The sequence below is a fragment of the Falco rusticolus genome, chromosome 4, assembly GCF_015220075.1.
Source record: "Falco rusticolus isolate bFalRus1 chromosome 4, bFalRus1.pri, whole genome shotgun sequence".
NCBI lineage: Eukaryota > Metazoa > Chordata > Aves > Falconiformes > Falconidae > Falco > Falco rusticolus.
Window position 1 is genome coordinate 50120642 of NC_051190.1, and position 121896 is coordinate 50242537.

Sequence of the window (121896 nt, forward strand, 5' to 3'; positions counted from 1 at the left end):
CTGCGTGACTGAAGCCCTATCCCGGGGCTTGGCTTTGCATGTGGGGAGGCGCTGGACCGCTCCTTCCTTTCTGCCTTGCTCTGGGTCAGTGGCTCACGCCCCCCTCTCTAAGAGGCATACGTCCCCACAGCCTGATTCTGGCTTTCTCCTCTGCCGTCAGGAAGAGCAACCTGCCTCCCCAAGCTGGCCAAGCTTGCGCTCGCAACGTGACTACATTTTGGGAGCTCACCTCTTGCAGTCCTGGCACCCCAGCCACTGACGTAGCACTCTGTCAGCTCCGAGACTCTCAGCGAGGCATCGGGCACGCAGGCAAGCTGTACATAGCTGTTGCACTGGACAGGCTGCTCCAGTTCCAGCAAGGCAATGTCGTTCCTCCGTGTGATATTACTGAAGTGCTGGTGAACCAGCAGCTGCTTGATGTTGCGCACCTGGGCCTCAGGTCCCAGCTGGGTCAGCTGGGTGGCACCTACCACCACCTGCCACATGGTGATGTTCCTGGAAGGCAGATGGAGAGAGGGCTCAGAGGGAGCAGAGCCACATGCTGCAGCAGCACAGCAGTTGCCCTGCCTTCTGCTTGGCAAGGAAGAGAGAAGAGCAGCACTAGGAGGGTGCGACAGAGCACGTGCTTCTTGGGCTCAAGGAATGTCGAACTGGAGACTGCTGGGAAGCAGTGGCATGAGCCAGCCTTCTCCTGAGCAGCCTCTCAGGTGCTGTGGAGTGCCCAGGCACTGGGTGTACTGCAGGGCAACAGGACATGCTGCAGCACGTGCTGCTGTGCTCAGGGCACCTGCTAGAGTGTGGGGCTAGCCCTGAACCCTGGTCCTCCTTACCTGGCCTCGATGAAGCAGTGGGCTGATGTGAGGACCCACTGTGGGCTGATGAGGGAACCCCCGCAGATGTGCGCCGTGCCTCCTTCCAAGGGAGCCTCGATGCTGACGATCCAGGGCCAGGCCCCTGGCTGGGCATTTCGGACACCCACGACGTGTGACATACTGTAGTTCAAAGCCGCAGGCCGAAGGCCGCAGGTGCCTCTGTAACCAGAAACCCCATTCTGGTTAGCTCCATGGAAGCTTGCGCCATTCCGGCTAAAGGCCAGCCATCTTCCCTCCCTTAAAGGCATGGCCAGAGGGCCCGAGGAAACCCGTGGGGTGCGTGCCCGCTCCCCTTTCCTTGCTTTCTGCTTCAGCCCATAGACGAGCTGTGCCAGCAGCCTGGATGCTGGCAAGGAGCTGAGCCTCCCAGATGGCCTTCAAGAGCCACTGGGGAGGCCATGGGGGATAAGCAGGACCCCCTCTAGAGAAGCTCACAAGGGTTGCCCAATCTCCCTCCCAGAGCCTCGGGCCACTTACCCACAGCTATCCCATGTGCCGTGCACAGGACAGCACACGGCCAGCAGGACAACGAGGAGGAGGAGAACATCCATCACTACCAGCAACATGTGGCAGCTGCAAGAACAAGGGCTTGTCACCACCAGTACGGCCGACGATGTACTGCCCGCAATATTCCTGTTGCCTGGGGTTCCCTTGGACGCGGGGCTGATGTCACAGAGTGCCTGGTTCCAGGTGCTGGGCGTGGTGGCGGTGGGGGAGGGATGGGGGGCAACAGGAGGGGTTCCAAGCAGGACTGGAGGCGGAAGCTGGGATCGCACACCCCTGACAGAGCCCCACGCAATGCCCTGCTTGCACGATCAGGGCGGGCAGGCCCCGTGGCAGGCAGCAGCGCCTGGCTCCCAGCTCTGCCTGCTAACAGCTCACAGGGCAACACCCAGCGTGGCCTCGCAGCCTCTTTGGGGAGTTCCCTGCCGCCCTGCTCTCTGCAGCCCTGTGCCACCGGCTCCTTCCCAATAAACAGAACACAACAAAGAACACAATGACTACAGCAGCATGCGCGTGCTTGGGTGTTGAAAAGCCAATCTGTTGATGGCCGTGGCAGCCAAGCAGTGCTGGGCAAGCCAAATAAGCCAAGCACAGCCCAGCAACATCAACCTTCCTGCACAAAGCACAGTGAAATGCAGGTGCAGCACACTCCTCACTGGCCATGTCAGCCACAGCAACGCGCTCTGGCAGGCATCGTGTCCTTGCTGTCTGTGAGTTGGATTGCTATTCTGGGCACACACTGACCATGGCACTTGTGGGAAGGACAAGCAATGTTAAGCTCTAGAGAGAGAGAAGGATGCTCCTGCTCTCAGCCCTACATGCCATTGTCGCAGCTTTGCAAGTGCTTGTGCTGCGATGAAGAGACGGGACGCAGCTTGACGCAAGCAAATGTCAATTTACTGTACAGAGGCCTCTGGACAGAAAGCCGGACTTGTTTGGGGAGGGAGCATGCTCCAGCATCATCCGCAGAGCCATAAGAACTCCTTTCACTGAATGATCAAGAGGAAGCAAAGGGCATGCCCATGTTTCCAGAGATCCCAGTTCAGCTGGAGGCATGCCCTGCAGTCCTGGGTAGGAACAGAGCTGGGAGCTGCAGCACCATGGCTTGCCGGGGCCCAAGCACAGAGCAAGAGGAGGACGGTCCTGGCAGCTTCAGAGGCAGGCCCTTCTGCAGCTCCCGCAGGGGGGGCATGCCTAGGTGGGCAGCAGCTGAGGGCATGCATGCTCAAGCACCTGCAAGTCCTTCCTGCCTCCAGGAGGTGGAGAGGTGGCCAGTGGCTGGCAGGCCTGGTCCTCTTGCAAGGTGGAGATGCTGGGGATGAGCAAGCACGTTGGCTGCAGCCACAGGCCATCCACATGCCTGAAAGGCTCTCTCTCCCCTCTTGCTTGTCACCTCGTCCAGCTTCAGGTTCGCTAGTGAGTTGCGCACACACACAGGGCTCCCAGCAGCAGCTGGCCCGAGACACTGTGGCTTTCCAAGCGCTGGCTGCCTGTGGCGTGTCTTGCCGTCGGCCTTTGCTAGCAGCCAGGCCTGGGGACCCACCGCGCAGCAGGTGCAGAGTGGTCCCACACAGGAAGGGCTTTGGGGTGGCTCTCCAAAAGAGGCCAGCGGGTTCTGTGGTGATCAGGCACAGGGCTCAGGCAAGCGAAGCAGCCAGCACTTTGCTTCTGTGTGACTGGCTCCTTGATCCCCCCTTCTCTCCGTTTGCCGTGCTTATACGTGCCCCTCATCTTCCCTGGCTCCTCCCTTTCTCAGCCCTGCTCTCCTTGGCCAAGACAAGGCCAACCCCGCTTATTTTGCCCCACCGTGCTCCCAGTTTGCCCCATCTGTCAACACACAGATGTGGCCTTTGGGTGCTCTTAGCTAGGTCCCCTTGCACTTGCGTGCCATTGCTGACGGGCTTGCCTGGGAACTGCTGTCCCTGCCAGAGTCCTCTCTGCAAAATGACCCCAAGCTCTTGAAGGTCAAGCAGCTGTGAAGCGTGGCCACCTCTGACGCCATTCCCCGCTAACCACCTGCCAAATGTGGTGCTAGGAAGAGCAGCGTATCCCCAGCAGACAAGTTGTCTTCTCCAAGGACGCCTTCTGCCTGCTCTCCGCAGACCCACGGGAACCGGCAGCAGGTCCCTTGTCAAAACACAAAGCAGATTTGAGCCCGCTTGCTTGGAGGCCAGTTCTGGGGCCTAGGAAGCCCTGCTGCACCTCAAGGGCCTTGAGAGCAGCTCTTCCACTTTCAGACAGAGCCTGCGTGGTCCTCCTCCTCGGGACCCGATTGCTCCCTCCGCTGTGCGCCTTATGCCTCGCCACAGAAGCAGGATGGCAGCAGGGAGCTGCCGCACCTTTCACAAGCTTGGAGGCTGCCATCCTTCAAGCCACGGCTCTCGACCCTCCAGGGACCTAGCCCTGCTGTGCAAATGCAATGCACGTGCCTGGCTCCTGCTTCTCTCCTGCACTCCAGCAGGTGATTGAGCAAGGCTCCTCCAGTCAGTGGCAGAAGACAGACTGATGAGGTGAGAGTGATGAAAGATCTCGCAAAGCTGCGAACAATGGCATGTAGGGCTGAGAGCAGGAGCATCCTTCTCTCTCTGGAGCTTCACGTTGATTGCCCTTGCCACAAGTGCCATGGTCAGTGGGTGCCCAGAACAGCAATCAGACTCATGGATAGCAAGGAGGACACGAGGCCTGCCAGAGGGGCGTTGCGGTCACTGACATAGCCAGCGAGGACTGTGCTGCACCTGCAGTTCACTGTTCTTCGTGCAGCAAGGTTGATGTTGCTGGGCTGTGCTTGGCTTATTTGGCTTCCCAGAACTGCTTGGTGCCACGGCCATCAACAGATTGGCTCTTCAACACCCAAGCACGCACATGCTGCGTAGTCATTGTGTTCTTTGTTGTGTGTCTGTTTATTGGAAGGAGCCGGTGGCACAGGGCTGCAGAGAGCAGGGCGGCAGGGAACTCCCCAAAGAGGCTGCGAGCCACGCTGGGTGTTGCCCTGTGAGCTGTTAGCAGGAGAGCTGGGAGCCAGGCGCTGCTGCCTGCCACGGGGCCTGCCCACCCTGATCGTGCAAGCAGGGCATTGCGTGGGGCTCTGTCAGGGGTGTGCGATCCCAGCTTCCGCCTCCAGTCCTGCTTGGAACCCCTCCTGTTGCCCCCCCACCCCCCCCCCCCCCCCACCACCCCCAGCACCAGGAACCAGGCACTCTGTGACAATCAGCCCCGCGTCCACGGGAACCCCGGGCAACAGGAATCCTGCGGGCAGTACGTCAGCAGCCGTACTGGTGGCGACAAGCCCTCGTCCTTGCAGCTGCCACATGTCGCTGGCAGCGATGGGTTTTCTGCGTCTCCTCGTTGTCCTGCTGGCCGTGTGCTGTCCTGTGCACGGCACACGGGACAGCTGTGGGTAAGTGGCCCGAGGCTCTGGGAGGGAGCTTGGGCAAGCCTTGTGGGCTTCACTGGAGGGGGCCTGCTTGTCCCCCATGGCCACCCCCCAGGTTCCTGAAAGCCATGTGGGAGGCTCAGTGCCTTGACAGCAGCCAGGCTGCCGGCACAACTCGTCTACGGGCTGAAGCAGAAAGCGGGGCGAGGGGAGCGGGTTTTGGCCCCACGGGTTTCCTCGGCCCGTCTGGCCATGCCTTGTGGGGAGGGAAGACGGCTGGCCTTCAGCCGCAACGGCGCAAGCCATCCAGCAGCACAGTAAGGAGTTTCTGGTTACAGAGGGAGCTGCGGGCTTCGTCCCATGGCTTTGCACTACGGCATGTCGCGCGTCGTGGGTGGCACAGATGCCCAGCCAGGGGCCTGGCCCTGGATCGTCAGCATCCAGGCTCTCGTGGAAGGAGGCACGGCGCACATCTGCGGGGGCTCCCTCATCAGCCCACAGTGGGTCCTCACAGCAGCCCACTGCTTCATCGAGGTCAGGTAAGGAGGACCAGGGGTCGGGGCTAGCCCCACAACACTAGCAGGTGCCCTGAGCGCAGCAGCACGTGCTACTGCCGTCCCGTTGCCCTGCAGCACGCCCAGTGCCTGGGCACTCCGGAGCCCCGCCGAGAGGCTGCTCAGGAGAAGGCTGGGCTCGTGCCACTGCTTCCCAGCAGCCTCCCGCTCGACACTGCTTGAGCCCAAGGCACGCGAGGGCAGTCGCAGCCTCCCTAGCGCTGCTTGCCTCTCTCCCTCGTCGAGCAGAAGGCAGGGCAAGTGCCGGGCTGCTGCAGCACGTGGCTGCGCTCCCTCTGAGCCCTCTCTCCATCTGCCTTCCAGGCACATCACCGTCTTGCGCGTGGTGCTCGGTGCTACCCAGCTGACTCAGCTGGGCCCTGAGGCTCAGGTGCGCGCCGTCAGGCGGCTGCTGGTTCACCAGCACTACTGGAACGTCACACAGAGGAACGACATTGCCTTGCTGGAACTGGACCAGCCTGTCCAGTGCAACAGCTACGTACAGCTTGCCTGTGTGCCCGACGCCTCGCTGAGAGTCTCAGAGCTGACAGCCTGCTACGTCAGTGGCTGGGGTGCCAGGAAAGCAAGAGGTGAGTGGCCCAAACGCAGTGGCGGCGCCAGTGCAAGCTTGGCCAGCTTGGGGAAGCAGGATGCGCTTCCTGACGGCAGAGGCGAAAGCCAGAGTCAGGCTGTGGGGGCGTAAGCCTCTCTCTTCGAGAGAGGGGCCGGAGCCATTGACCCAGAGCAAGGCAGAAAGGCAAGAGCGGTCCAGCGCCTGTCCGCATGCAAAGCCAAGCCCCGGGGGAGGGCTTCAGCCAGACGGGGGAGGAGAACTGGCAATGAGCTGCTGGGTGTTCATTCCTTTCTGTGCTCTTCACAGCTGGAGGATCGGCATACGCGCTGCAGGAGGCCCAGGTCCACCTCATTGATGCCAGGGTCTGTAACAGCAGCGGCTGGTACAGGGGGGCCATCCACAGCCACAACATCTGTGCTGGCTATCCGCAGGGCGGCATCGACACCTGCCAGGTAGGAGCGTGCTACAAGCCAAGCCCTGGCAGCGCAGGCAGCCCCGCCACAACCGCCCAAACGTGCGCCATCACGGCCTTTTGCTGGCCACTCACACTCCCATGGCTGGGTCCCCACCGCTGAGGGCCTTACCCGCCCCTCCCCATGGGCAAGCCCTTGCCCAGGGCCTGCCCGCCTTGTCCCAGAGGCCTGGCACGCTGCCCAGAAGGCCCGCCCGGTGCCCCTGGCAGCCCACAGCTTCACCATCCCAGCCGTCTGACACACCTTCACCACCACCGTGAAGAGCGGTGAGAGCGAGCCCTGCCTTACAGGCCCACCGCCCCCTGCCAGGCAAGCTTCTACAGAGCTTGGCTGGCCACTGAATGCAGCTCTGGCAGGTGCCGTGAGAGAGAAGGAGCCAGCCACCGGGCTGACGGTGGCCACCCAACAACCCCTTCGTCCTCTCTCCTGTGCTGCAGGGGGACAGCGGTGGGCCTCTCGTGTGCCAAGACAAGAGCGCCGACTACTTCTGGCTTGTTGGCGTGACCAGCTGGGGGACGGGCTGTGCGAGAGCAAGGAAGCCCGGAGTCTACACCTCCACCCAGCACTTCTACGACTGGATCCTGGCGCAGATGGGCCTGCGCCCAGCAGTAACCACTACTGCAAGGCCACAGCCAGTCTTCACCTACACCCCCGTTCAGAGGCCAAGGCCAAGGCCAAGGCCAACAGAATCGAGCCGGTTTCCACCCTGCCCGTTTCCAGTCCAGAAGCTGCTGGACTTCTTTACTCGGCTGCAGGAGCTCCTGCAGTACCTAAGGGCGAAATAAGGTTTGATTAGCCGGACAGAGAGGATCCAGGGCTGGCTGCAGCGCACCACCACCACCATTTCCCGCTGGGGCAATGCCTGCTGATGCAAAGGCAGCCTCAGTGTCAAAGGCCTGCTCTGTCCTGCCCGCACTCCTCTCAACGGAAGAGCTCAGCTGGCTGAGTCCCTGCAATAAAGTGTTTCAGTTCTGTGGCTAACCAGGCGCCAGTCCTCTTCAGTCTCGTGTGCAAGGCCAGGACTTCCACGCCCGGCACCTGCCGGAGGAAGCAGGCTGCAGGCAGACAAGTCGGGCACAAAGGGTCACAGCAAAGGGCTGAAGCTCTGCCTGCTCAGCAAGAAGGTATGAGGGTGCAGTGGAACAAGGGAAGGAAGGTCATTGCGGGGCTCAGGCCTTGGGGATGGCAGCTTGAAGCACAGACTGCCTTAGGCCCGCTCCTGGTGGGATCCCTGTGTGCGTCTGTATGAGGCGCAAGCGAACTTTGAACGTGGACTCTCAGGGCCCAGGAAACACAGATCTAGAAAGACCCAAGGCTTGCACCAGGCACTGGTGAGGGAGCCTTGGCCTGAGCCCCACTATGACATGGACTTAATTACTAGACTGTTATCTGAGGCATCTACGAACACGCTGTGCTTATGAATCCAGGGAGTGAAGCTGTGTTTCTGTTTCAGTAGCCTCATCCTCTGGTCTCATGGTTTAATGCCGGCCGGCAACCAAGCACCACGCAGCCCGCCTGCTCACTCCTCCTCATCCGGAGGGCTGGGGAGGAGAATCAGAAAGGAATGTAAAACTTGAGGGTTGAGTTAAGAGCAATTTCATAATTTTAAACAGAATAAAGAGGTAAGAACATCAGTAATAACAATGATAATAGTAACAATTAGGATGGAAAGGTGGGGGAAAAGGGTAAAATCCAAAGGAAAAGGGAAAAGGGAGGAAAACCCCCAAGTGATGCACAGTACAACTGCTCACCACCCTGCTGACTGATGCGCAGCCAGTCTCCGAGCAACGATCCCTCCCCAGCTAACCCTCCTACTTTCTATACCAAGCATGACGTCCCATGGTATGGAATACCTCTTTGGCTGGTTTCAGGGCAGCTGACCTGGCTGTGTCCCTTCCCAGTCTCTTGTGCTCCCCCAGCACTCTGGCTGGCAAGGCCCAAGAATCCAAAAAGTCCTTGACTTTAGTATAAACATTACCCAGCAACAACTAAGAACATCAGGTGGCTATCAACATTGTTCTCACATCACAGGCAAAACACAGCACTGTACTAGCCACTAAGAAGAAAATTAACTCTATCCCAGCTGAAACCAGGACATGTGGAAAACCCAGGAAGGCCTGGACTGCATTCACATGGGTTGTAAGCAGTGGCTACATCTGCAGGGATACTTGTCAAGGTATTGCTTTGTCTGTGTCAATCTGTTTTGCCCTTCACATTCATTGTGGCACTCTCTCTGTGTGTATGTGCGTGTCTGGCTCTTTGGAATGCAGCTGCACGCACGTGGGAAGATCCATTTAGGCTGGCATAGGAGCAGCCCCCCAGGTGCCCACCTCATTCAGATCAACCAGACCTGAAAGGAGAAATCCCACAGTGTTCAGAAGCCTGCTGGCTCTGGCTGCTCCGTAACGGAGTGGGGCAAGGAAACCCAAAGCAACTCTGCAGCAGAGCTCACCGGCGTGGGCAGGGAGGCAGCTCTGACTGCCCACAAACAAAGCAGCGAAAGCCATTATCCTCACATCCTCTTCCTGAGCTTTCCCCAACACCATTCTTTTACCTTCAGCAAAAATCTCTCCCTATTACCAGCAACACTGCCCTGAAACCAGAAATTGCACATCCTCTTCTTCATTCTCCCCTTTCAGACTCCTTTCCCAACACTACAAGCAGAACAACATCAAGGCAATTAATAATTAACTTCCCCTCCATCATTATCAATACATTGCCATCAAGTATCATGAGTGTATATTTACTTCTTGTTCCATGATTGTTTCTCAAGGCCAAAAAACCAAACCCACTTATGGGACTTCTTCCCATTGTCCTTTGCATGTACCAAAAGAACATGAACTGCCATGCTGTATTGGAGATTATGCTTCCCTTCCTAGGCCATTTCTCTTGATCACCTAAGGTATACAAGGGCCACCAGTGATGACAATATTCGGCCCATTTGTCTGAGTGGCGGGGTCACCCCAAACTTGCACCAGCATCTTAATAAACAACCCAAAAGAACTCTGAAGAACCAACTCCCTCTAGCAGAATGACCAGATCCCGTGTGTACTGCGGCGAATTAAGAGACGCGACGCAGCTTGATGCAAGCAAATGTCGATTTATTGTACACAATCACGAGTTTATATATGTTTTCAGAAGCTGCGTGCTTTAAACAGATTGGTTCTTTAAGCTAAGAATTACGTACTAGGCAATCCCTGATTGGTGGTTAACTGCCATCAATTAACAGCAAGGTGTTATCTTTCCTTGGCACCATCCTTGGCGCCATCCGTCTCCCACTCCCCTGTGCTCTGTAAACATGCCTCATCATGTTAATTGTTGTCTAGACAAGCTTGAGCACATTCCCCTCAGTTAACTGATGGCCACGCATGGTCCTAGTTTCCAGCCCGCTCCTGCAGTGTACAAAGTTTCAAAATCACAAACACTCAATACCTAAACCAGACCCTGCAAACAAAACTGGACAGAGGCAAAATCCAGCAAACAAAATCCAACAAAGTTTCACATGAGCGTGAGGCAAAATCTGGGCTCTGGGCATCCGCGTAACAGCATATGGATTGGACAATTGTGCACTTCAAATATCCCGGGGGGACTCTGACCCACCAGGGGGACTTCAACCCGCAATGCGATACGACTTCTTTGTAAGCAACCTCAGTGTTTATGACCATGTCGCTGTTATCCCAGAGAGCTGTCACGGAGATTCACCTGGCCAGGGAATCTCAGAACCCTGGCAAAACTACTCCGGTTGCGTGCTTGCGGTGGTCATGATTTCTCTGGTCTGTCGAGATTCTGGGAAAGCTGGGTCCCGTTTGGTCACCATGTTCTGTTACTGAAAATCATAACCAAGAAAGCTTTCTGAGCCAAAGGACAGTTTAGGAAGCTGACAGTGGTTTATTGCCATGCTGGATGCACGGTGGATTTTTCCTCCTAACCACACACCAAGTTCTCGAGGGTACACATTACAGAGGATAATACGGCACACTGGAAGGACACGCTGGAGCAGCTCAAGGAGAAGGTGCTGCCGACAGAGGCCCCATGATGCGGCTGGGTGAGTGCAGTGGGGATGGGGATGGCTTTGGGCATCTCGCCCTGTTCCTTCCAGCTATCCCAGCTGGTGCTCGCGAGGTACCCTGGCATCGGGGAGCACTTTAGCCAGCGAAGAGTGGGGATGCTGATCAGGAATCAGTGCCTTCTCCTCCCACCAGTAGCAGGTTCCTGACATGAAAGGAGGCGGGAGGAGGGGGCCGTGCAGGACAGAGCCCTCCCAAACCAGAAGTGGGGAGTGGGTGCAGAGGCTTTCTGGAGCAAGGCTGGGGGGGGACGGCTCGTCTCCCCAAGCATTTGAGTAGGAGATCGTGATCTCCCACTACCACAATTACTTTATCCTAGTGGTGCAGATTATCTCAAAATTTTACTGAATCTTCCTATATTTTGTGTTTATGTAACAGCTAGTTACAAGAAGATTTTGATTCTAAGGAATTAACCTTCATGATAGAATTACATTAATACTTATTGACCAGTGAGGTATGAATCGCTGTGCTGCTTGTTATCGCAGACTGTTATTTGAAATCCCTGTGCTATAGACCATACTAAGCTACTAAGCTACTAAGGACTACCCTACTCTCAGACCACAACCAGAGCGCCCAGGTTCTGTTGTGTATGGGATGAGTTATTGGACAGCTTGGCAAGGCCGATATCCAGCTGTCCCACTTGGCAACAAAACTAACTTTAAGGTGTCCTGAAGTGAACTACCTTCATTATAATACCAAAAAATCATGCCCACAGGTCAAGTAGACCCTTGCCCAGCTGAAGACCCTTCCCCTGTGCAAGCATAGTAACAGAAAAGGATGACACAGCAAATATAACAATTATATGCAAATTACTAACCAATCATTGTAATTGGGAGTGTATGACTGCGGCGAATGAAGAGACGGGACGCAGCTTGATGCAAGCAAGTGTCCATTTATTAGTGATTTTCTTACAATTATATATGTTTCTACCTTCTACATATTACACACTGATTGGTTAAATCTTAAGCGTAAAAAACACTAATTGGTTAATTTTTAAGGCACACCGTTAGAACAATAGATACTTACTAGTTTATCTTGACCTAGCAATAATTTTTATTCCAAGGTTAGGGAGTTTCTTTCTACGCAGCTTTCTTAATTACATATCGGCGCCATCCATTCCCTTATCTGGCTACTTGTTTCTCTGTCCGTCTGGTTGCCTCCTTAACTGTGCCGGCTCAGGGGTCTGCAGTTAGCTTGTTCCTTTGCTCCCAGGGCTTGTGTCCTACAAGTTCTAACAAGTCTCTATTCATCAGGCTATCAGTACTTGGACTCTTGTCCTTGAGGCCTTGTCCTACATATGACCTTGTAATTTTCTGTATAAATGTAACAGTAAACCTACACAGGTGTGCCTGATTTGTGGAGATGCCACCGAGCACCCAGCGCTGCAATAAAGGAGTGCCTGCTGCTCTAATGCTGCAATGGTGTTAAGAGGTTTGACTCCCAATTTCGGTGACAGTGGTGACAGGTGGAAGGTGTGGTTAAGCAGAACAGCTTGTAACAACTCTATAAAAAAAGGAACCAACATTGGACGGAACGTTCCCCCACCGGACATGGAAACGTATCGGACTGTCGGGACACGGCAGCTCCGGGGTGGTAGCTGTTGCTGTAAGCCTTTCCTTCTTAACTTCTTTCTTTCCTTCCTTCCTCTCTTAATCTGTCACTCTCACTCCCCCTTTGCATTCACGTATTTCTTGTTGGGCAAATAAAGTTCCTTGGCTCTTGACTCCATTTTGAGTCTTCATTCTGTTCCCGAGAATACAAACAGAACCACGCTCCGGTCTCAGACGGGCATGTAACATTTTAATTGGTGTCACGGACAGGATTCTCAGTGAAACAGAAATTGCCAGGTTCTTTATGAGAGACTCTTGTGTGTGTGCCTGAGACCTACCTTGGTACGAAGTGAGTGCAGAGTCTGAGTCCGCGGTTCTGTTTGTCCGTGAGGAAAAGAGGTGAAGAAGGACTAAGCGACAGAATTGAACAAGAGACGAGTCTCTAAAGCAGTTTAAAAGTGTGACCTCCAGAGGGTGAAGGGAGGTGGGTGTAGTAGCAGCGAACATACAGTGAGGCCATCTCAGGACAAAATAACCCCTCTTTGGTGAAAGGAGTGCCCACACTTCTACAGAGGTTCGTGATGTTTCCCCCACTAAAGTATGGGGCGGAGATTTATATAAACTGGATGATTTTTGGGAACCTATCATGCTCGCCGAGCTCCCCAAGGGTGAGAATGAGCAAAAAATCAGTGGTTCCAACCACTATAGTGTAGTGGATAGGGTCATGATATTGCAGACGGAGGCTAAAGTTGGGCCTGGGAAGAGGAAATCCATAAGTTGTGCCATTTTAGGAGCAAGTTGGGCAGGAGCCCTGGAAGATAGGAGGCAAAGATTGTGTCAAGATGATACCGTGGTAGATTCCTTGAAAATGGCAGTTAAAACTCAGAGAGCAGTTAGAAGAGACCAAACAGCTCTTAGAGCAGGAGAGAAACCAGAATGCTTTGTTAAAAGAAACATTATGAGAAGAATTGCGGAAAGCAAGTGAGTCGTTTTGGAAGGTAGAGTTGAAGTTAACAGAGAAAGGGATTAGACAAATATATCCCCAGGGGGATTTACAGAGAGCAAAAGACACAGCAGAAAACGCACCTCACATGTATCCTCTTGTTAAGACTGAGTATTTATATGAGACAGACAATGACACTTGTCCCCAGATTGTTACTAAGCAACTGAGTTAGCAAAATTAAGGAAGGATTTTGCAAGGACTCCAAAGGAATCCAAAACAGAATATGTTTGGAAAGTGTCCTTGTCAGGAGGAGATGGGATTTTGTTGTCAGAGAAGGAAGCAGAAGGATACTGGGGTCCAGGTGTGTTTTTAACTACTGGCAACCATCGGGCCCCATGGTCATTAACACAGAGGGCAGACTATTGGGCTGGGGGACTGAACCCTTTGGAGAGGGGAGACCCCCTAGCCATAACCGGTATGATGGATCAGCTGGTAGAAAGTGTACAAGAGGCAGCTTGCCTGCAGATGATGTATGACAGAAGGCTGGAGTGCCACCAGGGCTCTCCCATGATGATGCCTGTGGACCCAGAAGGATGACTCCTCTAATCTGAGGATTAATCTAATCCTGATTCTTTAAACCCATTGGGATCCAGCTCCAGGGGAAGATACAAAATACCCCCATATCAGACAGAGTTAGGTGGGGGGAAGTTGCCCAAGAGCTAATTAACTTTGGGAGAAAACGTGGTCTCGTTGGTGGATCCTGGCAAAGACTGAAACGAGAGCTGTACAAACTGCGGGAAAAGCTGAGGGATGCCTCGCACAGGCTCCAAGAAGTCAGAATTCGAAATGGGTCCAATTTACTGATCCTGGCAGAGGGAGGCCCCTAAGCCGACTGGTGGCAGCTGGGGCTCCAGGGAGGTATTCTCTAGGATCTAATGGATGGGCTCCTGGCCTAGAAATTGGAGAAAGTTGTACAGACTTGGTCAGGGCATAAAGTCCGTTTTGAGCCAACCCCTCGTGCCCCACCATCAATAGGCATGGGGGAAAAAGCTGATGAGGTAAAAGGGCAAAGGGAAACTAGATCCTCCGTCCCCCGAAGGTGGGAAGGGAACGGAGGGTGGATGTTTATTAGGCAACTCACCTTAAATTTGAGAGGAGATTTAATGATTACAGTGGCTGTAGGAACACGGAGAAAAACCCAGTAACCTTTTTAACTGACACGGGAGCACAAATCACTGCACTGATGCATAGTGAGGTGGAGCAATGTGGAATTTTGACTTTGTATAAAAACCTGATTGTCTTAAATGCTTTAGGGAAAACTCTGTCAGTACCTATGGCCTTGGTAACATTATGGTTGCCTGGGGAGGCAGAACCAGTTAGCACCAAGGTTGCAATAGGCCCTTTTCTGACAAATCTTTTGGTCATAGATATATTGAGGGGCAGACAGTGGTATGAGCCAGGGGAATTCATGGTCCTTTGGCATTTCTCAGATCAGAGAATTAGCTGAAACGTCCTGGGCAGAAGTGCGCCTGCTGCAAGCAGCACCTACCCTCCCCGCTTCCAGGATGACTAATGTGAAAGCCTGTCCCTTGCCATTAGGGGCCCAGGAGGGGATAGCTCCTGTGATCGAGGATCTTAAACAGCAGGGCATTTTAACACTCACCCTCTCCCCATACAATTCCCCAGTGTGGCCAGTTCGTAAATCAAAGGGGAAGAGGAGACTGACTGTAGATTATCCTTGACTTAATGCAGACACTGGTCCCTTGACAGCAGCAGTGCCTAATGGAGCTGAGCTCACCTCACTCATTCAGGAGCAGGCTCATGCGGTGATGGCCACAGCTGATGTGAAAGAGATGTTTGTCATGGGTCCCCTGCAAGAGGAGGACCGTGATCGTTTTGCTTTCACATGGGAGGGACAGCAGTATACCTTTACTCGCCTCCCTCAGGGATATAAACATTTTCCCACCTTAGCACATCATGCTTTGGCATAAGAATGAGCCCAAACTCTTCCAGAACTGGGAGTTAGAGTTATCAATACATCGATGATGTTTTCATAGGAGGGGATGAAATTATTCCAGAACAGGTGACACAAGGAAAGATTATACGGCACTTAGAGTCTCTGGGACTCCAGGTACCAGGGGAAAAGATACAAATTGCTGCAAATGAAGTGAATTTTTTAGGGATACAGTGGAGAGGAGGTTCAGCCTGTATTCCTCAGGACACCCTCTCAACACTAGAGCAGGTAAAAGTTCCAGAAAATAAAAAGGAGCTGCAGCATGCCTTAGGCTTATTGGTCTTTTGGAGAAACCACATCCCAGACTTTGCAATAGTTGCACGGCCCTTATATGACCTGCTGCGAAAAGGAGCAGCTTGGGAATGGGCTCCAGCCCACAATGAAGCGTTACAGCTTTTGGTGTTGGAAGCAAACACCCACCAGGCTTTGGGTCCTATTCACCCCACTGACCCTGTCCAGACTGAGTGGGGGTTTGCACACTCAGGATTGTCCATTCATTTCTGGCAAAAGGGACCAGAAGGTTCTCCCGCCCGATCGAATTTTACTCCAGGAGCTTTAAGGATGCTGAGAAACGAGACTCTAATTGGGAAAAAGGATTGTTTGTAGTGAGTGTTGCTTTCAGAGAAGCGGAGCGAACCATACGCCAACAGCCTCTAATTTTAAGGGGACTTTTAAAGGTAATTAAAGCTATGTTAGCAGGAACTCCCCCCCTAACGGGGTGGGCCAAAGAGATACTGTCAGAAAATGTCATGCTAAGATTGAACGTATTTGTAGTGTCCTAACTGTCACTGAAGGCACCCCTAGACAGGTAAAGATCTGTGAGGAAGTAACAAATCCTCTGGAGGGGATACCCCTCCCCCTCCCGTATTAAAAGTCACTCCTGCTGTTTCAGAGGAGTTGCCTCTGTTGAGAGAGGAGATACCGAGCTGTAGCTATTAATGTAGATGCTAACAGAGAAATCATTACCAAAGGTGAGGGCAGTGCCCAAGTGGGAGAGTTAGTGGCAGTGTGGAGTGTGTTTAATAGCGAGGAAGGGGCTAAGGCTCCGGTGCACATTTACACTGACTCGTTTGCAGCATTCAAAGGATGAACGGGATGGCTTCCTTTCTGGGAACAGAATAACTGGGAAGTAAACCGAGTGCCAGTGTGGCAAAAGGAGAAGTGGCAAAAAAACTTAGATCTTGCCAAACATGGGGACTTTGTGGTAGCATGGGTACCGTCTCTGTGGGAAAGAGGAACTCTGGCAGGTGAATGGAATAACAGGGCAGATGAGCTGGCCAGAATTGCCCCTTTGCAGCAGGAAAATCAAACCGGGGAAAACTGGGACAGACTTTTGGAATGGCTGCAAGTTAAGCGTGCTCACTGAGGGTCTACTGATTTATACAAAGAGGCACACGCCAGAGGTTGGCCTGTCACTTGGGAATCTTGAAAAACCTCTATTTCAGCTTGTGAACAATGCAGACTTGGACTAGAGCCACAAGCCATGGAAGATTCCCCCCTTCATTTGAGAGACAAAAAGTGTCTCTGGGAAACTTGGCAGATAGATTATACGGGACCTTTCCAAAGGTCACAAGGGAAGCAGTACGTATTAGTAGGTGTGGAAGTGATTCCTGGCCTAGTTCAAAGTGTTTCCACGAGCGACTGGGGAAAATACAGTGCCAGCCCTGAAAATTTGGTTTAGTTTCCTCCTCAAACCTGATTCCATTCAGTCGGACAATGGCAGTCATTTTACTGCTGCCAAAGCCGGAGTGGGGGAGGGAAGAGGGAATCAAGTGGGGATTCCACACCCCATATTATCCCCAAGCTAACGGGACAGTAGAACGAACTCATGGACTCTTAAATCGATTTCTGAAACCTCACAAGCCACGTTGGGTGGAACGCCTTTGGGATGCAGTTACCCCAGTTAATGATCGCTGGGGAATAAATGGATGTCCCCGACTGAATGCCTTTTCTCCTAAACCCCCGACTTTGACCCCAAAGTCTCAGACTCTCAGTACTCCCGGAGAACAATTTTTTTCTCCTGGACAGCCTGTGTTGGTAGAAATGACAGCCATTGGAGCTGTTCCTCTCGTGCTCACTGGACCTCTTAATAAAGATGCTTGGAAAGCCAAAGATGCTCATGGAAAAGAATATAACATCAACACCAGGTGGATTACTCCATCCTTCTGCTTCCGGTTCCTTTGAACAAACCGAGTCTGATTTTCTTTTCTTTTCCGGGTGAGGACTCTGGAGCCTACCTGAGAAAAAAAACCACCCATATGAAGCTGCCGAATGCCTGCGTGGCTTCATCAGTATTTGCCTTGTTAATATTTTTAGGATGTTTGGCATACCATTGCAGATATTGTTTTGGTCGACCATTGTCGCCATGTTTAATAGCCAAGGAAAGTCCTGTGCCCCCCTCACTCTCAGAGCGTGGCAAAATGAATGTATAGCTTTAGGCCAGCAGGTGGCTGATGTCTTTGATCTGACTAATTGTTGGATATGTGGGAGTCCTTTAGGATTTAAAGATTGGCCATGGACATCAAAACCACTATCCCCAAAATGGCCCGTGAGTAACTGGAGTGATATAACCATCGGTAATAACTCATTCTACTGAAATGAAGAGCTAAATGCGGCAAATGAAGAGACGGGACGCAGCTTGATGCAAGCAAGTTGTCCGTTTATTAGTGATTTTCTTACACATATACACGTTTCTACCTTCTACATATTACACACTGATTGGTTAAATCTTAAGCGTAAAAAACACTGATTGGTTGATATTTAAGGCACACCGTTAAAACAATAGGAACTTACTGGTTTACCTTGACATAGCAACAATTTCTATTCCAAAATTAGGGGGCTTCTTTCTACGCGGCTTTCTTGATTAACAAAGTTACATATCGGCGCTATGCGTTCCCTTACCTGGCTACTTGTTTCTCTGTCCGTCTGGTTGCCTCCTCAACTGTAACGGCGCAGGGGTCTGCAGTTAGCTTGTTCCTTTGTTCCCAGGGCTAGTGCCCTACAAGTTCTAACAAGTCTCTGTTCATCAGGCTATCAGTACTTGGACTCTTGTCCTTGAGGCATTGTCCTACAGCTTGGTAATGTCCCCAACGCACAGTTTGCTATCCCAGCACTCCGATAGTCAGAGGTGTCACCGAGCCGAAGCAGCCACGGAGCCTTCAGGCTGAGCGTGGTCAGTTGTGGGCAGAAGGGGGTCTGCTGGCTCTGCGACAGGGATCCCATGTGGAGCAACCTGCGGTGATGCAGTTGGAGGCAGACTGAAAAAACACTATGTCTGCGTGGCTGGGTTTGGACAAAATGGCCTTTCTTGTTTATACAAATTTTTTATATATCTTAGATAGTACATGTGTCAGTCCCTGATAGGTTTTTGTGTTCGTCTTCTTGCTTGCTATTTGCTGTTGCTGTAGGTGCCCGTAGGCTGTGGTTCTAAATTCCAGTTCTTCACATCCTGTTGACATACCTGACAATTTGTGGCTGTCTTAGAGGTACAGGACTAAGTATTTGAAGTCAACTAACTTGTCTGCAGGTCCTCTGCATTCCCCAACATTTCCCCCTTTTTGTTTCTGAACAGCTAGTACCATTGTTGCCGTGTGCTGCAGGGCCCTTGCAAAGACGACGGCAACCAAGGCATTATCAAACAAAGAATACTGCCAATTGAGTGAATTGATGCCCCAAAGGATGACATTTTCTCAGATTTTGATAACGTGTTGCTGCAATGGGGTGCCTAAAATCCATGCAGCTCATACCATCACAATCCTCTCAGCCGTGTCCTTGAGCCAACATCAAAAGGGCAATAGTTGCTCTGTTTTGTATGTCATAGTGGCAAATTTGACTCACGTTCTTAACTGTAGAGGGATGTTTAAAGGACCGAGGACATATGTTACCATTGTCTGGGTTGGAGAACCCAGGCCTGTTAGTTGAAGCTGCAGAGCAGCTTTAACTTGTCCTGGGAACAAGCAGTGGGAGAAGGAAAACAAGCTATGCACAAACAAGAAGCCAGGTGCAGAGCAAGTCCTGGGAACCGCGAAATCAGAACACTCTGATCAGGCGCCTGCAGCATGCTCACCAATCAGGGACACGGACACCTACATGGCCCAGAGACTTTTATCCAATCAGCTGTGTGTAAAGTCGGGTGAGCGGTCGATTTAAGTTATAAAAATGACCTGTTTGTTTAATAAAGGGAGCACGGCATGTAGCCATATTGGTGTGATTGTCATGACTTGGCCAACATTCCACAAGGGACCCTCTTTGCCTAACAAACAAGGTGATTTAACTCTTGAATGCTTTCCCTGCTGTTGCTCCGGATAAGAGAAGAACCACCCCTAAACAGGTAAAGATCCGTGAGGAAGAAAAAAAATCCTCTGGAGGGGGATACCCCTCCCCCTTCCGTATTAAAAGTCATTCAGCATCTGTCAGCAGGTGGTGAGCAGTTGTACTGTGCATCACTTGGGTTTTTTTTCCCCTTTTCCCTTTTCCTTTGGATTTTACCCCTTTCCTCCACCTTTCCATCCTAATTGTTACTATTATCATTGTTATTACTGATGTTCTTACCTCTTTATTCTGTTTAAATTATGAAATTGCTCTTATCTCAACCCTCAAGTTTTACATTCCTTTCTGATTCTCCTCCCCAGCCCTCCGGATGAGGGGGAGTGAGCAGGCGGCTGCGTGGTGCTTGGTTGCCGGCCGGCATTAAACCATGAGACCAGAGGATGAGGCTACTGAAACAGAAACACAGCCTCACTCCCTGGATTCATAAGCACAACGTGTTCGTAGATGCCTCAGATAACAGTCTAGAAATTAAGTCCATGTCATATGTGGGGCTCAAAGCCAAGGCTCCCTCACCAGTGCCTGGTGCAAGCCTTGGGTCTTTCTAGATCTGTGTTTCCTGGGCCCTGAGAGTCCACGTTCAAGTTCGCTTGCGCCTCATACAGACGCACACAGGGATCCCACCAGGAGCGGGCCTAAGGCAGTCTGTGCTTCCAGCTGCCATCCCCAAGGCCCTGAGCCCCGCAATGACCTGCCTTCCCTTGTTCCACTGCACCCTCATCCTTCTTGCTGAGCAGGCAGAGCTTCAGCCCTTTGCTGTGACCCTTTGTGCCCGACTTGTCTGCCTGCAGCCTGCTTCCTCCGGCAGGTGCCGGGCGTGGAAGTCCTGGCCTTGCACACGAGACTGAAGAGGACTGGCGCCTGGTTAGCCACAGAACTGAAACACTTTATTGCAGGGACTCAGCCAGCTGAGCTCTTCCGTTGAGAGGAGCGCGGGCAGGACAGAGCAGGCCTTTGACACTGAGGCTGCCTTTGCATCAGCAGGCATTGCCCCAGCGGGAAATGGTGGTGGTGGTGCGCTGCAGCCAGCCCTGGATCCTCTCCGTCCTGCTGATCAAACCTTTTCTCCTATTAGGAACTGCACCAGCTTCTGCAGCCAAGAAAGGAAATCCCACAGCTTCTGCACTGGAAGTGGGCAGGGTGTAAACCTTCCTGCTTCTGTTGGTGTTGGCCTGTGAACGGGGGTGGAGGTGAAGGCTGGCTGCGGCCTTGCAGTAGTCGCTACTGCTGTGTGCAGGCCCATCTGTTCCAGGATCCAGTTGTAGAAGTGCTGGGTGGAGGTGTAGACTCCGGGCTTCTTTGCTCTCGCACAGCCCATCCCCCAGCTGGTCAGGCCAACAAGCCAGAAGTAGTCAGCGCTCTTGTCTTGGCACACAAGAGGCCCACCGCTGTCCCCCTGCAGCAGAGGAGAGAGGATGAAGGGGTTGTTGGGTGGCCACCGTCAGCCCAGTGGCTGGCTCCTTCCCTCTCATGGCACTTCCAGAGCTGTATTTAGTGGCCAGCCAAGCTCTGGAGAAGCTTTCCTGGGAGGAGGTGGTGGGCCTGTAAGGCAGGGCTCGCTCTCCCTGCAGCACAGTTGTCCTGCAGGTGCTGCAGAAGGATGTTGCACGTTTGGGATGGTGAAGCTCTGGGCTGCCAAGGGCACTGGGTGGGCTTTGTGGACATAGTGCCAGGCCTCTGGGACAAGGCAGGCAGGCCCTGGGCAAAGGCGTGCAAAAGGGGAAGGGGGGTAAGGCCCTCAGCAGTGGGGACACAGCAATGGGAGTGTGAGTGGCCAGGAAAAGCCCGTGACGGTGCAGGTTTGGGCGGTTGTGGCGGGGCTGCCCGTGCTGCCGGGGCTTGGCTTGTAGCACGCTCCTACCTGGCAGGTGTCGATGCCACCCTGCGGATAGCCAGCACAGATGTTGTGGGTGTGGATGGCCCCTCTGTACCAGCCGCTGCTGTTACAGACCCCGGCATCAATGAGGTGGACCTGGGCCTCCTGCAGCACATACGCCGATCCTCCAGCTGTGAAGAGCACAGAAAGGAATGAACACCCAGCAGCTCATTGCCAGTTCTCCTTCCCTGCGTGACTGAAGCCCTATCCCGGGGCTTGGCTTTGCATGTGGGGAGGCGCTGGACCGCTCCTTCCTTTCTGCCTTGCTCTGGGTCAGTGGCTCACGCCCCCCTCTCTAAGAGGCATACGTCCCCACAGCCTGATTCTGGCTTTCGCCTCTGCCGTCAGGAAGAGCAACCTGCCTCCCCAAGCTGGCCAAGCTTGCGCTCTCAACGTGACTATATTTTGGGAGCTCACCTCTTGCAGTCCTGGCACCCCAGCCACTGACGTAGCACTCTGTCAGCTCCGAGACTCTCAGCGAGGCATCGGGCACGCAGGCAAGCTGTACATAGCTGTTGCACTGGACAGGCTGCTCCAGTTCCAGCAAGGCAATGTCGTTTCTCCACGTGATATTATTGAAGTGCTGGTGAACCAGCAGCTGCTTGATGTTGCGCACCTGGGCCTCAGGTCCCAGCTGGGTCAGCTGGGTGGCACCTACCACCACCTGCCACATGGTGATGTTCCTGGAAGGCAGATGGAGAGAGGGCTCAGAGGGAGCAGAGCCACATGCTGCAGCAGCACAGCAGTCGCCCTGCCTTCTGCTTGGCAAGGCAGAGAGGAAAGCAGTGCTTGGGAGGGTGTGACAGACCACGTGCTCCTTGGGCTCAAGCAGTGTCGAGCTGGAGGCTGCTGGGAAGCAGTGGCATGAGCCCAGCCTTCTCCTGAGCAGCCTCTCAGGTGGCTGCGGAGTGCCCAGGCACTGGGCGTACTGCAGGGCAACGGGACGGGAGCAGCACGTGCTTTTGCACTCAGGGCACCTGCTAGAGTGTGGGGCTAGCCCTGAACCCTGGTCCTCCTTACCTGTCCTCGAAGAAGCAGTGGGCTGCTGTGAGGACCCACTGTGGGCTGATGAGGGAGCCCCCGCAGATGTGCGCCGTGCCTCCTTCCAAGAGAGCCTCGATGCTGACGATCCAGGGCCAGGCCCCTGGCTGGGCATCTGTGCCACCCACAACGCGCGACATGCCGTAGTGAAAAGCCGCAGGCCGAAGGCCGCAGGTGCCTCTGTAACCAGAAACTCCATTCTGGTTAGCTCCATGGAAGCTTGTGCCATTCCGGCTAAAGGCCAGCTGTCTTCCCTCCCCTCAAGGCATGGCCAGAAGGGCCGAGGAAACCCGTGGGGTGTGTGCCCGCTCCCCTTTCCCTGCTTTCTGCTTCAGCCCGTAGACGAGTTGTGCCGGCAGCCTGGGTGATGGCAAGGAGCTGAGCCTCCCAGATGGCCTTCAAGAGCCACTGGGGTGGCCATGGGGGACAAGCAGGACCCCTCCAGAGAAGCTCACAAGGGTTGCCCAATGTCCCTCCCAGAGCCTCGGCCACTTACCCACAGCTATCCCATGTGCCATGCACAGGACAGCACATGGCCAGCAGGACAACGAGGAGGAGGAGAACATCCATCACTACCAGCAACATGTGGCAGCTGCAAGAACGAAGGCTTGTCGCCACCCCTACGGCCACCGACAGAGTGCCCGCAGGATTCCCGTTCCTGGGGTACCCTTGGACACGGGGCTGATGTCACAGAGTGCCTGGTTCCAGGTGCTGGGCGTGGTGGCGGTGGGGGAGGGATGGGGGGCAACAGGAGGGGTTCCAAGCAGGACTGGAGGCGGAAGCTGGGATCGCACACCCCTGACAGAGCCCCACGCAATGCCCTGCTTGCACGATCAGGGTGGGCAGGCCCCGTGGCAGGCAGCAGCGCCTGGCTCCCAGCTCTGCCTGCTAACAGCTCACAGGGCAACACCCAGCGTGGCCTCGCAGCCTCTTTGGGGAGTTCCCTGCCGCCCTGCTCTCTGCAGCCCTGTGCCACCGGCTCCTTCCCAACAAACAGACACACAACAAAGAACACAATGACTACAGCAGCATGCGCGTGCTTGGGTGTTGAAGAGCCAATCTGTTGATGGCCGTGGCAGCCAAGCAGTGCTGGGCAAGCCAAATAAGCCAAGCACAGCCCAGCAACATCAACCTTCCTGCACAAAGCACAGTGAAATGCAGGTGCAGCACACTCCTCACTGGCCATGTCAGCCACAGCAACGCGCTCTGGCAGGTGTTGTATCCTTGCTGTCTTTGAGTTTGATTGCAGTTCTGGGCACACACTGAGCATCCACTTGTGGCAAGGGCAATCAACGTGAAGCTCTAGAGAGAGAAGTATGCTCCTGCTCGCAGCCCAACGTGCCATCACTGTCCATGGCTTTGGTGAATCCTGCATCAGTCTTGTCTCATGAGTCTGCATTCTGCCGCTGACTGAAGGAGCCTTGCTCACTCTCCTGCTGGAGTGCAGGAGAGAAGAAGGAGCCAGGCACATGCATTGCATTTGCACAGCAGGGCTAGGTCCCTGGAGGGTCGAGAGCAGTGGCTTGAAGGTTGGCAGCCTCCAAGCTTGTGAAAGGTGCGGCAGCTCCCTGCTGCCATCCTGGCTTCTGTGGTGAGGCATAAGGCGCACAGCGGAGGGAGCAATCGGGTCCCGAGGAGGAGGACCACGCAGGCTCTGTCTGAAAGTGGAAGAGCTGCTCTCAAGGCCCTTGAGGTGCAGCAGGGCTTCCTAGGCCCCAGAACTGGCCTCCAAGCAAGCGGGCTCAAGGCTGCTTTGTGTTTTGAAAAGGGACCAGCAGCCGGTTCCCATGTGTCTGCTGAGAGCAGGCAGAAGGCGGCCTTGGAGAAGACAACTTGTCTGCTGGGGAAACCCTGCTCTTTCAGCACCAGTTTTGGCAGGTGGCTAGCGGAGAATGCCGTCAGAGGTGGCCACACTTCACAGACGCTTGAAGGAAGAGATTGGGGTCATTTGGCGGAGAGGACTCTGGCAGGGACAGCAGTTCCCAGGCAAGCCCGTCAGTAATGGCACACAAGTCCAAGGTGACCTAGCTAACAACACCCAAAGACCATGTGTGTTGACAGATGGGGCAAACCTGGGAGCAAAGGGGGGAAAAAATAACTGGGGTTGGCCCCGTGTCTGGGAGGAGAGCAGGGCTGAGAGAGGCAGGACTCAGGGAAGATGAGGGGCACGTATAAGCACGGCAAATGGAGAGAAGGGGGGATCAAGGAGCCGGTCACACAGAAGCAAAGTGCTGGCTGCCTTGCTTGCCTGAGCCCTGCGCCTAATCACCACAGTACCCACTGGCTTCTTTTGGAGAGCCACCCCAAAGCCCTTCCTGTGTGGTCCCATTCTGCACCTGCCACACGGTGGGTCCCCAGGCCTGGCTGCTAGCAAAGGCCGACGGCAAGACAGGCCACAGGCAGCCAGCACTTGGAAAGCCCCAGTGTCTCGGGCCAGCTGCTGCTGGGAGCCCTGTGCGCGTGCACAGCTCACTAGTGAACCTGAAGCTGGACGAGGTGACAAGCAAGAGGGGAGAGAGAGCCTCTCAGGCATGTGGATGGCCTGCGGTGTCAGCCGACGTGCCTGCTCAGCCCCAGCGTCCCCACCTTGCAAGAGGACCAGGCCTGCCAACCACTGGCCACCTCTCCACCTCCCAGAGGCAGGAAGGACTTGGAGGTGCTTGAGCATGCATGCCCTCAGCTGCTGCCCACCTAGGCATGCCCCCCCTGCGGGAGCTGCAGAAGGGCCTGCCTCTGAAGCTGCCAGGACCGTCCTCCTCTTGCTCTGTGCTTGGGCCCCGGCAAGCCATGGTGCTGCAGCTCCCAGCTCTGTTCCTACCCAGGACTGCAGGGCATGCCTCCAGCTGAACTGGGATCTCTGGAAACATGGGCATGCCCTTTGCTTCCTCTTGATCATGCAGTGAAAGGAGTTCTTATGGCTCTGCGGATGATGCTGGAGCATGCTCCCTCCCCAAACAAGTCCGGCTTTCTGTCAAGAGGCCTCAGGTGTACCTCGTAGCACAGAGCGCAAAGTCCACTCCCCTGCACTCCTAGCAGGCTTGGTAATGTCCCCAACGCACAGTTTGCTACCCCAGCACTCCGATAGTCAGAGGTGTCACCGAGCCGAAGCCACTGCGGAGCCCTCTAGCGTGAGCGTGGTCAGTTGTGGGCGGAAGGGGGTCTGGTAGCTCTGCGACAGGGATCCCATGTGGAGCAACCTGCGGTGACGCAGTTGGAGGCAGAATGAAAAAACACTATGTCTTCATGGCTGGGTTTGGACAAAATGGCCTTTCTTGTTTATACAAATTTTTTATATATCTTAGATAGTACATGTGTCAGTCCCTGACAGGTTTTTGTGTTCTTCTTCTTGCTTGCTATTTGCTGTTGCTGTAGGTGCCCGTAGGCTGTGGTTTTAAATTCCAGTTCTTCACATCCTGTTGACATACCTGACAATTTGTGGCTGTCTTAGAGGTACAGGACTAAGTATTTGAAGTCAACTAACTTGTCTGCAGGTCCTCTGCATTCCCCAACATTCCCCCCTTTTGTTTCTGAACAGCTAGTACCATATTTTGCCGTGTGCTGCAGGGCCCTTGCAAAGATGACGGCAACCAAGGCATTATCAAACAAAGAATACTGCCAATTGAGTGAATTGATGCCCCAAAGGATGACATTTTCTCAGATTTTGATAACGTGTTGCTGCAATGGGGTGCCTAAAATCCATGCAGCTCATACCATCACAATCCTCTCAGCCGTGTCCTTGAGCCAACATCAAAAGGGCAATAGTTGCTCTGTTTTGTATGTCATAGTGGCAAATTTGACTCACGTTCTTAACTGTAGAGGGATGTTTAAAGGACCAAGGACATATGTTACCATTGTCTGGGTTGGAGAACCCAGGCCTGTTAGTTGAAGCTGCAGAGCAGCTTTAACTTGTCCTGGGAACAAGCAGTGGGAGAAGGAAAACAAGCTATGCACAAACAAGAAGCCAGGTGCAGAGCAAGTCCTGGGAACCGCGAAATTAGCACACTCTCAGCGGCACACTAAGATCAGGTGCCTGCAGCATGCTCACCAATCAGCGACACGGACCCCTACATGGCCCAGAGACTTTTATCCAATCAGCTGTGTGTAAAGTCGATTGAGCAGTCGGTTTAAGTAATAAAAATGACCTGTTTGTTTAATAAAGGGACTACAGCATGTAGCCATATTGGTGTGATTGTCATGACTTGGCCAACTCCACGAGGGACCCTCTTTGCCTAACAAACAAGGTGATTTAACTCTTGAATGCTTTCCCTGCTGTTGCTCCGGATAAGAGAAGAACCACTGCAATACGTTCCCATCAGTTCCATAAATCAACCACATCATTACATGCTTCATCCAAAGTTATATTGTCTTTGAGCACATTATGCTTATCAACATGTTGACGTGTTGATTTGTGCGGGTGTCATGGTCCCATCATGGCCTCCTACTACTACAGCATCTACATAAAAACAACTATCAACATTCAAAGTGCAAACAATATCAACCTCTTTTGGATTAACATTATACAGAGGTAATCATCCCAAATAACAAGGCTTTCAGTAACATTCTCCGTTCCCCACATTCTTTGTCAAAATCTTACATTCACTTTTTTGCAACAATGTCTGCAAGTCAGTTTTGAGGAAGGGCACACCAAACAAGGACTGGTTCAGTAAGGAGGCCACACATTAGTTGTTGCGTTGACTGGCGGCAGCAGTGCTCCCATGGTCTGGCACGCTAAGCCTAGGCCGCACACAGCGAGCAGGTATCCATCGCAGACCTTCAGCTGTAGAAACACAAGCATAACTCTCCCCCAAGTTAACAATTCACACAGTCCCAACCAATGCCTAGTACAAGGGTCTTTCATGCGTACTAAGGCGCCTTTGTGCTTTTGCGGCTTGTCACCAATTGACACCATGTGCTGCACAATGGGAGGCACCGCATGGTCAGCAGAGATTTTCAGAAAGTGTAAAACATAACATGCTTTCTCTAATCGTGCCTCTGGGGTCATTCCCTTCATTCCCCCTTTGCGTTTTCCAAGGTGGCATTTAAGAGTACCATTCATGCGTTCAGCGATGGCTTGGCCCCTAGGGGAATGGGGAATACCAAATTAGTGGGAGATCCCCCATTGGGAAAGGAACTGACTGACGGGCCTGGAATTATAGGCAGGTCCACGGTCCGTTTTGATTTCAAGAGGGACACCGAGCACAGAAAAAGCACGTTGCCAGTGCCGAATGACGTCACAACTGGTCTCACCTGTGTGGGCAGTAGCAATCATTGCACTAGAATATGTATCTCTTTTTACCATGGACATATTTTTGTCTGCCAAACTCACTGTAATCAGTTACATCTGTTTGCCAGAGCTGTAAAGCTTGAAGGCCTCTAGGATTAACTCCCTAATTTGGCACAGAAGTAACATTTTGACAGTGTGGGCAGGCTGCAACAATGCTGCGTGCAGCTGCCTCAGAGAGACCCTATTGGCCAAATTGATGATACAAGGATCGCCAATTCAGATGATAGAATTGGTGGGCTAACATGGCTTGCTGATGGACGTCAGGAACAGGCGCCGACAGAGCTGTAGGACAAGGCCTCAAGGACAAAATAGAGCTCTGCAATAGATTTTTTGCTTCTGGCACAAGGTCATGGTTGTGAAGAGTTTGAAGGGATGTGTTGCATGAACCTTTCAGATCATTTGGAATCAATTCATGCTAGCATCCAAAGATTAAAGGATGGAGTTTCTCATCTTCAACAATGTGATGCTTGGGATTGGTTAGATAAACTGTTTAGTGGTTGGGGCATTTCAGGATGGTTAAGCAGTTTAGTTAAGATGATTATATATGCTTTAGTTGCTTTTTTGTTTGTTTTATTACTTATAGCTTGTATTTTACAATGCTTACAAAAATTAATAACTTGTTCGATTTCAGGGGTTCTTTTTGTGCAACAGGAAAAGGGAGATGTAGGACAAGGCCTCAAGGACAAGAGTCCAAGTACTGATAGCCTGATGAATAGAGACTTGTTAGAACTTGTAGGGCACAAGCCCTGGGAACAAAGGAACAAGCTAACTGCAGACCCCTGCGCCGTTACAGTTGAGGAGGCAACCAGGCGGACAGAGAAACAAGTAGCCAGGTAAGGGAATGCATAGCGCCGATAAGTAACTTTGCTAATCAAGAAAGCCGCGTAGAAAGAAACTCCCTAACTTTGGAATTGAATCTGTTGCTATGTCAAGGTAAACCAATAAGTTCCTATTGTTTTAACGGTGTGCCTTAAATATCAACCAATCAGTGTTTTTTACGCTTAAGATTTAACCAATCAGAGTGTAATATGTAGAAGGTAGAAACGTATATATGTGTAAGAAAATCACTAATAAATGGACAACTTGCTTGCATCAAGCTGCATCCCATCTCTTCATTCGCCGCACAGAGCCACAGAAACTAGAGCATCAACTCTAGCATTGCCTTCAATTACAAAACCAGGTAGGGAAGTATGGCTATTAACACGCATAACATAATACGGAGAATGGCGTTTCTGAATCTCTTCCCAAACTAAAATCAAAATTGCAACAAGCTTGGGATTGTTGACATGGCCAAGGACAGCCCTGTCTAACTTGGGAAGGAGGGCTGCCACATATGCCGAATCAGTAACAAGATTAAGGGGGCCTGGAAAATACTGAAATGCCAAAGCCGCAGCCTGTAACTCTATGACTTGCGGGGATCCTTCCGGATATACAATTTGGGAATGCCATTGCCCATGTTTTTTCCAAGCGACTGCGTCTTTTCCCGTTTTTCCAGACCCGCCTGTGAACACTGACCTTTGACCGGTCAGTCTCTGCATCACCTTTGGATGATGCAGATCACCTTTGACCGGTCGTCTCTGACTCCGTTGCCGTGGCTGCAAAGTTAGATTTACAGTCATTTTCAAAAGTGGATGAGGTGGAAATGTGGTACTGAACTTGCCCTGGAAAACTGGCTAAAGCCATTTGAAGGGCAGTAGAGTTTAATAGCGCCCATTCAACATAGAATTGTTGTACAGGGATAATTACAGTTGGTGGATTAAGTCCAGTCAACTCTAAACATCTTTTTCGGATTTTTATGATCAAATCGGCAACAAGTTCGTACAATTCAACAGCACTTTTCTTAGGCTGCAAAGGCAGAAACAACCACTCAGGTACATGCGGTGGATCTTGCCAAGCCTGGTTCCGCTGCGCCAACATAGCATAAGGGGAAGATTGGTCCATTAAAATAAAACCACTTAAAGGAAGCGTGATATCTACACGCCACACATGTCGTGAAGAGATCAACTGTTGACTTCTTTCACAAGTGCCAAGGCTGCAGGCATTAAATACCTTGGGGCTAAAAGATCTGTGTCTCCTTTTAAAAGCTGCAAAAGAGGATGCATTTGTTCATTAGTAAGGCCTAAATAAGGCCGTAGCCAATTTAGCATTCCTGCAAGTTTTTGGACATCATTCAAAGTCTTTACATCCAGATTCAATTTGATAGGTTGTGGAGACACAGTTCCCTTCAGCACATTCATGCCCAGATATTTCCAGGGCTCTTGCCTCTGAACTTCTTCAGGAGCTACATTCAATCCAAATTCTGCTAAACTATGTCTGGCACCCTTCTCAGCTGTCTCCAGCAGCTCTTTGGACGGTGCTGCTAGCAAAATGTCATCCGTGTCATGATTAACAGTAAACATTTTGGTATTTGTCTCTCACTGAGCTCAGGGCTTGGGCTATAAACCATTGACAAATGGTTGGCGAGTTTCTCATGCCCTGAGGCAGCACGGTCCAGTGGTACCTTGTTGTGGGCTCAGAGTAGTTCCAGTTGGTACTGTAAAAGCAAACTTTGCTTTCTCTTTTGGATCTAAAGGAATGGTAAATAAACCAATCTTTCAGATCAATAACTAAAATATCCCATTCCGTTGGTATGGTGGTGGCAGATGGCAGCCCTGGCTGCAAGGACCCCATAGGGGCCATCACTGCATTGACTTTACGCAGGTCATGCAACAATCGCCATTTACCAGACTTCTTTTTTATCACAACTACAGGGGTGTTCTACGGGCTATGTGATTCTTCAGTGTGGCCCGCGTCTAACTGTTCCTTAACCAATTCATGCAGGGCACACAGCTTTTCCTGGGGCAGGGGCCACTGCTCTCCCCATACTGGTTTGTTGACTCGGAAGGCACTTGGACACAATTTATACGACCAATGTGATCAAGTTAGTGCTGATTTATTAAAAGGCTTACAGCAATTTATACTCTTAACAAAAGACACACACGCCACGCATGCGTTGCTATTCAGAGGCGATGGGCTAAAGCTACTTGTCCACGCGTACTCTAGTCATCTATGATTGGTCCTGGCGTAGTGTCTACGTGCTGCTCTCTTGTCAGGTAGACATCCTGTTTCACATCTTAGCTCATCATTTTTCAGTCCAACTTCCTTATCTTCTTGCTACATACACTGTTTCACAATCTCCTTGTCCTTGTACACAGTTTCTTTGTCTCTCTTAGCCTTTCACGTGTCCTTCACAACAGCTGCAACTTGCTGTAACTTCCGCCTGCTGTTACAATAAAGTTACTCGGTCTGGATTGCTCATAATGTGCCCATTGTCTTCTAGCCGCTCCACAAATCCCCATTTTTGTTTTTTGAGCAATGCAGAATCCTTTTATCATTTGGTTCATAATTCTCATAAAGCAATTCCACACAGAGCTGTATATCATTAAAAAGATTACAATGGCAATTAATACCTTTATCTCGTGCAGAAACAAATATTTTATCCATCCAGTAATTCCTAGGTCAGGTTGGGTCCTTGTGGAGATAGTTCTTGTGTGCAAGGCACTTGAGGTATTCCTGTGGAGCCCAGTCCTTCCTCACCCTGCCTCCTGGGCTCTGCTCGGGGAGCACAACTCACAAACGGCACAAGCTGAGCAAGGCGTGGATTTTTTGGAATTGTAACAGGAGGCACAGGTGTAGAAAATAAGACACATATTTGACCTGTAAAGTTAAGGGCTTTTAGGGTTTTAGGGTTATGTGGTTTTGGACTTTAGCATTTTTAGGGTTTAGGGGCTTTAGGTTTTTTAGGGTTAAAGGGGATTTTGGTTTGCAGGGTTAAGTGCTTTGGGGGTTACGGATTTTTACTGTTAATGGGCTGTAGGGTTAAGGGTATTTAGTCTTTTTAGGGTTTTTCATGTTTAGTGTTTTTGGAGTTAAGCATTTTCAGGGATAAGTGTTTTTAGGCTTTAGGGTTTTGACAATTTTTATGTTTAAAGAGGTTTTTGGGTTTTAGGATTAAGTGAATTTAGTTTTTTTAGTGTTATGGGTGTTAACGGGTTTTTAGCGTTAAGAAGTGTTAGGGATTTTAGTGTTAAGGGGTTTTAGGGTTAATGGTTTTTATGGGTTTTAGGGTTAATGGTTTTAATGATGAAGGGTATTAGGGCTTAAGCATTATTAAGGTTTTTAAGATTAAGGGGTTTAATGGTTAAGGGTTTTTAGGGTTTTAAGTGTCAAGTGTTGTTAGGGTTTTTAGGGTTTACATGTTATTGGGTTTTAGGGGTTTTAAGATTTTGAGCTTTAAGGGGTTTTAGGGTTAAGGGTTTTTAAGGTTTTTAAGGTTAAGCTTTCCTGGGGTTAATGCTTTTTGCCTCTGAAGTTGTTTTAAAGTTAAAGGGCTTTTGCCTTTTTAGGGGTTTTGGGGTTAATATTTTTTTTAGGGTTAAGGGTTCATAGTGTTGTTAGCATTAAAGGGGTTTTAGGTTTAAGAATTTGTAGGGTTTTTAAGAGGTTTTAGGGTTATAGGTTATATAGGGTTAAGTGTTTTAAAAATTTTAGGGTTAAGAGTTTTTACTGTTTTTAAGGTCAAGATGTTTAGGGGGTTTTGGTTTAATGGGTTTTAGGCGTTTTACGTTAATGGTTTTTAGGATTTTCAATATTTTTAATGTGAAGTGGTTTTAGAGTTAGGGGATTTTGGGCGTTTTAAGCTTAAGAGTTATTGGGTTTAAAGGTTTTTACTGTTAAGGGGGTTTAGGCTTAAGGGTTTTAAGGATTTTTAGGTTTAAGGGTTTCTGTGGTTAAGGTTTTTTAGGCTTAAGGGGTTTTAGTATTTAATGTAGTATTTAGTAGCGTTTAATGGAGTTCTTAGTGTTAAAGAAGTGTTAGCTTTTTTAGGGTTAAGGGTTTTTAGGGTTTGGTATTTTAGTGTTAAGTCGTTTAAGTGTTTTTAGCATTTGTAAGGTTATTAAAGTTTAGGGTTTTAAGGGTTAAGTGTTTTTGGCGTACTTATGGTTAAGGTTTTTTAAGGGGTGGGAGCCAGCAACGGGCAGCTCTGACAGCCTAGGACGGGGCAGTCAGCAGGGGCAGGGGCACCTGCCCAGCTAGAGGCACCCCTTTAATCTTTATGCCCCTCCACTTAGGTCATCCATCAGCTTTGCTCTCCTCTTCCCTCACCGTTCTACTCTTCCATCCGCTCCACTCTCAACCTATGTCCTCTCCAACCTCCTCTTCCGTCCTCTTCTCTGCTCTCCTCATCCATCTTCTCTGATCTCTTCCATCTACTCATATCTCCTCGTCCATCTTCTATGCTTTCCTCATCCATCATCTACGCTCTCCTCATCCATCTTCTATGCTCTCCTCTTACCTCCTCTCCTGTCTCCTCTTCAATCTGCTCTCCACTTCACTATTCTCCATTACCTCTTCCATCTGCTCTCCTCTTCACTAATCTCCGCTCTTATCTTCCCTCCACTCTGCTCTCCTCTTCCTTCAGCTTGCTCTCATATTTACTCCACATGGCTCTCCTTTTCCTATTTCTCTTCTTTTCCTTTTCCTCCTCTTCCATTTTCTCTGCTCTTCTCTCCCATCTTCACCGTTCTTCTTTTATATACTGCGCTCTCCTCCCCATTCATCTCCACTTTCCTCTTCCCTCCTCTCCGCTCTCCTCTTTCATTTTCTCTGCTCTCCTCTTCCCTCCTCTCCGCTCTCCTCTACACTTCTCTCTCCTCTTTACTCCTCTACACTTTCTGCATCAGCTTTGCTCTCCGCTTCCTCCTCACCGCTCTCTTCTTCCGTCCTCTCCACTCTCCACCTATGTCTTCTCCACCCTCTTCTTCCGTCCTCTTCTCTACTCTCGTCATCTATCTCCTCTTATCTCCTCTTCCATCTTCTCACATCTCCTCACGCATTTTATGCTCTCCTCATCCATCCTCTGCGTACTCCTCTTACCTCTTTACCGCACTCCTCTTACCTCTTCTACGGTCTCCTCTTCACTCTGCTCTCCTCTTCACTCCTCTACACTTACCTCTTCCATCAGCTTTGCTTTCCTCTTCCCTCCTCTCCACACTCCTCTTCTCTTATCTTTGCATACCTGTTCCCTCCTCTCCACACCCATCTTGCCTCCTCATCCATCTTCTCTGATCTCCTCTTCCATCTTCTCCACTCTCTACTTACTTTTATCTCCTCTCTCCTCTTCCCTCCGCTCAACTCTCCTCTTCCCTCCTCTCTGCTCTCCTTTGCACTCGACTCTCCTCTCTGCTCCGATCTCCTCTTCATTCTGTACAACTCTGCCCGCCTCTACGCTCTCCTGTCTTTTCCACTTTTTCCATTCTCCTCTTCCCTGTTATCCATCTCCGCTGTCTGCTCTCCTCTTCCATCCTCTTTGCTTTCGTCTTCCCTCTTCGCTCCTCTCTGCTCTCCTCATGCCTCCTTTCCACTCTACTCTTCCCTTTTCTCCGCACTCTTCTTCCCTCCTGTCCACACTTCTCCTCCCTCCTGTCTGCACTCCTCTTCCGTTCTCTCTGCTCTCCTACCATAACTCTGTTCTCCTCTTCCATCACCTTTGTTTTCCTATTGCCTCCTCTTCCATCCTCTCTGCAATTCTCTTCCACCTTCTCCGCTCTCCTCTTCTCTCTGCTTTGCTCTCCTTTTCTCTCCACATGGCTCTCCTCTTCTCTCATCTGTGCTTTCCTCTTCCACTTCTTCCATTTTCTCCACAGTCTTGCTCTTTTTATCCACTCCCATCTTCCTTCCTCTCCGCTCTCATCTTCCCTCCTCTCTGCTCTCAGTTTCCCTCCTCTTCACTCTCCTCTTTCATCTTAACTGCTCTCCTCTTCCCTTCTATAAGCTCTCTTCTTCCCTCCTCTTGCCTATTGCCTCCTCTTCCGTCCTCTCTGCAATCCTCTTCCAACTTCTCTGCTCTCCTTTTTCAGCTTCTTTGTTCTCCTTGTCACCCCTCTCTGCTCTCCTCTTTTTTACTCCACTCTCATTTACCCTCTTCTCCCCTCTCTTCTTTCTTCTCTCCTCTTCTCTCCTCTCCGCCCTCCTCTTCTGTCTCTCCGCTCTCCTCCTACCACCGCTCCACTCTCCTCTTCCTATTTCTCCATTCTAATTTTCACTCTGCTCTCCTCTTCCCATCTCTCTTCTCTACTCTGCTTTCCTCTTCTGTACTCTCCACTCTCTTCCATCCTCTTTGCTCTCCTCCTCTATTTGCTTTCCTCTTCCCTCCTCTCTGCTCTTCCCTGCTCGCCACTCTCATCTTTCATCTTCTCTTCTCTCTTCTTCCCTCTTCTCCGCTCTCCTCTTTCCTTCCTCCTCTTTTCCTTACCAATACTTGCCAAGGAAATCTCTGAAGACATTTCTTTCCAGCCCTGCACTAGCAGAAGGGATTGCATGGGCACTCACGTCCCAGCCTAGGCATCGCCTCCTCTGTCAGGTTGTGGGCAGGAGGCACATATCTCCTGATGGCGGTAGAGTTGTGGATCAACTCAAGAGAACTGGACAATCTGCAGAAATTTGCAAAATGCAAGTGTAAAGTGTGTCTTTTGAAAGTGTTCTGTGTCCATCCAGTTTCACTGGGTTTCCACAGGATGGCAAACCCTCACTTGTCTGACCCTAGGGAGGCTCAAAGACCAAGCCTTCAGTCTGAAGCAGGACATGCTCCTCAGCTGAAGGGCTGCAAACTTTTCAGGTGAGGAGTACTTGCTCATTTCCCTGGGGACTTTTTTTTCCTGCTTGTACTCATTTTTAGTAACTCCTGATGTGTTTCCCTCAAACAAACAAGCTAAACCTCAAGAGCCTGAGAACAACAGTGCTCCCTCAGAGACGTGGTCCATCTGGCCCAACACTCCGTCTCCAAAGCAGCCAGGCAGCACTGCCTAAAAGAGAGCCTAGGGCAGTGCAGGTCTACGGGTGCCAGGGTCCTGGGGGTGCTCATAGGCCTCAGTGGCTGGGACCAGCCTCCCCTGGGACCCCCAGCGCCCTCATCTCCTGCCAAGGGTGCAGGGGACGTGTCTCAGCTCAGCCGGGGCCCTTCAGTCCCTGCCTGAGCCATGTTGTAGCTGTGCCTGTGCCTGCCCCTGCCTCCTGGCTGGGCCGGGGCCCTGCCCTGCAGAGAGCTGCTCTCCTGGAGGGACCCCCTCCAACCCCGCTCACAGCTTCTCACGCAGAACTCCAGGCACCGCACAGCGTGACACTTCTGTTCCCTTCTGTTCCTGGCGTTCACTGTAGGTTGAATATCAATGAGACTTTTGCACAGCTCGCTCCTGCTAAAGCTCGCGATGGGCAAGAGAGCCAGAGCGCCAGGGCACGATGGTGCCTCAGAGGTGCGAGAGCAGAGGGCGAGAACCTGGCTCAAAGGGCCCCGAGGAGCCCTGCCCAGGGGCTGTGCTCAGTGCTACAGAGGCAAAGCAGCAACCCATGGGGGCTACACTGGCAGCCCCACCGGGAGCCTCGAAAGGTTCCTCCCCCCAGATGCGGGACATGAGGGCCACCTTCCTGGAGCACGAGCAGCAGGCACCCCGCCAGCATGGCCCAAAGCAGCCCTGGCCACGGGCCCTACTCAGTGCTGCAGAGAAAGGCAAAGGAACCCTGGGGAGGGACACTTGCTAGCCCACCGCGGGGGAAAAAAAGCCTTCCTCCCTCCAGCTGCAGGGCACGAGAGGCCATCTTTGTGGGGCATGAGCAGCAGGTGGTGACCTGGCCCAAGGGACCCGTGGAGCCCTGACAAGCGGTTGTGCTCAGTGCTGCAGGGGAAAGCAAATAACCCCCAGGGGCCAGTGCCCATGTGCCCCAGGGAAAATTCCCTCCTGACCCCAGCCCTGGTGATGGGCTGTTCCCCGAGCATGTGAGCGAGACCTGCCTCCTCGTCCCACGGGCTGGTCGTGCCTCCTGGGAGATGCCAAGCCTCTCCCTCTGACCTAGAGCCATCTCAGGGGCTTCTGAGAGTGGCCAAATATCCCTGGTCCCATCGACTTCAGGGGCCAGAATCCTTCCTGCACCTGGGAGGGCACCAGTGGGTGCTCCAAAGCTCTAGGATCCCGCCAGCATCTGTGCATCCCATAACTTATGGCTGCTGCCCCTGGCTTCACAGGGGATGAGGACAGTGTACTCTGCCGTGCTCCTCAAGAAGACATTCCCTTGGCCTTGCCATGGTTGTCCAGCTGAGAAGGATTTCCAGACCTCAGCTGAGCTTTGGATGTGGCCCCACCAGCAGCCTCATCCAGGTTCCAGTCTCCCTCCCTCACCCCACCCAGGGAATCCCACCGGCCCGTCAAGGACTACCTCTCAGGTGTCTTCAGCCTGGTGCCAGGCCAGCACTGGCCGGGGGACACAGATGATGCCCCTTTTATACTCCCCCGGGGCACTGTGACTGCTGTGTTGCTGAATGATGGCACTGTGACATGGGGTGACACGCACAGCCCTGCCCCTGCCCAGCACCCTTGAGAGGAAGGGCGTTGGGGTGCCGGCCCCGAGGCAGCCCCTGTGCCCAGGAGGCCCGGGGGGCTGTCCCTGCCCTTGGTGGCCATGCACGGGGCACAGCTGCTGGGCGTCCCTGGCACCTCCTCTCCCACTCGGCTCTCAGGGACAAACCTCGTGCTGTTTCTCCTCTCTCAGGCCGTGGCATGTGATTTAAAGTATCAATCACCAATATTCGAGTGAGCAGAGGTTATCTTTTTTCAGCAGTGCTGGGTGCATGGGGGATCACTCCACCAAAGTCACGCACACCGAGGGGACTTTTCAGTCCCCCCCTTTATACAAGCTACTCATACCTATTCATTAGTTTTCCAAGTAGTCGTTTACATATTCATTATTATTCAGAGAATTCATTTACATATCTCGTGCCTGCGCAATGTCCTTGAGGAGTTGTCTCTGCGCAGACTCTATTCCTTAGCGGCCATGTTTAAATCTTCATCTTCGCCACGTTGCATGTACAACAGGAATCTAAGCCAAAATGTCCCTTCTAAAGAAAACCAACCCAAGGACTTAGTCTGTGCATTGTCATGTGGCAATAAGGGTCCTTGGACATTTCCCAACTATAAATAAACATAGGTGCGTCATCCTTTAGATAAGTGGTACAGCATTCACTATTCACATGGACCATCCCTTGTGCCCAGTGCCCACACTGTGAGCCGCCCCCTCTCTACCACAGGTAACGTCCATGATGTTGACATGTGGAATCGTACCCTACAACTCGAGGAGAGTTATAAAGCAGGATGCTACGTGACAAGAGAGCAGCACGTAGACACTACGCCAGGACCAATCATAGATGACTAGAGTACGCGTGGACAAGTAGCTTTAGCCCATCACCTCTGAATAGCAACGCATGCGTGGCGTGTGTGTCTTTTGTTAAGAGTATAAATTGCTGTAAGCCTTTTAATAAATCAGCACTAACTTGATCACATTGGTCGTATAAATTGTGTCCAAGTGCCTTCCGAGTCAACAAACCAGTATGGGGAGAGCAGTGGCCCCTGCCCCAGGAAAAGCTGTGTGCCCTGCATGAATTGGTTAAGGAACAGTTAGACGCGGGCCACACTGAAGAATCACATAGCCCGTAGAACACCCCTGTAGTTGTGATAAAAAAGAAGTCTGGTAAATGGCGATTGTTGCATGACCTGCGTAAAGTCAATGCAGTGATGGCCCCTATGGGGTCCTTGCAGCCAGGGTTGCCATCTGCCACCACCATACCAACGGAATGGGATATTTTAGTTATTGATCTGAAAGATTGGTTTATTTACCATTCCTTTAGATCCAAAAGAGAAAGCAAAGTTTGCTTTTACAGTACCAACTGGAACTAACTCTGAGCCCACAACAAGGTACCACTGGACCGTGCTGCCTCAGGGCATGAGAAACTCGCCAACCATTTGTCAATGGTTTATAGCCCAAGCCCTGAGCTCAGTGAGAGACAAATACCAAAATGTTTACTGTTAATCATGACACGGATGACATTTTGCTAGCAGCACCGTCCAAAGAGCTGCTGGAGACAGCTGAGAAGGGTGCCAGACATAGTTTAGCAGAATTTGGATTGAATGTAGCTCCTGAAGAAGTTCAGAGGCAAGAGCCCTGGAAATATCTGGGCATGAATGTGCTGAAGGGAACTGTGTCTCCACAACCTATCAAATTGAATCTGGATGTAAAGACTTTGAATGATGTCCAAAAACTTGCAGGAATGCTAAATTGGCTACGGCCTTATTTAGGCCTTACTAATGAACAAATGCATCCTCTTTTGCAGCTTTTAAAAGGAGACACAGATCTTTTAGCCCCAAGGTATTTAATGCCTGCAGCCTTGGCACTTGTGAAAGAAGTCAACAGTTGATCTCTTCACGACATGTGTGGCGTGTAGATATCACGCTTCCTTTAAGTGGTTTTATTTTAATGGACCAATCTTCCCCTTATGCTATGTTGGCGCAGCGGAACCAGGCTTGGCAAGATCCACTGCATGTACCTGAGTGGTTGTTTCTGCCTTTGCAGCCTAAGAAAAGTGCTGTTGAATTGTACGAACTTGTTGCCGATTTGATCATAAAAATCCGAAAAAGATGTTTAGAGTTGACTGGACTTAATCCACCAACTGTAATTATCCCTGTACAACAATTCTATGTTGAATGGGCGCTATTAAACTCTACTGCCCTTCAAATGGCTTTAGCCAGTTTTCCAGGGCAAGTTCAGTACCACATTTCCACCTCATCCACTTTTGAAAATGACTGTAAATCTAACTTTGCAGCCACGGCAACGGAGTCAGAGACGACCGGTCAAAGGTGATCTGCATCATCCAAAGGTGATGCAGAGACTGACCGGTCAAAGGTCAGTGTTCACAGGCGGGTCTGGAAAAACGGGAAAAGACGCAGTCGCTTGGAAAAAACATGGGCAATGGCATTCCCAAATTGTATATCATGATGCAAAGGTGATGCAGAGACTGACCGGTCAAAGGTCAGTGTTCACAGGCGGGTCTGGAAAAACGGGAAAAGACGCAGTCGCTTGGAAAAAACATGGGCAATGGCATTCCCAAATTGTATATCAGGAAGGATCCCCGCAAGTCATAGAGTTACAGGCTGCGGCTTTGGCATTTCAGTATTTTCCAGGCCTTCTTAATCTTGTTACTGATTCGGCATATGTGGCAGCCCTCCTTCCCAAGTTAGACAGGGCTGTCCTTGGCCATGTCAACAATCCCAAGCTTGTTGCAATTTTGATTTTAGTTTGGGAAGAGATTCAGAAACGCCATTCTCCGTATTATGTTATGCGTGTTAATAGCCATACTTCCCTACCTGGTTTTGTAATTGAAGGCAATGCTAGAGTTGATGCTCTAGTTTCTGTGGCTCTGTGCGGCGAATGAAGAGATGGGATGCAGCTTGATGCAAGCAAGTTGTCCATTTATTAGTGATTTTCTTACACATATATACGTTTCTACCTTCTACATATTACACTCTGATTGGTTAAATCTTAAGCGTAAAAAACACTGATTGGTTGATATTTAAGGCACACCGTTAAAACAATAGGAACTTATTGGTTTACCTTGACATAGCAACAGATTCAATTCCAAAGTTAGGGAGTTTCTTTCTACGCGGCTTTCTTGATTAGCAAAGTTACTTATCGGCGCTATGCATTCCCTTACCTGGCTACTTGTTTCTCTGTCCGCCTGGTTGCCTCCTCAACTGTAACGGCGCAGGGGTCTGCAGTTAGCTTGTTCCTTTGTTCCCAGGGCTTGTGCCCTACAAGTTCTAACAAGTCTCTATTCATCAGGCTATCAGTACTTGGACTCTTGTCCTTGAGGCCTTGTCCTACATCTCCCTTTTCCTGTTGCACAAAAAGAACCCCTGAAATCGAACAAGTTATTAATTTTTGTAAGCATTGTAAAATACAAGCTATAAGTAATAAAACAAACAAAAAAGCAACTAAAGCATATATAATCATCTTAACTAAACTGCTTAACCATCCTGAAATGCCCCAACCACTAAACAGTTTATCTAACCAATCCCAAGCATCACATTGTTGAAGATGAGAAACTCCATCCTTTAATCTTTGGATGCTAGCATGAATTGATTCCAAATGATCTGAAAGGTTCATGCAACACATCCCTTCAAACTCTTCACAACCATGACCTTGTGCCAGAAGCAAAAAATCTATTGCAGAGCTCTATTTTGTCCTTGAGGCCTTGTCCTACAGCTCTGTCGGCGCCTGTTCCTGACGTCCATCAGCAAGCCATGTTAGCCCACCAATTCTATCATCTGAATTGGCGATCCTTGTATCATCAATTTGGCCAATAGGGTCTCTCTGAGGCAGCTGCACGCAGCATTGTTGCAGCCTGCCCACACTGTCAAAATGTTACTTCTGTGCCAAATTAGGGAGTTAATCCTAGAGGCCTTCAAGCTTTACAGCTCTGGCAAACAGATGTAACTGATTACAGTGAGTTTGGCAGACAAAAATATGTCCATGGTAAAAAGAGATACATATTCTAGTGCAATGATTGCTACTGCCCACACAGGTGAGACCAGTCGTGACGTCATTCGGCACTGGCAACGTGCTTTTTCTGTGCTCGGTGTCCCTCTTGAAATCAAAACGGACCGTGGACCTGCCTATAATTCCAGGCCCGTCAGTCAGTTCCTTTCCCAATGGGGGATCTCCCACTAATTTGGTATTCCCCATTCCCCTAGGGGCCAAGCCATCGCTGAACGCATGAATGGTACTCTTAAATGCCACCTTGGAAAACGCAAAGGGGGAATGAAGGGAATGACCCCAGAGGCACGATTAGAGAAAGCATGTTATGTTTTACACTTTCTGAAAATCTCTGCTGACCATGCGGTGCCTCCCATTGTGCAGCACATGGTGTCAATTGGTGACAAGCCGCAAAAGCACAAAGGCGCCTTAGTACGCATGAAAGACCCTTGTACCGGGCATTGGTTGGGACTGTGTGAATTGTTAACTTGGGGGAGAGTTATGCTTGTGTTTCTACAGCTGAAGGTCTGCGATGGATACCTGCTCGCTGTGTGCGGCCTAGGCTTAGCGTGCCAGACCATGGGAGCACTGCTGCCGCCAGTCAACGCAAACACTAATGTGTGGTCTCCTTACTGAACCAGTCCTTGTTTGGTGTGCCCTTCCTCAAAACTGACTTGCAGACATTGTTGCAAAAAAGTGAATGTAAGATTTTGACAAAGAATGTGGGGAACGGAGAATGTTACTGAAAGCCTTGTTATTTGGGATGATTACCTCTGTATAATGTTAATCCAAAAGAGGTTGATATTGTTTGCACTTTGAATGTTGATAGTTGTTTTTATGTAGATGCTGTAGTAGTAGGAGGCCATGATGGGACCATGACACCCGCACAAATCAACACGTCAACATGTTGATAAGCATAATGTGCTCAAAGACAATATAACTTTGGATGAAGCATGTAATGATGTGGTTGATTTATGGAACTGATGGGAACGTATTGCAGTGGTTCTTCTCTTATCCGGAGCAACAGCAGGGAAAGCATTCAAGAGTTAAATCACCTTGTTTGTTAGGCAAAGAGGGTCCCTCGTGGAGTTGGCCAAGTCATGACAATCACACCAATATGGCTACATGCTGTAGTCCCTTTATTAAACAAACAGGTCATTTTTATTACTTAAACCGACTGCTCAATCGACTTTACACACAGCTGATTGGATAAAAGTCTCTGGGCCATGTAGGGGTCCGTGTCGCTGATTGGTGAGCATGCTGCAGGCACCTGATCTTAGTGTGCCGCTGAGAGTGTGCTAATTTCGCGGTTCCCAGGACTTGCTCTGCACCTGGCTTCTTGTTTGTGCATAGCTTGTTTTCCTTCTCCCACTGCTTGTTCCCAGGACAAGTTAAAGCTGCTCTGCAGCTTCAACTAACAGGCCTGGGTTCTCCAACCCAGACAATGGTAACATATGTCCTTGGTCCTTTAAACATCCCTCTACAGTTAAGAACGTGAGTCAAATTTGCCACTATGACATACAAAACAGAGCAACTATTGCCCTTTTGATGTTGGCTCAAGGACACGGCTGAGAGGATTGTGATGGTATGAGCTGCATGGATTTTAGGCACCCCATTGCAGCAACACGTTATCAAAATCTGAGAAAATGTCATCCTTTGGGGCATCAATTCACTCAATTGGCAGTATTCTTTGTTTGATAATGCCTTGGTTGCCGTCGTCTTTGCAAGGGCCCTGCAGCACACGGCAAAATATGGTACTAGCTGTTCAGAAACAAAAGGGGGGAATGTTGGGGAATGCAGAGGACCTGCAGACAAGTTAGTTGACTTCAAATACTTAGTCCTGTACCTCTAAGACAGCCACAAATTGTCAGGTATGTCAACAGGATGTGAAGAACTGGAATTTAAAACCACAGCCTACGGGCACCTACAGCAACAGCAAATAGCAAGCAAGAAGAAGAACACAAAAACCTGTCAGGGACTGACACATGTACTATCTAAGATATATAAAAAATTTGTATAAACAAGAAAGGCCATTTTGTCCAAACCCAGCCATGAAGACATAGTGTTTTTTCAGTCTGCCTCCAACTGCGTCACCGCAGGTTGCTCCACATGGGATCCCTGTCGCAGAGCTACCAGACCCCCTTCCGCCCACAACTGACCACGCTCACGCTAGAGGGCTCCGCAGTGGCTTCGGCTCGGTGACACCTCTGACTATCGGAGTGCTGGGGTAGCAAACTGTGCGTTGGGGACATTACCAAGCCTGCTAGGAGTGCAGGGGAGTGGACTTTGCGCTCTGTGCTACGAGGTACACCTGAGGCCTCTTGACAGAAAGCCGGACTTGTTTGGGGAGGGAGCATGCTCCAGCATCATCCGCAGAGCCATAAGAACTCCTTTCACTGCATGATCAAGAGGAAGCAAAGGGCATGCCCATGTTTCCAGAGATCCCAGTTCAGCTGGAGGCATGCCCTGCAGTCCTGGGTAGGAACAGAGCTGGGAGCTGCAGCACCATGGCTTGCCGGGGCCCAAGCACAGAGCAAGAGGAGGACGGTCCTGGCAGCTTCAGAGGCAGGCCCTTCTGCAGCTCCCGCAGGGGGGGCATGCCTAGGTGGGCAGCAGCTGAGGGCATGCATGCTCAAGCACCTCCAAGTCCTTCCTGCCTCTGGGAGGTGGAGAGGTGGCCAGTGGTTGGCAGGCCTGGTCCTCTTGCAAGGTGGGGACGCTGGGGCTGAGCAGGCACGTCGGCTGACACCGCAGGCCATCCACATGCCTGAGAGGCTCTCTCTCCCCTCTTGCTTGTCACCTCGTCCAGCTTCAGGTTCACTAGTGAGCTGTGCACGCGCACAGGGCTCCCAGCAGCAGCTGGCCCGAGACACTGGGGCTTTCCAAGCGCTGGCTGCCTGTGGCGTGTCTTGCCGTCGGCCTTTGCTAGCAGCCAGGCCTGGGGACCCACCGCGCAGCAGGTGCAGAGTGGTCCCACACAGGAAGGGCTTTGGGGTGGCTCTCCAAAAGAAGCCAGTGGGTACTGTGGTGATTAGGCGCAGGGCTCAGGCAAGCAAGGCAGCCAGCACTTTGCTTCTGTGTGACCGGCTCCTTGATCCCCCCTTCTCTCCATTTGCCGTGCTTATACGTGCCCCTCATCTTCCCTGAGTCCTGCCTCTCTCAGCCCTGCTCTCCTCCCAGACACGGGGCCAACCCCAGTTATTTTTTCCCCCCTTTGCTCCCAGGTTTGCCCCATCTGTCAACACACATGGTCTTTGGGTGTTGTTAGCTAGGTCACCTTGGACTTGTGTGCCATTACTGACGGGCTTGCCTGGGAACTGCTGTCCCTGCCAGAGTCCTCTCCGCCAAATGACCCCAATCTCTTCCTTCAAGCGTCTGTGAAGTGTGGCCACCTCTGACGGCATTCTCCGCTAGCCACCTGCCAAAACTGGTGCTGAAAGAGCAGGGTTTCCCCAGCAGACAAGTTGTCTTCTCCAAGGCCGCCTTCTGCCTGCTCTCAGCAGACACATGGGAACCGGCTGCCGGTCCCTTTTCAAAACACAAAGCAGCCTTGAGCCCGCTTGCTTGGAGGCCAGTTCTGGGGCCTAGGAAGCCCTGCTGCACCTCAAGGGCCTTGAGAGCAGCTCTTCCACTTTCAGACAGAGCCTGCGTGGTCCTCCTCCTCGGGACCCGATTGCTCCCTCCGCTGTGCGCCTTATGCCTCACCACAGAAGCCAGGATGGCAGCAGGGAGCTGCCGCACCTTTCACAAGCTTGGAGGCTGCCAACCTTCAAGCCACTGCTCTCGACCCTCCAGGGACCTAGCCCTGCTGTGCAAATGCAATGCATGTGCCTGGCTCCTTCTTCTCTCCTGCACTCCAGCAGGAGAGTGAGCAAGGCTCCTTCAGTCAGCGGCAGAATGCAGACTCATGAGACAAGACTGATGCAGGATTCACCAAAGCCATGGACAGTGATGGCACGTTGGGCTGCGAGCAGGAGCATACTTCTCTCTCTAGAGCTTCACGTTGATTGCCCTTGCCACAAGTGGATGCTCAGTGTGCGCCCAGAACTGCAATCAAACTCAAAGACAGCAAGGATACAACACCTGCCAGAGCGCGTTGCTGTGGCTGACATGGCCAGTGAGGAGTGTGCTGCACCTGCATTTCACTGTGCTTTGTGCAGGAAGGTTGACGTTGCTGGGCTGTGCTTGGCTTATTTGGCTTGCCCAGCACTGCTTGGCTGCCACGGCCATCAACAGATTGGCTCTTCAACACCCAAGCACGCGCATGCTGCTGTAGTCATTGTGTTCTTTGTTGTGTGTCTGTTTGTTGGGAAGGAGCCGGTGGCACAGGGCTGCAGAGAGCAGGGCGGCAGGGAACTCCCCAAAGAGGCTGCGAGGCCACGCTGGGTGTTGCCCTGTGAGCTGTTAGCAGGCAGAGCTGGGAGCCAGGCGCTGCTGCCTGCCACGGGGCCTGCCCACCCTGATCGTGCAAGCAGGGCATTGCGTGGGGCTCTGTCAGGGGTGTGCGATCCCAGCTTCCGCCTCCAGTCCTGCTTGGAACCCCTCCTGTTGCCCCCCATCCCTCCCCCACCGCCACCACGCCCAGCACCTGGAACCAGGCACTCTGTGACATCAGCCCCGTGTCCAAGGGTACCCCAGGAACGGGAATCCTGCGGGCACTCTGTCGGTGGCCGTAGGGGTGGCGACAAGCCTTCGTTCTTGCAGCTGCCACATGTTGCTGGTAGTGATGGATGTTCTCCTCCTCCTCGTTGTCCTGCTGGCCGTGTGCTGTCCTGTGCACGGCACATGGGATAGCTGTGGGTAAGTGGCCCGAGGCTCTGGGAGGGACATTGGGCAACCCTTGTGAGCTTCTCTGGAGGGGTCCTGCTTATCCCCCATGGCCACCCCAGTGGCTCTTGAAGGCCATCTGGGAGGCTCAGCTCCTTGCCATCACCCAGGCTGCCGGCACAACTCGTCTACGGGCTGAAGCAGAAAGCAGGGAAAGGGGAGCGGGCACACACCCCACGGGTTTCCTCGGCCCTTCTGGCCATGCCTTGAGGGGAGGGAAGACAGCTGGCCTTTAGCCGGAATGGCACAAGCTTCCATGGAGCTAACCAGAATGGAGTTTCTGGTTACAGAGGCACCTGCGGCCTTCGGCCTGCGGCTTTTCACTACGGCATGTCGCGCGTTGTGGGTGGCACAGATGCCCAGCCAGGGGCCTGGCCCTGGATCGTCAGCATCGAGGCTCTCTTGGAAGGAGGCACGGCGCACATCTGCGGGGGTTCCCTCATCAGCCCACAGTGGGTCCTCACAGCAGCCCACTGCTTCTTCGAGGCCAGGTAAGGAGGACCAGGGTTCAGGGTTAGCCCCACACTCTAGCAGGTGCCCTGAGCACACCAGCACGTGCTGCAGCATGTCCTGTTGCCCTGCAGTACGCCCAGTGCCTGGGCACTCCGCAGCCACCTGAGAGGCTGCTCAGGAGAAGGCTGGCTCATGCCACTGCTTCCCAGCAGCCTCCAGCTCGACACTGCTTGAGCCCAAGGAGCACGTGGTCTGTCGCACCCTCCCAAGCACTGCTTTCCTCTCTGCCTTGCCAAGCAGAAGGCAGGGCGACTGCTGTGCTGCTGCAGCATGTGGCTCTGCTCCCTCTGAGCCCTCTCTCCATCTGCCTTCCAGGAACATCACCATGTGGCAGGTGGTGGTAGGTGCCACCCAGCTGACCCAGCTGGGACCTGAGGCCCAGGTGCGCAACATCAAGCAGCTGCTGGTTCACCAGCACTTCAATAATATCACGTGGAGAAACGACATTGCCTTGCTGGAACTGGAGCAGCCTGTCCAGTGCAACAGCCATGTACAGCTTGCCTGCGTGCCCGATGCCTCGCTGAGAGTCTCGGAGCTGACAGAGTGCTACGTCAGTGGCTGGGGTGCCAGGACTGCAAGAGGTGAGCTCCCAAAATGTAGTCACGTTGCGAGCGCAAGCTTGGCCAGCTTGGGGAGGCAGGTTGCTCTTCCTGACAGCAGAGGCGAAAGCCAGAATCAGGCTGTGGGGACGTATGCCTCTTAGAGAGGGGGGCGTGAGCCACTGACCCAGAGCAAGGCAGAAAGGAAGGAGCGGTCCAGCGCCTCCCCACATGCAAAGCCAAGCCCCGGGATAGGGCTTCAGTCACGCAGGGAAGGAGAACTGGCAATGAGCTGCTGGGTGTTCATTCCTTTCTGTGCTCTTCACAGCTGGAGGATCGGCGTATGTGCTGCAGGAGGCCCAGGTCCACCTCATTGATGCCGGGGTCTGTAACAGCAGCGGCTGGTACAGAGGGGCCATCCACACCCACAACATCTGTGCTGGCTATCCGCAGGGTGGCATCGACACCTGCCAGGTAGGAGCGTGCTACAAGCCAAGCCCCGGCAGCACGGGCAGCCCCGCCACAACCGCCCAAACCTGCACCGTCACTGGCTTTTCCTGGCCACTCACACTCCCATTGCTGTGTCCCCACTGCTGAGGGCCTCACCGCCCTTCCCCTTTTGCACGCCTTTGCCCAGGGCCTGCCTGCCTTGTCCCAGAGGCCTGGCACTATGTCCACAAAGCCCACCCAGTGCCCTTGGCAGCCCAGAGCTTCTCCATCCCATACGTGCAACATCCTTCTGCAGCACCTGCAGGACAACTGTGCTGCAGGGAGAGCGAGCCCTGCCTTACAGGCCCACCGCCCCCTCCCAGGAAAGCTTCTCCAGAGCTTGGCTGGCCACTAAATACAGCTCTGGAAGTGCCATGAGAGGGAAGGAGCCAGCCACTGGGCTGACGGTGGCCACCCAACAACCCCTTCATCCTCTCTCCTCTGCTGCAGGGGGACAGCGGTGGGCCTCTTGTGTGCCAAGACAAGAGCGCTGACTACTTCTGGCTTGTTGGCCTGACCAGCTGGGGGATGGGCTGTGCGAGAGCAAAGAAGCCCGGAGTCTACACCTCCACCCAGCACTTCTACAACTGGATCCTGGAACAGATGGGCCTGCACACAGCAGTAGCGACTACTGCAAGGCCGCAGCCAGCCTTCACCTCCACCCCTGTTCACAGGCCAACACCAACAGAAGCAGGAAGGTTTACACCCTGCCCACTTCCAGTGCAGAAGCTGTGGGATTTCCTTTCTTGGCTGCAGAAGTTGGTGCAGTTCCTAATAGGAGAAAAAGTTTGATCACCGGGACGGAGAGGATCCAGGGCTGGCTGCAGCGCACCACCACCACCATTTCCCGCTGGGGCAATGCCTGCTGATGCAAAGGCAGCCTCAGTGTCAAAGGCCTGCTCTGTCCTGCCCGCGCTCCTCTCAACGGAAGAGCTCAGCTGGCTGAGTCCCTGCAATAAAGTGTTTCAGTTCTGTGGCTAACCAGGCGCCAGTCCTCTTCAGTCTCGTGTGCAAGGCCAGGACTTCCACGCCCGGCACCTGCCGGAGGAAGCAGGCTGCAGGCAGACTGCAGGAGCGGGCTGGAAACTAGGACCATGCGTTGCAATCAGTTAGCTGAGGGGAATGTGCTCGAGCTTTTCTAGACAGCAATTAACATGATGAGACATGTTTGCAGAGCACAGGGGAGTGGGAGACAGATGGCGCCAAGGATGGCGCCAAGGAGCGGTAACACCTTGCTGTTAATTGATGATAGTTAACCACCAATCAGGGATTGCCTGGTATACAAGGCTTAGCTTCAAGAACCAGTTTTAAACGTGCAGCTTTTGAAAGTGTATATAAGCTCATGCTTTGGTACAATAAATGGACATTTGCTTGCATCAAGCTGTGTCCCGTCTCTTCATTCGCCGCAAATTGGTGACCCCGACGTGATCCGTTTAAGGATCTAACGTGAAGGGCTTTCGAATCGCCTAACTGAGCGACATGCAGCGAATCCCACAGAACTTGGAATGATCCGCTGAAAGGAAGCAGGAGCCGGCCGGCCAGAAATCCCTCCGGAGCTGAGAGGTGAGCTGTGGGAAATCCGTAATGGGGAATCAGGTTTCGTCCTCAGAAAGAGACGTATATGAGCTTATGCAAGGTCTCCTTAACAAACATAAGAAAAGTATTTCTGGGCAAGACCTTAAAGCAATGCTCAAGTGGGTGCAAGTAAATATGCCCGCAGTGACTGCATCTACAATTTTTACGCTGGAACGTTGGGACGACACAGGGGTGAAATTGTGGGATTCTGCGACAAAAGGCAATACTGAGTCCCACTGTCTGCTCTCTTCATGGAGAGTTATTTTTGAGACTATGAAAGCACAGGAAGAAAAGGCAGAGGAAGGAGAGCAGGAGGAATCGCAAGCTCCTATAGCTCTTTCCTTATCAGCCTCTAAGTCACAGTGCTCTAGAAACCTGGGTGTCAATGCAGTGGAGTATCCGCCAGAAGAAGATCCCTTTGACCCGGGACCAGTAGACCCTGAACAAGAACCTGATTTATAGCCTCCTGATCTGCGTGATGTGTGGGCAAAAATAAAGAAACAAGCCTTAAAGGAGGAGGATTTAGAAATGGCTAAAACTATAGTTGCTCTGGTCTTGTATTCTCAGGGTCGGGCAGGGGGAGCACGATGGGAGGCTCTTTCTTTTTCGGTTGTTAAAGAGCTGCACCACACGGTTACGGAACATGGTATGTCTTCTCCCTAGTTTATAAGTCTGTTATCTTCTGTGTTTGATACTTATGTCATGACTCCTCATGATTTGAAATCTTTAGCACGATTGCTACTAACCCCAACTCAGTACACGTTATGGGAGTCGCATTGGAGAGGGGGACTGCAAGCACTCCTGCTCACGTATGTCAATCACAATGATGCTGCATTAGCTGCACTGACAATAGAGCATCGTACGGGCACCGGTGCACATGCTGATCCTGTAGCGCAGGCTCAACACTGCCCCCGTGCGGCTCTCGAGGCAATTAGAGAAGAGGCCAAAAAGGCTTTTTTCCAGGTTCCTGACGTACAAAAGCCACAAAAAGCTTTTACTAACATCACTCAGGAGTCTCGAGAACCTTATATGCAGTTTATTGATAGACTAAAACAGGCTTTGGAACGTCAAGTAGATAATGCGGAAGCTCGGGATATATTGTTAACAAAACTACCTGTTGAAAATGCTAATGTTGATTGTAAAAGGCTATTGAAGTCTCTTCCCAACCCGAACCCCACTTTGGTGGAAATAGTGAAAGCATGGAACCGAATCGGTACGGTTGACCACAAGTTTGAAGCTATGGCTGCTGCTTTTGCAGCGATGCGTGGTGTGGGGAATTGCTATGGTTGTGGTAAGCCTGGTCATCTAAAGAGAAATTGTCTTGCTTGGGCTGCAGGGAATAGACAACAACCTCCTGGTCCTGGAGTTTGTCCGACATGTCAGAAAGGGCGTCATTATGCTAATCAATGTCGATCTAAGTATGACTTCCAGGGACAACCGATACAGGGAAACCGACCGCGGAGCGCGGGGCAGCGACGCGCGCAGACACAAGCGCCACAGCTGACATTTCAACAACCTCGGAGAGAAGCACCGACACCTCAAGTCCCTGTCCAGCAACCTCAGGCAGCGCCGGATTGGACCTGGCAACCTCACACACAGTAACACTGCTCGATTCCTCGGTTCATTTATTATCAACAAATGTCAAAGGACCATTACCCCCCGATACACAAGCTCTATTAATTGGTAGATCTTCCACAACATCGTCTGGTCTCTTTGTTTTACCAGGTGTTATTGACTCTGACAGCGTGGACGAAATCAAAATCATGGCATGGACTCCGTTTCCACCTTGTACGATACCTCAGGGTAGTCGAATAGCGCAATTGATTCTGATTCCGGCAAGGGTAAGCTCTCTTATCACTGATCATCCTCCGCAGAGGAGAGCAGGTTTTGGATCCACAGGGTTACCTCACATTTTGTGGGTACAATCTATTTCTCCACAGCGACCTATGTATCAGTGTACCCTTATTTACAATGACCAACAAATAGCACTAAATGGAATCATTGACACTGGAGCTGATGTCACAGTAATTTCTCAAGCCAAATGGCCTCCGCAATGGCCACTGACTAATGTCTCTCAGACACTGGCTGGGATAGGGGGGACCGGTAACAGTCGTCAGAGTTTGGAACTAATTCGAATTCAAGGACCAGAGGGACATGTGGCTTCTGTTAAACCTTTTGTGCTACCAGTCCCTATGGTTTTGTGGGGACGTGACGTATTGTCACAATGGGGGATGTCTATCCAAACACATTTTTAGATGGGGCCATTGAAGTGCGCGACACCCTAAAAATAACCTGGAAAACTGATGCTCCTATTTGGGTGGATCAATGGCCCCTTCCTTTGGAAAAACTTCGCGCACTTCAAAACTTAGTCTCAGAACAACTGTCCCAAGGACACATTGAACCTTCTACTAGCCCATGGAATTCACCAGGTTTTGTTATTAAAAAACAAACTGGCAAGTGGCGCTTGCTCCATGATCTCAGAAAAATTAATGATGCTATGGAAGATATGGGAGCCCTCCAACCCAGGCTCCCGTCCCCAGCTATGATCCCTCGACATTGGCATCTAACTGTCATAGATCTTAAAGATTGTTTTTTCAGTATCCCGTTGCATCCAGATGATGCCCCAAAATTTGCCTTTTCAATTCCAAGCATCAACATGCAAGCTCCGTTGCACAGATATCAGTGGGTTGTACTGCCACAAGGTATGAAAAATAGCCCTACAATGTGTCAATGGTATGTTGCGAAAATACTCAGTCCTGTCCGAAACGCTATGCCTACTGTGTTATTGTATCATTATATGGATGAACTTTTAGTGGCAGCACAACATCACAAAGTCATGGAGGAAGCTGTAGCCCTTGTCGCAGATGCCGTGAATTCGGCAGGTCTCTCTATAGCACCAGAAAAAGTCCAGAAGTTTCCCCCTTGGAAATATCTGGGCTGGCGAATAAGAGCACAAACTATTGTTCCTCAACCATTGCAGATCAATACCAATGTAAAAAACCTGCACGATGCACAAAAATTACTGGGAACAATAAATTGGGTTCGACCACTATTGGGAATTTCTAATACAGACTTGGGTCCTCTGTTTGACCTACTTAAAAGGGGACACTAATCTTTGTTCCCCACGTAATCTTAACTCTGAAGCAGATGCATCTTTACAAAAGGTTGCCTCAGCTATTGCTTCTCGACAGGCCCACCGATGGGCCCCTGAACTACCTTTTAACTTGATTATTTTAAACCCTGTACGACAGCCTCATGCCCTGATATTGCAATGGGACCTTCAGAACTCAGACCCCCTGTTAATTATTGAATGGATCTTTTTACCTAACCAGTCTACAAAAACTATTTTGGCACAACATGAAATGTTTGCCTCTCTGATTGTTAAAGCTAGATCACGCCTGTTAACCTTATCAGGGAAGGATTTTGTCTGTATTTGTCTACCAATAACAACGGTATACTTACAATGGCTTTATCAGCAATCAGACACCTTTGTTATGGCACTTGCTGACTATACAGGTCAACTAAGTTCTCATCCACCTTCACACACACTGTTTAACATTGACTTTTGTCTGATGTTAAAACCCAAAAGAAGCGAACAACCCTTACAGGCACTTACTGTCTTTACAGATGGATCAGGCAAATCACATAAATCTGTTCTCCTATGGTGGGATGATCAACGGAGACGATGGGACTCGGACATAGAGACAGTCTCCGGTTCACCTCAAATAGGAGAACTGAATGCAGTTGTTTGCGTTTTCCGAAAATGGAACGTACCACTCAAGCTTGTTACTGATTCAGCTTATGTTGCAGGTATTGTTACACGAGCCAAAGCTTCTGTGCTGCGGAATGTTTCACATTCACAACTTTTTACCCTGTTACAGGAACTTATTTTCCTTTTGGACTCTCGATCTGCACCTTATTTTGTTATGCATATTAGATCTCATACCTCACTACCTGGTTTTCTGGCAGAAGGCAATCGACGAGCTGATCTGTTGACGTTACCAGTTCAAGTATTGCCAGACCGCATTGCACAAGCTAAACTGAGTCGCTCTTTTTTCCATCAAAATGCTGGAGCTCTTAAGCGACAGTTTGACCTTACTTCTCAACAAGCGTCAAATATTATTGCTGTCTGTCCTGATTGTCAAAAACATTCTTTCCCATCAATTGCTGCAGGACTTAACCCTAGAGGATTACAAAGCCTACAATTATGGCAAACAGATGTCACACATTATTCTGAATTTGGTAACCTTAAATATATCCACTCTTCCATTGATACATTTTCAGGTGCCTTGTTTGCCTCTTGTCACACAGGAGAAAAGGCCCGAGATGTTCGTAGACATTTAATGCGTGCTTTTGCTACTTTGGGTATTCCCTCAAAGATAAAGACAGATAATGGTCCAGCTTATGTTTCAACAACTATAAAAACCTTTTTTGCCCTATGGGGTATAACTCATATTACTGGCATTCCTCATTCCCCCACCGGTCAATCTCTCGTTGAACGGTCTCATCAGTCTCTAAAACGTCTATTACAACAACAAAAAGGGGGAATGGCTATTCCGGAGGAACGGTTACAGAAAGCATTGTATGTTTTTAATTTTTTAAATTGTTCTTTAATAGATAACAACCCACCGACAGTTCGACATTTTACTGCAAATACCTCCTTCGAGGCACGGGTTAAAGCCCCAGTATTGGTTCGAGAACCAGAAACAGGTAAAATTATGGGACCATATCCTCTTGTTACATGGGGAAAAGGTTACGCTTGTGTCTCCACAGAAAGAGGACCCAGATGGATCCCAGCAAAGAATGCACGACCTTTCCCTGAACCTTTACCGCAGACAACTGATACCGACACCGACCCTACAGAATGAAATAAAAACTGCGTGATGATTTCTGTTTTGCATTAATGTCAGGTAACCAAATTCAGGATCTAGCATCTAGATTTCGCTTTTTACAGAGCTCGGAACGGACAATATCGCCCTGGATTAAACCACTTAACAAAGGGAATACGTTTGGACCAGACCAGATCCCCAACGCACTGACGGCACCACTAGCAGATATTATCTTCCATTACATCGACTTTCAACGACACTGTCATGAACCAGATTGGACAGCGTCTCGATTTCTACAGTTATGTTGCTATGAGCGTGGACCATCTTGTCAACCGTGGATCAAGATTCATTGTGAACTCTGTGATCACGATCGCTGGCGAGTTGTAAGACTAAGGGACAGATGGGGTCATTGGATGTGCTCTGAGTGTAATAATCAGATATTAAGGTTTAATCATATACAGTGGGCTGAACGTTTTATGGGAAAACCTCTTTTGGAATTAGAGGGAGTTATAGGGTTGGGTTCTGAGATTTTTCCAAACTTAGTTTTTGCAAATTTTTTATCATTGATTGAAAGCCTAGAAGTACGGGCTATTGCACGGTTGTTGTTTCAATATATTGTATTAGCAAGCAGAATTTATATTATTAACAAGAACATTATTGTAGGATTAGAGAGTGGACGATCAATTGCAGTGCCTCGGTCGTGGACAGTACGACCAGAAGAATGGCTGGTTGTAAAACGACAATGGAAAAAGAAAAAGAGAAACAAGCGTTGTCAGTAATATGGATAATGATGCTCATACCTGGACCTTGGCCTATTGAAGGTAGCTCTTCTCCCCCTTTTCTACCAAAGGTAAATGTTTGGGTCACGTTGGCGAACTTGACTGGACAGGATACTCTGTGTCTTGCTATGGCCACTCCGGATCAGCCTTTTTCCACATGTCTTGTGGGCTTACCATTAGATGAATGGCCTATACCTAGGGACCTTCAAAGTCTTTTTCCACCCAAAAACGTATCAAAAAATGTGACAGACAATTGGGATGTATGGATACCCCATCTCCCACTGGCTACTCTGGAACCGCAGGAAACTGAACTCCTTGGTTCAGTACAAATGGATTTTTGCATAAAATTTAACTACACGGGAAAGAATCAGTCTAGGGCATGGGACGTTTCCCCTATTCATCCTGTTTTTAGAAATGCAAGTACCTGGTGTAATTACACTGCTAACAACTTGTCTAAATCTAGCAATACTCCGCTCTCACTACCTGCTGGAGTATTTTTTATTTGTGGTGATCGAGCATGGCCTGTCATTCCTTCTCATATAAAAGGAGGTCCGTGTAGCTTAGGGCGACTTTCCGTCCTGACTCCTAACACATCTATGATTTTACAACATCGCTACTGTCGAAGGACAAAGCATGGCGTTCATGCATTTGCCTCCAATTGTGATGATAACATGCAATTTTGGTCCTTTGGCCAACGCTTTATTGCATCTCTTCGGTTGCCTGGAGCTGCTGCAGGAAAGGCTCTAGCAACATTAGATAAGCTTGGCTGTTGGCTTGCCAAACAAACCAATGCCACAAGCAGTGCCCTGTCTGGTCTTTTATTAGATGTTGATAGTGTTTGCCACGCGACATTACAGAATAGAGCTGCAATAGATTTTTTGCTTCTGGCACAAGGTCATGGTTGTGAAGAGTTTGAAGGGATGTGTTGCATGAACCTTTCAGATCATTCGGAATCAATTCATGCTAGCATCCAAAGATTAAAGGATGGAGTTTCTCATCTTCAACAACGTGATACTTGGGATTGGTTAGATAAACTGTTTAGTGGTTGGGGCATTTCAGGATGTTTAAGAAGTTTAGTGAAGATGGTTATATATAGATGGTTATATATGCTTTAGTTGCTTTTTTGTTTGTTTTATTACTTATACCTTATCTTTTACAATGCTTGCAAAAATTAACAACTCGTCCGATTTCAGGGGTTCTTTTTGTGCAACAGGAAAAGGGAGATGTAGGACAAGGCCTCAAGGACAAGAGTCCAAGTACTGATAGCCTGATGAATAGAGACTTGTTAGAACTTGTAGGGCACTAGCCCTGGGAACAAAGGAACAAGCTAACTGCAGACCCCTGAGCCGTTACAGTTGAGGAGGCAACCAGACGGACAGAGAAACAAGTAGCCAGGTAAGGGAACGCATAGCGCCGATAAGTAACTTTGTTAATCAAGAAAGCCGGGTAGAAAGAAGCCCCCTAATTTTGGAATAGAAATTGTTGCTAGGTCAAGGTAAACCAATAAGTTCCTATTGTTTTAACGGTGTGCCTTAAATATCAACCAATCAGTGTTTTTTACGCTTAAGATTTAACCAATCAGTGTGTAATATGTAGAAGGTAGAAACGTATATATGTGTAAGAAAATCACTAATAAACGGACAACTTGCTTGCATCAAGCTGCATCCCGTCTCTTCATTTGCTGCACCAAGCCTGCTAGGAGTGCAGGGGAGTTGCGCTCTGTGCTACGAGGAACACCTGAGGCCTCTGGACAGAAAGCCGGACTTGTTTGGGGAGGGAGCATGCTCCAGCATCATCCGCAGAGCCATAAGAACTCCTTTCACTGCATGATCAAGAGGAAGCAAAGGGCATGCCCATGTTTCCAGAGATCCCAGTTCAGCTGGAGGCATGCCCTGCAGTCCTGGGTAGGAACAGAGCTGGGAGCTGCAGCACCATGGCTTGCCGGGGCCCAAGCACAGAGCAAGAGGAGGACGGTCCTGGCAGCTTCAGAGGCAGGCCCTTCTGCAGCTCCCGCAGGGGGGGCATGCCTAGGTGGGCAGCAGCTGAGGGCATGCATGCTCAAGCACCTCCAAGTCCTTCCTGCCTCTGGGAGGTGGAGAGGTGGCCAGTGGTTGGCAGGCCTGGTCCTCTTGCAAGGTGGGGACGCTGGGGCTGAGCAGGCACGTCGGCTGACACCGCAGGCCATCCACATGCCTGAGAGGCTCTCTCTCCCCTCTTGCTTGTCACCTCGTCCAGCTTCAGGTTCACTAGTGAGCTGTGCACGCGCACAGGGCTCCCAGCAGCAGCTGGCCCGAGACACTGGGGCTTTCCAAGTGCTGGCTGCCTGTGGCCTGTCTTGCCGTCGGCCTTTGCTAGCAGCCAGGCCTGGGGACCCACCGTGTGGCAGGTGCAGAATGGGACCACACAGGAAGGGCTTTGGGGTGGCTCTCCAAAAGAAGCCAGTGGGTACTGTGGTGATTAGGCGCAGGGCTCAGGCAAGCAAGGCAGCCAGCACTTTGCTTCTGTGTGACCGGCTCCTTGATCCCCCCTTCTCTCCATTTGCCGTGCTTATACGTGCCCCTCATCTTCCCTGAGTCCTGCCTCTCTCAGCCCTGCTCTCCTCCCAGACACGGGGCCAACCCCAGTTATTTTTTCCCCCCTTTGCTCCCAGGTTTGCCCCATCTGTCAACACACGTGGTCTTTGGGTGTTGTTAGCTAGGTCACCTTGGACTTGTGTGCCATTACTGACGGGCTTGCCTGGGAACTGCTGTCCCTGCCAGGGTCCTCTCCACCAAATGACCCCAATCTCTTCCTTCAAGCGTCTGTGAAGTGTGGCCACCTCTGACGGCATTCTCTGCTAGCCACCTGCCAAAACCGGTGCTGAAAGAGCAGGGTTTCCCCAGCAGACAAGTTGTCTTCTCCAAGGCTGCCTTCTGCCTGCTCTCAGCAGACACGTGGGAACCGGCTGCCGGTCCCTTTTCAAAACACAAAGCAGCCTTGAGCCCGCTTGCTTGGAGGCCAGTTCTGGGGCCTAGGAAGCCCTGCTGCACCTCAAGGGCCTTGAGAGCAGCTCTTCCACTTTCAGACAGAGCCTGCGTGGTCCTCCTCCTCGGGACCCGATTGCTCCCTCCGCTGTGCGCCTTATGCCTCGCCACAGAAGCCAGGATGGCAGCAGGGAGCTGCCGCACCTTTCACAAGCTTGGAGGCTGCCAACCTTCAAGCCATTGCCCTCGACCCTCCAGGGACCTAGCCCTGCTGTGCAAATGCAATGCACGTGCCTGGCTCCTGCTTCTCTCCTGCACTCCAGCAGGAGAGTGAGCAAGGCTCCTTCAGTAAGCGGCAGAAGACAGACTGACGAGGTGAGACTGATGCAAGCTCTTGCAAAGCTGCGAACAATGGCACGTTGGGCTGCGAGCAGGAGCATCCTTCTCTCTCTAGAGCTTCACGTTCATTGCCCTTGCCACAAGTGCCATGGTCAGTGGGTGCCCAGAACAGCAATCCAACCCACAGACAGCAAGGATATGACACCTGCCAGAGCGCGTTGCTGTGGCTGACATAGCCAGTGAGGAGTGTGCTGCACCTGCATTTCACTGTGCTTTGTGCAGGAAGGTTGATGTTGCTGGGCTGTGCTTGGCTTATTTGGATTGTCCAGCACTGCTTGGTGCCACGGCCATCAACAGATTGGCTCTTCAACACCCAAGCACGCGCATGCTGCTGTAGTCATTGTGTTCTTTGTTGTGTGTCTGTTTGTTGGGAAGGAGCCGGTGGCACAGGGCTGCAGAGAGCAGGGCGGCAGGGAACTCCCCAAAGAGGCTGCGAGGCCACGCTGGGTGTTGCCCTGTGAGCTGTTAGCAGGCAGAGCTGGGAGCCAGGCGCTGCTGCCTGCCACGGGGCCTGCCCACCCTGATCGTGCAAGCAGGGCATTGCGTGGGGCTCTGTCAGGGGTGTGCGATCCCAGCTTCCGCCTCCAGTCCTGCTTGGAACCCCTCCTGTTGCCCCCCATCCCTCCCCCACCGCCACCACGCCCAGCACCTGGAACCAGGCACTCTGTGACATCAGCCCCGTGTCCAAGGGTACCCCAGGAACAGGAATCCTGCGGGCACTCTGTCGGTGGCCGTAGGGGTGGCGACAAGCCTTCGTTCTTGCAGCTGCCACATGTTGCTGGTAGTGATGGATGTTCTCCTCCTCCTCGTTGTCCTGCTGGCCGTGTGCTGTCCTGTGCACGGCACATGGGATAGCTGTGGGTAAGTGGCCCGAGGCTCTGGGAGGGACATTGGGCAACCCTTGTGAGCTTCTCTGGAGGGGTCCTGCTTGTCCCCCATGGTCACCCTAGAGGTTCTTGAAGGCCATCTGGGAGGCTCAGGTCCCTGACAGCATCCAGGCTGCTGGCACAACTCGTCTACGGGCTGAAGCAGAAAGCGGGGAAAGGGGAGCGGGCGCATGCCCCACGGGTTTCCTCGGCCCTTCTGGCCATGCCTTGAGGGGAGGGAAGACAGCTGGCCTTTAGCCGGAATGGCACAAGCTTCCATGGAGCTAACCAGAATGGAGTTTCTGGTTACAGAGGCACCTGCGGCCTTCGGCCTGCGGCTTTTCACTACGGCATGTCGCGCATTGTGGGTGGCACAGATGCCCAGCCAGGGGCCTGGCCCTGGATCGTCAGCATCGAGGCTCCCTTGGAAGGAGGCACGGCACACATCTGCGGGGGCTCCCTCATCAGCCCACAGTGGGTCCTCACATCAGCCCACTGCTTCATCGAGGCCAGGTAAGGAGGACCAGGGATGGGGGCTAGCCCCACACTCTAGCAGGTGCCCTGAGCACACCAGCACGTGCTGCAGCATGTCCTGTTGCCCTGCAGTACGCCCAGTGCCTGGGCACTCCGCAGCCACCTGAGAGGCTGCTCAGGAGAAGGCTGGGCTCATGCCACTGCTTCCCAGCAGCCTCCAGCTCGACACTGCTTGAGCCCAAGGAGCACATGGTCTGTCGCACCCTCCCAAGCACTGCTTTCCTCTCTGCCTTGCCAAGCAGCAGGCAGGGCGACTGCTGTGCTGCTGCAGCATGTGGCTCTGCTCCCTCTGAGCCCTCTCTCCATCTGCCTTCCAGGAACATCACCACGTGGAACGTGGTGGTAGGTGCCACCCGGCTGACCCAGCTGGGACCTGAGGCCCAGGTGCGCAACATCAAGCAGCTGCTGGTTCACCAGCACTTCAGTAATATCACACGGAGGAACGACATTGCCTTGCTGGAACTGGAGCAGCCTGTCCAGTGCAACAGCTACGTACAGCTTGCCTGCGTGCCCGATGCCTCGCTGAGAGTCTCGGAGCTGACAGAGTGCTACGTCAGTGGCTGGGGTGCCAGGACTGCAAGAGGTGAGCTCCCAAAATGTAGTCACGTTGCGAGCGCAAGCTTGGCCAGCTTGGGGAGGCAGGTTGCTCTTCCTGACGGCAGAGGCGAATGCCAGAATCAGGCTGTGGGGACGTATGCCTCTTAGAGAGGGGGGCGTGAGCCACTGACCCAGAGCAAGGCAGAAAGGAAGGAGCGGTCCAGCGCCTCCCCACATGCAAAGCCAAGCCCCGGGATAGGGCTTCAGTCATGCAGGGAAGGAGAACTGGCAATGAGCTGCTGGGAGTTCATTCCTTTCTGTGCTCTTCACAGCTGGAGGATCGGCGTATGTGCTGCAGGAGGCCCAGGTCCACCTCATTGATGCCGGGGTCTGTAACAGCAGCGGCTGGTACAGAGGGGCCATCCACACCCACAACATCTGTGCTGGCTATCCGCAGGGTGGCATTGACACCTGCCAGGTAGGAGCGTGCTACAAGCCAAGCCCCGGCAGCACGGGCAGCCCCGCCACAACCGCCCAAACCTGCACCGTCACGGGCTTTTCCTGGCCACTCACACTCCCATTGCTGTGTCCCTACTGCTGAGGGCCTTACACCCCTTCCCCTTTTGCACGCCTTTGCCCAGGGCCTGCCTGCCTTGTCCCAGAGGCCTGGCACTATGTCCACAAATCCCACCCAGTGCCCTTGGCAGCCCAGAGCTTCTCCATCCCATACGTGCAACATCCTTCTGCAGCACCTGCAGGACAACTGTGCTGCAGGGAGAGCGAGCCCTGCCTTACAGGCCCACCGCCCCCTCCCAGGAAAGCTTCTCCAGAGCTTGGCTGGCCACTAAATACAGCTCTGGAAGTGCCATGAGAGGGAAGGAGCCAGCCACTGGGCTGACGGTGGCCACCCAACAACCCCTTCATCCTCTCTCCTCTGCTGCAGGGGGACAGCGGTGGGCCTCTTGTGTGCCAAGACAAGAGCGCTGACTACTTCTGGCTTGTTGGCCTGACCAGCTGGGGGATGGGCTGTGCGAGAGCAAAGAAGCCCGGAGTCTACACCTCCACCCAGCACTTCTACAACTGGATCCTGGAACAGATGGGCCTGCACACAGCAGTAGCGACTACTGCAAGGCCGCAGCCAGCCTTCACCTCCACCCCCGTTCACAGGCCAACACCAACAGAAGCAGGAAGGTTTATACCCTGCCCTCTTCCAGTGCAGAAGCTGTGGGATTTCCTTTCTTGGCTGCAGAAGTTGGTGCAGTTCCTAATAGGAGAAAAAGTTTGATCACCGGGACGGAGAGGATCCAGGGCTGGCTGCAGCGCACCACCACCATTTCCCGCTGGGGCAATGCCTGCTGATGCAAAGGCAGCCTCAGTGTCAAAGGCCTGCTCTGTCCTGCCCGCGCTCCTCTCAACGGAAGAGCTCAGCTGGCTGAGTCCCTGCAATAAAGTGTTTCAGTTCTGTGGCTAACCAGGCGCCAGTCCTCTTCAGTCTCATGTGCAAGGCCAGGACTTCCACGCCCGGCACCTGCCGGAGGAAGCAGGCTGCAGGCAGACTGCAGGAGCGGGCTGGAAACTAGGACCATGCGTTGCAATCAGTTAGCTGAGGGGAATGTGCTCGAGCTTTTCTAGACAGCAATTAACATGATGAGACATGTTTACAGAGCACAGGGGAGTGGGAGACAGATGGCGCCAAGGATGGCGCCAAGGAGCAGTAACACCTTGCTGTTAATTGATGATAGTTAACCACCAATCAGGGATTGCCTGGTATACAAGGCTTAGCTTCAAGAACCAGTTTTAAACGTGCAGCTTTTGAAAGTGTATATAAGCTCATGCTTTGGTACAATAAACGAACATTTGCTTGCATCAAGCTGCGTCCCGTCTCTTCATTCGCAGCAAATTGGTGACCCGACGTGATCCGGTGAAGGATCTGATGTGGAGGGACTCTCGAATCGCCTAACTGAGCGACATGCAGCGAATCCCACAGAACTTTGAATGATCCGCTGAAAGGAAGCAGGAGCCAGCCGGCCAGAAATCCCTCCGGAGCTGAGAGGTGAGCTGTGGGAAATCCGTAATGGGGAATCAGGTTTCGTCCTCAGAAAGAGACGTATATGAGCTTATGCAAGGTCTCCTTAACAAACATAAGAAAAGTATTTCTGGGCAAGACCTTAAAGCAATGCTCAAGTGGGTGCAAGTAAATATGCCCGCAGTGACTGCATCTACAATTTTTACGCTGGAACGTTGGGACGACACAGGGGTGAAATTGTGGGATTCTGCGACAAAAGGCAATACTGAGTCCCACTGTCTGCTCTCTTCATGGAGAGTTATTTTTGAGACTATGAAAGCACAGGAAGAAAAGGCAGAGGAAGGAGAGCAGGAGGAATCGCAAGCTCCTATAGCTCTTTCCTTATCAGCCTCTAAGTCACAGTGCTCTAGAAACCTGGGTGTCAATGCAGTGGAGTATCCGCCAGAAGAAGATCCCTTTGACCCGGGACCAGTAGACCCTGAACAAGAACCTGATTTATAGCCTCCTGATCTGCGTGATGTGTGGGCAAAAATAAAGAAACAAGCCTTAAAGGAGGAGGATTTAGAAATGGCTAAAACTATAGTTGCTCCGGTCTTGTATTCTCAGGGTCGGGCAGGGGGAGCACGATGGGAGGCTCTTTCTTTTTCGGTTGTTAAAGAGCTGCACCACACGGTTACGGAACATGGTATGTCTTCTCCCTAGTTTATAAGTCTGTTATCTTCTGTGTTTGATACTTATGTCATGACTCCTCATGATTTGAAATCTTTAGCACGATTGCTACTAACCCCAACTCAGTACACGTTATGGGAGTCGCATTGGAGAGGGGGACTGCAAGCACTCCTGCTCACGTATGTCAATCACAATGATGCTGCATTAGCTGCACTGACAATAGAGCATCGTACGGGCACCGGTGCACATGCTGATCCTGTAGCGCAGGCTCAACACTGCCCCCGTGCGGCTCTCGAGGCAATTAGAGAAGAGGCCAAAAAGGCTTTTTTCCAGGTTCCTGACGTACAAAAGCCACAAAAAGCTTTTACTAACATCACTCAGGAGTCTCGAGAACCTTATATGCAGTTTATTGATAGACTAAAACAGGCTTTGGAACGTCAAGTAGATAATGCGGAAGCTCGGGATATATTGTTAACAAAACTACCTGTTGAAAATGCTAATGTTGATTGTAAAAGGCTATTGAAGTCTCTTCCCAACCCGAACCCCACTTTGGTGGAAATAGTGAAAGCATGGAACCGAATCGGTACGGTTGACCACAAGTTTGAAGCTATGGCTGCTGCTTTTGCAGCGATGCGTGGTGTGGGGAATTGCTATGGTTGTGGTAAGCCTGGTCATCTAAAGAGAAATTGTCTTGCTTGGGCTGCAGGGAATAGACAACAACCTCCTGGTCCTGGAGTTTGTCCGACATGTCAGAAAGGGCGTCATTATGCTAATCAATGTCGATCTAAGTATGACTTCCAGGGACAACCGATACAGGGAAACCGACCGCGGAGCGCGGGGCAGCGACGCGCGCAGACACAAGCGCCACAGCTGACATTTCAACAACCTCGGAGAGAAGCACCGACACCTCAAGTCCCTGTCCAGCAACCTCAGGCAGCGCCGGATTGGACCTGGCAACCTCACACACAGTAACACTGCTCGATTCCTCGGTTCATTTATTATCAACAAATGTCAAAGGACCATTACCCCCCGATACACAAGCTCTATTAATTGGTAGATCTTCCACAACATCGTCTGGTCTCTTTGTTTTACCAGGTGTTATTGACTCTGACAGCGTGGACGAAATCAAAATCATGGCATGGACTCCGTTTCCACCTTGTACGATACCTCAGGGTAGTCGAATAGCGCAATTGATTCTGATTCCGGCAAGGGTAAGCTCTCTTATCACTGATCATCCTCCGCAGAGGAGAGCAGGTTTTGGATCCACAGGGTTACCTCACATTTTGTGGGTACAATCTATTTCTCCACAGCGACCTATGTATCAGTGTACCCTTATTTACAATGACCAACAAATAGCACTAAATGGAATCATTGACACTGGAGCTGATGTCACAGTAATTTCTCAAGCCAAATGGCCTCCGCAATGGCCACTGACTAATGTCTCTCAGACACTGGCTGGGATAGGGGGGACCGGTAACAGTCGTCAGAGTTTGGAACTAATTCGAATTCAAGGACCAGAGGGACATGTGGCTTCTGTTAAACCTTTTGTGCTACCAGTCCCTATGGTTTTGTGGGGACGTGACGTATTGTCACAATGGGGGATGTCTATCCAAACACATTTTTAGATGGGGCCATTGAAGTGCGCGACACCCTAAAAATAACCTGGAAAACTGATGCTCCTATTTGGGTGGATCAATGGCCCCTTCCTTTGGAAAAACTTCGCGCACTTCAAAACTTAGTCTCAGAACAACTGTCCCAAGGACACATTGAACCTTCTACTAGCCCATGGAATTCACCAGGTTTTGTTATTAAAAAACAAACTGGCAAGTGGCGCTTGCTCCATGATCTCAGAAAAATTAATGATGCTATGGAAGATATGGGAGCCCTCCAACCCAGGCTCCCGTCCCCAGCTATGATCCCTCGACATTGGCATCTAACTGTCATAGATCTTAAAGATTGTTTTTTCAGTATCCCGTTGCATCCAGATGATGCCCCAAAATTTGCCTTTTCAATTCCAAGCATCAACATGCAAGCTCCGTTGCACAGATATCAGTGGGTTGTACTGCCACAAGGTATGAAAAATAGCCCTACAATGTGTCAATGGTATGTTGCGAAAATACTCAGTCCTGTCCGAAACGCTATGCCTACTGTGTTATTGTATCATTATATGGATGAACTTTTAGTGGCAGCACAACATCACAAAGTCATGGAGGAAGCTGTAGCCCTTGTCGCAGATGCCGTGAATTCGGCAGGTCTCTCTATAGCACCAGAAAAAGTCCAGAAGTTTCCCCCTTGGAAATATCTGGGCTGGCGAATAAGAGCACAAACTATTGTTCCTCAACCATTGCAGATCAATACCAATGTAAAAAACCTGCACGATGCACAAAAATTACTGGGAACAATAAATTGGGTTCGACCACTATTGGGAATTTCTAATACAGACTTGGGTCCTCTGTTTGACCTACTTAAAAGGGGACACTAATCTTTGTTCCCCACGTAATCTTAACTCTGAAGCAGATGCATCTTTACAAAAGGTTGCCTCAGCTATTGCTTCTCGACAGGCCCACCGATGGGCCCCTGAACTACCTTTTAACTTGATTATTTTAAACCCTGTACGACAGCCTCATGCCCTGATATTGCAATGGGACCTTCAGAACTCAGACCCCCTGTTAATTATTGAATGGATCTTTTTACCTAACCAGTCTACAAAAACTATTTTGGCACAACATGAAATGTTTGCCTCTCTGATTGTTAAAGCTAGATCACGCCTGTTAACCTTATCAGGGAAGGATTTTGTCTGTATTTGTCTACCAATAACAACGGTATACTTACAATGGCTTTATCAGCAATCAGACACCTTTGTTATGGCACTTGCTGACTATACAGGTCAACTAAGTTCTCATCCACCTTCACACACACTGTTTAACATTGACTTTTGTCTGATGTTAAAACCCAAAAGAAGCGAACAACCCTTACAGGCACTTACTGTCTTTACAGATGGATCAGGCAAATCACATAAATCTGTTCTCCTATGGTGGGATGATCAACGGAGACGATGGGACTCGGACATAGAGACAGTCTCCGGTTCACCTCAAATAGGAGAACTGAATGCAGTTGTTTGCGTTTTCCGAAAATGGAACGTACCACTCAAGCTTGTTACTGATTCAGCTTATGTTGCAGGTATTGTTACACGAGCCAAAGCTTCTGTGCTGCGGAATGTTTCACATTCACAACTTTTTACCCTGTTACAGGAACTTATTTTCCTTTTGGACTCTCGATCTGCACCTTATTTTGTTATGCATATTAGATCTCATACCTCACTACCTGGTTTTCTGGCAGAAGGCAATCGACGAGCTGATCTGTTGACGTTACCAGTTCAAGTATTGCCAGACCGCATTGCACAAGCTAAACTGAGTCGCTCTTTTTTCCATCAAAATGCTGGAGCTCTTAAGCGACAGTTTGACCTTACTTCTCAACAAGCGTCAAATATTATTGCTGTCTGTCCTGATTGTCAAAAACATTCTTTCCCATCAATTGCTGCAGGACTTAACCCTAGAGGATTACAAAGCCTACAATTATGGCAAACAGATGTCACACATTATTCTGAATTTGGTAACCTTAAATATATCCACTCTTCCATTGATACATTTTCAGGTGCCTTGTTTGCCTCTTGTCACACAGGAGAAAAGGCCCGAGATGTTCGTAGACATTTAATGCGTGCTTTTGCTACTTTGGGTATTCCCTCAAAGATAAAGACAGATAATGGTCCAGCTTATGTTTCAACAACTATAAAAACCTTTTTTGCCCTATGGGGTATAACTCATATTACTGGCATTCCTCATTCCCCCACCGGTCAATCTCTCGTTGAACGGTCTCATCAGTCTCTAAAACGTCTATTACAACAACAAAAAGGGGGAATGGCTATTCCGGAGGAACGGTTACAGAAAGCATTGTATGTTTTTAATTTTTTAAATTGTTCTTTAATAGATAACAACCCACCGACAGTTCGACATTTTACTGCAAATACCTCCTTCGAGGCACGGGTTAAAGCCCCAGTATTGGTTCGAGAACCAGAAACAGGTAAAATTATGGGACCATATCCTCTTGTTACATGGGGAAAAGGTTACGCTTGTGTCTCCACAGAAAGAGGACCCAGATGGATCCCAGCAAAGAATGTACGACCTTTCCCTGAACCTTTACCGCAGACAACTGATACCGACACCGACCCTACAGAATGAAATAAAAACTGCGTGATGATTTCTGTTTTGCATTAACGTCAGGTAACCAAATTCAGGATCTAGCATCTAGATTTCGCTTTTTACAGCGCTCGGAACGGACAATATCGCCCTGGATCAAACCACTTAACAAAGGTAATACGTTTAGACCAAGCACAGGAACAGGACAACTCGGACAATGATTCCATTGACACTGATAAACCTTTTGATCCACGTCCTATAGATCTGGAAAAGGAGCTAGACCTTTCCCCCACCCCCTTGTCTCTCCTGATGCATTGATTGTATTTTGGGGGAGGGTGAAAGGGAGTCTGAGGGATTGGTGGCAGGAATGCAAGTGGGAAATACTTCAGTGATAGGTTTTGGGAGTCGCTAGGGCATGTTCAGTATTTTGTCAGACAAATCAACCTGCAGAGTGGCAGCCTGCGCAATACGAGGCTGTTAAAGAATTAAGCAAAGCAGTGCGGGAAGGGAGGATTCATAATACATTTGCTATGTCCCTTCTTGAAGTGATGGCAGAGCTTTATACACTCACACTGCATGATTGGAAGTTATTGCTTTGTATGGTACTAACTGATACAGTATATGATGTGGTTATTTGATTTTTGTGAGCTATGTGTAGTGGCCTTGACTGAAAACCTTAATCGGGGAATTGCTGTTAACTATGAGCAGTTAGCTGGAGCAATTAACTGTGCTGATTCTGTGATTCAGGCAAGGTATCCCAGGGACAACTGTTTGCAAATGAATGAGATGGCTATTAAGGCAGTCCAGATGCGGGAGTCTTGCCACAGTCTTGCAGGGTCCTAGAGAGTCACTAACTTTAATACTAACTTGATTGATTGTCTTCAGAATATTTTGCAACAAGTCGAACATCAGGAAGCTCAAGAGTTGCTTTTAAAACAACTAGCTGTGATAATGCCAATGAAAACTGTAAACGGGCAACTTTCACAATCGCAACCCCAACATGTGTCAAATGATTGTAACGCAGAACTCACAGCAGACTGTAATTCTCAGGCTGAGTTCTGGAATGCAGCATAACAGATTTTTGCTTCTCTAATCTCTTCTGTAAGAATAGTACTCGCTTTTAACTTGCTTAGTAAATTAGGCTGCTAGCTTGCTAAACAAAGTAATACTACAAATACTATATTTTTTTTCTGGCTTATTAACAGATGTTGATTCTGTCCATCATATGTTGCTACAGAACCGAGTTGCTATTGATTTTTATTATTAGCACAGGGACACAAGTGTGAAGACTTTGATAGGATGTGTTACGTGAATCTGAGTGGCCACTGTGAATTAATTTACAAAAGTATACAAAACTCAAAAGCCTTAAAACAAAGATCTGCAACAGAGCCAGGGGCGGGATGCCTTTGGTCTCTTCTCACAGCTGGGAAACTTTGGGCCATGACTCAAAAGTATTATGGGATTTATTATAATTATCTTTAACCACCTTATTGATGTTTGCCTTATGTCTCCCATACCTTTTTTTCCTGTATTCAGTGTTTAGTTGATTGTAACATAAAGCAGGTCATGGTCACCCAGCTACAAACAACCCTTGCCTTGTCGCAATTAACAAGCAAAAAAGAGGATAGAAAATGTCTGAAGAGAGAGATAGGAGAGGAAACTAGAGAATTATTTGACCTAACAATAGATGAGAGAACAGCTAGGTATTGTGAAGGAGACTAGGAAAGATAAACATGGTTATCTAGTGTTTAATAGGTATCTGCATACTTGTAGAGATATATAGCTATGTAACTACATGAACGATTTCTGCCCTGAGCCTGGTGGAGCATACAGCTGCAGTTTGTGTCCGGGCTCAGAGATGTAAATAGGAGCTTCTCTGTTATGGTAAAGTGTCTCTGGTTGCATAAAAAAAGAGGGAATGAAGGGAATGACCCCAGACGTATGTTCAGAGAAAGCATGCTATGTTTCGAACCTGTTGACTGAACCAGTCCTTGTTTGGTGTGCCCTTCCACCTATGTATAATGTTAATCCAAAAGAAGTTGATATTGTTTATACTTTGAATGTCAATAATTGTCTTTCTGTAGATGCTAATGTAGTAGGAGGCTATGATGGGAACGTATTGCAGCGGTTCTTCTCTTATCCAGAGTAACAGCAGGGAAAGCATTAAAGAGTTAAATCACCTTGTTTGTTAGGCAGTTCAGAATGTGAGTCAAAATTGCCACTGCTTTTGTTGTTGGTTCAAGGACATGGCTGTGAGGATTTTGATGGTATGTGCTGGGTGGATTTTAGGCGCCCCATTGCAGCAACATGTTACCAAATCTGACAAAATGTCAGCCTTTTTGGCATCCATTCACTCAATTGGCAGTATTGCTTGTTTGCTATTACCTTGGTTGCTGTCATGTTGTCAAGGGCCCTGCAGAACATGGCAAACCTGGTACCAGCTGTTCAAAAACAAAAAGGGGAAATTGTAAAATTGTACGGAACAAAGACAGTGGGTTATTTTGACATTGATAATATGTCTTAGTTGGTTTTTTATTTGTTCTATTACTTGTGCCTTGTTTTTGTTCGGTTTCAGGGGTTCTTTTGTGCAACAGGAAGGGGGCGATGCAGGAGCGGGCTGGAAACTAGGACCATGAGTGGCAATCAGTTAGCGGAGGGGAATGTGCTGGAGCTTGTCTAGACAACAATTAACATGATGAGGCATGTTTGCAGAGCACAGGGGAGTGGGAGACGGATGGCGCCAAGGAAGGCGCCAAGGAGCGGTAACACCTTGTGGTTAATTGCTGGTAGTTAACCACCAATCAGGGATTGCCTAGTATGCAAGGCTTAGCTTCAAGAACCAATCTGTTTAAAACACGCAGTTTCTGAAAGTGTATAAAAACACGTGCTTCTGTACAATAAATTGACATTTGCTTGCATCAAGCTGCGCCCCGTCTCTTCATTCGCCGCACAGGATAGGGGGCTGGAGTGGCCGTAGAGCACCCGGTGGGTGAGGCTGCTGCGGAGCTGAATTTTGGCGACTTATCTCACAGGAGGCACCTGATGCCCCAGCAAACCTGAGGTCAGGCTGAGACCAGGCACAGCTCATCACGTGGCTTCCGCACCACTGAGGCAGAAAAATGGGCTCGATGGGGCAGCGCCGGGCAAGGCTGTAGGACCCCACAGGCCTGGGGCAAGAACAGCTGACCCTCCCCAGCACATCTCTGCTCCCCTGCCCTGCCCAGGCACCCCCAGACCCTCTGCCCACACCTGGGAAGAGCCCTCCCTTGCCGTGGTATGACATCCCCAGGGGCCGGGGATGGGTCCCCGTGTCCCCTACCTGTGGCTGTGATGCTGAGTTTGCTACTGCTTGATGATGGCACCCGGGTGCCCAGTGAGGCAGGGGTCAGCGGCGGCAGCAATGGGATGGCCGTAATTCTCCTGGAGAAGGCAGGAGCCACGGGTGGGTGACAGGGGGCAAACAACCAACTCTGGCTCAAAGCAGCGCCCCAAAGCCCACAGGCTTGTAGCCAAAGGCATCCCCTGCCTGCTGCTGCCACGAAAGGGTCCCCACCCCCCCCACAGGCACGTAGGGCTGCAGAGGGACCTTGGCAGGGTTGGTCCCCCCAGGCAGACACCCTCACACCTGTGGCTGCCCAGGGCGCGCAGGGGTGCGAGGGGAAGGGCGCAGGCTCCCATGCCTGCCATCCAAACCAGCCCTCACACCGCTTTCATCCCTTCGTCAGCGCTAATTACCCCCCTGCGCCTTGCCAGGAGAGCAGGTCACAACCCAGCTCCCCAGCACTGAATGTCACACCCCTGCTTGGGGAGATGAGCCGTCACCCCCCAGCCTTGCTCCAGAAAGCCTCTGCACCCACTCCCACTTCTGGTTTGGGAGGGCTCTGTCCTGCACGTGCCCCCTCCTCCTGCCTCCTTTCATGTCAGGAACCTGCTACCGGTGGGAGGAAAAGGCACTGATTCCTGATCAGCATCCCCACTCTTCGCTGGCTAAAGTGCTCCGATGCCAGGGTACCTCGCGAGCACCAGCTGGGATAGCTGGAAGGAACAGGGCGAGATGCCCAAAGCCATCCCCATCCCCACTGCACTCACCCAGCCGCATCATGGGCCTCTGTCGGCAGCACCTTCTCCTTGAGCTGCTCCAGCGTGTCCTTCCAGTGTGCCGTATTATCCTCTGTAATGTGTACCCTCGAGAACTTGGTGTGTGGGTTAGGAGGAAAAATCCACCGTGCATCCAGCATGGCAATAAACCACTGTCAGCTTCCTAAACTGTCCTTTGGCTCAGAGAGCTTTCTTGGTTATGATTTTCAGTAACAGAACATGGTGACCAAACGGGACCCGCTTTCCGGAATCTCGACAGACCAGAGAAATCGTGAGCACCGCAAGCACGCACCGGAGTAGTTTTGCCAGGGTGCTGGATTTTGCCTCTGTCCAGTTTTGTATGCAGGGTCTGGTTTAGGTATTGAGCGTTTATGATTTTGAAACTTTGTACACATGGGATCTGGTCATTCTGCTAGAGGGAGTTGGTTCTTCAGAGTTCTTTTGGGTTGTTTATTAAGATGCTGGAGCAAGTTTTGGGGTGACCCCCCCACTCAGACAAAATGGGCCGAATATTGTCATCACTGGTGGCCCTTGTATACCTTAGGTGATCAAGAGAAATGGCCTAGGAAAGGGAAGCATAATCTCCAATACAGCATGGCAGTTCATGTTCTTTTGGTACATGCAAAGGACAATGGGAAGAAGTCCCATAAGTGGGTTTGGTTTTTTGGCCTTGAGAAACAATCATGGAACAAGAAGTAAATAGACACTCATGATACTTGATGGTAATGTATTGATAATGATGGAGGGGAAGTTAATTATTAATTGCCTTGGTGTTGTTCTGCTTGTAGTGTTGGGAAAAGGTGTTTGAAAGGGGAGAATGAAGAAGAGGATGTGCAATTTCTGGTTTCAGGGTAGTGTTGCTGGTAATAGGGAGAGATTTTGCTGAAGGTAAAAGAATGGTGTTGGGGAAAGCTCAGGAAGAGGATGCGAGGATAAATGGCTTTCGCTGCTTTGTTTGTGGGGCAGTCAGAGCTGCCTCCCTGCCCACCCGGTGATCTCTGCTGCAGAGTTGCTTTGGGTTTCCTTGCCCACTCCGTTACGGAGCAGCCAGAGGCAGCAGGCTTCTGAACACTGTGGGATTTCTCCTTTCAGGTCTGGTTGATCTGAATGAGGTGGGCACCTGGGGGGCTGCTCCTATGCCAGCCTAAATGGATCTTCCCACGTGCGTGCAGCTGCATTCCAAAGAGCCAGACACGCACATACACACAGAGAGAGTGCCACAATGAATGTGAAGGGCAAAACAGATTGACACAGACAAAGCAATACCTTGACAAGTATCCCTGCAGATGTAGCCACTGCTTACACCCATGTGAATGCAGTCCAGGCCTTTCCTGGGTTTCCACATGTCCTGGTTTCAGCTGGGATAGAGTTAATTTTCTTCTTAGTGGCTAGTACAGTGCTGTGTTTTGCCTGTGATGTGAGAACAATGTTGATAGCCACACTGATGTTCTTAGTTGTTGCTGGGTAATGTTTATACTAAAGTCAAGGACTTTTTGGATTCTTGGGCCTTGCCAGCCAGAGTGCTGGGGGAGCACAAGAGACTGGGAAGGGACACAGCCAGGTCAGCTGCCCTGAACCAGCCAAAGAGGTATTCCATACCATGGGACGTCATGCTTGGTATAGAAAGTAGGAGGGTTAGCTGGGGAGGGATCGTTGCTCGGAGACTGGCTGCGCATCAGTCAGCAGGTGGTGAGCAGTTGTACTGTGCATCACTTGGGGGTTTTCTCCCCTTTTCCCTTTTCCTTTGGATTTTACCCCTTTCCTCCACCTTTCCATTTTAATTATTACTATTATCATTGTTATTACTGATGTTCTTACCTCTTTATTCTGTTTAAATTATGAAATTGTTCTTATCTCAACCCTCAAGTTTTACATTCCTTTCTGATTCTCCTCCCCAGCCCTCCGGATGAGGGGGAGTGAGCAGGCGGCTGCGTGGTGCTTGGTTGCCGGCCGGCATTAAACCATGAGACCAGAGGATGAGGCTACTGAAACAGAAACACAGCCTCACTCCCTGGATTCATAAGCACAGCGTGTTCGTAGATGCCTCAGATAACAGTCTAGAAATTAAGTCCATGTCATATGTGGGGCTCAAGGCCAAGGCTCCCTCACCAGTGCCTGGTGCAAGCCTTGGGTCTTTCTAGATCTGTGTTTCCTGGGCCCTGAGAGTCCGCATTCAAGTTCGCTTGCGCCTCATACAGACGCACACAGGGATCCCACCAGGAGCGGGCCTAAGGCAGTCTGTGCTTCCAGCTGCCATCCCCAAGGCCCTGAGCCCCGCAATGACCTGCCTTCCCTTGTTCCACTGCACCCTCATCCTTCTTGCTGAGCAGGCAGAGCTTCAGCCCTTTGCTGTGACCCTTTGTGCCCGACTTGTCTGCCTGCAGCCTGCTTCCTCCGGCAGGTGCCGGGCGTGGAAGTCCTGGCCTTGCACACAAGACTGAAGAGGACTGGCGCCTGGTTAGCCACAGAACTGAAACACTTTATTGCAGGGACTCAGCCAGCTGAGCTCTTCTGTTGAGAGGAGCGCGGGCAGGACAGAGCAGGCCTTTGACACTGAGGCTGCCTTTGCATCAGCAGGCATTGCCCCAGCGGGAAATGGTGGTGGTGCGCTGCAGCCAGCCCTGGATCCTCTCCGTCCCGGTGATCAAACCTTTTCTCCTATTAGGAACTGCACCAACTTCTGCAGCCAAGAAAGGAAATCCCACAGCTTCTGCACTGGAAGTGGGCAGGGTATAAACCTTCCTGCTTCTGTTGGTGTTGGCCTGTGAACGGGGGTGGAGGTGAAGGCTGGCTGCGGCCTTGCCGTAGTCGCTACTACTGTGTGCAGGCCCATCTGTTCCAGGATCCAGTTGTAGAAGTGCTGGGTGGAGGTGTAGACTCCGGGCTTCTTTGCTCTCGCACAGCCCATCCCCCAGCTGGTCAGGCCAACAAGCCAGAAGTAGTCAGCGCTCTTGTCTTGGCACACAAGAGGCCCACCGCTGTCCCCCTGCAGCAGAGGAGAGAGGATGAAGGGGTTGTTGGGTGGCCACCGTCAGCCCAGTGGCTGGCTCCTTCCCTCTCATGGCACTTCCAGAGCTGTATTTAGTGGCCAGCCAAGCTCTGGAGAAGCTTTCCTGGGAGGGGGCGGTGGGCCTGTAAGGCAGGGCTCGCTCTTCCTGCGGCACGTTGGTGCTGCAGGTGTGTCAGGAGGCTGTGTCTGGCTTGGGATGGTGAAGCTCTGGGCTGCCAAGGGCACTGGGTGGGCATTGTGAACAAAGTGCCAGGCCTCTGGGACAAGGCAGGCAGGCCCTGGGCAAAGGCCCTACCCATGGGGAAATGGGTTTAGGCCCTCAGCAGTGGGGACACAGCAATGGGAGTGTGAGTGGCCAGGAAAAGCCCGTGACGGTGCAGGTTTGGGCGGTTGTGGCGGGGCTGCCCGTGCTGCCGGGGCTTGGCTTGTAGCATGCTCCTACCTGGCAGGTGTCGATGCCACCCTGCGGATAGCCAGCACAGATGTTGTGGGTGTGGATGGCCCCTCTGTACCAGCCGCTGCTGTTACAGACCCCGGCATCAATGAGGTGGACCTGGGCCTCCTGCAGCACATACGCCGATCCTCCAGCTGTGAAGAGCACAGAAAGGAATGAACACCCAGCAGCTCATTGCCAGTTCTCCTTCCCTGCGTGACTGAAGCCCTATCCCGGGGCTTGGCTTTGCATGTGGGGAGGCGCTGGACCGCTCCTTCCTTTCTGCCTTGCTCTGGGTCAGTGGCTCACGCCCCCCTCTCTAAGAGGCATACGTCCCCACAGCCTGATTCTGGCTTTCGCCCCTGCTGTCAGGAAGAGCAACCTGCCTCCCCAAGCTGGCCAAGCTTGCACTCGCAACGTGACTACATTTTGGGAGCTCACCTCTTGCAGTCCTGGCACCCCAGCCACTGACGTAGCACTCTGTCAGCTCCGAGACTCTCAGCGAGGCATCGGGCACGCAGGCAAGCTGTACGTAGCTGTTGCACTGGACAGGCTGCTCCAGTTCCAGCAAGGCAATGTCGTTCCTCCGTGTGATATTACTGAAGTGCTGGTGAACCAGCAGCTGCTTGATGTTGCGCACCTGGGCCTCAGGTCCCAGCTGGGTCAGCCGGGTGGCACCTACCACCACCTGCCACATGGTGATGTTCCTGGAAGGCAGATGGAGAGAGGGCTCAGAGGGAGCAGAGCCACATGCTGCAGCAGCACAGCAGTCGCCCTGCCTTCTGCTTGGCAAGGCAGAGAGGAAAGCAGTGCTTGGGAGGGTGCGACAGACCACGTGCTCCTTGGGCTCAAGCAGTGTCGAGCTGGAGGCTGCTGGGAAGCAGTGGCATGAGCCCAGCCTTCTCCTGAGCAGCCTCTCAGGTGGCTGCGGAGTGCCCAGGCACTGGGCGTACTGCAGGGCAACAGGACATGCTGCAGCACGTGCTGCTGTGCTCAGGGCACCTGCTAGAGTGTGGGGCTAGCCCCGATCCCTGGTCCTCCTTACCTGGCCTCGATGAAGCAGTGGGCTGATGTGAGGACCCACTGTGGGCTGATGAGGGAACCCCCGCAGATGTGCGCCGTGCCTCCTTCCAAGGGAGCCTCGATGCTGACGATCCAGGGCCAGGCCCCTGGCTGGGCATCTGTGCCACCCACAACGCGCGACATGCCGTAGTGAAAAGCCGCAGGCCGAAGGCCGCAGGTGCCTCTGTAACCAGAAACTCCATTCTGGTTAGCTCCATGGAAGCTTGTGCCATTCCGGCTAAAGGCCAGCTGTCTTCCCTCCCCTCAAGGCATGGCCAGAAGGGCCGAGGAAACCCGTGGGGTGCGTGCCCGCTCCCCTTTCCCTGCTTTCTGCTTCAGCCCGTAGACGAGTTGTGCCGGCAGCCTGGGTGATGGCAAGGAGCTGAGCCTCCCAGATGGCCTTCAAGAGCCACTGGGGTGGCCATGGGGGACAAGCAGGACCCCTCCAGAGAAGCTCACAAGGGTTGCCCAATGTCCCTCCCAGAGCCTCGGGCCACTTACCCACAGCTATCCCATGTGCCATGCACAGGACAGCACATGGCCAGCAGGACAACGAGGAGGAGGAGAACATCCATCACTACCAGCAACATGTGGCAGCTGCAAGAACGAAGGCTTGTCGCCACCACTACGGCCACCGACAGAGTGCCCGCAGGATTCCTGTTGCCTGGGGTTCCCTTGGACACGGGGCTGATGTCACAGAGTGCCTGGTTCCAGGTGCTGGGCGTGGTGGCGGTGGGGGAGGGATGGGGGGCAACAGGAGGGGTTCCAAGCAGGACTGGAGGCGGAAGCTGGGATCGCACACCCCTGACAGAGCCCCACGCAATGCCCTGCTTGCACGATCAGGGTGGGCAGGCCCCGTGGCAGGCAGCAGCGCCTGGCTCCCAGCTCTGCCTGCTAACAGCTCACAGGGCAACACCCAGCGTGGCCTCGCAGCCTCTTTGGGGAGTTCCCTGCCGCCCTGCTCTCTGCAGCCCTGTGCCACCGGCTCCTTCCCAATAAACAGACACACAACAAAGAACACAATGACTACAGCAGCATGTGCGTGCTTGGGTGTTGAAGAGCCAATCTGTTGATGGCCATGGCAGCCAAGCAGTGCTCGGCAATCCAAATAAGCCAAGCACAGCCCAGCAACGTCAACCTTCCTGCACAAAGCACAGTGAAATGCAGGTGCAGCACACTCCTCACTGGCTATGTCAGCCACAGCAACGCGCTCTGGCAGGTGTCATATCCTTGCTGTCTGTGGGTTGGATTGCTGTTCTGGGCACCCACTGACCATGGCACTTGTGGCAAGGGCAATCAACGTGAAGCTCTAGAGAGAGAAGGATGCTCCTGCTCGCAGCCCAACGTGCCATTGTTCACAGCTTTGCAAGAGCTTGCATCAGTCTCACCTCGTCAGTCTGTCTTCTGCCGCTTACTGAAGGAGCCTTGCTCACTCTCCTGCTGGAGTGCAGGAGAGAAGCAGGAGCCAGGCACGTGCATTGCATTTGCACAGCAGGGCTAGGTCCCTGGAGGGTCGAGGGCAATGGCTTGAAGGTTGGCAGCCTCCAAGCTTGTGAAAGGTGCGGCAGCTCCCTGCTGCCATCCTGGCTTCTGTGGCGAGGCATAAGGCGCACAGCGGAGGGAGCAATCGGGTCCCGAGGAGGAGGACCACGCAGGCTCTGTCTGAAAGTGGAAGAGCTGCTCTCAAGGCCCTTGAGGTGCAGCAGGGCTTCCTAGGCCCCAGAACTGGCCTCCAAGCAAGCGGGCTCAAGGCTGCTTTGTGTTTTGAAAAGGGACCGGCAGCCGGTTCCCACGTGTCTGCTGAGAGCAGGCAGAAGGCAGCCTTGGAGAAGACAACTTGTCTGCTGGGGAAACCCTGCTCTTTCAGCACCGGTTTTGGCAGGTGGCTAGTGGGGAATGCCATCAGAGGTGGCCACACTTCACAGACGCTTGAAGGAAGAGATTGGGGTCATTTGGCGGAGAGGACTCTGGCAGGGACAGCAGTTCCCAGGCAAGCCCGTCAGTAATGGCACACAAGTCCAAGGTGACCTAGCTAACAACACCCAAAGACCACGTGTGTTGACAGATGGGGCAAACCTGGGAGCAAAGGGGGGGGTGGGAAATAACCGGGCTTGGCCCCGTGTCTGGGAGGAGAGCAGGGCTGAGAGAGGCAGGACTCAGGGAAGATGAGGGGCACGTATAAGCACGGCAAATGGAGAGAAGGGGGGATCAAGGAGCCGGTCACACAGAAGCAAAGTGCTGGCTGCCTTGCTTGCCTGAGCCCTGCGCCTAATCACCACAGTACCCACTGGCTTCTTTTGGAGAGCCACCCCAAAGCCCTTCCTGTGTGGTCCCATTCTGCACCTGCCACACGGTGGGTCCCCAGGCCTGGCTGCTAGCAAAGGCCGACGGCAAGACAGGCCACAGGCAGCCAGCACTTGGAAAGCCCCAGTGTCTCGGGCCAGCTGCTGCTGGGAGCCCTGTGCGCGTGCACAGCTCACTAGTGAACCTGAAGCTGGACGAGGTGACAAGCAAGAGGGGAGAGAGAGCCTCTCAGGCATGTGGATGGCCTGCGGTGTCAGCCGACGTGCCTGCTCAGCCCCAGCGTCCCCACCTTGCAAGAGGACCAGGCCTGCCAACCACTGGCCACCTCTCCACCTCCCAGAGGCAGGAAGGACTTGGAGGTGCTTGAGCATGCATGCCCTCAGCTGCTGCCCACCTAGGCATGCCCCCCCTGCGGGAGCTGCAGAAGGGCCTGCCTCTGAAGCTGCCAGGACCGTCCTCCTCTTGCTCTGTGCTTGGGCCCCGGCAAGCCATGGTGCTGCAGCTCCCAGCTCTGTTCCTACCCAGGACTGCAGGGCATGCCTCCAGCTGAACTGGGATCTCTGGAAACATGGGCATGCCCTTTGCTTCCTCTTGATCATGCAGTGAAAGGAGTTCTTATGGCTCTGCGGATGATGCTGGAGCATGCTCCCTCCCCAAACAAGTCCGGCTTTCTGTCCAGAGGCCTCAGGTGTTCCTCGTAGCACAGAGCGCAACTCCCCTGCACTCCTAGCAGGCTTGGTGCGGCAAATGAAGAGACGGGACGCAGCTTGATGCAAGCAAGTTGTCCTTTTATTAGTGATTTTCTTACACATATATACGTTTCTACCTTCTACATATTACACACTGATTGGTTAAATCTTAAGCGTAAAAAACACTGATTGGTTGATATTTAAGGCACACCGTTAAAACAATAGGAACTTATTGGTTTACCTTGACCTAGCAACAATTTCTATTCCAAAATTAGGGGGCTTCTTTCTACCCGGCTTTCTTGATTAACAAAGTTACTTATCGGCACTATGCGTTCCCTTATCTGGCTACTTGTTTCTCTGTCCGTCTGGTTGCCTCCTCAACTGTAACGGCTCAGGGGTCTGCAGTTAGCTTGTTCCTTTGTTCCCAGGGCTTGTGCCCTACAAGTTCTAACTCTATTCATCAGGCTATCAGCACTTGGACTCTTGTCCTTGAGGCCTTGTCCTACATAAGACAGCCACAAATTGTCAGGTATGTCAACAGGATGTGAAGGACTTGAATTTAGAACCACAGCCTACGGGCACCTACAGCAACAGCAAATAGCAAGCAAGAAGAAGAACACAAAAACCTGTCAGGGACTGACACATGTACTGTCTAAGATACATAAAAAAATTGTATAAACAAGAAAGGCCATTTTGTCCAAACCCAGCCACGCAGACATAGTGTTTTTTCAGTCTGCCTCCAACTGTGTCACCGCAGGTTGCTCCACATGGGATCCCTGTCGCAGAGCCACCAGACCCCTTTCCGCCCACAACTGACCATGTTCAGCCTGAGGGCTCCGCGGTGGCTTCACCTCGGTGACACCACTGACTATCGGAGTGCTGGGGTAGCAAACTGTGCGTTGGGGACATTACCAAGCCTGCTAGGAGTGCAGGGGAGTGAACTTTGCGCTCTGTGCTACGAGGAACACCTGAGGCCTCTGGACAGAAAGCCGGACTTGTTTGGGGAGGGAGCATGCTCCAGCATCATCCGCAGAGCCATAAGAACTCCTTTCACTGCATGATCAAGAGGAAGCAAAGGGCATGCCCATGTTTCCAGAGATCCCAGTTCAGCTGGAGGCATGCCCTGCAGTCCTGGGTAGGAACAGAGCTGGGAGCTGCAGCACCATGGCTTGCCGGGGCCCAAGCACAGAGCAAGAGGAGGACGGTCCTGGCAGCTTCAGAGGCAGGCCCTTCTGCAGCTCCCGCAGGGGGGGCATGCCTAGGTGGGCAGCAGCTGAGGGCATGCATGCTCAAGCACCTCCAAGTCCTTCCTGCCTCTGGGAGGTGGAGAGGTGGCCACCTCAGAGCGCGTTGCTGTGGCTGACATAGCCAGTGAGGAGTGTGCTGCACCTGCATTTCACCGTGCTTTGTGCAGGAAGGTTGACGTTGCTGGGCTGTGCTTGGCTTATTTGGCTTGCCCAGCACTGCTTGGCTGCCACGGCCATCAACAGATTGGCTCTTCAACACCCAAGCACGCGCATGCTGCTGTAGTCATTGTGTTCTTTGTTGTGTGTCTGTTTATTGGGAAGGAGCCGGTGGCACAGGGCTGCAGAGAGCAGGGCGGCAGGGAACTCCCCAAAGAGGCTGCGAGGCCACGCTGGGTGTTGCCCTGTGAGCTGTTAGCAGGCAGAGCTGGGAGCCAGGCGCTGCTGCCTGCCACGGGGCCTGCCCACCCTGATCGTGCAAGCAGGGCATTGCGTGGGGCTCTGTCAGGGGTGTGCAATCCCAGCTTCCGCCTCCAGTCCTGCTTGGAACCCCTCCTGTTGCCCCCCATCCCTCCCCCACCGCCACCACGCCCAGCACCTGGAACCAGGCACTCTGTGACATCAGCCCCGTGTCCAAGGGTACCCCAGGAACGGGAATCCTGCGGGCACTCTGTCGGTGGCCGTAGTGGTGGCGACAAGTCTTCGTTCTTGCAGCTGCCACATGTTGCTGGTAGTGATGGATGTTCTCCTCCTCGTTGTCCTGCTGGCCATGTGCTGTCCTGTGCACGGCACATGGGACAGCTGTGGGTAAGTGGCCCGAGGCTTTGAGAGGGAGATTGGGCAACCCTTGTGAGCTTCTCTGGAGGGGTCCTGCTTGTCCCCCATGGCCACCCCAGTGGCTCTTGAAGGCCATCTGGGAGGCTCAGCTCCTTGCCAGCTGCACAGCTCGTCTATGGTCTGAAGCAGAAAGCGGGGGAAGGGGAGCGGGCACACACCCCACGGGTTTCCTCGGGCCCTCTGGCCATGCCTTGAGGGGAGGGAAGACAGCTGGCCTTTAGCCGGAATGGCGCAAGCTTCCATGGAGCTAACCAGAATGGGGTTTCTGGTTACAGAGGCACCTGCGGCCTTCGGCCTGCGGCTTTGAACTACAGTATGTCACACGTCGTGGGTGTCCGAAATGCCCAGCCAGGGGCCTGGCCCTGGATCGTCAGCATCGAGGCTCCCTTGGAAGGAGGCATGGCACACATCTGCGGGGGCTCCCTCATCAGCCCACAGTGGGTCCTCACAGCAGCCCACTGCTTCATCGAGGCCAGGTAAGGAAGACCAGGGATCAGGGCTAGCCCCACACTCTAGCAGGTGCCCTGAGCACACCAGCACGTGCTGCAGCATGTCCTGTTGCCCTGCAGTACGCCCAGTGCCTGGGCACTCCGCAGCCACCTGAGAGGCTGCTCAGGAGAAGGCTGGGCTCATGCCACTGCTTCCCAGCAGTCTCCAGTTCGACATTCCTTGAGCCCAAGAAGCACGTGCTCTGTCGCACCCTCCCTAGTGCTGCTCTTCTCTCTTCCTTGCCAAGCAGAAGGCAGGGCAACTGCTGTGCTGCTGCAGCATGTGGCTCTGCTCCCTCTGAGCCCTCTCTCCATCTGCCTTCCAGGAACATCACCACGTGGAACGTGGTGGTAGGTGCCACCCAGCTGACCCAGCTGGGACCTGAGGCCCAGGTGCGCAACATCAAGCAGCTGCTGGTTCACCAGCACTTCAATAATATCACACAGAGGAATGACATTGCCTTGCTGGAACTGGAGCAGCCTGTCCAGTGCAACAGCTACGTACAGCTTGCCTGCGTGCCCGATGCCTCGCTGAGAGTCTCGGAGCTGACAGAGTGCTACGTCAGTGGCTGGGGTGCCAGGACTGCAAGAGGTGAGCTCCCAAAATGTAGTCACGTTGCGAGTGCAAGCTTGGCCAGCTTGGGGAGGCAGGTTGCTCTTCCTGACGGCAGAGGCGAATGCCAGAATCAGGCTGTGGGGACGTATGCCTCTTAGAGAGGGGGGCGTGAGCCACTGACTCAGAGCAAGGCAGAAAGGAAGGAGCAGTCCAGCGCCTCCCCACATGCAAAGCCAAGCCCCGGGATAGGGCTTCAGTCACGCAGGGAAGGAGAACTGGCAATGAGCTGCTGGGTGTTCATTCCTTTCTGTGCTCTTCACAGCTGGAGGATCGGCGTATGTGCTGCAGGAGGCCCAGGTCCACCTCATTGATGCCGGGGTCTGTAACAGCAGCGGCTGGTACAGAGGGGCCATCCACACCCACAACATCTGTGCTGGCTATCCGCAGGGTGGCATTGACACCTGCCAGGTAGGAGCGTGCTACAAGCCAAGCCCCGGCAGCACGGGCAGCCCCGCCACAACCGCCCAAACCTGCACCGTCACGGGCTTTTCCTGGCCACTCACACTCCCATTGCTGTGTCCCCACTGCTGAGGGCCTAAACCCATTTCCCCATGGGTAGGGCCTTTTCCCAGGGCCTGCCTGCCTTGTCCCAGAGGCCTGGCACTTTGTTCACAATGCCTACCCAGTGCCCTTGGCAGCCCAGAGCTTCACCATCCCAAGCCAGACACAGCCTCCTGACACACCTGCAGCACCAACGTGCCGCAGGAAGAGCGAGCCCTGCCTTACAGGCCCACCGCCCCCTCCCAGGAAAGCTTCTCCAGAGCTTGGCTGGCCACTAAATACAGCTCTGGAAGTGCCATGAGAGGGAAGGAGCCAGCCACTGGGCTGACGGTGGCCACCCAACAACCCCTTCATCCTCTCTCCTCTGCTGCAGGGGGACAGCGGTGGGCCTCTTGTGTGCCAAGAGAAGAGCGCGGACTATGTCTGGCTTGTTGGTGTGACCAGCTGGGGCATGGGCTGTGCGAGAGCAAAGAAGTCTGGAGTCTACACCTCCACCCAGCACTTCTACAACTGGATCCTGGAACAGATGGGCCTGCACGCAGCAGTAGCGACTACTGCAAGGCCGCAGCCAGCCTTCACCTCCACCCCCGTTCACAGGCCAACACCAACAGAAGCAGGAAGGTTTACACCCTGCCCACTTCCAGTGCAGAAGCTGTGGGATTTCCTTACTTGGCTGCATGAACTCCTGCAGTACCTAAGCAGGAAATAGGTTTGATCAGCAGGACGGAGAGGATCCAGGGCTGGCTGCAGCGCACCACCACCATTTCCCGCTGGGGCAATGCCTGCTGATGCAAAGGCAGCCTCAGTGTCAAAGGCCTGCTCTGTCCTGCCCGCGCTCCTCTCAACGGAAGAGCTCAGCTGGCTGAGTCCCTGCAATAAAGTGTTTCAGTTCTGTGGCTAACCAGGCGCCAGTCCTCTTCAGTCTCGTGTGCAAGGCCAGGACTTCCACGCCCGGCACCTGCCGGAGGAAGCAGGCTGCAGGCAGACAAGTCGGGCACAAAGGGTCACAGCAAAGGGCTGAAGCTCTGCCTGCTCAGCAAGAAGGATGAGGGTGCAGTGGAACAAGGGAAGGCAGGTCATTGCGGGGCTCAGGGCCTTGGGGATGGCAGCTGGAAGCACAGACTGCCTTAGGCCCGCTCCTGGTGGGATCCCTGTGTGCGTCTGTATGAGGCGCAAGCGAACTTGAACGCGGACTCTCAGGGCCCAGGAAACACAGATCTAGAAAGACCCAAGGCTTGCACCAGGCACTGGTGAGGGAGCCTTGGCCTTGAGCCCCACATATGACATGGACTTAATTTCTAGACTGTTATCTGAGGCATCTACGAACACGCTGTGCTTATGAATCCAGGGAGTGAGGCTGTGTTTCTGTTTCAGTAGCCTCATCCTCTGGTCTCATGGTTTAATGCCGGCCGGCAACCAAGCACCACGCAGCCGCCTGCTCACTCCCCCTCATCCGGAGGGCGGGGGAGGAGAATCAGAAAGGAATGTAAAACTTGAGGGTTGAGATAAGAACAATTTCATAATTTAAACAGAATAAAGAGGTAAGAACATCAGTAATAACAATGATAATAGTAATAATTAAAATGGAAAGGTGGAGGAAAGGGGTAAAATCCAAAAGAAAAGGGAAAAGGAGAAAAAAACCCCAAGTGATGCACAGTACAACTGCTCACCACCTGCTGACTGATGCGCAGCCAGTCTCCGAGCAACGATCCCTCCCCAGCTAACCCTCCTACTTTCTACACCAAGCATGACGTCCCATGGTATGGAATACCTCTTTGGCTGGTTCAGGGCAGCTGACCTGGCTGTGTCCCTTCCCAGTCTCTTGTGCTCCCCCAGCACTCTGGCTGGCAAGGCCCAAGAATCCAAAAAGTCCTTGACTTTAGTATAAACATTACCCAGCAACAACTAAGAACATCAGTGTGGCTATCAACATTGTTCTCACATCACAGGCAAAACACAGCACTGTACTAGCCACTAAGAAGAAAATTAACTCTATCCCAGCTGAAACCAGGACATGTGGAAACCCAGGAAAGGCCTGGACTGCATTCACATGGGTGTAAGCAGTGGCTACATCTGCAGGGATACTTGTCAAGGTATTGCTTTGTCTGTGTCAATCTGTTTTGCCCTTCACATTCATTGTGGCACTCTCTCTGTGTGTATGTGCGTGTCTGGCTCTTTGGAATGCAGCTGCACGCACGTGGGAAGATCCATTTAGGCTGGCATAGGAGCAGCCCCCCAGGTGCCCACCTCATTCAGATCAACCAGACCTGAAAGGAGAAATCCCACAGTGTTCAGAAGCCTGCTGCCTCTGGCTGCTCCGTAACGGAGTGGGCAAGGAAACCCAAAGCAACTCTGCAGCAGAGATCACCGGGTGGGCAGGGAGGCAGCTCTGACTGCCCCACAAACAAAGCAGCGAAAGCCATTTATCCTCGCATCCTCTTCCTGAGCTTTCCCCAACACCATTCTTTTACCTTCAGCAAAATCTCTCCCTATTACCAGCAACACTGCCCTGAAACCAGAAATTGCACATCCTCTTCTTCATTCTCCCCTTTCAAACACCTTTTCCCAACACTACAAGCAGAACAACACCAAGGCAATTAATAATTAACTTCCCCTCCATCATTATCAATACATTACCATCAAGTATCATGAGTGTCTATTTACTTCTTGTTCCATGATTGTTTCTCAAGGCCAAAAAACCAAACCCACTTATGGGACTTCTTCCCATTGTCCTTTGCATGTACCAAAAGAACATGAACTGCCATGCTGTATTGGAGATTATGCTTCCCTTTCCTAGGCCATTTCTCTTGATCACCTAAGGTATACAAGGGCCACCAGTGATGACAATATTCGGCCCATTTTGTCTGAGTGGGGGGGTCACCCCAAAACTTGCTCCAGCATCTTAATAAACAACCCAAAAGAACTCTGAAGAACCAACTCCCTCTAGCAGAATGACCAGATCCCATGTGTACAAAGTTTCAAAATCATAAACGCTCAATACCTAAACCAGACCCTGCAAACAAAACTGGACAGAGGCAAAATCCAGCAAACAAAATCCAACAAAGTTTCACCTGAGCGTGAGGCAAAATCTGGGCTCTGGGCATCCGCGTAACAGCATATGGATTGGACAATTGTGCACTTCAAATATCCCGGGGGGACTCTGACCCACCAGGGGGACTTCAACCTGCAATGCGATACGACTTCTTTGTAAGCAACCTCAGTGTTTATGACCATGTCGCTGTTATCCCAGAGAGCTGTCACGGAGATTCACCTGGCCAGGGAATCTCAGAACCCTGGCAAAACTACTCCGGTGCGTGCTTGCGGTGCTCACGATTTCTCTGGTCTGTCGAGATTCCGGAAAGCGGGTCCCGTTTGGTCACCATGTTCTGTTACCGAAAATCATAACCAAGAAAGCTCTCTGAGCCAAAGGACAGTTTAGGAAGCTGACAGTGGTTTATTGCCATGCTGGATGCACGGTGGATTTTTCCTCCTAACCCACACACCAAGTTCTCGAGGGTACACATTACAGAGGATAATACGGCACACTGGAAGGACACGCTGGAGCAGCTCAAGGAGAAGGTGCTGCCGACAGAGGCCCATGATGCGGCTGGGTGAGTGCAGTGGGGATGGGGATGGCTTTGGGCATCTCGCCCTGTTCCTTCCAGCTATCCCAGCTGGTGCTCGCGAGGTACCCTGGCATCGGAGCACTTTAGCCAGCAAAGTGTGGGGATGCTGATCAGGAATCAGTGCCTTTTCCTCCCACCGGTAGCAGGTTCCTGACATGAAAGGAGGCAGGAGGAGGGGGCACGTGCAGGACAGAGCCCTCCCAAACCAGAAGTGGGAGTGGGTGCAGAGGCTTTCTGGAGCAAGGCTGGGGGGGGACGGCTCATCTCCCCAAGCAGGGGTGTGACATGCAGTGCTGGGGAGCTGGGTTGTGACCTGCTCTCCTGGCAAGGCGCAGGGGGGTAATTAGCGCTGACGAAGGGATGAAAGCGGTGTGAGGGCTGGTTTGGATGGCAGGCATGGGAGCCTGCGCCCTTCCCCTCGCACCCCTGCGCGCCCTGGGCAGCCACAGGTGTGAGGGTGTCTGCCTGGGGGGACCAACCCTGCCAAGGTCCCTCTGCAGCCCTACGTGCCTGTGGGGGGGTGGGGACCCTTTCGTGGCAGCAGCAGGCAGGGGATGCCTTTGGCTACAAGCCTGTGGGCTTTGGGGCGCTGCTTTGAGCCAGGGTTGGTTGTTTGCCCCCTGTCACCCACCCGTGGCTCCTGCCTTCTCCAGGAGAATTACGGCCATCCCATTGCTGCCGCCGCTGACCCCTGCCTCACTGGGCACCCGGGTGCCATCATCAAGCAGTAGCAACGTCAGCATCACGGCCACAGGTAGGGGACACGGGGACCCATCCCCGGCCCCTGGGGATGTCATACCACAGCAAGGGAGGGCTCTTCTCCGGGTGTGGGCAGAGGGTCTGGGGGTGCCTGGGCAGGGCAGGGGAGCAGAGATGTGCTGGGGAGGGTCAGCTGTTCTTGCCCCAGGCCTGTGGGGTCCTACAGCCTTGCCCGGCGCTGCCCCATCGAGCCCATTTTTCTGCCTCAGTGGTGCAGAAGCCACGTGATGAGCTGTGCCTGGTCTCAGCCTGACCTCAGGTTTGCTGGGGCATCAGGTGCCTCCTGTGAGATAAGTCGCCAAAATTCAGCTCCGCAGCAGCCTCACCCACCGGGTGCTCTACGGCCACTCCAGCCCCCTATCCTGTGCGGCGAATGAAGAGACGGGGCGCAGCTTGATGCAAGCAAATGTCAATTTATTGTACAGAAGCACGTGTTTTTATACACTTTCAGAAACTGCGTGTTTTAAACAGATTGGTTCTTGAAGCTAAGCCTTGCATACTAGGCAATCCCTGATTGGTGGTTAACTACCAGCAATTAACCACAAGGTGTTACCGCTCCTTGGCGCCTTCCTTGGCGCCATCCGTCTCCCACTCCCCTGTGCTCTGCAAACATGCCTCATCATGTTAATTGTTGTCTAGACAAGCTCCAGCACATTCCCCTCCGCTAACTGATTGCCACTCATGGTCCTAGTTTCCAGCCCGCTCCTGCATCGCCCCCTTCCTGTTGCACAAAAGAACCCCTGAAACCGAACAAAAACAAGGCACAAGTAATAGAACAAATAAAAAACCAACTAAGACATATTATCAATGTCAAAATAACCCACTGTCTTTGTTCCGTACAATTTTACAATTTCCCCTTTTTGTTTTTGAACAGCTAGTACCAGGTTTGCCATGTTCTGCAGGGCCCTTGACAACATGACAGCAACCAAGGTAACAGCAAACAAGCAATACTGCCAATTGAGTGAATGGATGCCAAAAAGGCTGACATTTTGTCAGATTTGGTAACATGTTGCTGCAATGGGGCGCCTAAAATCCACCCAGCACATACCATCAAAATCCTCACAGCCATGTCCTTGAACCAACAACAAAAAGCAGTGGCAATTTTGACTCACATTCTGAACTGCCTACCAAACAAGGTGGTTTAACTCTTTAATGCTTTCCCTGCTGTTAATCTGGATAAGAGAAGAACCGCTGCAATACGTTCCCATCATAGCCTCCTACTACATTAGTATCTACAGAAAGACAATTATTGGCATTCAAAGTGAAAAGAATATCAACTTCTTTTGGATTAACATTATACATAGGTGGAAGGGCACACCAAACAAGGACTGGTTCAGTCAACAGGTTCGAAACATTTCTCATGCTGCCGCTGACCTGCTCATCCACTGAACAGCAGAGCAGATGCTCTGTGGTCGCTTCAGCAACATGCACTTCCTCTTCCTCCAGAGAGGGGATGGTGAAGCCTTTGACTCCTGTGAGAATCCTTAGGGGATGTCTGCCGGTTGGTTGGCCTCAAGAGGGGCCACAAGGCCAAACTTTACTTTGTGTCGAGCGTGCATAAATGCTTTCCTTTCTTTCTGGCCAATTTTTTAAAGAACGGGTAGAACACACACACACACAGGCAGGCAAATGAGTGGAAGCATGCAAGTGCCTTTGGGCCAAAGGATGGCAACCGCTTCAGCCCATCTCTACATGTCAGCACATCTCCACCTCACCAGCGCTGAGCGGTTGCAGCCATCACTGCTCCCAGCCCTCGGCCGTGGGGCCAGCCGGCACCAGTGCCATTACCAACGCCACTGCCAAAACCAGCAGCACCTCTGCCCCTGTGCCACTGCATCATCAGCACTGGCAGCTGGTCCGGGGGCTCCTGTTCTGTCTCCTGCATGGGGGCAGTGCCCAGCAGACCCGCTGGCACATGGTGGTGGTGATGCGGGGCCAGTGCTGCAGTGAGATGGTCACCCTCCCGCTGGGGGCTGGTGCCGGTCGGTATCCAGGGAGTATGCCCACAGCCAGCGGGGCTTCGTGGTGCCATTGCGATGTCACTAGTGACGTGAGCCACTCTTTTCACCATCTCTTCGTTCTCTCCCGTCCTTCCCAAGGCTGAATCCCTTAATTAGGAATCTCTTCAGTCATCAATTTTGACAACTTTACAGGGGGTCAGCTTGACCTCACCTTTGTGCACACAAGTTTTAAACATGCAGTTCAACACAAAATGAGAGTTTAGCACTCACTCAGAGGCCCCTAATTTGGGAGTTTATATGACAGAGCAAGTGCTGCCTCCCTGCCCACCCGGTGATCTCTGCTGCAGAGTTGCTTTGGGTTTCCTTGCCCACTCCATTACGGAGCAGCCAGAGCCAGCAGGCTTCTGAACACTGTGGGATTTCTCCTTTCAGGTCTGGTTGATCTGAATGAGGTGGGCACCTGGGGGGCTGCTCCTATGCCAGCCTAAATGGATCTTCCCATGTGCGTGCAGCTGCATTCCAAAGAGCCAGACACGCACATACACACAGAGAGAGTGCCACAATGAATGTGAAGGGCAAAACAGATTGACACAGACAAAGCAATACCTTGACAAGTATCCCTGCAGATGTAGCCACTGCTTACACCCATGTGAATGCAGTCCAGGCCTTTCCTGGGTTTCCACATGTCCTGGTTTCAGCTGGGATAGAGTTAATTTTCTTCTTAGTGGCTAGTACAGTGCTGTGTTTTGCCTGTGATGTGAGAACAATGTTGATAGCCACACTGATGTTCTTAGTTGTTGCTGGGTAATGTTTATACTAAAGTCAAGGACTTTTTGGATTCTTGGGCCTTGCCAGCCAGAGTGCTGGGGGAGCACAAGAGACTGGGAAGGGACACAGCCAGGTCAGCTGCCCTGAACCAGCCAAAGAGGTATTCCATACCATGGGACGTCATGCTTGGTATAGAAAGTAGGAGGGTTAGCTGGGGAGGGATCGTTGCTCGGAGACTGGCTGCGCATCAGTCAGCAGGTGGTGAGCAGTTGTACTGTGCATCACTTGGGGGTTTTTTCTCCTTTTCCCTTTTCCTTTGGATTTTACCCTTTTCCCCCACCTTTCCATCCTAATTGTTACTATTATCATTGTTATTACTGATGTTCTTACCTCTTTATTCTGTTTAAATTATGAAATTGCTCTTATCTCAACCCTCAAGTTTTACATTCCTTTCTGATTCTCCTCCCCAGCCCTCCGGATGAGGGGGAGTGAGCAGGTGGCTGCGTGGTGCTTGGTTGCTGGCCGGCTTTAAACCATGAGACCAGAGGATGAGGCTACTGAAACAGAAACACAGCCTCACTCCCTGGATTCATAAGCACAGTATGTTCGTAGATGCCTCAGATAACAGTCTAGAAATTAAGTCCATGTCATATGTGGGGCTCAAAGCCAAGGCTCCCTCACCAGTGCCTGGTGCAAGCCTTGGGTCTTTCTAGATCTGTGTTTCCTGGGCCCTGAGAGTCCACGTTCAAGTTCGCTTGCGCCTCATACAGATGCACACAGGGATCCCACCAGGAGCGGGCCTAAGGCAGTCTGTGCTTCCAGCTGCCATCCCCAAGGCCCTGAGCCCCGCAATGACCTGCCTTCCCTTGTTCCACTGCACCCTCATCCTTCTTGCTGAGCAGGCAGAGCTTCAGCCCTTTGCTGTGACCCTTTGTGCCCGACTTGTCTGCCTGCAGCCTGCTTCCTCTGGCAGGTGCCAGGCGTGGAAGTCCTGGCCTTGCACACGAGACTGAAGAGGACTGGCGCCTGGTTAGCCACAGAACTGAAACACTTTATTGCAGGGACTCAGCCAGCTGAGCTCTTCCGTTGAGAGGAGCGCGGGCAGGACAGAGCAGGCCTTTGACACTGAGGCTGCCTTTGCATCAGCAGGCATTGCCCCAGCGGGAAATGGTGGTGGTGCACTGCAGCCAGCCCTGGATCCTCTCCGTCCTGCTGATCAAACCTTTTCTCCTATTAGGAACTGCACCAACTTCTGCAGCCAAGAAAGGAAATCCCACAGCTTCTGCACTGGAAGAGGGCAGGGTATAAACCTTCCTGCTTCTGTTGGTGTTGGCCTGTGAACGGGGGTGGAGGTGAAGGCTGGCTGCGGCCTTGCCGTAGTCGCTACTGCTGTGTGCAGGCCCATCTGTTCCAGGATCCAGTTGTAGAAGTGCTGGGTGGAGGTGTAGACTCCGGGCTTCTTTGCTCTCGCACAGCCCATCCCCCAGCTGGTCAGGCCAACAAGCCAGAAGTAGTCAGCGCTCTTGTCTTGGCACACAAGAGGCCCACCGCTGTCCCCCTGCAGCAGAGGAGAGAGGATGAAGGGGTTGTTGGGTGGCCACCGTCAGCCCAGTGGCTGGCTCCTTCCCTCTCATGGCACTTCCAGAGCTGTATTTAGTGGCCAGCCAAGCTCTGGAGAAGCTTTCCTGGGAGGGGGCGGTGGGCCTGTAAGGCAGGGCTCGCTCTCCCTGCGGCACAGTTGTCCTGCAGGTGCTGCAGAAGGATGTTGCACGTTTGGGATGGTGAAGCTCTGGGCTGCCAAGGGCACTGGGTGGGCTTTGTGGACATAGTGCCAGGCCTCTGGGACAAGGCAGGCAGGCCCTGGGCAAAGGCGTGCAAAAGGGGAAGGGGGGTAAGGCCCTCAGCAGTGGGGACACAGCAATGGGAGTGTGAGTGGCCAGGAAAAGCCCGTGACGGTGCAGGTTTGGGCGGTTGTGGCGGGGCTGCCCGTGCTGCCGGGGCTTGGCTTGTAGCACGCTCCTACCTGGCAGGTGTCGATGCCACCCTGCGGATAGCCAGCACAGATGTTGTGGGTGTGGATGGCCCCTCTGTACCAGCCGCTGCTGTTACAGACCCCGGCATCAATGAGGTGGACCTGGGCCTCCTGCAGCACATACGCCGATCCTCCAGCTGTGAAGAGCACAGAAAGGAATGAACACCCAGCAGCTCATTGCCAGTTCTCCTTCCCTGCGTGACTGAAGCCCTATCCCGGGGCTTGGCTTTGCATGTGGGGAGGCGCTGGACCGCTCCTTCCTTTCTGCCTTGCTCTGGGTCAGTGGCTCACGCCCCCCTCTCTAAGAGGCATACGTCCCCACAGCCTGATTCTGGCTTTCGCCTCTGCTGTCAGGAAGAGCAACCTGCCTCCCCAAGCTGGCCAAGCTTGCACTCGCAACGTGACTACATTTTGGGAGCTCACCTCTTGCAATCCTGGCACCCCAGCCACTGACGTAGCACTCTGTCAGCTCCGAGACTCTCAGCGAGGCATCGGGCACGCAGGCAAGCTGTACGTAGCTGTTGCACTGGACAGGCTGCTCCAGTTCCAGCAAGGCAATGTCGTTTCTTTGCGTGACATTACTGTAGTGCTGGTGAACCAGCAGTAGCTTGATGTTGCGCACCTGGGCCTCAGGTCCCAGCTGGGTCAGCTGGGTGGCACCTACCACCACCTGCCACATGGTGATGTTCCTGGAAGGCAGATGGAGAGAGGGCTCAGAGAGAGCAGAGACACATGCTGCAGCAGCACAGCAGTTGCCCTGCCTTCTGCTTGGCAAGGCAGAGAGGAGAGAAGCACTAGGGAGGTTGAAACGGACCACGTGCTCCTTGCGCTCAAGGAATTTCGAACTGGGGACTGCTGGGAAGCAGTGGCATGAGCCCAGCCTTCTCCTGAGCAGCCTCTCAGGTGGCTGCGGAGTGCCCAGGCACTGGGCATACTGCAAGGCAACAGGACGGGAGCATCACGTGCTGCTGTGCTCAGGGCACTTGCTAGTGTGTGGGGCTAGCCCCGATCCCTGGTCCTCCTTACCTGGCCTCGATGAAGCACTGGGCTGATGTGAGGACCCACTGTGGGCTGATGAGGGAGCCCCCGCAGATGTGTGCCATGCCTCCTTCCAAGGGAGCCTGGATGCTGACGATCCAGGGCCAGGCCCCTGGCTGGGCATTTTTGACACCCACGACGTGTGACATACTGTTGTTCAAAGCCGCAGGCTGAAGGCCGCAGGTGCCTCTGTAACCAGAAACTCCATTCTGGTTAGCTCCATGGAAGCTTGTGCCATTCCGGCTGAAGGCCAGCTGTCTTCCCTCCCCTCAAGTCATGGCCAGAAGGGCCAAGGAAACCCGTGGGGCATGCGCCCACTCCCCTTTCCCCGCTTTCTGCTTCACCCGTAGATGAGCTGTGCCGGCAGCCTGCGTGCTGTCAGGGAGCTGAGCCTCCCAGACGGCCTTCAAGAACCTCTGGGGAGGCCATGGGGGACAAGCAGGACCCCTCCAGAGAAGCTCACAAGGGTTGCCCAATGTCCCTCCCAGAGCCTCGGGCCACTTACCCACAGCTATCCCATGTGCCGTGCACAGGACAGCACATGGCCAGCAGGACAACGAGGAGGAGGAGAACATCCATCACTACCAGCACATGTGGCAGCTGCAAGAACGAAGGCTTGTTGCCACCAGTACGGCCACCGACAGAGTGCCCGCAGGATTCCCGTTCCTGGGGTTCCCTTGGACGCGGGGCTGATGTCACAGAGTGCCTGGTTCCAGGTGCTGGGCGTGGTGGCGGTGGGGGAGGGATGGGGGGCAACAGGAGGGGTTCCAAGCAGGACTGGAGGCGGAAGCTGGGATCGCACACCCCTGACAGAGCCCCACGCAATGCCCTGCTTGCACGATCAGGGCGGGCAGGCCCCGTGGCAGGCAGCAGCGCCTGGCTCCCAGCTCTGCCTGCTAACAGCTCACAGGGCAACACCCAGCGTGGCCTCGCAGCCTCTTTGGGGAGTTCCCTGCCGCCCTGCTCTCTGCAGCCCTGTGCCACCGGCTCCTTCCCAATAAACAGACACACAACAAAGAACACAATGACTACAGCAGCATGCGCGTGCTTGGGTGTTGAAGAGCCAATCTGTTGATGGCCGCGGCAGCCAAGCAGTGCTGGGCAAGCCAAATAAGCCAAGCACAGCCCAGCAACGTCAACCTTCCTGCACAAAGCACAGTGAAATGCAGGTGCAGCACACTCCTCACTGGCCATGTCAGCCACAGCAACGCGCTCTGGCAGGCGTCGTGTCCTTGCTGTCTGTGAGTTGGATTGCTGTTCTTGGCACCCACTGACCATGGCACTTGTGGGAAGGGCAATCAACATGAAGCTCTAGAGAGAGAGAAGGATGCTCCTGCTCTCAGCCCAACGTGCCATTGTTCGCAGCTTTGCAAATGCTTGTGCTGCGATGGAGAGACGGGATGCAGCTTGATGCAAGCAAATGTCAATTTATTGTACAGAAGCACGGGTATATATACTTTCAGAAATCGCGCTTTTTGAACAGATTGGTTCTTTTGAGATAAGCATTGCATACTAGGCAATCCCTGATTAGTGGTTAACTACCATCAATCAACAGCAAGGTGTTATCTTTCCTTGGCGCCATCCTTGGGGCCATCCATCCCCCACTCCCCTATGCTCTTTCAATTGCTGTCTAGACAAGCTCAAGCACATTCCCCTCAGCTAACTGATTGCCACGCATGGTCCTAGTTTCCAGCCCGCTCCTGCATCTCCACCTTCCTGTTGTAGAAAAAGAACCTTTGAAACCAAACAAGTAAAAACAAGGTATAAGTAATAGAACAAATATAAAAAGCAACTAAGACATATTACAATGTCAAAATAACCCACTGTCTCTGTTCCGTACAATTTTACAATTTCCCTCTTTTTGTTTTTTGAACAGCTAGTACCAGGTTTGCCATGTTCTTCAGGGCCCTTGCAAACATGACAGCAACCAAGGTAACAGCAAACAAACAATACTGCCAATTGAGTGAATGGATGCCAAAAAGGCTGACATTTTCTCAGATTTTGATAACATGTTGCTGCAATGGGGTGCCTAAAATCCACACAGCATATACCATCACAATCCTCACAGCCATGTCCTTGAACCAGCAACAAAAAGCAGTGGCAATTTTGACACAGGTTCTTAACTGCCTAACAAACAAGGTGATTTAACTCTTTAATGCTTTCCCTGAACATACCTCTGGGGTCATTCCCTTCATTCCCTCTTTTTTTATGCAACCAGAGACACTTTACCATAACAGAGAAGCTCCTATTTACATCTCTGAGCCCGGACACAAACCACAGTTGTATGCTCCACCAGGCCCAGGGCAAAAATCATTCATATGCAGACACCTACTAAACACTAGATAACCATGTTTATCATAGCGACTCCCAAAACCCCTCATTTAAGCGTTTCCCACTTGCATTCCTGCCACCAATCCCTCAGACCCCCTCTCACCCTCCCCAAAAATACAATCAATGCATTGGGAGAGATGGGGGGGGGGGGGAAAGGTCTAGCTATTTTCCCAGATCTATAGGACCTGGATCAAAAGGTTTGTCCGTGTTGTCCTGTTCCTGTGCTTGGTCCTGTGTTGTGAGGGTTGCTGCAACCAGTGACAGAAGCTTTGGGGGCAGAGGAGGTGTGGACAGAATCGCCATTGTTGACAGTGTCTTGAGAAGAGTTGCGCTGTTGGTGGAATTTACAGCTTCGAAGTCTCTAAAGTTTCTTGGCTGCTCACCTGTCTCGATGCAGGTTGTCCGCCTGGTCCAGCCAGCAAGATGATCATTCAGCCAAGACGTCTCCTCCGGAATACATCCCTCTTCCACGAGCTGTCTTTTTTCCATCATTATTCTTCCAAGGCTTTGGAACACCACCATAGGGGTCACCATTTGAGGAGACTGAGGCACGGACTCCCGGATCTGACTAGAAGATCCTTCATGAGTCCATATACTTCTCTCATAGGGGAAGACACCTGACTCCCAAGTTTCCCACAGCTCACCTCTTAATTCCAGAGGGACTTTTTTTTTCAATTCCTGCTTCCTTTCAGCAGCTCATTCAACATTCTGTGGGATTTTCAGCCTGCCGCTCAACCTGGTGGTTCATAAACCCATCACGTCAGATCCCTAAACATATCACATCAGGGTCACCAATTTGCTGCGATGGAGAGACAGGATGCAGCTTAATGCAAGCAAATGTCAATTTATTGTATAGAAACATGGGTATACTTTCAGAAATCACACTTTTTAAACAGATTGGTTCTTTTGAGCTAAGCATTCCATACTAGGCAATCCCTGATTGGTGGTCAACTACCATCAATCAACAGCAAGGTGTTATCTTTCCTTGGCGCCATCCTTGGGGCCATCCATCCCCCACTCCCCTATGCTCTCTCAAATGTTGTCTAGACAAGATCGAGCACATTCCCCTCAGCTAGCTGACTGCCATGCATGGTCCCAGTTTCCAGCCCGCTCCTGCAAGCTTGCGTCACTCTCATCTGATCAGTCTGCCTTCTGCCGCTGACTGGAGGAGCCTTGCTCACTCTCCTGCTGGAGTGCAGGAGAGAAGCAGGAGCCAGGCACGTGCATTGCATTTGCACAGCAGGGCTAGGTCCCTGGAGGGTCGAGAGCCGTGGCTTGAAGGATGGCAGCCTCCAAGCTTGTGAAAGGTGCGGCAGCTCCCTGCTGCCATCCTGGCTTCTGTGGCGAGGCATAAGGCGCACAGCGGAGGGAGCAATTGGGTCCCGAGGAGGAGGACCACACAGGCTCTGTCTGAAAGTGGAAGAGCTGCTCTCAAGGCCCTTGAGGTGCAGCAGGGCTTCCTAGGCCCCAGAACTGGCCTCCAAGCAAGCGGGCTCAAGGCTGCTTTGTGTTTTGAAAAGGGACCGGCAGCCGGTTCCCACGTGTCTGCTGAGAGCAGGCAGAAGGCAGCCTTGGAGAAGACAACTTGTCTGCTGGGGAAACCCTGCTCTTTCAGCACCGGTTTTGGCAGGTGGCTAGTGGGGAATGCCGTCAGAGGTGGCCACACTTCACAGACGCTTGAAGGAAGAGATTGGGGTCATTTGGTGGAGAGGACTCTGGCAGGGACAGCAGTTCCCAGGCAAGCCCGTCAGTAATGGCACACAAGTCCAAGGTGACCTAGCTAACAACACCCAAAGACTATGTGTGTTGACAGATGGGGCAAACCTGGGAGCAAAGGGGGGGAAAAATAACTGGGGTTGGCCCTGTCTCTGGGAGGAGAGCAGGGCTGAGAGAGGCAGGACTCAGGGAAGATGAGGGGCACGTATAAGCACGGCAAATGGAGAGAAGGGGGGATCAAGGAGCCAGGATTCAGGCATGTGGATGGCCTGCGGTGTCAGCCGACGTGCTTGCTCAGCCCCAGCGTCCCCACCTTGCAAGAGGACCAGGCCTGCCAACCACTGGCCACCTCTCCACCTCCCAGAGGCAGGAAGGACTTGGAGGTGCTTGAGCATGCATGCCCTCAGCTGCTGCCCACCTAGGCATGCCCCCCCTGCGGGAGCTGCAGAAGGGCCTGCCTCTGAAGCTGCCAGGACCGTCCTCCTCTTGCTCTGTGCTTGGGCCCCGGCAAGCCATGGTGCTGCAGCTCCCAGCTCTGTTCCTACCCAGGACTGCAGGGCATGCCTCCAGCTGAACTGGGATCTCTGGAAACATGGGCATGCCCTTTGCTTCCTCTTGATCACGCAGTGAAAGGAGTTCTTATGGCTCTGCGGATGATGCTGGAGCATGCTCCCTCCCCAAGCAAGTCCGGCTTTCTGTCCAGAGGCCTCAGGTGTTCCTCGTAGCACAGAGCGCAACTCCCCTGCACTCCTAGCAGGCTTGGTAATGTCCCCAACACACAGCTTGCTACCTCAGCACTCCAATAGTGAGAGGTGTCACCGAGGCAAAGCCACTGCGGAGCCCTCAGGCTGAGCGTGGTCAGTTGTGGGCAGAAGGGGGTCTGCTGGCTCTGCGACAGGGATCCCATGTGGAGCAACCTGCGGTGACGCAGTTGGAGGCAGACTGAAAAAACACTATGTCTGCGTGGCTGGGTTTGGACAAAATGGCCTTTCTTGTTTATACAAATATTTTATATAGCTTAGACAGTACATGTGTCAGTCCCTGATAGATTTTTGTGTTCGTCTTCTTGCTTGCTATTTGCTGTTGCTGTACGTACCCGTATGCTGTGGCTCTAAATTCCAGTTCTTCACATGCTGTTGACATACCTGACAATTTGTGGCTGTCTTAAGGGTACAAGACTAAGTCTTTGAAGTCAACTAACTTGACTGCAGACCCACTGAATTCCCCAACTTTTCCCCCTTTTTGTTTCTGAACCACTAGTACCATTTTTGCCATGTGCTGCAGGGCTCTTGCAAAGACGATGGCAACCAAGGCAATAGAGATCAAAGAATACTGTCAATTGACTGAATTGATGCCCCAAAGGATGACATTTTCTCAGATTTTGATAACGTATTGCTGCAATGGGGCGCCTAAAATCCATGCAGCACATACCATCACAATCCTCACAGCCGTGTCCTTGAGCCGACATCAAAAGGGCAATAGTTGCTGTTTTGTATGTCATAGTGGCAAATTTGACTCACGTTCTTATCTGCCTAACAAACAAGGTGATTTAACTCTTGAATGCTTTCCCTGCTATGTCTCCCGATAAGAGAAGAACCACTGCAATACGTTCCCGTCAGTTCCATAAATCAACTACATCATTACATGCTTCATCCAAAGTTATATTTTGTTTGAGCACATTATGCTTATCAACATGTTGACGTGTTGATTTGTGCGGGTGTCATGGTCCCATCATGGCCTCCTACTACAATAGCATCAACTTAAAAACAACTATCGACATTCAAAGTGCAAACAATATCAACTTCTTTTGGATTAACATTATACAGAGGTAATCATCCCAAATATCAAGGCTTTCAGTAACATTCTCCGTTCCCCACATTCTTTGTCAAAATCGTACATTCACTTTTTTGCAACAATGTCTGCAAGTCAGTTTTGAGGAAGGGCACACCAAAGAAGGACTGGTTCAGTAAGGAGACCACACATTAGTGTTTGCGTTGACTGGCGGCAGCAGTGCTCCCATGGTCTGGCACGCTAAGCCTAGGCCGCACACAGCGAGCAGGTATCCATCGCGGACCTTCAGCTGTAGAAACACAAGCATAACTCTCCCCCAAGTTAACAATTCACACAGTCCCAACCAATGCCCGGTACAAGGGTCTTTCATGCGTACTAAGGCGCCTTTGTGCTTTTGCGGCTTGTCACCAATTGACACCATGTACCGCACAATGGGAGGCACCGCATGGTCAGCAGAGATTTTCAGAAAGTGCAAAACATAACATGCTTTCTCTAATCGTGCCTCTGGGGTCATTCCCTTCATTCCCCTTTTTTGTTTTTCAAGCTGGCATTTAAGAGTACCATTCATGCGTTCAGCGATGGCTTGGCCCCTAGGGGAATGGGGAATACCAAATTAGTGGGAGATCCCCCATTGGGAAAGGAACTGACTGACGGGCCTGGAATTATAGGCAGGTCCATGGTCCGTTTTGATTTCAAGAGGGACACCGAGCACAGAAAAAGCACGTTGCCAGTGCCGAATGACGTCACGACTGGTCTCACCTGTGTGGGCAGTAGCAATCATTGCACTAGAATGTGTATCTCTTTTTACCATGGACATATTTTTGTCTGTCAAACTCATTGCAATGAGTTACATCTGTTTGCCAGAGCTGTAAAGCTTGAAGGCCTCTAGGATTAATTCCCTAATTTGGCACAGAAGTAACATTTTGACAGTCTGGGCAGGCTGCAACAATTCCTGCGTGCAGCTGCCTGAGAGAGACCCTATTGGACAAATTGATGATACAAGGATCGCCAATTCAGATGATAAAATTGGTGGGCTATCACGTCTTGCTGATGGACGTCAGGAACAGGCACCGACAGAGCCACAGAAACTAGAGCGTCAACTCTAGCATTGCCTTCAATTACAAAACCAGGTAGGGAAGTATGGCTATTAACACGCATAACATAATACGGAGAATGGCGTTTCTGAATCTCTTCCCAAACTAAAATCAAAATTGCAACAAGCTTGGGATTGTTGACATGGCCAAGGACAGCCCTGTCTAACTTGGGAAGGAGGGCTGCCACATATGCCGAATCAGTAACAAGATTAAGAAGGCCTGGAAAATACTGAAATGCCAAAGCCGCAGCCTGTAACTCTATGACTTGCGGGGATCCTTCCTGATATACAATTTGGGAATGCCATTGCCCATGTTTTTTCCAAGCGACTGTGGCTTTTCCCGTTTTTCCAGACCCGCCTGTAAATACTGTATCACCTTTGACTGGTCTTCTCTGACTTCGTTGCTGTGGCTGCAAAGTTAGATTTACAGTCATTTTCAAAAGTGGATGAGGTGGAAATGTGGTACTGAACTTGCCCTGGAAAACTGGCTAAAGCCATTTGAAGGGCAGTAGAGTTTAATAGCGCCCATTCAACATAGAATTGTTGTACAGGGATAATTACTGTTGGTGGATTAAGTCCAGTCAACTCTAAACATCTTTTTCGGATTTTTATGATCAAATCGGCAACAAGTTCGTACAATTCAACAGCACTTTTCTTAGGCTGCAAAGGCAGAAACAACCACTCAGGTACATGCAGTGGATCTTGCCAAGCCTGGTTCCGCTGCGCCAACATAGCATAAGGGGAAGATTGGTCCATTAAAATAAAACCACTTAAAGGAAGCGTGATATCTACACGCCACACATGTCGTGAAGAGATCAACTGTTGACTTCTTTCACAAGTGCCAAGGCTGCAGGCATTAAATACCTTGGGGCTAAAAGATCTGTGTCTCCTTTTAAAAGCTGCAAAAGAGGATGCATTTGTTCATTAGTAAGGCCTAAATAAGGCCGTAGCCAATTTAGCATTCCTGCAAGTTTTTGGACATCATTCAAAGTCTTTACATCCAGATTCAATTTGATAGGTTGTGGAGACACAGTTCCCTTCAGCACATTCATGCCCAGATATTTCCAGGGCTCTTGCCTCTGAACTTCTTCAGGAGCTACATTCAATCCAAATTCTGCTAAACTATGTCTGGCACCCTTCTCAGCTGTCTCCAGCAGCTCTTTGGACGGTGCTGCTAGCAAAATGTCATCCGTGTCATGATTAACAGTAAACATTTTGGTATTTGTCTCTCACTGAGCTCAGGGCTTGGGCTATAAACCATTGACAAATGGTTGGCGAGTTTCTCATGCCCTGAGGCAGCACGGTCCAGTGGTACCTTGTTGTGGGCTCAGAGTAGTTCCAGTTGGTACTGTAAAAGCAAACTTTGCTTTCTCTTTTGGATCTAAAGGAATGGTAAATAAACCAATCTTTCAGATCAATAACTAAAATATCCCATTCCGTTGGTATGGTGGTGGCAGATGGCAACCCTGGCTGCAAGGACCCCATAGGGGCCATCACTGCATTGACTTTACGCAGGTCATGCAACAATCGCCATTTACCAGACTTCTTTTTTATCACAACTACAGGGGTGTTCTACGGGTTATGTGATTCTTCAGTGTGGCCCGCGTCTAACTGTTCCTTAACCAATTCATGCAGGGCACACAGCTTTTCCTGGGGCAGGGGCCACTGCTCTCCCCATACTGGTTTGTTGACGCAGATGGCTCTTGGACACAATTTATACAACCAATGTGATCAAGTTAGTGCTGATTTATTAAAAGGCTTACAGCAATTTATACTCTTAACAAAAGACACACACGCCACGCATGCGTTGCTATTCAGAGGTGATGGGCTAAAACTACTTGTCCACGCGTACTCTAGTCATCTATGATTGGTCCTGGCATGGTGTCCACACGCTGCTCTCTTGTCAGGTAGACATCCTGTTTCACATCTTAGCTCATCATTTTTCAGTCCAACTTCCTTGTTTTCTTGCTACATACACAGTTTCACAATCTCCTTGTCCTTGTACACAGTTTCTTTGTCTCTCTTAGCCTTACACATGTCCTTCACAACAGCTGCAACTTGCTACAACTTCCGCCTGCTGTTACAATAAAGTTACTCGGTCTGGATTGCTCATAATGTGCCCATTGTCTTCTAGCCGCTCCACAAATCCCCCCCCCCCCCCCCTTTTTTTTTTGAGCAATCCAGACCCCTTTTATCATTCGGTTCATAATTCTCATAAAGCAATTCCACACAGAGCTGTATATCATTAAAAAGATTACAATGGCAATTAATACTGTTATCTCGTACAGAAACAAATATTTTATCCATCCAGTAATTCCTAGGTCAGGTTGGGTCCTTGTGGAGATAGTTCTTGTGTGCAAGGCACTTGAGGTATTCCTGTGGAGCCCAGTCCTTCCTCACCCTGCCGCCTGGGCTCTGCTCGGGGAGCACAACTCACAAACGGCACAAGCTGAGCAAGGCGTGGATTTTTTGGAATTGTAACAGGAGGCACAGGTGTAGAAAATAAGACACATATTTGAACTGTAAAGTTAAGGGCTTTTAGGGTTTTTAGGGTTATGTGTTTCTAGACGTTAGCATTTTTAGGGTTTAGGGGCTTTAGTGTTTTTAGGGTTAAAGGGGATTTTGGTTTGCAGGGTTAAGTGCTTTGGGGGTTACGGATTTTTACTGTTAATGGGCTGTAGGGTTAAGGGTATTTAGTCTTTTTAGTTTTTTTTAGGTTTAGTGTTTTTGGAGTTAAGCATTTTCAGGGATAAGTGTTTTTAGGCTTTAGGGTTTTAACAAGTTTTAGGTTTAAAGATGTTTTTGGGTTTTTTTAGGGTGAAGATTTCTGGGGTTAAGGGTTTTAGGGTTTTTGGGGTTAAGTTTGTTAGGGTTTTTAGGGTTTGTAGGGTTAAGGGGTTTTTGGATTAAGGCATTTTAGGGGTTTTAGGGTTAATGGCATTTAGCTTTTTTAGGGTTTTTAGGGTTAAGTGTTTATAGAGTTAAGCATTCTAAGTGGTTTTTGGCTTTAGGGGTTTTACGATTTTTAGGTTTAAAGGGGATTTTGGTTTGTTAGGGTTAAGTGGTTTGGGATTAAGGGTTTTAGGGTTTTTAGGGTTAAGATCTTTATGGGTTTTAGGGTTTGTAGGGCTAAGGGGTTTTTGGATTAAGGCATTTTAGGGGATTTGGGGTTAAGGCGTTTTAGGATTTTTAGGGTTTTTACATTTAAGCTTTTTTAGGTTTTTTAGGGTAAAGTGGTTTTAGGGATTTTACAATTATTTGGGTTAAGGATTAAGGGGGTTTAGTGCTTTTTTAATTAAGGTTTTTTAGGGTTAATGTTTGTTATGTTTTTTAGGGTTTTTAGATTTACATGGGTGTTAAGGTTAAAAGATTTTATTTTATTTACTGTTGAGGGGTTGTAGGTTTAAGGGGATTTAGGATTACAGGTTTTTAGGCTTAGAGGGTTTTTAGGATTTTTAGGGTTAAGGGTTTTTAAAGAACTTTTAGGTTAAGAGTTTTTAGAGTTAAGTAATTTGGGGTTTTTTAGGGTTATTGGTTTCTGGTGGTTTTAGGGTTAGGTTTTTTTAGCATTTTTAAGGGTTTAGGGTTAAGTGGGTTTAGGGTTTTTAGGATTAAGTGAATGGAGTTTTTTTAATGTTATGGGTCTTAACAAGTTTTTAGGTTTAAGGAGTTTTAGGGATTTGAGGGTTAATGGTTTTTATGGTTTTTAGGGTTAAGGGGTTTAATGGTTAAGGGTATTAGGGTTAAGCATTATTAGGGTTTTTAAGATTAAGGGATTTAATGGTTAAGGGGTTTTAGAGATTTTAGGGTTAATAGTTCTTCGGGTTGTGAGCGTTTATAAGTTATTTGTTTTTAGGGTTTTTAAGGTTTTGAGCGTTAAGGGGTTTTAGGGTTAAGGGTTGCTGGGGTTAAAGTTTTTATAGGATTTTTAGGGTTCTGCTCGGTTCTACTTATATATATTGTGCTCTGCTATCCACTCATCTCCGTTTTCCTCTTTGCTCCTCTCCGCTCTGTTCTTTCATTTCTCTGCTCTCCTAATCCCTCCTGCCTGCTCTCCTCTTCCATCCTCTCCACTCACCACCTATGTCCTCTCCGCCCTCCTCTTCCGTCCTCTTCTCTGCTCTCATCATCCCTCTTCTCTGATCTCCTCTCCTCTCTTCTCACATCTCCTCACCCATCTTCTATGCTTGTAGAAGAATGGCTGCAGAAGCGTGGCCATGGAACGCCTGAGGGTCTGCACAATCCAGGCCTGGAGTGCACAATCCAGGCCTGGAATTAGAATAGGCCTGGAATTAGAATTGTGCTGAAGTTAACAAGAAAGTAGCCTTGATCTATTCTTGAATCCTGAGACCAAGTAACTTTGTGGTGCTAACAGGCCGTGGCTGTAACAAGCTGCAGCTTTTAGGGAAGACAGGTGCAAGGCCAAGGGAGATAGGGAGTGGAATAGGAATAAAGGGAGTAGCAAACCGCAAGGCTAAAACATAGCAACACAGATAGCTGCATGGATAGAATGTTTGTTCTAATCATGATAATTAGTGGTGTGAGAGCAGCGCGTGCTTAGGGGCTAATAACCAATTATATGTTTGCTTTGGGAATATGCTTGTGTATCAAGGCTATATAAGAAGTGTTAGAAGGCAATAAAGATGAGCAAGATGCATAACTCATATTGAGTAATTTCTTGACTCTGGCGGACCCCTCTCCCAACATATGCTCCCCTATTACCCCTTCTCCACCCTCCTCTTGCCTCCTCTCCGGTCTCCTCTTCAATCTGCTCTCCTCTTCCCTAATCTCCGCTCTTATCTTCCCTCTGTTCTGCTCTCCTCTTCCTTCAGCTTGCTCTCATATTTACTCCACATGACTCTCCTTTTCCTATTTCTCTTCTTTTCCTTTTCCTCCTCTTCCATTTTCTCTGCTCTTCCCTCCCATCTTCACCGTTCTTCTTTTATATACTGCGCTCTCCTCCCCATTCATCTCCACTTTCCTCTTCCCTCCTCTCCGCTCTCCTCTTTCATTTTCTCTGCTCTCCTCTTCCCTCCTCTCCGCTCTCCTCTACACTTCTCTCTCCTCTTTACTCCTCTACACTTTCTGCATCAGCTTTGCTCTCCGCTTCCTCCTCACCGCTCTCTTCTTCCGTCCTCTCCACTCTCCACCTATGTCTTCTCCACCCTCTTCTTCCGTCCTCTTCTCTACTCTCGTCATCTATCTCCTCTTATCTCCTCTTCCATCTTCTCACATCTCCTCACGCATTTTATGCTCTCCTCATCCATCCTCTGCGTACTCCTCTTACCTCTTTACCGCACTCCTCTTACCTCTTCTACGGTCTCCTCTTCACTCTGCTCTCCTCTTCACTCCTCTACACTTACCTCTTCCATCAGCTTTGCTTTCCTCTTCCCTCCTCTCCACACTCCTCTTCTCTTATCTTTGCATACCTGTTCCCTCCTCTCCGCACCCATCTTGCCTCCTCATCCATCTTCTCTGATCTCCTCTTCCATCTTCTCCACTCTCTACTTACTTTTATCTCCTCTCTCCTCTTCCCTCCGCTCAACTCTCCTCTTCCCTCCTCTCTGCTCTCCTTTGCACTCGACTCTCCTCTCTGCTCCGATCTCCTCTTCATTCTGTACAACTCTGCCCGCCTCTACGCTCTCCTGTCTTTTCCACTTTTTCCATTCTCCTCTTCCCTGTTATCCATCTCCGCTGTCTGCTCTCCTCTTCCATCCTCTTTGCTTTCGTCTTCCCTCTTCGCTCCTCTCTGCTCTCCTCATGCCTCCTTTCCACTCTACTCTTCCCTTTTCTCCGCACTCTTCTTCCCTCCTGTCCACACTTCTCCTCCCTCCTGTCTGCACTCCTCTTCCGTTCTCTCTGCTCTCCTACCATAACTCTGTTCTCCTCTTCCATCACCTTTGTTTTCCTATTGCCTCCTCTTCCATCCTCTCTGCAATTCTCTTCCACCTTCTCCGCTCTCCTCTTCTCTCTGCTTTGCTCTCCTTTTCTCTCCACATGGCTCTCCTCTTCTCTCATCTGTGCTTTCCTCTTCCACTTCTTCCATTTTCTCCACAGTCTTGCTCTTTTTATCCACTCCCATCTTCCTTCCTCTCCGCTCTCATCTTCCCTCCTCTCTGCTCTCAGTTTCCCTCCTCTTCACTCTCCTCTTTCATCTTAACTGCTCTCCTCTTCCCTTCTATAAGCTCTCTTCTTCCCTCCTCTTGCCTATTGCCTCCTCTTCCGTCCTCTCTGCAATCCTCTTCCAACTTCTCTGCTCTCCTTTTTCAGCTTCTTTGTTCTCCTTGTCACCCCTCTCTGCTCTCCTCTTTTTTACTCCACTCTCATTTACCCTCTTCTCCCCTCTCTTCTTTCTTCTCTCCTCTTCTCTCCTCTCCGCCCTCCTCTTCTGTCTCTCCGCTCTCCTCCTACCACCGCTCCACTCTCCTCTTCCTATTTCTCCATTCTAATTTTCACTCTGCTCTCCTCTTCCCATCTCTCTTCTCTACTCTGCTTTCCTCTTCTGTACTCTCCACTCTCTTCCATCCTCTTTGCTCTCCTCCTCTATTTGCTTTCCTCTTCCCTCCTCTCTGCTCTTCCCTGCTCGCCACTCTCATCTTTCATCTTCTCTTCTCTCTTCTTCCCTCTTCTCCGCTCTCCTCTTTCCTTCCTCCTCTTTTCCTTACCAATACTTGCCAAGGAAATCTCTGAAGACATTTCTTTCCAGCCCTGCACTAGCAGAAGGGATTGCATGGGCACTCACGTCCCAGCCTAGGCATCGCCTCCTCTGTCAGGTTGTGGGCAGGAGGCACATATCTCCTGATGGCGGTAGAGTTGTGGATCAACTCAAGAGAACTGGACAATCTGCAGAAATTTGCAAAATGCAAGTGTAAAGTGTGTCTTTTGAAAGTGTTCTGTGTCCATCCAGTTTCACTGGGTTTCCACAGGATGGCAAACCCTCACTTGTCTGACCCTAGGGAGGCTCAAAGACCAAGCCTTCAGTCTGAAGCAGGACATGCTCCTCAGCTGAAGGGCTGCAAACTTTTCAGGTGAGGAGTACTTGCTCATTTCCCTGGGGACTTTTTTTTCCTGCTTGTACTCATTTTTAGTAACTCCTGATGTGTTTCCCTCAAACAAACAAGCTAAACCTCAAGAGCCTGAGAACAACAGTGCTCCCTCAGAGACGTGGTCCATCTGGCCCAACACTCCGTCTCCAAAGCAGCCAGGCAGCACTGCCTAAAAGAGAGCCTAGGGCAGTGCAGGTCTACGGGTGCCAGGGTCCTGGGGGTGCTCATAGGCCTCAGTGGCTGGGACCAGCCTCCCCTGGGACCCCCAGCGCCCTCATCTCCTGCCAAGGGTGCAGGGGACGTGTCTCAGCTCAGCCGGGGCCCTTCAGTCCCTGCCTGAGCCATGTTGTAGCTGTGCCTGTGCCTGCCCCTGCCTCCTGGCTGGGCCGGGGCCCTGCCCTGCAGAGAGCTGCTCTCCTGGAGGGACCCCTCCAACCCCGCTCACAGCTTCTCACGCAGAACTCCAGGCACCGCACAGCGTGACACTTCTGTTCCCTTCTGTTCCTGGCGTTCACTGTAGGTTGAATATCAATGAGACTTTTGCACAGCTCGCTCCTGCTAAAGCTCGCGATGGGCAAGAGAGCCAGAGCGCCAGGGCACGATGGTGCCTCAGAGGTGCGAGAGCAGAGGGCGAGAACCTGGCTCAAAGGGCCCCGAGGAGCCCTGCCCAGGGGCTGTGCTCAGTGCTACAGAGGCAAAGCAGCAACCCATGGGGGCTACACTGGCAGCCCCACCGGGAGCCTCGAAAGGTTCCTCCCCCCAGATGCGGGACATGAGGGCCACCTTCCTGGAGCACGAGCAGCAGGCACCCCGCCAGCATGGCCCAAAGCAGCCCTGGCCACGGGCCCTACTCAGTGCTGCAGAGAAAGGCAAAGGAACCCTGGGGAGGGACACTTGCTAGCCCACCGCGGGGGAAAAAAAGCCTTCCTCCCTCCAGCTGCAGGGCACGAGAGGCCATCTTTGTGGGGCATGAGCAGCAGGTGGTGACCTGGCCCAAGGGACCCGTGGAGCCCTGACAAGCGGTTGTGCTCAGTGCTGCAGGGGAAAGCAAATAACCCCCAGGGGCCAGTGCCCATGTGCCCCAGGGAAAATTCCCTCCTGACCCCAGCCCTGGTGATGGGCTGTTCCCCGAGCATGTGAGCGAGACCTGCCTCCTCGTCCCACGGGCTGGTCGTGCCTCCTGGGAGATGCCAAGCCTCTCCCTCTGACCTAGAGCCATCTCAGGGGCTTCTGAGAGTGGCCAAATATCCCTGGTCCCATCGACTTCAGGGGCCAGAATCCTTCCTGCACCTGGGAGGGCACCAGTGGGTGCTCCAAAGCTCTAGGATCCCGCCAGCATCTGTGCATCCCATAACTTATGGCTGCTGCCCCTGGCTTCACAGGGGATGAGGACAGTGTACTCTGCCGTGCTCCTCAAGAAGACATTCCCTTGGCCTTGCCATGGTTGTCCAGCTGAGAAGGATTTCCAGACCTCAGCTGAGCTTTGGATGTGGCCCCACCAGCAGCCTCATCCAGGTTCCAGTCTCCCTCCCTCACCCCACCCAGGGAATCCCACCGGCCCGTCAAGGACTACCTCTCAGGTGTCTTCAGCCTGGTGCCAGGCCAGCACTGGCCGGGGGACACAGATGATGCCCCTTTTATACTCCCCCGGGGCACTGTGACTGCTGTGTTGCTGAATGATGGCACTGTGACATGGGGTGACACGCACAGCCCTGCCCCTGCCCAGCACCCTTGAGAGGAAGGGCGTTGGGGTGCCGGCCCCGAGGCAGCCCCTGTGCCCAGGAGGCCCGGGGGGCTGTCCCTGCCCTTGGTGGCCATGCACGGGGCACAGCTGCTGGGCGTCCCTGGCACCTCCTCTCCCACTCGGCTCTCAGGGACAAACCTCGTGCTGTTTCTCCTCTCTCAGGCCGTGGCATGTGATTTAAAGTATCAATCACCAATATTCGAGTGAGCAGAGGTTATCTTTTTTCAGCAGTGCTGGGTGCATGGGGGATCACTCCACCAAAGTCACGCACACCGAGGGGACTTTTCAGTCCCCCCCTTTATACAAGCTACTCATACCTATTCATTAGTTTTCCAAGTAGTCGTTTACATATTCATTATTATTCAGAGAATTCATTTACATATCTCGTGCCTGCGCAATGTCCTTGAGGAGTTGTCTCTGCGCAGACTCTATTCCTTAGCGGCCATGTTTAAATCTTCATCTTCGCCACGTTGCATGTACAACAGGAATCTAAGCCAAAATGTCCCTTCTAAAGAAAACCAACCCAAGGACTTAACAGTCTGTGCATTGTCATGTGGCAATAAGGGTCCTTGGACATTTCCCAACTATAAATAAACATAGGTGCGTCATCCTTTAGATAAGTGGTACAGCATTCACTATTCACATGGACCATCCCTTGTGCCCAGTGCCCACACTGTGAGCCGCCCCCTCTCTACCACAGGTAACGTCCATGATGTTGACATGTGGAATCGTACCCTACAACTCGAGGAGAGTTATAAAGCAGGATGCTACGTGACAAGAGAGCAGCACGTAGACACCACGCCAGGACCAATCATAGATGACTAGAGTACGCGTGGACAAGTAGCTTTAGCCCATCACCTCTGAATAGCAACGCATGCGTGGCGTGTGTGTCTTTTGTTAAGAGTATAAATTGCTGTAAGCCTTTTAATAAATCAGCACTAACTTGATCACATTGGTCGTATAAATTGTGTCCAAGAGCCATCTGCGTCAACAAACCAGTATGGGGAGAGCAGTGGCCCCTGCCCCAGGAAAAGCTGTGTGCCCTGCATGAATTGGTTAAGGAACAGTTAGACGCGGGCCACACTGAAGAATCACATAGCCCGTAGAACACCCCTGTAGTTGTGATAAAAAAGAAGTCTGGTAAATGGCGATTGTTGCATGACCTGCGTAAAGTCAATGCAGTGATGGCCCCTATGGGGTCCTTGCAGCCAGGGTTGCCATCTGCCACCACCATACCAACGGAATGGGATATTTTAGTTATTGATCTGAAAGATTGGTTTATTTACCATTCCTTTAGATCCAAAAGAGAAAGCAAAGTTTGCTTTTACAGTACCAACTGGAACTAACTCTGAGCCCACAACAAGGTACCACTGGACCGTGCTGCCTCAGGGCATGAGAAACTCGCCAACCATTTGTCAATGGTTTATAGCCCAAGCCCTGAGCTCAGTGAGAGACAAATACCAAAATGTTTACTGTTAATCATGACACGGATGACATTTTGCTAGCAGCACCGTCCAAAGAGCTGCTGGAGACAGCTGAGAAGGGTGCCAGACATAGTTTAGCAGAATTTGGATTGAATGTAGCTCCTGAAGAAGTTCAGAGGCAAGAGCCCTGGAAATATCTGGGCATGAATGTGCTGAAGGGAACTGTGTCTCCACAACCTATCAAATTGAATCTGGATGTAAAGACTTTGAATGATGTCCAAAAACTTGCAGGAATGCTAAATTGGCTACGGCCTTATTTAGGCCTTACTAATGAACAAATGCATCCTCTTTTGCAGCTTTTAAAAGGAGACACAGATCTTTTAGCCCCAAGGTATTTAATGCCTGCAGCCTTGGCACTTGTGAAAGAAGTCAACAGTTGATCTCTTCACGACATGTGTGGCGTGTAGATATCACGCTTCCTTTAAGTGGTTTTATTTTAATGGACCAATCTTCCCCTTATGCTATGTTGGCGCAGCGGAACCAGGCTTGGCAAGATCCACTGCATGTACCTGAGTGGTTGTTTCTGCCTTTGCAGCCTAAGAAAAGTGCTGTTGAATTGTACGAACTTGTTGCCGATTTGATCATAAAAATCCGAAAAAGATGTTTAGAGTTGACTGGACTTAATCCACCAACAGTAATTATCCCTGTACAACAATTCTATGTTGAATGGGCGCTATTAAACTCTACTGCCCTTCAAATGGCTTTAGCCAGTTTTCCAGGGCAAGTTCAGTACCACATTTCCACCTCATCCACTTTTGAAAATGACTGTAAATCTAACTTTGCAGCCACAGCAACGAAGTCAGAGAAGACCAGTCAAAGGTGATACAGTATTTACAGGCGGGTCTGGAAAAACGGGAAAAGCCACAGTCGCTTGGAAAAAACATGGGCAATGGCATTCCCAAATTGTATATCAGGAAGGATCCCCGCAAGTCATAGAGTTACAGGCTGCGGCTTTGGCATTTCAGTATTTTCCAGGCCTTCTTAATCTTGTTACTGATTCGGCATATGTGGCAGCCCTCCTTCCCAAGTTAGACAGGGCTGTCCTTGGCCATGTCAACAATCCCAAGCTTGTTGCAATTTTGACTTTAGTTTGGGAAGAGATTCAGAAACGCCATTCTCCGTATTATGTTATGCATGTTAGTAGCCATACTCCCCTACCTGGTTTTGTAATTGAAGGCAATGCTAGAGTTGACGCTCTAGTTTCTGTGGCTCTGTCGGTGCCTGTTCCTGACGTCCATCAGCAAGACGTGATAGCCCACCAATTTTATCATCTGAATTGGCGATCCTTGTATCATCAATTTGTCCAATAGGGTCTCTCTCAGGCAGCTGCACGCAGGAATTGTTGCAGCCTGCCCAGACTGTCAAAATGTTACTTCTGTGCCAAATTAGGGAATTAATCCTAGAGGCCTTCAAGCTTTACAGCTCTGGCAAACAGATGTAACTCATTGCAATGAGTTTGACAGACAAAACTTTGTCCATGGTAAAAAGAGATACACATTCTAGTGCAATGATTGCTACTGCCCACACAGGTGAGACCAGTCGTGACGTCATTCGGCACTGGCAACGTGCTTTTTCTGTGCTCGGTGTCCCTCTTGAAATCAAAACGGACCATGGACCTGCCTATAATTCCAGGCCCGTCAGTCAGTTCCTTTCCCAATGGGGGATCTCCCACTAATTTGGTATTCCCCATTCCCCTAGGGGCCAAGCCATCGCTGAACGCATGAATGGTACTCTTAAATGCCAGCTTGAAAAACAAAAAAGGGGAATGAAGGGAATGACCCCAGAGGCACGATTAGAGAAAGCATGTTATGTTTTGCACTTTCTGAAAATCTCTGCTGACCATGCGGTGCCTCCCATTGTGCGGTACATGGTGTCAATTGGTGACAAGCCGCAAAAGCACAAAGGCGCCTTAGTACGCATGAAAGACCCTTGTACCGGGCATTGGTTGGGACTGTGTGAATTGTTAACTTGGGGGAGAGTTATGCTTGTGTTTCTACAGCTGAAGGTCCGCGATGGATACCTGCTCGCTGTGTGCGGCCTAGGCTTAGCGTGCCAGACCATGGGAGCACTGCTGCCGCCAGTCAACGCAAACACTAATGTGTGGTCTCCTTACTGAACCAGTCCTTCTTTGGTGTGCCCTTCCTCAAAACTGACTTGCAGACATTGTTGCAAAAAAGTGAATGTACGATTTTGACAAAGAATGTGGGGAACGGAGAATGTTACTGAAAGCCTTGATATTTGGGATGATTACCTCTGTATAATGTTAATCCAAAAGAAGTTGATATTGTTTGCACTTTGAATGTCGATAGTTGTTTTTAAGTTGATGCTATTGTAGTAGGAGGCCATGATGGGACCATGACACCCGCACAAATCAACACGTCAACATGTTGATAAGCATAATGTGCTCAAACAAAATATAACTTTGGATGAAGCATGTAATGATGTAGTTGATTTATGGAACTGACGGGAACGTATTGCAGTGGTTCTTCTCTTATCGGGAGACATAGCAGGGAAAGCATTCAAGAGTTAAATCACCTTGTTTGTTAGGCAGATAAGAACGTGAGTCAAATTTGCCACTATGACATACAAAACAGCAACTATTGCCCTTTTGATGTCGGCTCAAGGACACGGCTGTGAGGATTGTGATGGTATGTGCTGCATGGATTTTAGGCGCCCCATTGCAGCAATACGTTATCAAAATCTGAGAAAATGTCATCCTTTGGGGCATCAATTCAGTCAATTGACAGTATTCTTTGATCTCTATTGCCTTGGTTGCCATCGTCTTTGCAAGAGCCCTGCAGCACATGGCAAAAATGGTACTAGTGGTTCAGAAACAAAAAGGGGGAAAAGTTGGGGAATTCAGTGGGTCTGCAGTCAAGTTAGTTGACTTCAAAGACTTAGTCTTGTACCCTTAAGACAGCCACAAATTGTCAGGTATGTCAACAGCATGTGAAGAACTGGAATTTAGAGCCACAGCATACGGGTACGTACAGCAACAGCAAATAGCAAGCAAGAAGACGAACACAAAAATCTATCAGGGACTGACACATGTACTGTCTAAGCTATATAAAATATTTGTATAAACAAGAAAGGCCATTTTGTCCAAACCCAGCCACGCAGACATAGTGTTTTTTCAGTCTGCCTCCAACTGCGTCACCGCAGGTTGCTCCACATGGGATCCCTGTCGCAGAGCCAGCAGACCCCCTTCTGCCCACAACTGACCACGCTCAGCCTGAGGGCTCCGCAGTGGCTTTGCCTCGGTGACACCTCTCACTATTGGAGTGCTGAGGTAGCAAGCTGTGTGTTGGGGACATTACCAAGCCTGCTAGGAGTGCAGGGGAGTTGCGCTCTGTGCTACGAGGAACACCTGAGGCCTCTGGACAGAAAGCCGGACTTGCTTGGGGAGGGAGCATGCTCCAGCATCATCCGCAGAGCCATAAGAACTCCTTTCACTGCGTGATCAAGAGGAAGCAAAGGGCATGCCCATGTTTCCAGAGATCCCAGTTCAGCTGGAGGCATGCCCTGCAGTCCTGGGTAGGAACAGAGCTGGGAGCTGCAGCACCATGGCTTGCCGGGGCCCAAGCACAGAGCAAGAGGAGGACGGTCCTGGCAGCTTCAGAGGCAGGCCCTTCTGCAGCTCCCGCAGGGGGGGCATGCCTAGGTGGGCAGCAGCTGAGGGCATGCATGCTCAAGCACCTCCAAGTCCTTCCTGCCTCTGGGAGGTGGAGAGGTGGCCAGTGGTTGGCAGGCCTGGTCCTCTTGCAAGGTGGGGATGCTGGGGCTGAGCAAGCACGTCGGCTGACACCGCAGGCCATCCACATGCCTGAATCCTGGCTCCTTGATCCCCCCTTCTCTCCATTTGCCGTGCTTATACGTGCCCCTCATCTTCCCTGAGTCCTGCCTCTCTCAGCCCTGCTCTCCTCCCAGAGACAGGGCCAACCCCAGTTATTTTTCCCCCCCTTTGCTCCCAGGTTTGCCCCATCTGTCAACACACGTGGTCTTTGGGTGTTGTTAGCTAGGTCACCTTGGACTTGTGTGCCATTACTGACGGGCTTGCCTGGGAACTGCTGTCCCTGCCAGAGTCCTCTCCGCCAAATGACCCCAATCTCTTCCTTCAAGCGTCTGTGAAGTGTGGCCACCTCTGACGGCATTCCCCACTAGCCACCTGCCAAAACCGGTGCTGAAAGAGCAGGGTTTCCCCAGCAGACAAGTTGTCTTCTCCAAGGCTGCCTTCTGCCTGCTCTCAGCAGACACGTGGGAACCGGCTGCCGGTCCCTTTTCAAAACACAAAGCAGCCTTGAGCCCGCTTGCTTGGAGGCCAGTTCTGGGGCCTAGGAAGCCCTGCTGCACCTCAAGGGCCTTGAGAGCAGCTCTTCCACTTTCAGACAGAGCCTGTGTGGTCCTCCTCCTCGGGACCCAATTGCTCCCTCCGCTGTGCGCCTTATGCCTCACCACAGAAGCCAGGATGGCAGCAGGGAGCTGCCGCACCTTTCACAAGCTTGGAGGCTGCCATCCTTCAAGCCACGGCTCTCGACCCTCCAGGGACCTAGCCCTGCTGTGCAAATGCAATGCACGTGCCTGGCTCCTGCTTCTCTCCTGCACTCCAGCAGGAGAGTGAGCAAGGCTCCTCCAGTCAGCGGCAGAAGGCAGACTGATCAGATGAGAGTGACGCAAGCTTGCAGGAGCGGGCTGGAAACTGGGACCATGCATGGCAGTCAGCTAGCTGAGGGGAATGTGCTCGATCTTGTCTAGACAACATTTGAGAGAGCATAGGGGAGTGGGGGATGGATGGCCCCAAGGATGGCGCCAAGGAAAGATAACACCTTGCTGTTGATTGATGGTAGTTGACCACCAATCAGGGATTGCCTAGTATGGAATGCTTAGCTCAAAAGAACCAATCTGTTTAAAAAGTGTGATTTCTGAAAGTATACCCATGTTTCTATACAATAAATTGACATTTGCTTGCATTAAGCTGCATCCTGTCTCTCCATCGCAGCAAATTGGTGACCCTGATGTGATACGTTTAGGGATCTGACGTGATGGGTTTATGAACCACCAGGTTGAGCGGCAGGCTGAAAATCCCACAGAATGTTGAATGAGCTGCTGAAAGGAAGCAGGAATTGAAAAAAAAAAGTCCCTCTGGAATTAAGAGGTGAGCTGTGGGAAACTTGGGAGTCAGGTGTCTTCCCCTATGAGAGAAGTATATGGACTCATGAAGGATCTTCTAGTCAGATCCGGGAGTCCGTGCCTCAGTCTCCTCAAATGGTGACCCCTATGGTGGTGTTCCAAAGCCTTGGAAGAATAATGATGGAAAAAAGACAGCTCGTGGAAGAGGGATGTATTCCGGAGGAGACGTCTTGGCTGAATGATCATCTTGCTGGCTGGACCAGGCGGACAACCTGCATCGAGACAGGTGAGCAGCCAAGAAACTTTAGAGACTTCGAAGCTGTAAATTCCACCAACAGCGCAACTCTTCTCAAGACACTGTCAACAATGGCGATTCTGTCCACACCTCCTCTGCCCCCAAAGCTTCTGTCACTGGTTGCAGCAACCCTCACAACACAGGACCAAGCACAGGAACAGGACAACACGGACAAACCTTTTGATCCAGGTCCTATAGATCTGGGAAAATAGCTAGACCTTTCCCCCCCCCCCCCCATCTCTCCCAATGCATTGATTGTATTTTTGGGGAGGGTGAGAGGGGGTCTGAGGGATTGGTGGCAGGAATGCAAGTGGGAAACGCTTAAATGAGGGGTTTTGGGAGTCGCTATGATAAACATGGTTATCTAGTGTTTAGTAGGTGTCTGCATATGAATGATTTTTGCCCTGGGCCTGGTGGAGCATACAACTGTGGTTTGTGTCCGGGCTCAGAGATGTAAATAGGAGCTTCTCTGTTATGGTAAAGTGTCTCTGGTTGCATAAAAAAAGAGGGAATGAAGGGAATGACCCCAGAGGTATGTTCAGGGAAAGCATTAAAGAGTTAAATCACCTTGTTTGTTAGGCAGTTAAGAACCTGTGTCAAAATTGCCACTGCTTTTTGTTGCTGGTTCAAGGACATGGCTGTGAGGATTGTGATGGTATGTGCTGTGTGGATTTTAGGCACCCCATTGCAGCAACATGTTATCAAAATCTGAGAAAATGTCAGCCTTTTTGGCATCCATTCACTCAATTGGCAGTATTGTTTGTTTGCTGTTACCTTGGTTGCTGTCATGTTTGCAAGGGCCCTGAAGAACATGGCAAACCTGGTACTAGCTGTTCAAAAAACAAAAAGAGGGAAATTGTAAAATTGTACGGAACAGAGACAGTGGGTTATTTTGACATTGTAATATGTCTTAGTTGCTTTTTATATTTGTTCTATTACTTATACCTTGTTTTTACTTGTTTGGTTTCAAAGGTTCTTTTTCTACAACAGGAAGGTGGAGATGCAGGAGCGGGCTGGAAACTAGGACCATGCGTGGCAATCAGTTAGCTGAGGGGAATGTGCTTGAGCTTGTCTAGACAGCAATTGAAAGAGCATAGGGGAGTGGGGGATGGATGGCCCCAAGGATGGCGCCAAGGAAAGATAACACCTTGCTGTTGATTGATGGTAGTTAACCACTAATCAGGGATTGCCTAGTATGCAATGCTTATCTCAAAAGAACCAATCTGTTCAAAAAGCGCGATTTCTGAAAGTATATATACCCGTGCTTCTGTACAATAAATTGACATTTGCTTGCATCAAGCTGCATCCCGTCTCTCCATCGCAGCACAAGCATTTGCAAAGCTGCGAACAATGGCACGTTGGGCTGAGAGCAGGAGCATCCTTCTCTCTCTCTAGAGCTTCATGTTGATTGCCCTTCCCACAAGTGCCATGGTCAGTGGGTGCCAAGAACAGCAATCCAACTCACAGACAGCAAGGACACGACGCCTGCCAGAGCGCGTTGCTGTGGCTGACATGGCCAGTGAGGAGTGTGCTGCACCTGCATTTCACTGTGCTTTGTGCAGGAAGGTTGACGTTGCTGGGCTGTGCTTGGCTTATTTGGCTTGCCCAGCACTGCTTGGCTGCCGCGGCCATCAACAGATTGGCTCTTCAACACCCAAGCACGCGCATGCTGCTGTAGTCATTGTGTTCTTTGTTGTGTGTCTGTTTGTTGGGAAGGACCCGGTGGCACAGGGCTGCAGAGAGCAGGGCGGCAGGGAACTCCCCAAAGAGGCTGCGAGGCCACGCTGGGTGTTGCCCTGTGAGCTGTTAGCAGGCAGAGCTGGGAGCCAGGCGCTGCTGCCTGCCACGGGGCCTGCCCACCCTGATCGTGCAAGCAGGGCATTGCGTGGGGCTCTGTCAGGGGTGTGCGATCCCAGCTTCCGCCTCCAGTCCTGCTTGGAACCCCTCCTGTTGCCCCCCATCCCTCCCCCACCGCCACCACGCCCAGCACCCGGAACCAGGCACTCTGTGACATCAGCCCCGCGTCCAAGGGAACCCCAGGCAACAGGAATCCTGCGGGCACTCTGTCGGTGGCCGTAGTGGTGGCGACAAGCCTTCGTTCTTGCAGCTGCCACATGTGCTGGTAGTGATGGATGTTCTCCTCCTCCTCATTGTCCTGCTGGCCATGTGCTGTCCTGTGCACGGCACATGGGATAGCTGTGGGTAAGTGGCCCGAGGCTCTGGGAGGGACATTGGGCAACCCTTGTGAGCTTCTCTGGAGGGGTCCTGCTTGTCCCCCATGGCCTCCCCAGAGGTTCTTGAAGGCCGTCTGGGAGGCTCAGCTCCCTGACAGCACGCAGGCTGCCGGCACAGCTCATCTACGGGTGAAGCAGAAAGCGGGGAAAGGGGAGTGGGCGCATGCCCCACGGGTTTCCTTGGCCCTTCTGGCTATGACTTGAGGGGAGGGAAGACAGCTGGCCTTCAGCCGGAATGGCACAAGCTTCCATGGAGCTAACCAGAATGGAGTTTCTGGTTACAGAGGCACCTGCGGCCTTCAGCCTGCGGCTTTGAACAACAGTATGTCACACGTCGTGGGTGTCAAAAATGCCCAGCCAGGGGCCTGGCCCTGGATCGTCAGCATCCAGGCTCCCTTGGAAGGAGGCATGGCACACATCTGCGGGGGCTCCCTCATCAGCCCACAGTGGGTCCTCACATCAGCCCAGTGCTTCATCGAGGCCAGGTAAGGAGGACCAGGGATCGGGGCTAGCCCCACACACTAGCAAGTGCCCTGAGCACAGCAGCACGTGATGCTCCCGTCCTGTTGCCTTGCAGTATGCCCAGTGCCTGGGCACTCCGCAGCCACCTGAGAGGCTGCTCAGGAGAAGGCTGGGCTCATGCCACTGCTTCCCAGCAGCCTCCAGCTCGACACTGCTTGAGCCCAAGGAGCACGTGGTCTGTCGCACCCTCCCAAGCACTGCTTTCCTCTCTGCCTTGCCAAGCAGAAGGCAGGGCGACTGCTGTGCTGCTGCAGCATGTGTCTCTGCTCCCTCTGAGCCCTCTCTCCATCTGCCTTCCAGGAACATCACCATGTGGCAGGTGGTGGTAGGTGCCACCCAGCTGACCCAGCTGGGACCTGAGGCCCAGGTGCGCAACATCAAGCGACTGCTGGTTCACCAGCACTACAGTAATGTCACGCAAAGAAACGACATTGCCTTGCTGGAACTGGAGCAGCCTGTCCAGTGCAACAGCTACGTACAGCTTGCCTGCGTGCCCGATGCCTCGCTGAGAGTCTCGGAGCTGACAGAGTGCTACGTCAGTGGCTGGGGTGCCAGGATTGCAAGAGGTGAGCTCCCAAAATGTAGTCACGTTGCGAGTGCAAGCTTGGCCAGCTTGGGGAGGCAGGTTGCTCTTCCTGACAGCAGAGGCGAAAGCCAGAATCAGGCTGTGGGGACGTATGCCTCTTAGAGAGGGGGGCGTGAGCCACTGACCCAGAGCAAGGCAGAAAGGAAGGAGCGGTCCAGCGCCTCCCCACATGCAAAGCCAAGCCCCGGGATAGGGCTTCAGTCACGCAGGGAAGGAGAACTGGGAATGAGCTGCTGGATGTTCATTCCTTTCTGTGCTCTTCACAGCTGGAGGATCGGCGTATGTGCTGCAGGAGGCCCAGGTCCACCTCATTGATGCCGGGGTCTGTAACAGCAGCGGCTGGTACAGAGGGGCCATCCACACCCACAACATCTGTGCTGGCTATCCGCAGGGTGGCATCGACACCTGCCAGGTAGGAGCGTGCTACAAGCCAAGCCCCGGCAGCACGGGCAGCCCCGCCACAACCGCCCAAACCTGCACCGTCACGGGCTTTTCCTGGCCACTCACACTCCCATTGCTGTGTCCCCACTGCTGAGGGCCTCACCCCCCTTCCCCTTTTGCACGCCTTTGCCCAGGGCCTGCCTGCCTTGTCCCAGAGGCCTGGCACTATGTCCACAAAGCCCACCCAGTGCCCTTGGCAGCCCAGAGCTTCACCATCCCAAACGTGCAACATCCTTCTGCAGCACCTGCAGGACAACTGTGCCGCAGGGAGAGCGAGCCCTGCCTTACAGGCCCACCACCCCCTCCCAGGAAAGCTTCTCCAGAGCTTGGCTGGCCACTAAATACAGCTCTGGAAGTGCCATGAGAGGGAAGGAGCCAGCCACTGGGCTGACGGTGGCCACCCAACAACCCCTTCATCCTCTCTCCTCTGCTGCAGGGGGACAGCGGTGGGCCTCTTGTGTGCCAAGACAAGAGCGCTGACTACTTCTGGCTTGTTGGCCTGACCAGCTGGGGGATGGGCTGTGCGAGAGCAAAGAAGCCCGGAGTCTACACCTCCACCCAGCACTTCTACAACTGGATCCTGGAACAGATGGGCCTGCACACAGCAGTAGCGACTACTGCAAGGCCGCAGCCAGCCTTCACCTCCACCCCCGTTCACAGGCCAACACCAACAGAAGCAGGAAGGTTTATACCCTTCCCATTTAGAGGTCAGAAGCTGTGGGATTTCCTTACTTGGCTGCATGAACTCCTGCAGTACCTAAGCAGGAAATAGGTTTGATCAGCAGGACGGAGAGGATCCAGGGCTGGCTGCAGCGCACCACCACCATTTCCCGCTGGGGCAATGCCTGCTGATGCAAAGGCAGCCTCAGTGTCAAAGGCCTGCTCTGTCCTGCCCGCGCTCCTCTCAACGGAAGAGCTCAGCTGGCTGAGTCCCTGCAATAAAGTGTTTCAGTTCTGTGGCTAACCAGGCGCCAGTCCTCTTCAGTCTCGTGTGCAAGGCCAGGACTTCCACGCCCGGCACCTGCCGGAGGAAGCAGGCTGCAGGCAGACAAGTCGGGCACAAAGGGTCACAGCAAAGGGCTGAAGCTCTGCCTGCTCAGCAAGAAGGATGAGGGTGCAGTGGAACAAGGGAAGGCAGGTCATTGCGGGGCTCAGGGCCTTGGGGATGGCAGCTGGAAGCACAGACTGCCTTAGGCCCGCTCCTGGTGGGATCCCTGTGTGCGTCTGTATGAGGCGCAAGCGAACTTGAACGTGGACTCTCAGGGCCCAGGAAACACAGATCTAGAAAGACCCAAGGCTTGCACCAGGCACTGGTGAGGGAGCCTTGGCTTTGAGCCCCACATATGACATTTCTAGACTGCTATCTGAGGCATCTATGAACATACTGTGCTTATGAATCCAGGGAGTGAGGCTGTGTTTCTGTTTCAGTAGCCTCATCCTCTGGTCTCATGGTTTAATGCCGGCCGGCAACCAAGCACCACGCAGCCACCTGCTCACTCCCCCTCATCCGGAGGGCTGGGGAGGAGAATCAGAAAGGAATGTAAAACTTGAGGGTTGAGATAAGAGCAATTTCATAATTTAAACAGAATAAAGAGGTAAGAACATCAGTAATAACAATGATAATAGTAACAATTAGGATGGAAAGGTGGGGGAAAAAGGTAAAATCCAAAGGAAAAGGGAAAAGGAGAAAAAACCCCCAAGTGATGCACAGTACAACTGCTCACCACCTGCTGACTGATGCGCAGCCAGTCTCCGAGCAACGATCCCTCCCCAGCTAACCCTCCTACTTTCTACACCAAGCATGACGTCCCATGGTATGGAATACCTCTTTGGCTGGTTCAGGGCAGCTGACCTGGCTGTGTCCCTTCCCAGTCTCTTGTGCTCCCCCAGCACTCTGGCTGGCAAGGCCCAAGAATCCAAAAAGTCCTTGACTTTAGTATAAACATTACCCAGCAACAACTAAGAACATCAGTGTGGCTATCAACATTGTTCTCACATCACAGGCAAAACACAGCACTGTACTAGCCACTAAGAAGAAAATTAACTCTATCCCAGCTGAAACCAGGACATGTGGAAACCCAGGAAAGGCCTGGACTGCATTCACATGGGTGTAAGCAGTGGCTACATCTGCAGGGATACTTGTCAAGGTATTGCTTTGTCTGTGTCAATCTGTTTTGCCCTTCACATTCATTGTGGCACTCTCTCTGTGTGTATGTGCGTGTCTGGCTCTTTGGAATGCAGCTGCACGCACGTGGGAAGATCCATTTAGGCTGGCATAGGAGCAGCCCCCCAGGTGCCCACCTCATTCAGATCAACCAGACCTGAAAGGAGAAATCCCACAGTGTTCAGAAGCCTGCTGGCTCTGGCTGCTCCGTAACAGAGTGGGCAAGGAAACCCAAAGCAACTCTGCAGCAGAGATCACCGGGTGGGCAGGGAGGCAGCTCTGACTGCCCCACAAACAAAGCAGCGAAAGCCATTTATCCTCGCATCCTCTTCCTGAGCTTTCCCCAACACCATTCTTTTACCTTCAGCAAAAATCTCTCCCTATTACCAGCAACACTGCCCTGAAACCAGAAATTGCACATCCTCTTCTTCATTCTCCCCTTTCAAACACCTTTTCCCAACACTACAAGCAGAACAACACCAAGGCAATTAATAATTAACTTCCCCCCCATCATTATCAATACATTGCCATCAAGTATCATGAGTGTCTATTTACTTCTTGTTCCATGATTGTTTCTCAAGGCCAAAAAACCAAACCCACTTATGGGACTTCTTCCCATTGTCCTTTGCATGTACCAAAAGAACATGAACTGCCATGCTGTATTGGAGATTATGCTTCCCTTCCTAGGCCATTTCTCTTGATCACCTAAGGTATACAAGGGCCACCAGTGATGACAATATTCGGCCCATTTTGTCTGAGTGGGGGGGTCACCCCAAAACTTGCACCAGCATCTTAATAAACAACCCAAAAGAACTCTGAAGAACCAACTCCCTCTAGCAGAATGACCAGATCCCATGTGTACAAAGTTTCAAAATCATAAACGCTCAATACCTAAACCAGACCCTGCAAACAAAACTGGACAGAGGCAAAATCCAGCAAACAAAATCCAACAAAGTTTCACCTGAGCGTGAGGCAAAATCTGGGCTCTGGGCATCCGCGTAACAGCATATGGATTGGACAATTGTGCACTTCAAATATCCCGGGGGGACTCTGACCCACCAGGGGGACTTCAACCCGCAATGCGATATGACTTCTTTGTAAGCAACCTCAGTGTTTATGACCATGTCGCTGTTATCCCAGAGAGCTGTCACGGAGATTCACCTGGCCAGGGAATCTCAGAACCCTGGCAAAACTACTCCCGTGCGTGCTTGCGGTGCTCACGATTTCTCTGGTCTGTCGAGATTCCGGAAAGCAGGTCCCGTTTGGTCA

At 51.6% G+C, this 121896-nt stretch overlaps 7 protein-coding genes and 1 pseudogene across 8 annotated transcripts in view; 5 read left to right on the forward strand and 3 right to left on the reverse strand.

The window, feature by feature from the left end:
• The window catches only part of LOC119145901 (acrosin-like), a 2854-nt gene extending 1011 nt beyond the window's left edge, over window positions 1–1843 (reverse strand). The window contains exons 1-3 of the mRNA XM_037382691.1: window positions 1350–1843; window positions 831–1031; window positions 230–495 (exon numbers count right to left, since the gene is read on the reverse strand). Coding sequence (XP_037238588.1) covers window positions 230–495; window positions 831–1031; window positions 1350–1438 — 556 coding nt within the window. The 5' untranslated portion in view covers window positions 1439–1843. The remainder of the gene's footprint in view (window positions 1–229; window positions 496–830; window positions 1032–1349) is intronic.
• Window positions 1844–4669: 2826 nt separating this feature from the next.
• Window positions 4670–7219, forward strand: LOC119145902 (annotated as a pseudogene).
• A 13085-nt stretch (window positions 7220–20304) lies between these two features.
• Window positions 20305–22799, reverse strand: LOC119145903 (acrosin-like). Its single transcript, XM_037382692.1, has 5 exons — window positions 22664–22799; window positions 22147–22347; window positions 21544–21809; window positions 21112–21257; window positions 20305–20646 (listed from the first exon to the last, which is right to left on the reverse strand). Exons 1-5 carry the CDS (start codon window positions 22750–22752, stop codon window positions 20305–20307), a joined length of 1044 nt encoding a protein of 347 aa, XP_037238589.1. The 5' UTR covers window positions 22753–22799.
• Window positions 22800–45532: 22733 nt separating this feature from the next.
• Window positions 45533–48006, forward strand: LOC119145904 (acrosin-like). The gene is made up of 5 exons (XM_037382693.1): window positions 45533–45646; window positions 45964–46164; window positions 46502–46767; window positions 47054–47199; window positions 47665–48006. The coding sequence occupies exons 1-5, from the start codon at window positions 45558–45560 to the stop codon at window positions 48004–48006; spliced, it is 1044 nt and encodes a 347-aa protein (XP_037238590.1). The 5' UTR covers window positions 45533–45557.
• Window positions 48007–49207: 1201 nt separating this feature from the next.
• LOC119145946 (endogenous retrovirus group K member 5 Gag polyprotein-like) lies at window positions 49208–51855 on the forward strand. The gene is made up of 2 exons (XM_037382802.1): window positions 49208–50387; window positions 50515–51855. The coding sequence occupies exons 1-2, from the start codon at window positions 49492–49494 to the stop codon at window positions 50522–50524; spliced, it is 906 nt and encodes a 301-aa protein (XP_037238699.1). The 5' UTR covers window positions 49208–49491; the 3' UTR covers window positions 50525–51855.
• Window positions 51856–58526: 6671 nt separating this feature from the next.
• On the forward strand, window positions 58527–119427 carry LOC119145944 (acrosin-like). Of its 2 annotated transcripts, XM_037382798.1 has the most exons (5): window positions 58527–58620; window positions 80540–80740; window positions 117737–118002; window positions 118289–118434; window positions 118900–119427. In XM_037382798.1, exons 1-5 carry the CDS (start codon window positions 58532–58534, stop codon window positions 119233–119235), a joined length of 1038 nt encoding a protein of 345 aa, XP_037238695.1. In that variant the 5' UTR covers window positions 58527–58531; the 3' UTR covers window positions 119236–119427. The 2 variants fall into 2 exon arrangements, with proteins under 2 accessions (XP_037238695.1, XP_037238697.1); XM_037382800.1 differs by lacking the exons at window positions 58527–58620; window positions 80540–80740 and adding an exon at window positions 117245–117399.
• On the forward strand, window positions 62180–64827 carry LOC119145947 (endogenous retrovirus group K member 5 Gag polyprotein-like). The gene is made up of 2 exons (XM_037382803.1): window positions 62180–63359; window positions 63487–64827. Exons 1-2 carry the CDS (start codon window positions 62464–62466, stop codon window positions 63494–63496), a joined length of 906 nt encoding a protein of 301 aa, XP_037238700.1. The 5' UTR covers window positions 62180–62463; the 3' UTR covers window positions 63497–64827.
• Window positions 90014–92198, reverse strand: LOC119145949 (acrosin-like). The gene is made up of 4 exons (XM_037382805.1): window positions 92042–92198; window positions 91439–91704; window positions 91007–91152; window positions 90014–90541 (listed from the first exon to the last, which is right to left on the reverse strand). The coding sequence occupies exons 1-4, from the start codon at window positions 92116–92118 to the stop codon at window positions 90200–90202; spliced, it is 831 nt and encodes a 276-aa protein (XP_037238702.1). The 5' UTR covers window positions 92119–92198; the 3' UTR covers window positions 90014–90199.
• Window positions 119428–121896: the final 2469 nt, after the last annotated feature.

What these genes read in the sequence shown, in the direction of transcription:
- LOC119145903 (XM_037382692.1), bottom strand. Translation starts at nt 22,752, where the DNA reads ATGTTGCTGGTAGTGATGGATGTTCTCCTCCTCCTCGTTGTCCTGCTG. An exon ending in GGCACATGGGATAGCTGTGG is followed by an intron (nt 22,348 to 22,663) that starts GTAAGTGGCCGA and finishes TTCTGGTTACAG; the next exon opens with AGGCACCTGCGGCCTTCGGC. An exon ending in GGGTGCCAGGACTGCAAGAG is followed by an intron (nt 21,258 to 21,543) that starts GTGAGCTCCCAA and finishes TGCTCTTCACAG; the next exon opens with CTGGAGGATCGGCGTATGTG.
- LOC119145904 (XM_037382693.1), top strand. Translation starts at nt 45,558, where the DNA reads ATGTTGCTGGTAGTGATGGATGTTCTCCTCCTCCTCGTTGTCCTGCTG. An exon ending in GGCACATGGGATAGCTGTGG is followed by an intron (nt 45,647 to 45,963) that starts GTAAGTGGCCCG and finishes TTCTGGTTACAG; the next exon opens with AGGCACCTGCGGCCTTCGGC. An exon ending in GGGTGCCAGGACTGCAAGAG is followed by an intron (nt 46,768 to 47,053) that starts GTGAGCTCCCAA and finishes TGCTCTTCACAG; the next exon opens with CTGGAGGATCGGCGTATGTG.
- LOC119145946 (XM_037382802.1), top strand. Translation starts at nt 49,492, where the DNA reads ATGACTCCTCATGATTTGAAATCTTTAGCACGATTGCTACTAACCCCA.
- LOC119145944 (XM_037382798.1), top strand. Translation starts at nt 58,532, where the DNA reads ATGTTGCTGGTAGTGATGGATGTTCTCCTCCTCCTCGTTGTCCTGCTG. An exon ending in GGCACATGGGATAGCTGTGG is followed by an intron (nt 58,621 to 80,539) that starts GTAAGTGGCCCG and finishes TTCTGGTTACAG; the next exon opens with AGGCACCTGCGGCCTTCGGC. An exon ending in CACTGCTTCATCGAGGCCAG is followed by an intron (nt 80,741 to 117,736) that starts GTAAGGAAGACC and finishes TCTGCCTTCCAG; the next exon opens with GAACATCACCATGTGGCAGG.
- LOC119145947 (XM_037382803.1), top strand. Translation starts at nt 62,464, where the DNA reads ATGACTCCTCATGATTTGAAATCTTTAGCACGATTGCTACTAACCCCA.
- LOC119145949 (XM_037382805.1), bottom strand. Translation starts at nt 92,118, where the DNA reads ATGGCACACATCTGCGGGGGCTCCCTCATCAGCCCACAGTGGGTCCTC. An exon ending in CAGTGCTTCATCGAGGCCAG is followed by an intron (nt 91,705 to 92,041) that starts GTAAGGAGGACC and finishes TCTGCCTTCCAG; the next exon opens with GAACATCACCATGTGGCAGG. An exon ending in GGGTGCCAGGATTGCAAGAG is followed by an intron (nt 91,153 to 91,438) that starts GTGAGCTCCCAA and finishes TGCTCTTCACAG; the next exon opens with CTGGAGGATCGGCGTATGTG.